The sequence below is a fragment of the Chiloscyllium plagiosum genome, unplaced genomic scaffold (assembly GCF_037043375.1).
Source record: "Chiloscyllium plagiosum isolate Xiang-an unplaced genomic scaffold, Cpla_swu_hap1 HiC_scaffold_1, whole genome shotgun sequence".
NCBI classification, from domain to species: domain Eukaryota; kingdom Metazoa; phylum Chordata; class Chondrichthyes; order Orectolobiformes; family Hemiscylliidae; genus Chiloscyllium; species Chiloscyllium plagiosum.
This window is the reverse complement of record NW_028270139.1, coordinates 140006816-140150994: the sequence shown is the minus strand read 5'-3', so window position 1 is coordinate 140150994 and position 144179 is coordinate 140006816. Positions and strand designations below refer to the sequence as shown.

General features: G+C 43.8%; 1 protein-coding gene across 1 annotated transcript; it reads right to left on the bottom strand.

Annotated features, from left to right (window-relative positions):
* Window positions 1–29309: 29309 nt before the first annotated feature.
* On the bottom strand, window positions 29310–142897 carry LOC122563207 (putative E3 SUMO-protein ligase RNF212). Its single transcript, XM_043717158.2, has 13 exons — window positions 142829–142897; window positions 128936–129061; window positions 122808–122869; window positions 116725–116799; window positions 116565–116621; window positions 108135–108193; window positions 76044–76100; window positions 69063–69115; window positions 50400–50463; window positions 49932–49977; window positions 49328–49397; window positions 37589–37631; window positions 29310–29556 (listed from the first exon to the last, which is right to left on the bottom strand). The coding sequence occupies exons 2-13, from the start codon at window positions 129045–129047 to the stop codon at window positions 29310–29312; spliced, it is 945 nt and encodes a 314-aa protein (XP_043573093.2). The 5' UTR covers window positions 129048–129061; window positions 142829–142897.
* Window positions 142898–144179: the final 1282 nt, after the last annotated feature.

Sequence of the window (144179 nt, the reverse complement as noted above, 5' to 3'; positions counted from 1 at the left end):
CTATCTACCCTATCCATGCCCCTCAATTTTAATTCCCTCAATCAAGTCACCTTTTTGTTCTAAAGCAAAAATCCAAGCTTATCGAGCCTGTTTTAGTGGGTAATTGGTTCCTTCCTGGTGAACCTCCTCTGTACCCCCTTCAGTATGATCACATCTTTCTTCTAGTGCAGCAATCAGAAGTACACACAGTATTCCAGCCTAACCAAAGTCTATACAGCTCCAATATAAGCTCCCTGCTGTTATCATTTATGCCACTACTAACAAAGACAAGTGTCCTGCATGTCTCCTCCCCAGCCCCACCCCCACCTCCCTCCCATTTACCTCTCCACCCCCGAGGCTCCCAGCCTCATTCCTGATGAAGGCCTCCGGCCCGAAACGTCGATTTTCCCGTCTCCTCCAGCAACACACTCTCAACACTGATCTCCAGCATCTGCAGATCGCACTGTCTCCCTGTCAACTCAGTTACCCCACTGAACTGTTTTACCGCCTTCAGGGACAACAGCCCTAGGATCTCTCTGCTCCTTTGAGCTTCCTAGTGTCTTGCCATTTACTAAGGACTCGCATTAGTTCCATTTTGCTAGGGTTGCTTGGTGCCATGGTCGGTCAAATGCAATCTTTATTTCAAGGCTTGTCACCTCAGGCCTGTCCTGAAGAAGGGTTACACCTGAAACAATGACAGGATCTGGACCAGATAAGCTAATGGGCTGAGAAGTGGCAGATGGAGTTTAATTCAGATAAATGCGAGGTGCTGCATTTTGGGAAAGCAAATCTTAGCAGGACTTATAAACTTAATGGTAAGGTCCTAGGGAATGTTGCTGAACAAAGAGACCTTGGAGTGCAGGTTCATAGCTCCTTGAAAGTGGAGTCACAGGTAAATAGGATAGTGAAGAAGGCATTTGGTATGCTTTCCATTATTGGTCAGAGTATTGAGTACAGGAGTTGAGAGGTCATGTTGCTGCTGTACAGGACATTGGTTAGGCCACTGTTGGAATATTGCGTGCAATTCTGGTCTCCTTCCTATCGGAAAGATGTTGTGAAACTTGAAAGGGTTCAGAAAAGATTTACAAGGATGTTGCCAGGGTTGGAGGATCTGAGCTACAGGGAGAGGCTGAACAGGCTGGGGCTGTTTTCCCTCGAGCATCGGAGGCTGGGGGGTGACCTTATAGAGGTGTACAAAATTATGAGGGGCATGGATAGGATAAATAGACAAAGTCTTTTCCCTGGGGTCGGGGAGTCCAGATCTAGAGGGCATAGGTTTAGGGTAAATGGGGAAAGATATAAAAGAGACCTAAGGCGCAACTTTTTCACGCAGAGGGTGGTACTTGTATTGAATGAGCTGCCAGAGGATGTGGTGGAGGCTGGTACAATTGCAACATTTAAGAGGCATTTGGATGGGTATATGAATAGGAAGGGTTTGGAGGGATATGGGCCGGGCGCTGGCAGGTGGGACTAGATTGGGTTAGGATATCTGGTCGGCCTGGACGGGTTGGACCAAAGGGTCTGTTTCCATGCTGTACATCTCTATGACTCTATGACTTCTCCATCTCCTGATGCTGCCTGGCTTGCTGAGTTCTTCCAGGCTCCTGCTTGGATTCCAGCATCTGTAATTTTTTTGTTGCTAACAATCTCTTCTCATAGCTAATACTCTCCATTCCAGGCAGCACTCTGATAAACAGCATCTGCACCCTGTCTGAGCCTCCACATCCTTCCTATAGTGGGGGGACCAGAACTACACACAACATTCCAAATGTGGCCTAACTAAAATTTTATACAGGTGCAATATGGCTTGCCAATTTTTATACTCAATGCCCCAACTGATGAAGGCAAGGCATTCCATACCTTCTTTAGAACCTTATCCACCATGCTGCCACTTGCAGGGAGCTATGGACTTGCACTCTAAAATCCCTCTGTTTATCAATGCTCCTACAATTTACGGTGTACTTCCCTTTTGAATTCAACCTCCCAAAGTGCATCGCCTCCCAGATTCAACTCCATTTGGTATTTCTCTGCCTAACCTTCAGCTGACCTATATTCTGCTGGATCCTTTGATACCCTTTCTCAGAATCGACAACAATCCACAATTTTTATGTCATCTGCAAACTTGCTAATCATACCATCTACATTTTCATCCAAATCGTTTATATATATTACAAACAACAGAGGTACAAACACAGATCCTTGCAGTACACCTCTGGTCATGAACCTCCAGTCAGAAAAATATCCATCCACAATTACACTCTGTCTTCTATGACCAAGCTAATTTTGTATCCAGCTTACTGGAACAAACGGGTGTTCCGTTGATTTGTTCGTATATCTGGTTGTTAAATGTGAAGTGTGTTGTGAGGCACAAGTCTAGTAGTTTAAGTATGCCGTCTTTGTTGATAGGTTCAGCGTCCTGTTTTCTGTTCTGTATGTCCAGTAGGTTGGCTACTGTTTCTCTGGCTAGGGTTTTGTCACAACACACTTCACATTCAACAACCAGATATACGAACAAATCAACGGAACACCCATGGGATCACCAATCTCAGGACTTATAGCAGAGGCAGTTATGCAAAGGTTACAACAAACAGTCCTACCACAAATTCAACCCAAACTCTGGGTCAGATATGTCGATGACACGTTTGTAATCAGTAAAAACACGGAAATAGAAAAAACACACCGGATCATCAACGCCACACTCACAGGAATCCGATTCACGAGAGAAGAAGAAAAGGATAGCCAACTCCCATTCCTAGACGTGATGGTACAGAGAACACTGAACAGAGAATTCACTACAAGGGTATACAGGAAAGCCACACACACAGACCAAGTCCTAAACTATGAAAGTAACCACCCCAACACACACAAACAAAGCTGCATCAGGACACTATTCAAAAGGGCCACAACACACTGCAGTACACCAGAACTGCAAAAAGAAGAAGAGGAACACCTATGCAAGGTATTCGCCAAAAACGGATACCCGCGCAACTTCATCAACAGATGCCTAAGAGAAAGACCACGGAACGAGGACATACCACAACCAAAAGGACTAGCCACACTACCATACATCAGGAGCATCTCAGAACTGACAGCCAGACTACTGCGACCCCTAGGACTCATAACGGCACAAAAACCAACAGCCACGCTCAGACAACAACTCACCAGAACGAAGGACCCGATACCCAACATGAGCAAACCTAATGTAGTGTACAAAATACTATGCAAGGACTGCACTAAACACTATATAGGACAAACAGGAAGACAGCTAACAATCTGCAAACATGAACATCAACTAGCCACGAAACAACACGACCAGCTATCCTTAGTAGCCACACACGCAGACAACAAGCAACATGAATTCGACTGGGACAACACTACTATCATAGGGCAAGCCAGACAGAGAACAGCCAGGGAATTCCTAGAGGCATGGCATTCATCCACAAACTCCATCAACAAACACATCGACCTGGACCCAATATACCAACCACTACAGCGGACAGCTGAAACTGACAACCGGAAGCGGCAGGGACAGACCACTATAAACACCGGAGGAAACATCAAAGAAACGCTTCGCAGGAGGCTCCCAAGCACTGATGATGTCGCCTAGCCAGGGGACGAAACGTTTGCAACAAAAACTTCCAGCTCGGCGAACAGAACCACAACATTGTTGATAGTAAACCAAGGAAGAATATAAGTGAGACAAGGAAGAATATAAGAATATAATGGGGACTATTACTATTTGAAAATGGGTTATCTATTTTGAAATCAACCATTTCATGATAGGAGTTGGCTTGTGGGAATAGGTAAATTGTAGGTAAATACTCTGCAATTGTTAAACTCAATGTTGAGTCCTGAAGACTATGAGGTATCTAAGCGGAAGGTGTTCCTCCAGCTTGCAGTGATCCTTGGGGGAACACTGCAGCAAGGCCATGACAGAAACATTGGCATAGAAACATAGTGGTGTGTTTAAGTGGAAGGAAATTGGAAATTCAGGAAACTGTTTATGGACCAACATCGGCGTTGCAAAAAGCAGTTACCTAGTCTGCATTTTGTTTCCCTAAATCCAAACCTGCTGAGTTTCTCCAGCAATTTCTGTTTTTGTTTGCTACAGGAATGAGTGGCACATCATTCCTCTACATTGCAAGGATGCTACCACAAGTTTTAGCCTAGTGAACATGGTTCTGACAATCTCTCCAATCTCCCTTAAACAGCCTCACCTTATTTGTCTTTTTTGCTGTACAGTTGAGTACTGCATTCATCCATCTGTTGCCATCTTCCCTATCTGGTGGACCCTATACAAGGCCTGATCTACAATGTAAGCCTATTTACTCCTTCCTCCTTTCTTCACTGTTAAATGTTGCTGCTGTGCCTACTTTTGAGAACTTGAATGTTTATTCAGCTTTGAGTTTTATCACTGCAGGTGCACTTTAGAAAACTGCTCAATTATACATTAGCTGCAGTGTAAACAGAGTAAAATCTCAAGTAACTGAAAGTGAACTTAAAAAGGGAAGCAACTGACTCATTTAATATACAACATACCATTTATACCTCGAGCTACAGTGTGTAAAAACATAAATGATAGCAAATCATTAGCCCACTTTACACTCTCACAATAATTTTCCATTTAACAAAGGAATAATGTCAATGAGAAATGTAAATTTAGTTGCGGGTTTGCGGTCATCTGCTTCAAGCTTCATCCCTAAAATGTTAACAGTGAATTAAATGTTCAATGTTGATAGTGGTTATTTAACAAACTGTTTCTCTGAGTACATTATGACTATTCTTTAATAGCTAATGAGAATGAATGTGGCTCTGTTGCCAGCAATGTTGCGCTCGAGTTACAAACATCTGAGCTCAAGTTCCACTTGAATGTGTGTGCACTAAATCAAAGCTGATACTGCAATAAAGGGAGCCATGCTGGAGGTGGCATATTTTGGATAAGACATCAACCCAAGGCCACAGCTGCTTGAATGTGAAAGGTTCTGTGGTACTATCTTGAAGGAGAGCAGGAATTATACCAATACTCTAAGAACAGATTATCTGGTCATTATCACACTGCTGTTTGTGGGAGTTTGCTCTGAGCATGTTGGCTGCCACACTTCCTACATTGCAAGAGATTACACTTCAAAAAGCATTGGCTGTAAAGTTCTTTGAGATGGTCAGTGGCCTTGAAAAGTATTTTCAGTTGCCAGACTTTCTTTTTTTATTTTTATCATTTCAAATGCTCACTCCTGAATCCCTCCCTCAGAATTATCTCACTGACTTTTCTAAAACAAATATTTGCCTAACTTACCAGAGTATTCATCTACTCTTTTTAAAATACTGATGATAAAACTGTCCAAATCAACTCTAAGCCTCAAGAACTTCTTTTGACTTCAACAAAAACTCAGAATGTCAGTGAAAGATTCACTAATTTTAGTTCCCTTTGCAGACTACAAATACAGGTTTCTCAAATAGTTACTTACACTCATAGTCATACAGCACAGATCGTCTTTGCCGAACACGTTTCCCATATTCGTCCTATTTGCCTGCACTTGGCCCATATCCTTCTAAACCTTTCCTATTCATATATCTATCCAATTGTCTCTTAAATGTTGTAACTGTATCTGCATCTACCACTTCCTCTGGCAGTTCATTCCATGGACGAACTACCCTCTATGTGAAAACATTGCCCCTTATGCCTCTTTCAAATCTTTCTCCTCTCACCTTAAAATTATCCCCTCTAATGTAGTTTTGAACTACATTAAGTCCATCTAACATTTTATTTTACAGATTAACCATCATATTTTGCTTATATTCTGTTCTGTTCTTCCTTAAAACCTGATCAACAGTATTTCTAACCACCTTATCAGTTTTTGCATTTTTGATAAGTTATTCCTTCAGATCAAATTATTGTCACCATATAGGAGAAAGTGAGGGCTGCACATGCTTGAGATCAGAGTCGAAGAGCTAGAAAACCACAGCTGACCAGGCAGCATCCTGATGAAGGGCTTTTCGAACATAGAACAATACAGCACTGAACAGGACCTTCAGCCCTTGATGTTGCGCCAACATTTGAACTAATCTAAGCCCATCACCCTACACTATCCCATCATCATCCATATGCTTCTCCAAGGATTGTTTAAATGCCCCTAATGTGGCTGAGTTAACTACATTGGCAGGCAGGGCATTCCATGCCCTTACCACGCTCTGAATGAAGAACCTGCCTCTAACATCTGTCTTAAATCTGTTACCCCTCAATTTGCAGCTATGCCCTCTCGTAGAAGCAGATGTCATCATCCTAGGAAAAAGACTCTCACTGTTCACCCTATATAATCCTCTGATCATCTTTTATGTCTCTGTTAAATTGCCTCTTAGCCTTCTTCTCTCCAATGAGAACAGTCGCAAGTCCCTCAGCCTTTCCTCATAAGACCTTTGCTTCAGACCGGGCAACATCTAGTAAATCTCCTCTGCACCTTTTCCAATGCTTCCACACTCTTCCTGTAATGGGGCGACCAGAACTGCACACAATACTCCAAGTGAGGCTGCACTAGCGTTTTGTATAGCTGCAGCATGACATCGCGGCTCCCAAATTCAATCCCTCTATCAATAAAACCTAACACATCGTATGCCTTCTTAACAGCACTATCAACCTGGGTGGCAACTTTCAGGCATCTATGTACATGGACACCAAGATCCCTCTGCACATCCACACTGCTAAGAATCTTTCCATTGACCGAGTATTCTGCCTTCCTGTTATTCTTCCCACAGTGAATCACCTGCATTGAAGTCCATTTGCATTGAAGTCCATTTGCCACCTCTCAGCTCAGTTCTGCAGTTTATCCAAGTCTTCCTGCAACCTGCAACATTCTTCCACACTGTCCACACTCCACCAACCACAGCATCACACTCTTTGACTATTTTCACCATATGCCTTGTACATTTGCAATGAAGGGGGAAGATAGTGTAGTCATTATGTTTTCTATCTTTCACAGGATGTGGGCATTGCTGGCTAGGCCAGTACTATTGCTCATCACCAACAGCTTTTTTCTTGAACTGATGCAGTCCATCTGGTGCAGGTACTCCACAGGGCTGCTACAAAAGTAGTTCCAGGAATATTGACCCAGGGACAATAATGACTGGTGAAATAATTGTAAAACAGGAGTATTGGCTTGAAGGTGAACCTAAGGTGGTGATGTTGCCACTAAAAAGTCCAGTGGGGTGGAGTAATAATAATAAATTCAATCCCAGCCATGGCAGATTAAGATTTGAAGTTGATAAAAAAAATTCATAAAAATACAACCTGTTTATTAATGGTCCCTATCAGATTCAGCCTGTATATAGCTCTGACTTCTGCAGAAGAGTTATATTGGATTCCAAAAGTTAATCCTGTTTCTCTCTCCACATATGCTGCCAAAATGGCTGAGTTTCTCCAGCACTCCCTGGTTTTATTTCAGATTTTCGGCATCTGCAGTAGCTTGCTTTTATATGTAAGTCTAGTCCCTTAATAATGTGATTGACAATTATTGGCCCTCTAGCAAACCACTCCGTTTCGATAATCTTCCCAGGTACTGAACAACATGGACATTGGCAAGTAAGCTCAGAAAATTGAATGAGATGGCCAATGAGAAGTTTTTCAATGTCAAGAGCAAGAAGTTCCGCATTCCAAACAAGTGTTGAACAGCAAGGCAATATTCTCGCTCGTGATCAGTGAGACTCCTATTTGCAGACATTAACATCTCACTTTTACAGTGAAAGTCATAGAGTCATATGGCACAGAATCAGATAGTCTGGTCCAACTAGTCCATGCTGACCATGTTCCCAAACTAAACTAGGCCTACTTGCCCACATTTGGCCCATATTCTGCTCCACTCCCCCAACCCCCGCAAACCGTCCCTATTTATGTATTATCCAAAAGTCTTTTAAATGTTGTAAATGTTCCTGAATCCACCAATTCCTCTGGTAGCTCATTCCACACATGAAGCACACTCTTGTGTAAAAAGGTTGCCCCTCATGTACTTTTTAAAGTTTTCTCCTTTCACCTTAAAAATATGCCACCAAGCTTTGAACTCCCCCACCCTATGGAAAAGACTTTGCTATTCACCTTATCTATGCCACACATGATTTTATAACCATCTGTAAGGTCCACTCCTTAACCCTGCATATTCCAGTGAAAAAAACTCCCAGTCTATCCAGCCTTTTTTGTAACTCAAACTCTCCATTCTCATCAACATTGTGGTAAATTTCTTAAATCTTTCCCCTCGCACCCTGAACCATGCCCTCTTGTTCTGGACTCCTCCACCCCAGGGAAAAAACTTTGTCTATTTGCCCTATCTATGCCCCTCATGATTTTATAAACCTCTATAAGGTCACCCCTCAGCTTCTGACCTTCCAGGGAAAACAGCCTCTCCTTTTCAGCCTTTCCTTGTAGTTCAAACCCTCCAACCCTGCCAACATCCTTCTAAATCTTTTCTGAACCCTTTCAAGTTTCACAACATTCTAGGATGGAGACCAGAATTGCACACAATATTCCAACAGTGGTCTAACCAATGTCCTGTACAGCCGCAACATGACCTTCCAACTCCTATACTCAATGCTCTGACCAATAAAGGAAAGCATACCAAACACCTTCTTCATTATCCTATCTACCTGCGGCTCCACTTTCAAGGAACTAGGAACCTGCACTCAGAGGTCTCTTTGTTCAGCAATCCTCCCAGGACCTTACCATTAAGTGTATATGGCTTGCCCTGATTTGCCTTTACAAAATGCAGCACCTAGCATTTATCTAAATTAAACTCCATTTGCCACTCCTCAGTCATTGGTCCATCTCATCAATATTCCATTGTTGTCTGAGGTAACCTTCTTCGCTGTTCACTACAAGTCCAATTTTGGTGTCATCTGCAAATCTACTAACTATACCTCTTACGTTCACATCCAAATCATTTATGTAAATGATGAATAGCAGTGGACCCAGCACTGATCCTGTGGCACATGATTAGTTACAGACCTCCAGTCTGAAAGGCAACCTTCCACCACAACCTCTCTGTCTTCTACCTTTGAGCCAGTTCTGTATCCAATTGGCTCATTCTCATTTGTATCCCATGTGATCTAACCTTGCCAACCAATCTACCATGAGGAACCTTGTTGAATGCCTTGCTGAAATCCATATAGATCATGTCCACCTCTCTGCCCTCATCAATCCTCTTTGCTACTTCTTCAAAAAACTCAATTAAGTTAGTGAGACATGATTTCCCATGCACAAAGCCATATTGACTATCTCTAATCAATCCTTGCTTTTCCAAAAAAATGCAAATTCTGTCCATCAGGATTACCTCCAACAATTTGCCTGCCATCAATGTCAGGCTCACCAGTCTCTAGTTCCCAGGCTTTTCCTTACTATCTTTCTTGACTAGTTGGACTGAAGATTCTGGGTTCTAAGCTGTATGACTCTATGACTGTCTGAATGCAAAGACTCATCACAAGCAGTCTTGACCACGTCATTGGTCATTGTGGTTCATGATAGTCATCTGTTTGAAGCAGAAGTAATTACAGACAAACTTCAAAGAGATACCTGCAGGCTATAAAGCACAGAGATAATGCAAGATGCTATAGGGGCACAGAAATTATTCCATCTCATTTTGCAATATTACTCTTTGCCACCTTGCTCTTCTGTGCGGTGATACGTTTCTTGGGTAATAGAGGTGTTGGTGGGGGCATTAAGGATAAGGTTTCAGTACTCATACAGTACCTACAATCTCTTACTGACTTGTGTTGTTACATTCATCATTATAAGGTCCCTTTGTCAAAGTTCAACGTGGAGGCATTCAATGAACCTCCTTGTCAATGTGCTCCATGCCCCACTCTGAGTACAGTAAACTGTCACTCGTGTGTAATATGAATGTTGACTACTCATATTACTAGAGAATTTTCTTTTTCTTCTATTCCCTAGACTGACTCATTGCAATATAACTGCTGGATCCAGTCACAGCAGGTGTTATTATTGCTGTCACTACAATGCAGTGAAATCGCAAAGAAATAGAGGAGAAAACAAAATGCCAGCAAATCCAGGATGAGAAGCAACCTCTATCAGATACTAAACAGCCTCCACATGAAGATGTTGTCACTGAAGGTAGCTTCAGTATACGCTGGAGGTACAGGAGGATCTGAGTAGATCGTCCTTGATGCCATTTCCTCCATATAAGTGGTGCAATGTTGCTTCAGGCTGAGGATTTCTTAAGCTTCTGTTACAGAACTCTGCTAACTGCAGGAGTGGGACCTCCAACATGAAGGAGTGGGTGGTTATCCTATCCTGGTGGCCGTCAGATGACACTTGCATTAACTTTTATGCAACTAGTTGCTGCTAGGATGGCTCTAGTGTCCTGTGTGGGATCTATGAAGACTATTATTGATGCAATTTGTGCTACATCATACCACTTCATCATGATTCCCCGTGGCTGCAGCCTGGTCAGTAGGCTATGCCAACATAGCTGGCTGTCCTTAGATATATGGTGTGATAGACTGAATGCATATTGTGTTGAGCAGTTCATATCATAAGGTTTTTCCATTGCATCAATGTGCAAGTCACCTGTGACCACTGGTATCACCTAGTCTATGCTAGTTGCTCTGGGACTTGCCATGTTGACTCAGTCCTTGAGAACTCTTACTGTCCTGCTCTATTTAAAGGCTTATATTACTGGGAGACAAAGGCTACTGTCAGTGCCTGTTGTGATGACCTTGTTACATAAACTCTAGACTGCGTCACAGTGAAGGTACTATGTTGCCCATTCTTTGAACAGGACTATCAGAGAAATGACTGGCCTCCTGAAGATGAGATTCTGATACTTTGACCAGTCTGGAGTGGCCACGAAATAATTTTGAACAGACTTTTTTGCGTGATCCTCGCATGTTGTGCTCTACACAACTGAAGGAGAAAGTGAGGACTGCAGATGCTGGAGATCAGAGCTGAAAATGTGTTGCTGGAAAAGCGCAGCAGGTCAGGCAGCATCCAAGGAGCAGGAGGATCGATGTTTTGGGCATGAGGCTCATGCCCGAAACGTCAATTCTCCTGCTCCTTGGATGCTGCCTGACCTGCTGCGCTTTTCCAACAACACATTTTCAGCTCTACACAACTGAAGCAGGTACAGAGGCATTGTGACAGATGCTGAAGAGCTGGGAGAGTGGCAGAGGTCTACAAAGAGGAAGATCCTTTTGAAGGCATGTTGATTGGACATAGCCTCAGGTAGATGGTTAGGTAAAGTGTAAGACTTTAAATTGGATCACAACCCATTAAAGTTTGGTACTGTCATAATATTTTGCTTATGCATTCAATATCCTGAATTTAAAATCACTGTATGGCTCTAATTGTGAGTGGAACCTTAGAGGGATCTGAGAACCGTGGGCAATGGGGAGATTTGTGGCAGAATGTTGCACCCTTCATGCCTACCTCTTTGGATCTTTGGTCCCTCCAGGGCCAACAGTGTCCACTGCAGAGCAAGCTTCATTCACCTTATGTGCAGAACTTGAGACAACATTGAAATGTAGTAGGAGGGAAGAAAAGAAAATCCTTTTGATGGCACAAGTGAAATTGTACTGTGCATGAAGTTTCAAGTTGTATAAATTTGATTGGTTTGTTTGGCCTGAACGTAATTGTGGCAGCATGTTAGGAACTTCATATTCATACTGATATGCCATTGATGTATCTGTTGAGAGCATGCTGTCTCATTTGGAGCAAGGTGATAAGGTGCAAACAGATCTATAAGTTATGCTGTCACTATTGCTCTTTGTGCTAAAACATCACTATCATTTCTTTGATCTCTGTTCAAAAGTGCTGCTGTGTATAGAGTGGGCAGTGATGTTTAGTGGAAGGTGATGTGCAGCAAACTGGGAGCCAATCCTTCGGCAAGCTACCTGGTCGTGTGACTGCTAATTGGCACAATGAGGCAAGTTAAGGCAAAGCAGGGGTGCTGTGAGCATTTAGGTAACCACTAACTGAGTGCACACTATGAACACAAGCCAATAAGCATGACCTCAAAGATTTTAACCTACTGCGAATCCTCTTACAAGGATGCCTTCCTTGAAGAAGCTCTCTTCCTCCCTCTACAAGGATTTCAGTGAGTCCCTCTACCTCTCCGCCCCCACCCCAGTCTGACCTATCACCCTCACTTTGACCTCTTTCCACCTATCGTATTTCCGACACCCCTCCCCCAAGTCCCTCCTCCCTACCTTTTATCTTAGCCTGCTGGACACACTTTCCTCATTCCTGAAGAAGGGCTTATGCCCGAAACGTCGATTCTCCTGTTCCCTGGATGCTGCCTGACCTGCTGCGCTTTTCCAGCGACACATTTTCAGCTCAAGCATGATATACAGCCTGGTCCAATTCATGTTTGCATGAAAGAACACATTAATCCAACAATACTTACAGCTTTAGGCTCTGGCTGAAGTACTGATGCACTAACAAGCATGACACATCATGGCATGGCAAGACAAAGCAAGGAAAGAGATAGATGGTGTGAGCATGCAGATAGGCGGTAAGTGAGAAAGTTCTAATAAAGCAAGTCAGCAGCCTTGAAATGCAAGGGATCCTTCCACATCTGCCAGACATTTACCTGTACCTCTACCAATGTCATCTAATACATCTGCTGCACCTGATGTGGTCTCCTCTACTTCAGGGACACAGGACACCTTCTTGCAGATCGTTTCAGAGAACATCTCTGGGGCACCTGCACCCACCAACCCCACTGTCCTGTGACTGAATACTTCAACACCCCCTCCCACTCTGTCAAGGATCTGCAGGTCCTGGGCCTCCTCCACTGCCAAATCGTTACCACCTGAAGCCCGGAGGAAGAACGCCTCATATTCTGCCTTGGGACCCTGCAACCACACAGGATAAATATGGATTTCAACTGCTTCCTCATTTCCCCTCCCCCACATTATCCCAGTCCCAAACCTCCAATTCAGCACCACCCTCCTGACCTGTCCATCACTCTCCCCTCTGACCTATCACCTTCTTCCTCACTTTCATCCACCTATCACCTTCTCAGCTACCTTCCCCCCAACCCCACACCCCCCTCCCATTTATCTCTCAGCCTCTGGCCCACAAGCCTCATTCCTGATAAACGGTTTATGCCCGAAACATCGATTCTCCTGCTCCTCAGGTGCTGCATGATCTGCTGTGCTTTCCCAGCAACACAGTGTCGACTCTGATGTCCAGCATCTGCAGTCCTCACTTGCTCTTAGCCTTGAAATGCAACCTGTTCTAATCCGTGAGCCGGATTACTGTTGATGTGCAGAACGTGTTCTTTCAATAACCTTGCAGTGCTCTTTGCTGATGCACCCTACAATGCAGCTCTGTACTTCTTAAGTGTCCTGTGAGTGGACTGGAGAGGTGACATGAGGATTCTGAGGGAATGGTAAATGTCAGGTACCAATGTCCATTGATAAGGAGTGCATGTGGCTAATAACAGTGGATTGAGGCCTGAGATGTTGTTCAGTTCTATGCAACTTGCATGCTCTTCACAGCCAGTGCTGAGCTGAAACTACCTGTTACTCACTCTGACTTCCATGTCCATACAGCTTAATTGACAACTGGCCGCTGCTTAGCAAGAAACTTGCTTAGCTGCTTGGCAGATGTGTAAAGGAAGCAGCGAGTTGCTCCCAATATTGAGATTGGCCTTACCAAGCGTACTGTATTACTCTGCCACAAATCCAGCCTGTGCCCATATGGCACAAGCCCCTATGTGATTCCATTGTATATGTTTCCATTGCTGCTCCTCCAGTGCCTTCAGAAATTTATAGGTAAAAACAATGACTGCAGATGCTGGAAACCAGATTCTGGATTAGTGGTGCTGGAAGAGCACAGCAGTTCAGGCAGCATCCAAGGGGCTTCGAAATGGACGTTTCGGGCAAAAGCCAATTCAGAAATTTATAGTTTAGTTTACATAACCTTTCATGATTCATTTTTTCAAAAATATACTATTTCAAATATTTGAAGCATTGTTCTAGTACCATCAAAAGAGTGTGTAGCTATGGTACACAATCAATTTTACCATCTGTCATTTATAATAGCTCTTCAACAAGACAAAATCATGAGACATGTCCAAGTTAGTTTTCCATTTTACCCACCCTGCCATATATGATGTTGTACTGGAGGTACCATTAGTCACTTCATTGGTTGGTGAATACAGAGGCAAGCCAATGCAAATAGGACCAGATTAAAAAAACATCCTTTATTGCTGGGACAACAATTCTGATCGGTGATGAAATTGAGGTCCCCAATCATCACCCCACTTATCCCCATCAGATTGTAAGTTGCCCTTTAGCCTTTTCGCCTTCTTAACAATCCATTCTTAACCTCTTCCACTCACTGCACTCTCCCCTCATCGCACCATACCCTGTCATCTCCAACCTTCCATACAATCTAACCCTCCTCACACAGCAACTGCCACCCATCTCTTCCAGTATCCAATATATACTGAACTCATTAGCTCAAAACAAAATTGGGAACTTTTCTGAAAGGCATACAAATCTGTCAAAATAAACAGACATTTCATCAAAATTAGCGTAAAGACCAAAATCCTTTAAGAAACTCAGATATCTGTCAAAATAAATAAACAGTTCTTCAAAATCCATTATATAACAGACATTCCAAAAGATCACATTTCTGTCAATGATAAAAAATATTGTATTCCCTTGACAGATGTGACACCCAATCCCTACTGAGCTAAATCCTTTGGCTGGGTTGGAATTCAGCCAAGCATTTATAGGATCATAGATTAATTCCCCACAGTGTGGAAACAGGCCCTTCGGTCCAACAAGATCACACTGACCCTCCAAAGAGCAACTCACCCAAACCCATTCCCCGACATTCACCCTTGACTAATACACCTAACACTATGGGCAATTTAGCATGGCCAATTCACCTAACCTGCACATCTTTGGACTGTGGGTGGAAACCACAGCACCGGAGGAAACCCATGCAGACACATGGAGAATGTGCAAACTCCGCACAGACAGTTGCCCGAGGCTGGAATTGAACCCAGATCCCTGGTGCTGTGAGATAGCAGTGCTAGCCACTGAGCCAACGTACCGCAAGCAAGAATCAAGCAAGCAAGAATTATTTGAACATCAGCAGGTTTACTTTGGATCAAGATCACTAACAAGTTTCTAGTGACAAACTTCCTATGCTGAGTGGCAAGCTTTGAACCACTACGGTGAGAGTAGGCCTTATTCAACAGGCTTCAAATGAGCTAGGAACACTAAACTACCAATCTCTGCTGCTGAAGCCACAGTACAAAACACTTCTGCACTTCTAAACAGACATAAAAAATATTGCACACTGCCAGACAGTGTTTCTTCATGCCTCCCACCACAACCCCACCACCACCACCATCATTAGACCAAGTAGCAGACTAACTATCTTAAACTTAGCAGATGAGGAGGCTAAGTTGCTTGGCTTCAGGGATTTATATGTGCTAAATAATGTCAATGCTGTACTGATAATGTCTTGACCCATAATCCAGGAGCTTTGGCTAAAAGTCTGGAAACATGAGATTCAAATCTCATCATTGTAGATGGTGGAATTTGAAGTAATACATCTGGAATGGAAAGCAGACCATGACCATGAAGTTATTAGCAATAGCATAATCAATCTGATTCACTAATGTCCTTTAGGAAAGGAAACATTTCATCCTTACCCAGTCTGACCTACATGTGACTCCAAGCCTACAGAAAATGGTTGATTCTAACTGCTCTCTGAAATGCCCTAAAAAGCCACTCAGACCAAGAGCAATGAGGCGTTGTCAAAAAATACTGTCCTTGTTAGTGACACCAATATCCCATGAAAGAACAAATAAAACACACTGTGCCAACAGAACCTCCACAGCTGAATACGTCAAACCCTTTGAAGTCAGCAAAAATTCAATCATCTGTCAAGACTTTGAAGTAGCCAAACAGATGGCTGAACAGAACTCAAAGGAATGAATGAATACAAAGATAATTCACACAGTCAAATCTGAATTTAATTACTGGGCGATGCAAAATACCATTTTATTCAGTGGCTAATGCATTCTTGTGCATCTAAAGATATTTTCACTTCCAAAATGAAATTCAAATTAAAAGTCACATCTTTCAAGAATTATCCTATCACCAATTTCTGTACTGAAAACATATTTCCAGGACCTGAGGGTTTGAGTTATAGGGAGAGGCTGAATAGACTGGGTTTTTTCTCCTGGAGCTTTGGAGGCTGAGGGATGATCTTATAGAGATTTATAAGCTCATTAAGGGCTCGGATAGGGTATATAGCCAAGGTCTTTTTCCTAGAGTGGGGCAATCCAAAACTAGAGTGCATAGGTTTAAGATAAGAGGGGTAAGATTTTAAAAGGAGCTGATGGGCGACTTTTTCATGCAGAGGGCAGTGTGTTTATGGAACAAGCTACCAGAGGAAGTGTTGGAGGCTGGTACGATTACAACATTTAAAAGGCATCTGGATGGGTATAGGGATAGGATGGGCTTAGAGGGATGTGGGCCAAATGCTGGTAAATGGGACTTGATCAGATAGGAATGTTTGGTTGACGCAGACAAATTGGACTGAAGGGTCTATTTCCATTTTGTATGAATCTATGACTCAATGCAATTTATGACACAAAATTACATTATGACATGAGAAGTTGGCAACACCTTTTGAACTTACTTGCCATGTGGTTCCTGGCTCCAAACACTGGTTTCACCATGGTTCCCGACGCTTGAGTTGACATGAACAATGCCACCTTCAAAATTATAGAAGGTCTGAAATGCCAATTTTTGTGATGGGGCAGGCACTGTTAGGACACCTGACCCTCCCCTATCCACTGCTAATCAAAATTGTCAGCATGGGGATTGGACTCTTCAAATGGTTCTTGACCAATTTTTTGTTTGCCTGTCCAACATTCATCAGTGTTAAGACTAGAATGTCCCAATTTTGAATTTCCAAAAGACATTTGGGCTGATACCACAAAAAAAGAGGTTACACCACAAGATAAGATCCCCTATGTTGATGGCAATATATTAGCACAGGTGGAGGTCTGGCTAAATATCTGGAAACAGAGTTGGGATAAAAGGATCATTTAAAGGTTGACAAATGCTACGTAACGGAGTGCCATAGAGCAAAGTGCTTAGGCCTCAATTCTTTACAATCTACATTAAAGACTTCGATGAAAGAACAGAGTCAATAGTAGCCAAATTTGTTGGTGGAAAACTAAGTTTGAGGAAGACATTGGACCAGAGCTTCACTGCTTAATTCGAATCAGAATGAAGGCAGTTGTCCGGAAAACAGTGGCAGTAACACTGTGTAGCTGGATGCCTTGCTTTTGTTTCCACATCAGCAATATTCATGAGGATGGAGCAGAGTACGGGTCTCTAAAATCACCTAGGGCTCCTAAACAAGCTAATTAACATCATTAAAGATTTGTTAAAACTTTCCGCACTTTGTTGGAGGTGGCAGGCGTTTTGCAACTGTCAGCCTCAGACCAGCTGAGGACAGCCATAAATCAAGTTGAAGGTAAATCAGGAGTTGAAATCTTTTAGACATCCTGTGGAAAATAGTAATTGACAACCTGTACCTCTCCTCATTTTCTCTTTTCGAATATTATTCTATAATGAGCAAATCAACACGAGTTAGTTTAATTCTTTGTTCTTCAAAGCTGATAAAGACAAGACAAACCCAAGCATCATATTATAAGTTAGTGAAAGTATAGGATCGGGGTAAATTAAGAACAGGACTTTTAAATTGCAACAATGTCTTGTTTTATACAGATGTCTGGGTCAACCCATTTTTGGCAGTAGAACAAATGCACTACTACAATGAGTTATGGTGATAAACTTGCTCAGAGCCTAATATGGTATTTATATTTCAGTACGACATTTCAAATATTTTTCCCAGTTGTTATATCATTTTGTTAAATTGGGAAAATTTGTATTTACTATTTTACCACCGGTATTAATGTAACATTAATTCATAATACTTGTCACCAAGCAACAAAATACCTAAGTCATCCAAAAATGCACAAGCTAGTTCTAATTATTAGATTTCTGTTTATAGTCTGAATATAAATTTGACAATTTTACCTAAACTCTTTAGTTCAAAACTATAGATGAATTGTCTCCATAATCCAAATGCTACAATTCAGGCAAAAGATAGCTACTGTCATACCCTAAACTTCTTTTAAAGACAGTCATAGAGTCATATAGCAGGGAAACAGAGCCTTCAGTCCAAACAGTCCATGTCAATCATAATCCCAAACAATACTAGTCCCACCAGCCTGCATTTGGCCCATATTCCTCCAAACATTTCTTATTCATGCACTTATCCAAGTGTCTTTTAAACATTGTAACTATACCTGCATCAATCACTTCCTCTGGAAGTTCATTCCACACATGAACCACTCTGTAAAACAAAGTTGCCCTTCATTTTTTAAATCTTTCACCTCTCACCTTAAAAATATGGCCCCTGGTCTTGAAATTCCACCACCCTAGGGAAAATCTGCTATTCAACTTATCTATGCCCCTCATGATTTTATAAACCTCTATAAGGTCACCCCTCAACAACCATAGCAAGATTTCCCTACTTATATATTCATCCTTCTTCCATTGAAGGCCTTCTGCACTGATTTATTTTCGTACTGTGGACTGAAAATGAGAAAAGATACTTCTTTAAACCAAGGAAACTGTGGCCGTTTTAAAAACAAATTGCTGGATCTTATTGTCAGTTATAGAATCAGGTTCCCTACAGTACTGAAACAGCCATTTGGCCCATTGATTCCACACCAACACTATGAACAGCATTCCACCCAGACCCAGCCTCCTACCACATCCCTGTAGCCTTGCATTTCTCATAGCTAACCAACCTAGCCTACACAACACTGGAAAATAAGGGGCAATTTAGCATAGCCAATCCACCTAACCTTCACATCTTTGGACTGTGGGAGGAAACTAGAGCACACAGAGGAAACCCACACAGACATTGAGAGAACGTACAAACTCTATACAGACAGTTGCCCAAGTTTGAAATCGAACCTGGGTCACTGGAGCTGTCTGGTAGCAGTGCTAAATCGCAGAGCCATCATGTTGTCCTTATTGAATCTACAAACTTGCCTTGTTAAAGCAATGGTATAGGCTGCTGTACACATTGGCTCCATGGGTATGTGTTCAGAGCAGTTCTGTTCAGAGACCGACTGAGTTTTCAGGGACCAGGGGTCAGAGTACTTAACATAGTAACCACTTTGTGAATGGGAAGCCTTGGACAATGAAGCAGAAACATCCAGCCTGCAATGAAAAATTACCTAAATCCTTTTCTTCTGTGTTAAGAAATAATAGAAAATCTGCTGGTAGCTATTTTCACTCTGCCATTTAAATATGCTCTCTCACTCTGAAAATTCCCTCATTGAAAGGAAAAGATTAAAAATCACTATAAGAGACAATGAAAGGACGAATCTTTAAGCAGTGATTAAAAGATTGAGAAACAATATATACATACAAATTTGTGTTCTCACTGAACAGTCAAAATGAACTGAATGAAATCAACTCATTGATGCCTGTAATCCAAACTTATGTCAAGACTGCATCACTGAATTTTCTGTTTGTTTCCAACTCATAATACCTGTGCCTTGACTTATCTCTTCATGTACCTGATCGAATGTGCATGTGATTTTTAAAAAGGGGAAGGGTTTAAGTTGCAAGGTTATAAGTTAGAACTTTATACTTTAATTAAGTTTACACTTCTTTCTTGTCATTGATTAAAAACTATTGGCTTATAATGAATTATGATTTTACACTTTATGATCAAAAAATGGTGTGTGCATTTTTCAAATGGATTAGACTGATGAGTAGAGTAGTGTAGAATAGAATGGCTTTTTATTTGTCATTTCTACTATACAGTAAAAATGAGAGAGTGTTCCTCCAGGACTGAGGGTGTCAAATGGACAGCACAAACTATATACTTGACCACAGAATAAAGTGCGTAAGAGGTGCAAGACTCGCAAGTTACAACGTAACAGAAGAATGATAAATAACAGACATTTTTCTAGTAGCAATTCAATGTCGTGCAAAGAATTTCAGATGGGAAAGAGTCCAATTATACTATGTTAAGGAGCCTGATGGTAAGAAACTGTTGCACAGTGTGGCCTTCAGAGATCGAATGCTTCGGTATCTTCTGCCAGATGGCAGGAGGGAGAAGAGTTTGAGTGAGGGGTGTGTAGGGTCTTCCACAATGCTCTCAGCCTTGTGGATGCAGCGTTTGGTGTAAATGTCTGTAACGAAGGGAAGAGAGACCCCAATGACCTTCTCATCTGTCCTCATTATCCGTTGTAGGATCTTACGATCTGAGATGGTGCAATTCCTGAACCAGGCTGTGATGCAGCAGCTTAGGGTACTCTCAATGAACCCTCTGTAGAATGTGATGAGGAAAGGGGGATGGAGGTGGGCTTTCCTTAGCCTGCGCAGAAAGTAGAAACGCTGCTGGGCTTTCTTAGCTATGGGGAGAAAGTGAGGTCTGCAGATGCTGGAGATCAGAGCTGAAAATGTTTTGCTGGAAAAGCGCAGCAGGTCATGCAGCATCCAGGGAACAGGAGAATCGACGTTTCGGGCATAAGCCCTTCTTCAGTTCCCTGGATGCTGCCTGACCTGCTGCGCTTTTCCAGCAACACATTTTCAGCGTTTCTTAGCTATGGAGCTGGCATTGAGGATCCAGGTGAGATTCTCCACCAGGTGTACGCCAAGGAATTTGGTGCTTTTCACAATCTCCACGGGGGAGCTGTCAACGTCCTGCAGAGAGTGGTCACTCCGCGCCCTCCTGAAGTTAACAACCGTCTTTTTCATCTTGTCCACGTTCAGAGACAGACTGTTGGCTCTGCACCAGTCTGTTAGCCGCTGCACCTCCTCTGTATGCCGGCTCATCAATCATGCTGATGAGACCCACTACAGTCGTATCATCAGCGAACTTGATGATGTGATTCGAGCTGTGCATTGCTGCAAAGCAGGGTGAACAGCAGTGGACTGAGCACACAGCCCTGGGGCGCCCCTGTGCTAAGTCTGATGGTGTTGGAGATGCTGTTCCCAATCCGGACTGACTGCGGTCTCCCAGTCAAGAAGTCCAGGAACCAGTTACAAAGGGAGGTATTTAGGCCCAGCAGACCCAGCTTTCCAATCAGGTGCTGAGGAACAATAGCCTTAAATGCAGAACTGAATTAGGTACATTTGGCCCATTTGGTGCTTTAATCAAATTTTTACATTTGAGACAACTCTGAGAATAGTGGGATTTGATTTCTAGCGCCCTATCCCAATGAGTCCGAACACTTCATAATTACTTAGTTAATTAGATACTATTATTTTGTTATTCATGTATAAGAACACCCAAATCTAGAATGACATAAAGCATTCTGTATTCTATATTTAGAGACTTTGCTTTTTCATTCTTCCTACTAAAGTGTCTAATGGCATTTTCCCATATTATAATTAATGTACTGAGTGTTTGTCCACCTGACCTATTTTTATCTCCTCTTCTGTTCTCCTCAAAAATAGGCTTTCCATCTTCCCCTTGTATCATTTGCAAATTTGACCAAAAACACTATATCTAAGTCTTTAATGTAGATTGTAAATAGTTGAGAGCTCTGATCCCCATTGCACTCCATTAGTTATCATTTGCCAACCTGACAATGACACTGATTTATTTATCCCAAATCTTTGCTTTCTATTAATCAATCAAACTTCTGTACCTGCTAATATATTATCCCTAACACCACTAATTCTTACCCTATGCAGAGAGTTTCCATCTTATCAAATGCCTTTTGAAGATCAAAACTATACTGAAACTACTGGTTCTCTCTATCCAAACTGTTTGTATTATCCTCAAAAGACTAACAAGTTTTCATAAAGTAATTAGCTCTGATTGACTATTATTATTTTCCACAAGCCCTGTTTCTACTTCCTTAATGTTAGACATCATCAATTTCCCAAAAATTAATGTTAGCCGAGGCGACCAAAAGTTATCTGTTCCCTGTGTTGCTGAATAGGGCATAACATTTCCAGTTTTGCAATCCACTGGCACCTGGATATATTTAAAATGAGGTAGGTAGATATTTGAAGTATTGCAGGGCTGAGGGCTATGGTGAATTGGCATGAAAGATGAAATAACTCCAGAGAGGCCGGAATCCTGTCACCAGTCACCCTTTATTCACATGTGGAGAGTCCTTGACACTGATCTAGCTCCCCCACTGCCAGCTCTCAGAGTGAACTGGATGTCTGACACTCTGTTCTTATCTGTTAGCCAAAGCTTCCTGATAGACCAGTGAGCCTTACTTCTGTTGTAGGAAAGGTTTTGGAAACGATTATAAGAGATACGATATATAATCATCTAGCAAACAACAATTTGATTTCAGATAGTCAACATGGTTTCGTCAAGGGTAGGTAATGCCTCACGAACTTCATTGAGATTTTTGAGAAGCTGATCAAGCATGCAGATGAGGGTAGGGCAGTTGACGTGGTATACATGGACTTCAGTAAAGCCTCTGATAAGGTTCCACATGGTAGGCTGTTGGAGAAAATGCAGGGGGATGGAATTGAGGGTGATTTAGCAGTTTGGATTAGAAAGTGGCTTTCTGAAAGAAGGCAGCGAGTGGTGGTTGATGGAAAATATTCAGCCTGGAGTCTGGTTACTAGTGGTGTACCACAAGGATCTGTTTTGGGAACACTGCTATTTGTCATTTTTATAAGTGACTTAGATGCAGGCATAACTGGATGGATTAGTAAATTTGCAGATGGCACTAAAGTCGGTGGAGTAGTGGACAGTGTGGAAGAGTGTTACAGGTTGCAGGGGGATTTGGATAAACTGCAGAATTGGGCTGAGAGGTGGCAAATGGAGTTCAATGCAGCTAAATGTGAGGTGATTCACTTTGGGAAGAATAACAGGAAGGCAGAGTACTGGGTCAATGGAAAGATTCTTGGTAGTGTGGATGTGCAGAGGAATCTTGGAGTCCATGTACATACATCCCTAAAAGTCACCCTTCCCCACAGTTCTGGGTAGATCAGATTTAACCTGGTGCAGAGTCTTCTCCCCATTAGCAACTCTGCTGGAGGTACCCCTATAGTTGCATGAAGAGTGGTCCTACAATCAAAGTGGAACTGGGACGTTAGGTATTTTGTGAAGTTGTAGGCTGTTTCTTTAAGCCTGTCATCAAAGTTTGGGCTGCTCCTTTTGCCAGATCATTGGATGATGGATGGGTATGGAACAATCCTTACTCAATTTCTCTGCTGGTAAACGATAGCCTGTTATCTGTGATCACTGTTTCCAGGAGTCCATGTACTGCAAAAGATGCATGCAGTTTTCCTTTCGTCAGCCCTGTGTTTGACGAATGAACTCTGTACATGTGCAACGATTTTGAGTGGGCATCCACAATGACAAAGAATATTGAGCCCATGAAAGGACGTGCATAGTCAATGTGAAACCAAATCCAGGGTTGACCTAGCCATTCTCACAACGGGTGAGGTGCTAATAGTAATTTCTTTCCTTGTTGGCCCTCTGGGCACTGCCTCACCAAAGCGGCTATGTCTGCATCCAATCCTGACCACTAGACGTAACTTGTTAACAGTATCTTCATTTTGGAAACCCCTGGATGGCCCTATTGAAGTTAAGCCAGTATCTGAAGGTGACCTTTGCTTGGGGCAATCACTCTTGAGCCCCATAATAATATGCCATCCTCTACTATGATCTGGTCTCTCCACGTCCAAAAAGATTTCAGTTCTGGCTGTGATGCCTTTTGGTTTCCCCCATCACACCAGCTGTTTCAGTTTTGCTAGGACCAGATCTTTCTGTCTCCAAAGTCTGATATTGTCAGCTGTGACTGAAAGTGCATCCAGAAAATTTCAAACCATTATAGACTCTTCCAGCGGCAGAACCACCAGTGATGTATCTGCCAGTGGTATGTGGTGAAATGCATCCATATTTGCTACTTGGCCTCCTGGATGGTGTGAGAGAATCAACGTTTCGGGCATAAGCCCTTCTTATGCCTGAAACGTCGATTCTCCTGCTCCTTGGATGCTGCCTGACCTGCTGCGCTTTTCCAGCTCTTTTCAGCTCTGATCTCCAGCATCTGCAGTCCTCACTTTCTCCTCCTGGATAGTGTTCCGACTTCTAATTATATGCACTTAGAATTACAGGTGAAAGTGAGGACTGCAGATGCTGGAGATTAGAGTTGAGAGTGTGGTGCTGGAAAAGCACAGCAAGTCAGGCAGCATCCAAGGAACAGGAGAGTCAACATTTCAGGTAAAAGTCCTTCATCAGGAATGAGGCTGGGAGCTGAGAGGGTGTGAGATTTTATGTCGACTCTCCTGCCTCTCAGATACTGCCTGACCTGCTGTGCTTTTCCAGCACCACACTTTCGACTTAAAATTACAGCCCACTGCTGAATTTGGCCGGAAGCTATGAGTGGTACTGCCCTGTCCTCTTTTAAGTAGACCTGGTAGGGGTTTGTGGTCCATTATTATTACAAATTTACATCTGTAAAAGCACTGGTGGAACTTCCTGACTCCAAGTATGACTAGTAAACTATCCTTCACTATCTGAGCATATTTATGCTCAGCACTAGCCAAAGTCCAAGATGCATAGACTATTTTGGCGTTCCTCTCCACTGAGCCACCTATGAGCTAATATTAATCCAATGCCGTAAGGGGAGGCATCGCATGTCAATACCAGATCTTGCGTGGGATCACAGTACGCCAACACCTGAGAGGATGATAGCTGTTTCCTCACTTCATTGAAAGCTATGGCTTGGCTACGTGAATATTCCAGACTGAACATTGTTTAGGAGTTGATGCAAAGGTGCAAGGATGGAAGTCAGATTACATTTGAACTTTCTGTAAAAGTTCACCAGGCCAAGAAAAGAACTAAATTCTGCTACAGACATGGGATCGGGGCACCTTTGATTACCCTTACTTTATCTTCCAATAGGTGTAATCTGGTTTTGTTGACCCCGTAGCCAAGTAGGTCATTTCAGGTGCCTAGAACTCACGCCTGGGAAAAGCATATAAGGTCCATGTCTAGGTTCTCTAAGTGCTCCTTATCCATCTTCTCTATTATTAGCATGTCATCTAGATAAACGGCGACCTGTAAAATGCTCTCCATCATCCACTGAAAAATTGCACAGGCTGACAATACCCCAAATAGAAATCTTCTATGTTGGTACAAACCCTTTTGAGTATTAATTGTGGCATACTTCTGGGAATCCTCATCTAACCGCAATTCTAAGTATGCATGACTCATGTTTCGCTTCATGAAGGACAGCTCCCCCTACCAGCTTTGCACACAAGTCCTTTCTATGAGGGTTTTGGTATTTATCCAGCTGTGAAGAGCTGTTTACTGCTTGTTTGAAATCCCGACAAAAGCGAACTGACCAATCAGGCTGATGAACAGTGCTGCCCATTCCGCAACCTGCACTGGTTTGTTGATTCCCTCTCTTTCCAGCCTCCTGATTTCTGCCTCTACTTTTGCCCATAAGGCAAATGGCAGTGAGCAGGCTGTGCAGAACCTTGGAATTGCTTTCTGGCTGACATGCAATGTAACCTTAGCTCCTTTGGTAGTTCTTAGATCCTCCTGAGAAATTTCCAGGTATTTAATTAAGACTTCACTTAGGCAGCCATTTTCTAATCGAAAAATATTGAACTAATTTAGGTGGATCTTTCTCAATCAACTTTACCCCATCAAGCTTGGGCCCCAGTCTTTTATTACTGGTAACTAAACCAGCTGCTTCTCGTAAGAGACTGGAACTGAAGTTATATCCTTAAACTGTAAAGGTTACCCAGTCACGGTTCTCAGTCTAGCTGAGGTCTTGCGCAAAATTTGGAGTCCAGAGCAAATTTTATTAAAGACCGGTAGTGACCTCCATTAGAACCGGGTGACCATTTAATCAGACGTTTATTTTGATTGGTTCTGATTTGGATCTCGCTAGATAATTTAAATGTTCCAAACTAGGACTTTCCAGGATGCGCACTTTCCTGGATACCAGCCTTTTAGTTCTCTTACTCAATTTAGGTCTAGTGGGACTCTTTTGCTGTCTCGAATCCACATCCATCAGCACTCGATGGGCTGTAGGCCTGATTCCTGAAGAAAACTTTAACCTTTTGGAAGGCTTGGCTTTGATTTGGGTTTTGTTGGGGGTTGATCTAGAGTCCTCTGTTCAGGATATGTCCTAAGTAAGCCTATGCAATTGCCTTAATTCAAGTGGTGTCTCCCAAGCTCAGACGTACTGGCAAGGGTGTCCACTTCCATTGAAATGCGTTTTAATTTATATGCTCCATTTGCCACATTTTCCAGTGATAAGCCAGTTATGGTGCCTGTTTCCAGTTGGGCTTCAGCTAGTAGGCACTTTTGCATGGTTACATCATTAATCCCACCGACCAAATGGACTTTCAGCATCTCAATAAGAGTAAAACCAAAGTCACATGTCTCTGCCAGTCATCTTAACCTTGTCAAAAATCCCAATACAGATTCACCGGGTTCTTGAATTGCCGTGTAAAACTGATAGTGTCTCAAAGTTAGATGAGGCTTGGGGTCATAATATTCCTTTACTAAATCTGTTAACTCTTGAAAGCTTTTAATATTTGGTGCCTCAAGGAAAGTTAGGCTCCTAATGACAAAAAAAAGCTGTGGATTCATAAGCTGTCAGGAGAATTACTCATTGCTTTTCATTTGCCCCAATGTCACTTGCCCGGAAAATCATAGAATCGTAGAATCACTACAGTGTGGAAGCAGGCCATTTGGCTCATTGACTCCATACCGACCATTCGAATAGCATCCCATCCAGTCCAACACTGTCCCTGCAACCTTGCACTTCCCACGACTCATCCACCTAACCTGCAAATACCTGGACACTATGGGCAATTTACAATGGCCAATCCACTAACCTGCATACCTTTGGACTGTGGGAGGAAACTGGAGCAACCAGCGGAAACCCACACAGACCCTGGGAGAATGTGCAAACCTCACACAGTCACCTGAGGGTGGAATCGAACCTGAGGGTGGGTCTTTAGTGCTGTGAAGCAGCAGTGCTCATGGGAATAATGGATTCTTTCCACATACTGGGCCCAGTCTTCGATGGTAGGATCATAGAACATAGAACAATACAGCGCAGAACAGGCCCTTCGGCCCTCCATGTTGCGCCGACCTGAGAACTATTCTCAGCTTGTCCCCCTAAACTATCCCAAAATTATCCATGTGCTTATCTAAGGATTGGATAAAACTCCCTAATGCGAGTCAATCTTCCCAAATAATGTAATGATATCAGAAATACTTACCCCAACTCACAGATGACTGTCACGAGCAAATTTCTTCAGGAACAGAAATGGTGGCTGTGAGGTGTTCCATGAGCCGCACCTGGCTTCCCAAATTGGGGCTGTTAATCAGGAGCCTGGCTGACAGATACAAACAGGAGTGTCAGACATCCTGTTCATCTTGACAGCTGGCTCTGAGGGGGCTCGATCAGTGTCATGACTCTCCACATGTAAATAAAGGGTGACTTGAAGATGGGATACTGACCTCTGTGGAGTTATTTCAGTGGCAATGGGAGTTGTGCCTCAAGTCTGCAAACCAAGGTAGACAAATAGGAGGCAGGACGAACACAGCAAGTCTGCAAACCAGCAGCAATACCTTGCCAGCTCCGCTCCTGAAGAAATTTGCTCGTGACAGTCGTCTTTGAGTTGGAATAAGCATTTCTGGCATTGTGCCGTTATTTGAGCATTTATGGCATTGTGCAGTTATTTGGGAAACTTAACTCATTTGAATTCTTTAAAGTTTGCGTCACACATAGGCAGGTTGGTTAAAAAAGCTTGCCTTCACTGCTCAGTCCTTAGAGTATAGGAGTTGGGACATTATGTTGAGGTTGTACAGGACTTTGGGAATATTGTGTCCAGTTCTGGTCACCCAGCTATGGGAAGGATATTAACAAACTGGAGCGGGTTCAGAAGACAGATTTACCACAATGTTGCTGGATATGGACGATATGAGTTCTAAAGAAAGGCTGGATAGGCTGGGACTTTTTTCACTGGAGCATAGGAGGTTGAAAGATGACCAGACAAAAGTCTATAAAATAATGAGAGGTATAGATAGAGTTGATGGTAGTTGTCTTTTCCCTAAGATGAGGAATTTCGAGACTAGGGGCACATTTTTAAGATGAGAGGACAGAGATTTTAAAAAGACATAAGAGGCAAATGTTCTACACAGAGGGCGGTTTGAGTGTGGAATGAATCTCCTGAGGAAGTGGTGGATGTGGGTACAATTACAATATTGAAAAGACATTTGAATTGATACATAGAAAAGGTTTGGAGGGATACAAGCCAGGATCCGGCAGGTGGGACTAGTCATAGAGTCATAGATGTACAGCATGGAAACAGACCCTTCGGTCCAACCCATCCATGCTGACCAGATATCCCAACCCAATCTAGTCCCACCTGCCAGCACCCGGCCCATATCCCTCCAAACCCTTTGTATTCATATACCCATCCAAATGCCTCTTAAATGTTGCAATTGTACCAGCCTCCACCACATCTAGTTGGACCAAAGGGTTTATTTCCGTGCTGAGTGACTCTATGACCTCATTACAATCACTACAAAAGAGGGGCTGGGGCCTTTGGCAGATCAGCCATGAACTCATAGAATAGTGGGGCATGTTTGAAGAGCTGAATGGCTTACTCCTGCTCTTACTTCTTAAGTTCTTTCCAGAATCTAGGGAATTTGGGAACAGAAACGGATTGCATTCACTACTTTTATCATAAACTGCAGGTGATCAGATTCAAGGGAACTATCAGTCTTTAAGACTCTGAGTTTCTACTTATTCCTGAGTAAAGTTCCTCCTACCCTTTTGCCCCCTGATTTTTGACTGTTATTGAGATGCTTTCAGTGAGCTTTGCTGTAAAAACAGATACAAAGTATTTTTCAAGGTCTCTGTTATTTTCTTGTTTCACAATAACAGTTCTCTCGACTTTAGCTCTTCACATTTTAAACATTTAAGTCTCAGTTTCTTTCTATGCTAAGATTATTGCATTTCTTGCTAGTTTTTTCTCATAATCTACTTTCTCCTTCAATTTTTAAGTGATCCTGTGTTGACTTCTAAAGCTTTCCTAATTTTCTGGATTATCATAAATCTTCATTACATTGTCTTTTATTTTAATTTGCTAGCATTCTTAGCTTCCTTAGTCAGTCACACATATTTCATCCTTCTCAAAAATAATTCCATTATGCTTTTTATTTTTGAAGGTGGCATTATAGCTAGTCAAACTATTAAAATAATTCAGCATTTATCTGCTTTCTTATCCAATATATATAAATACATACATTAATTGTACACTTTGGTCAAATAATAAGTAGAAAATGAAAAATGACACTTGCTCATGAGAAGGTTTGACATGGTTACGAGAGGCCTTGAGATGGATGACTGCGATGAAGACTGTGTTGGAGGATAGGATTGTACATTTCTATAACTTGATGTGTCCCGGGATCTTCCTTCCCCTTGACTCAGAACAGCAGATGACCGGGAGCCTGAAAGCCCAATTTGTTGCACTGGTGTTGAGAGACCTGAGGTCCTTTAAGTAGAGGTGATAAAACACAACTGTGATTTCTCTCTCAATTGTCATTAACATAGCATAACTGTTCACTGAAAACATGTGACAAAAGTCTGTAGTTTTTTTTAAAGTCTTCATTGCACTTTTTCTATTTCTGAACTCTACTAACACTGTTGTAAATTGAATGAATTTTTGTTTTTTTCATTTCAGACAAGAAGAAATTAGAGTCCCAATTTTCAGACAAGAACCTGGAGGTCTTGGTGGGCGGGTTACAGTCCAAGGGCACTAACTAAGTCAGTGTTGTGTCCATGGTCTAGCAAAATGCCCAGCAATGCAAGAAGATGCTCCGCCAAGTTAAGTTATCTACACTCCACAAATTCATATTCACTCTATCTCCAACCTGCATCCACCTCCTGTTCTATTGCTCTAATGCATGCAACATTTTCCTTTACTTGTTCTAAGCCAACTCAACCCCCGCATTACTAACCCTCCATGCCTCCTTCTCACTCACACAGGATATTTCATCCAATTCCTCCTTTTGCAACAGCACTTACAGCTGTGTCAACCATTCCACCATACCCAATTCCTCCCTTTCTCTCATGACAGGGGAGGACATCTATAATAGGACCGATAAGCCAGGATGAGTGGCAGGCTGCTGGTTATTCATCTGTTCACCTCTTACAAGGAGAGGCATTTAGCCCTGACAAACAAAGTCAGTGACTTCTACTGTGGAGATGCTAAAATCTCCATGTCCCAGCAACGAGTTAAGATATAGTATCAATTGTTGCGCTACTCTCCCATTATCCTATAACTTGGTTACAATGCTTCCTTTCTTTTGTCTCCTGTGGGAAACAGTGGTATGTTCACCATAGTCAAGAGGGACTCCCGCAAGACATGCTCTAATCCATTTCTGAAGAAAAAATACAGATGCTTCTAAGGATGCACCTCAGTGAAGATTTTATTTGGATTAGATTCAGGAACACCTGCTCGTGAGCACCTCACTGCTGTATCTCCACTGTAAGCTGAGGGAACAAGACCCAAGTCACAGCTCTCAGAGGACAGCTGGAGACCAGGCAGGAGAGAATCTCATGGGCAATTAGTGCACAAGGAATTACAGGAGCAGCAGTCAGGTTTGGCTGGGGCATTGGACAGTTTAACACTGAGGCTGCAAGTCTGAAGCAATGCAATTAGGATCCTGCTACCTCAGGCATGTAAGTATCTGGCTGCCTCTATAGTCAAGGTGGTGACTGCCATGAAAAGCCAGGTCCAGCAGTCTTAGAGTCTAGCAAATCACACAGACCTGCACTCGATGGCTCCAGCAATGTGGCAAGGCAACAGAGTTACAAGAGATCTTGACCTCACTCGAAGTACCCCTTCCTCACAAGGAGACAGGATGGTGCCAGTAGGCATCCAATCAGAGAAAGAACCACACACACTGGCCCCTCAGAAGTATCCTCTTAGGTCACTCCAGAGGCAATCAGGTTTTCAACCTTTGCCCTGCTTGCCTGTAGGAACTCAGGCCAAAGAGGGTGCATATGCCTCTGGGCAGTACACATTCAGCATGTCTGAATCCAACAGACAAATAAGTCTCTGAGGCCGCTTGACCATACTTCCATGGTCAAAGGGCTTCACTAAAGTGTAGACTCGCTCCAAACCAGCTGCCGAACTCAGGAATGTAGTGAGACACAGTAGGAGGGAATGAAGCCAAAGTCTTTTGAGGGAGCATAGGTGGCATAGGTGACATTACATTGTAAATAATTTTTCACATTTTTAAGTATGTTCTCTTTTCACCATTAGCTGTGCATGTAAGTCTCTGTCTAGCCACAACTGTAAGATTGAAGGTTCACAGTCCATCCATTCTAATCACAACACAATATTCATTGGTGTAAGGTATGAAGTGAGCAGTTCCTGTACCATGCACAGGCAATGGTTAAATGGCAGGTCTTCTCTACTTTGACAGTTCCAGCTTTCCAGTTAGACAAACAACACTATTGCATTCACTCGTTATCTTACATTACATGGTCTGGTGTATATGTAGCAAAGATTTGGACTGCACACAGTAGGCCTAAAGTTCACAAAATATGTATCACTCATAGGTTAAGTTCCTGTGGAATGGTATTACCTTTTGAAGGGCCTCAGATTGCTTAAAATTAAATCACCATCACAGAATGAAACATTTACACCACATACTCCCAGATCTCAGCCATTTTTATCTCTATTGTACACTTGTTATTTACAGCATGATGGAAGGCAATGGCAGTTGCTCCTCAAACAGTGAATCTATGCTCAGCCTCTCCATCTTGTGAATTCCCAAACAATCCCATTCCTGGTAGCCCTCTTTGTCAACCCCACGTTTCGCGACATCCTCACCCAATCTATTGATGTTTTCATCTGTCTATTTTACTCTCCATCGCCAAGCATATCAAGTATTGAGTAAATATGCTAAGTCTAGTAGTGAACAGCCCGCCCCACCGTGGAAGCCAAGGTTCAGCTCACAGTGGATGGACCCCATCTTCCCCATATGGTCTCTTTCTCCCCCATGAGCAATCAGCTCTCCTGCTTATATATTGAGTTGCCCTCCATTCAGCACTGTAATCCTCTCAACAAGTCAACATTCTGACCACAATCTGCACAAGTGAGATCATGTGACTCCAGCCTGCAGCAATAGCTTCTGATTAAAGGCTCACTTTGAAATTTAGTGGCGAGACCCCCAGCACTAAAGTTGACTCACTACCTTGACCAACTTAGGCAGACAGCAATGAATGATGAATGACCAGAACTCTTACTGGTATCTTTTCAACTTCTTGAATGTGTTCCCAGGACTCTTTAGATGGCTTGCACCGGGATCCATGCGACTGTCTGTGACCACGCCTCTGAGTGCAAAGATATAGACCACTGATTGCCCTGATTATGTCCAAACTCCTGGACAGATACTGGAGGCTGCTCTTTTCAGTTCTGGTCACTACACTACCAGAAGGATGTGGATACTTTGGACAGAATGCAGAGAAAGTTTACCACAATGTTGCATGGTCTGGAGGGTTTTGGTATGAGAAGAGGTTGGATAAACTTGGATCGCTTTTGTTGAAAAGACAGAGGCTGAGGGGCAACCTGATAGAGGTCTACAAAATTATGAGAGGCATAGATAGGGTGGATAGTCAGAGGTTTTTTCCCAGGGTCGAAAGGTCAACTACAAGAATCCACAGGTTCAAAGTGAAAAGGGGAAAGGTTAAAGAGAAGTGCAGGGAAAGTTTTTCACATAGAGGATGGTGGGTGCCTGGAATGCACTGCCAGTGGAGTTGGTTGAAGTAGGCACGTTAGGTCTAGGAAGAGGAGGGAGGTGTCAGAGATGGTCCAGGTAAATTTAAGGTCAGGGTGGAATGTGTTGGTGAAGTTGATGAATTGCTCAACCTCCTCGCGGGAGCACGAGGTGGCGCCAATGCAGTCATCAATGTAACGGAGGAAGAGGTGGGGAGTGGTGCCGGTGTAATTACGGAAGACGGACTGTTCTACATAGCCAACAAAGAGACAGGCATAGCTGGGGCCCATAAGGGTGCCCATGGCTACCCCTTTGGTCTGGAGGAAGTGGGAGGATTCGAAGGAGAAATTGTTAAGGGTGAGGACCAGTTCAGCCAAACGAATGAGAGTGTTGGTGGAAGGGTACTGTTGGGGATGTCGGGAGAGGAAGAAATGGAGGGCTTGGAGGCCCTGGTCATGACCCCACCCCCCCGTCACCAAACCATCATCTCCCAGACCATACAGAACCTCATCACCTCAGGAGATCTCCCACCCACAGCTTCCAACCTCATAGTCCGGGAACCCCGCACTGCCCGGTTCTACCTCCTTCCCAAGATCCACAAGCCTGACCATCCTGGCCGACCCATTCTCTCAGCATGCTCCTGCCCCAATGAACTCATTTCTACCTACCTCGACACTGTCCTATCCCCCCCTAGTCCAGGAACTCCCCACATACGTTCAAGACACCACCCACGCCCTCCACCTCCTCCAAGACTTCCGTTTCCCCGGCCCCCAATGCCTCATCTTCACCATGGATATCCAATCTCTCTACACCTCCATCCGCCATGACCAGGGCCTTCAAGCCCTCCGTTTTTTTCCTCTCCCGACGTCCCAACAGTACCCTTCCACCAACACTCTCATTCGTTTGGCCGAACTGGTCCTCACCCTTAACAATTTCTCCTTCAAATCCTCCCACTTCCTCCAGACCAAAGGGGTAGCCATGGGCACACGTATGGGCCCCAGCTATACCTGTCTCTTTGTTGGCTACGTAGAGCAGTCAATCCTCCGTAATTACACCGGCACCACTTCACACCTCTTCCTCCGCTACATTGATGACTGCATTGGCGCCACCTCGTGCTCCCGCGAGGAGGTTGAGCAATTCATCAACTTCACCAACACATTCCACCCTGACCTTAAGTTTACCTGGACCATCTCTGACACCTCCCTCCTCTTCCTAGACCTCTCCATCTCCATTAATGACGACCGACTTGATACCAACATTTTTTACAAACCCACCGACTCCCACAGCTACCTGGATTACACCTCTTCCCACCCTACCTCTTGCAAAAATGCCATCCCGTATTCCCAACTCCTCCGCCTCTGTCATATCTGCTCCCAGGAGGACCAGTTCTACCACAGAACACACCAGATGGCCTCCTTTTTAGAGACCGCAATTTCCCTTCCTACGTGGTTAAATATGCCCTCCAACGCATCTCGTCCACATCCCGCACCTCCGCCCTCAGACCCCACCCATGCAACCGTAACAAGGACAGAACGCCCTAGTGCTCACCTTCCACCCTACCAACCTTCGCATAAACTAAATCACCCATCAACATTTCTGCTACCTCCAAACAGACCCCACCGCCAGGGATATATTTCCCTTCCCACCCCTTTCCGCCTTCCGCAAAGACCGTTCCCTCCGTGACTACCTGGTCAGGTCCACGCCCCCCTTCAACCCACCCTCCCAACCTGGCACCTTCCCCTGCCACCGCAGGAATTGCAAAACCTGCGCCCACACCTCCTCCCTCACCTCCATCTAAGGCCCTAAAGGAGCCTTCCACATCCATCCAAGTTTTACCTGCACATCCACCAATATCATTTATTGTATCCGTTGCTCCCGATGTATTCTCCACTATACTGGGGAGACTGGACACCTCCGAGCAGAGCGCTTTAGGGAACATCTCTGGGACACCCGCACCAATCAACCACACCGCCCTGTGGCCCAACATTTCAACTCTCCCTCCCACTCTGCCGAGGACATGGAGGTCCTGGGCCTCCTTCACCTGCCGCTCCCTCACCACCAGACACCTGGAGGAAGAACGCCTCATCTTCCCCCTCGGAACACTTCAACCCCAGGGCATCAATGTGGACTTCAACAGTTTCCTCATTTCCCCTTCCCCCACCTCACCGCAGTTCCCAACTTCCAACTCAGCACTGTCCCCATGACTTGTCCTATCTACCTATCTTGTTTTCCACCTATCCACTCCACCCTCCCCCCCCCACCCGACCTATCACCTTCATCCCCTCCCGCACTCACCTATTGTACTCTATGCTACTTTCTCCCCACCGTCACCCTCCTCTCACTTATCTCTCCACGCTTCAGGCTCTCTGCCTGTATTCCTGATGAAGGGTTTTTGCCCGAAACATTGATTTTACTGCTCCTCGGATGCTGCCTGAACTGCTGTTCTCTTCCAGCACCACTAATCCAGAATCTGGTTTCCAGCATCTGCAGTCATTTTACCTTAGAAATGCAACTTGTTGGTCTTGACATCAAGAAAGGCCTTGCTCAACATTCTTTGCCATTGCCCGTGCTGTTTGGGACCTGGAAAGATTCTGCTAATTATACAGGAGAAACTAGCAGAAATAAGAAGAAATTATTTCCAATGGAAAAAGTGGCAGTGACCAGAGGGATCAGAATGAACTCAGCTGAAACCAATGTGACATAAATTGGTATTTTCTTATTCAGCAAGCTGTTAAAATCTACAATATACTGCCTAAAAGTGTGGTAGAAGCAAATTAAATAGCAATATAAAACAGAATTGGATAAATACCTGAAGTGAAAACTCCAGAATCTTGGCTTAAAAATGTGATGCTGGAAAAGCGCAGCAGGTCAGGCAGCATTAAAGGAGAAGGAGAATCGACGTTTCGGGCATAAGCCATTCTTCAGGAATGAAGAGGGTGTGCCAAGCAGGCTAAGATAAAAGGTAGGGAGGAGGGACGTTGGGAATGCGATAGGTGGAAGGAGGTTAAGGTGAGGGTGATAGGCCGGAGTGGGGGTGGGGGCGGAGAGGTCGGGAAGAAGATTGCAGGTCAAGAAGGCAGTGCTGAGTCTGAGGGTTGGGACTGAGAAAAGGTGGGGGGAGGGGAAATGAGGAAGCTGGAGAAATCTATTTGCTTCTCCAAAATAATGTCCATTAAACGGGGAAGACCTTGCTCTAACTAACTAAAATTTCATACATCATTAGCTGAGGAGCAGCTGTCAGGAGTGTTTCCCATGAGCCTTCTTAGTGGCTGGGATTCTTTTGTACATGTTTGGAACAGGCTGAAATGTGGCCTTTGCAGATCCCAAACTGAATGTCAAGGAACAAGTTATTGCTGAGCAAGTGATACTTGGTATTACTGCCGACAACCCTTTCATAATTGTAGATGAAGAACAGATACTAGGGCAGTAGTTGGTTGGGTTGGATTTGTCCTGCCTCTTAGGAACAAGACATTCCTGGGCAATTTCTCACATTGCTAGATAGATGCTAGGACTGTAGCTGTACTGGAAGAGTTTGGCTAAAGACATGGCTGACCCAAGTCTTCGGTACCATTACTAGAATATTGGGACAGCCAACATACAATGTCGTGCCCTATACCGTCAACCATTTCTTGATAGGTAAGTGAATTTGTGAAGAGTGGGCACTCTAACAGCAGGATTTTATTGTGAAACTGTAAGCAATATGTCACAGTTTTATGAAGTGTTAACACATTCTTGCTTGAGGCTGGATGACTTAAGGTAATTTTAGAAAAAGCACAATAATTTCTCCAGAACCGATATAAGGTTATGCAACATGGAAAAGGACCCTTTGGTCCAACTTGTTCAAGCCAACCAGATACCCTAAAGAGATCTAGTCCCATTTTCCAGTATTCATTCAATATCCCTCTAAACCCTTCCTATTCATGCACCCAACCAGATGCCTTTTAAATGTTGTAATTGTACCTGCCTCACTGCCTCTTCTGGCAGCTCGTTCCATACATACACCACCCTCTGTATAAAAACATTGGCCCTCAGGTCCCTTTTATGTTCTTCCTCTCTCACCTTAAACCTATGACCTCTAATTGTGGAGTCCCCTACCCTGGGAGAACGACCTTGACTATTTACCCTATCCATGCCCCTCATGATTTTGTAAATCTCTCTAAGGTTACCCTTTAGCCTCTGACACTCGAGGTGAAAAAGCACTAGCCTATTCAGCCTCTCCCTATGCCTCAAACTCTCCAATCACAGTAACATCCTTGTAAATCTTCTCTGAACCCTTTCAAGTTTAACAATATCTTTCTCATTTCTTTACATGAAAACACTTACTACCATTGCTTTTTTATATTAAGTAAATTTAAAAAGACCATAGATCACTTAAAACAATTTATAAATAGTTGAAAAGACTACAGCAAACTGTTTTAATTGGCACCTTGTCAATTGACACTCTTGATAAACCAGCAAAAATTATCCACCTCAAATATCGTGGTCTGCTGCAATGTCCAAGTCTTTGTGCTGTAAATAAAATATAACAGTAATGTGTGTACTCCCCACATTACATTTCTGTAACTTACTGTGTGCTTTTGGATTGATTTTAGGAGGCACGTTGATGTGTTTATATGGATTTTTTGAGGGTTGTTGTTGTCTTGAAGCTTTGCTTAGTAGGGGTTTACTGCAGTTTAGGCATAATCTCTTGATTATCCAGAATATTTGATCAACTGGCACACCCCTGATCCCCTAGGTGTCGGTTAATAAAAAAGTTTGCTGTATTTCCAAATGTGGGATAGACTTTCCAATACATACCGAAAAGTTCCTACTTTATTCGTTCCTCTGTAAGGCACAGTACCTAAATTAACAGTAAAATTTGGTTTCGTAAATAAACTGTTTTCACTTAATAATGCAACAAAATCATATCAGTACATTTTCCACTGACTATACTGGAAATAAAGTAGATTTGTTGCAAAAATAATGCATGTTCATTTTCATTCCTGGATGGAGAGATGCTAGATTTAGAGGACTTATGGACATAGGGCTTCAGAAAGTGACTAGTGTGTAGCTTTGTCAGGAACCATTACAAACACGATGGGTCGAATGGCCTTCTTCTGTACTGCAAACTTTTTGCGATTCTACGATTCTAAAATGAAGGACAGTAGTGGCAAAGAAGGATCCTTAAGTACACTAAGTCCTTATGTAGGGTTGCCATATTTAACATTCTTTTGCTTTAACATCAGTCACTTAATAGGTCACATATAGCATTGTGAGATTCATTTTAAAGTAATTTGCTGCTGCTCTAACTTGGAACTGTGACACACAATCATCACCATTTTGGGGCAGCCACTCCTGCCTGCCTGCCTGCCTGCCAAAACTCCAACTTGCTTTCTCTTCTGCTCGTTGATCCTTGCTCTCTCTGAAATTGCACTCATCAACTCTCCAGCTCACTGCTTCCCTCTCCTGAGCTTTTCTTCTCAGTTATGATCTGGTTTCAGATCCAATTCATAGCCGAAGCTCTCGGTTTATGAAACTGCAGCTCCCAATGGTGCAGCAGTGCCAAGCTAGAGCTGTTACGATCAACTTTCTCTTTTAAGAAATGCTCCCATTTACGACAAGATTCAGGAGATGCATTGTCGATTGTTGAAGTTCATAGTGAGTTGTGAACAAGGAATTGGTGAGTGGGAAAGTAATGAACAAGATGTTAGATGAAAAGAAGGATTGGTTAAAGAGTGAGTATGGGAACAAGACAATATGCAAGTCTGAGGGTTTGAAATGACAGAGTGTGCTAAAAGGGTTAAAGATAGACCCCGATCTGGACAGTCAATGGGAAGAAGCGTTTACGGTGACCAGGTGGCTCAGACAGCAGGATGTGTGGCAACCAAAACGTACAAAAAGTAGAATTGGCAGCAAAATAGTTACGGAGATTGCAGGAGGGACTGTAAGTAGAAAGTTACCTACCATCATTTTTGCTATTTTTCAATTTAGCAGGACTTACTGCATTTAAGAGCTAAAATGAAACTTTATTGAGTCAACTTAGAAGCCCTTAGAAAAAGTTAAAACAAAATGCTGACTTTGGCTTGGAAGTCAATCTGCATGCATTGTACATGCTCTGAAATGTTTTCTCAAAATGTAGTTTATTCTTAAAAATAAAATGAAGTCAGTAGTCTTCAAACAGAACATAGAAATGGAAAGCATGATATTTGGCCCTACCTAATCCGTGGCTTCAACTATATTGGTCTGCCTGCTCTTTGTCTTTGAAACCCTTGTCCACCAATAGTCTAATGATTCTAGTTTTGCAAATTTCAATGGAATATAATGAAATCTGAGTTTATAAAGTTTAGAGTACATTAATTAAACTCAGGCCAAATTGCCTACTCCTGCTCCTTGTTCATCTGAATGTGTAAATAGACAACACGCATGATCAGGCTGTTAAGTGACAAGCAACATTCATGTGACACAAGTGCTTTGCAATGACCATCTCAATAAGGATTCCAACTATCTCCCTTTGACATTCAGTAGTATTACTATTGCTGAATCACCCGCACTCAACATCCTGGGGTTGTCATTGACCAGAAATAGAACTGGATCCGCCACATAAATACAGTTGTTATGCTAGCAGGTAAGAGGTTAGGAATTTAGCCAGAACAGAGGAGCAAAAAAAACTTTCACTCAAAAGATGTACATCATTTGGAAGCTAACACCACAATCTGTAGATAAGAAAGAAAAATCAACCACGTTGCTCATAAGGCCAGGGTCTTATAAACTCTGGGAATATTTCTAAGAATGAGCACTTAGACAACAATCAATTCCATAAATAGACAATAGACAATAGGTGCAGGAGTAGGCTATTCTGCCCTTTGAACCTGCACCACCATTAAATATGATCATGGCTGATCATCCTTAATCAGTATCCTGTTCCTGCCTTATCTCCATAACCCTGGTTATTCAATCCTGTTAATATGACAGCCAATAAGATCTTAAAAAACACAATCTGACCAATCTGCAGTTTTCTCAAATTGATATAAACTGTAGATTGATATTTTACAAAGCAGAATTAGACTTAAAACCACTTTTCTGTCCCAACAACAAATATGGAAAGATGGATATTTTCATTGGGCACTGCCATGGAATGGGAAATTTTAGACAGTCCAGCTCAAACTTAGATTACCCAATCTTGGCCCTTAGTTTCGTTTAGATGTCTTTTATTACTAATTCAGACAAGCATTTATTGCCCATCCCTAATAGCTCAAGCGTAGGTACTGATGATCTGTCTTCTTAAATTATTGCAGTCCATAGAGAATTCCAGGACTGTCTCAGCACGAGTGAAGAAAGACTGATAGAGTTGCATGTCAGGAAACCACCTGATGAAGGAGCAGGTCTTCGAAAGCTAGTGCTTCCAAATAAACCTGGTGTTATGTGATTTTTAACCATGTCAGGAAAGTGTGCGACTTATCAGGGAACTTGCACCGCCTGGTGTTCCCATGTGTCTGCTGCCCTTGTTCTTCATGCTAGAGGTTGTCAGTTTGGAAAGTGCACCAAAGAAGCTTTGGTGAGTTACTGCACTCCATCTCATAGATGTTACATTGCTGCCACAGTGCATTAGTTTTGGATATATTGAATGCTGTATGTGATGGGTGAGGTACCAATCGAGAGGCCAATCCTGTTTTGTCCTTGGTTGAGCTTCTTGAATATTGTTATTGTTGAAATGTGTCCAGACAAGTGGAGAACATTCTATCACACTTCTGACTTGTGCCTTGTTGATTATGGTCGGTTTTTCCACAAAATTCCTAACCTCTTACCTGCTAGCATAACAACTGCATTTATGTGGCTGATCCAGTTCTAATTCTGATCAGTGACAACCCCAGGACGTTGACTGCGGGTGATTCAGCAATAGTAATACTACTGACTATAAAGGGGAGATGGTTGGAATCCTTATTGAGATGGTCATTGCAAAGCTCTTGTGTCACATGAATGTTGCTTGTCACATGACAGCCTGATCATGCGTGTTGTCTATTTACACATACAGATGAACAAGGAGCAGGAGTAGGCAATTTGGCCTGAGTTTAATTAATGTACTCTAAACTTTATAAACTCAGATTTCATTATATTCCATTGAAATTTGCAAAACTAGAATCATTAGATTATTGGTGGGCAAGGGTTTCAAAGACAAAGAGCAGGCAGACCAATATAGTTGAAGCTACGGATTAGGTAGGGCCAAATAGCATGCTTTCCATTCTATGTTCTGTTGTTTAATGTTTTGCTTTGGTCTGCTCCAAGATTGAATTGGCTTAAGTCTACTGAATAAATACAACATGTAATTATTCTAATTTTATGGAAAATTCAGTGACCACACTTTTAAAAATATTCAGCATTTAGAGGCAGCCAATTCAATTGTTTAGTCTAGCTGATTTTGTTAAGATTCAAATAAGTTAGACTCATATTGTGAAGGAAACAATTACCTCAAGACTTACTGCTGTCTTCCCTTTCCTCTCAAATATCATATTTTTCTTATAGCATTGCTGATTTGGAATAACTCATTTCCTTTCATTTCATGAAGCTAATCTTTTAACCAAAAAAATCAAAGGAATAGTTGGAAAAAAAAGTTCCAAGCAATTAAGATGAAATAGTATTTCATAATGAGTGTCTATCCAAATAACAGTTTGACATGAACTGCATTAAGAGATTGTGAACTGAGTTAGTTATCCTGAAGTTCAAGGATATCTCTATTGGGCAACAGCTGCCAGTTATCAGCAAAACCTCTAACCCTAAAGCTTTTGAAGGTTCTACTGTATGTAGGAGCCTCAATGTCGTTTGAAGAATATCTTCTGATATGGAGAATTAAATGTTGTATCCTTTGATTAGAGTAAAGTTCTGTCATAGGTTTATGATCAGTTTTTTCTCACAACATAATTATTTTTGACTTTCATTACTTAAGACTGTGGTCTTGATATTCTGATGGTCAGATAATCATTGACAGGATTTGTGCATTAGGACAATGTGGAAATTCCAATACAGCTAAGTCCAAGGGAATTGCCAGGGAAACTGAAAATTCCAAGTAGCAACTCCCCTGCATCTGGAACCCTCTGAAAACTTAAATTCAGAGAATTTGGAGGATTCCAACGCAATTTTGCTAAATATTACTCAGGAAAAGTTTGAGTAGTGAAAACCTACTCTAATTTATGGGTAGCCATTAAACTGAACATGCAAATTATCACTGACTTACTCCAAATACTCTGTTCTAGGCCCCAACACCCCTGTCTTAACATCATCCCTTGCTCACTACTGCCAGTTCAACCCTGCCGACCTGACCACGTCCCCATCCAACACTATGCACTTCCATCCTCATCCACTAAAAGCCTGACCCCACCAGATGTGACATCCCGTTCTAACTACTCAAATCCCAAGCCTGCTAAATCTAACACCAAGCACTTCCCCCTCAATATTCAACCAACTCAATATTGGTCTCAATGCTATATCCCCCATGCGACACTATCTCCCACAACCTCTATCCCAACACTGTCCTATTCCAACGTGACCTCATCAGGCTTGATACCCTTCCCTAATCCCACACCAATTCCAATCCAACCCTGCCAAACACGACAGCAAGCTTCTAAGCCAGCACTGATTTCACCCTGCCCAACCCAACTAAACGCAACACCTGATCCCTAATCCCCACCCTCTTTCTCACCCTCCCCCATCCCCACCCTCTGATCCTACCTGAAGGACTCATCCACTTCACCAATTAGCAGTCTACCCATCTTATCCACATGGCACGCTAAACCCATTTTTGGGAACCGTTAGGAGATAAGAGATGTGACATAAAACTGAAAAGCCACTTGGCAATCGATCACGCAGCATTTAAACCAGGCTAACCAGTGACACTTCACTTCGATCAAAAAGCAATAATCATGCACATGGGTTGTGGTTTGTAAGGAGTTAATAAATACCAGTTTTTAATAGCTGAAGTGCATACCTTGTTTGAAACTGACCACGAGACTGTTCTGAAGCCAGAAGCAGAAGATCACAAGTAAGAGGAACAGGGAGAAAGAAAAGCTGGGGGGAGGGGGAGAGAGAGAGAAAGAGTGTGTGTGAGAGAGAAAGCAAGAGAGAAAGAGAAAGTGAGAGATATATAGATAGATAGATATAGATAGATAGACAAGACAGACAGATAGACAGATAGATAGATGATCACTTATCACCCTCTGCCCTAGGCTCAATTAGGAAGCAACAGCCAATAAAATGACTGCTTAGTTTTGTGAAGTTTCCTTTAAGTACTGTCATTACTTAATAAACATTTCCTGAAGAGACATTACTGAACATGTCCCCATTACCTATATGGTTAGAGTCTCAAATGAACAAATAAACATTCTATGAGCGCTGACTTACAGTTGAGTTTAAATTGTACCAAAAATATACAGCAGCAAAACCATTTTTTGCCTTGGTAGGCTTTCCTCATCTCCCCACCAACCCCCAATCATACAGTCTTAGGGTTGTACAGCATTGAAACAGTCCCTCGGTCCAACTTGTCCATGCGACCAGATATCCTAAATAAATCTAGTCCCATTTGTTAGCATTTTTTCCTATATCCCTCTAACCCCTTCCTATTCATATAACGATCCAGATGTCTTTTAAATGATGTAATTGTACCAGTTTCCATCACTTCCTCTGGCAGCTCATTTCATTCACACACCACCCTCTGCGTGGAACAGTTGCCCCTTAGATCCGTTTTAAATCTTTCCTCTCTCACCTTAAACCTATGCCCCCTAGTTTTGGACTCACCCACCCCAGAGAAAAGACCTTGTCTATTCACCCTATCCATGCTCTTCATGATTTTACAAACCTCTATAATGTCACCCCTCTGCCTCCGTTGCTCCACTCGCTGCAGGAGAGGGGGGCACTGCCTTGACTTCCTGGTCATTTAGGCACTGATTTTCTGTTCATTAACTAATTCTCAATCCAGGTTAACATATGGTGGAATAAGCTTCTATGTGGCACTTTATCAAATGAACTTTGAAATTCCAAAGGCATTGCATCCAGTATATAAATCATTTCAGCAGGGTAATTAGGCACTAGACAGGGGTCAAGGCCTTAGTTCTGGCCAGAATCCCCAAACCTCCTGGCAGCATACCTCATAGGGGGCATCATGCACACGGATTGTGGTGTGGAAGGAATTAATAAATGCCAGTTTTCTCAGCTACCTCATAGGGGGCATCATAACAACTGTTTCAATCATAATGTTTGTGGTATATATAAATGATTTAGACTTGAATGAAGGTTGTAGACCAGTAAGTTCGCAAATGATTTGAAAATTGTTTGTGGTGGTAAATGGTGAGGAGGATAGCCTTAGATTATGGAAGATTTTAGACGGGCTGGTCAGGTGGACTGTTTGGTGGCAAATGGAATTCAATCTGGATAAGCTTGAGGTAACACGCTTGGTCAAGATAAATAAGCCAAGGGAATATGCTTGGTAGGACCTTCAGAATCACCAAGGGTCAGAGGGACATGTCCCTTAAGATTTCAGGACAGTTAGATAAAGTGTTTAAGAAGGCACATAGGATTCTTGCCTTTATTAGACGAGGCACAGGGTTTAAGAGCAGAGAGATTATGCGAAACTGTATAAAATGTTGATTTGAATGCAGCTAGATATTATGTGCAGTTCTTGAACCAACATTATACTAGGATTGCACTGGAAAGGGTGTAGAGGAAGTTTACCAGGATATTGCCTGGACTGGCAAGTTTTAGTTATGAAGAGAGATTGGATAGATTGGAATTGGTTATCTTGGGGCAGAGAAGACTGAAGGGGGACGTGATCAAGATGTTTAAAATTATGAGGGGCATAGACAGGAAGGAACATTTCTCCTTGGTAGAGGAATCAATGAGCAAAAGGCATAAATTTAAGGTAAACGGCAGGAGGTTTTGAGGGGATGGAAGGAAAAAAAACTTCACCAAGGGTGCTGTGGGAATCTGGAACTCAATGCCAATAAGAGTGGTTGAGGTAGGCACCCTCATAAACTGTAAAAAGTACTTTGATGTGTCAAGGCATTCAAGGCCATGGGCCAAGTGCTTGAAAATGGGATCAGAATAGCTCGGTGTTTGTTTTCACCAGTGCAGTCTTGAAGGGCCAAAGGACTCTATTTTGTGCTCTAGACCTCTATGATTGTATAATTTCTAAAGCATGATATCGGCCACAGCTGCTTTCTCTGCCACTCTTCTAATTTCCTGTGCAAGTTTAAAGAAGTAAAAACTCAACCACAGCCCAACTAATTCATCAGAGTGCCTATCTCTGACATTTTCATCAGACACATCCCCATTGCCTCAGTTAATCCAATTAGCCTCAGTGATCTAGATTGAAAAGATAATAGATTAACAACTTTTGATTGCTCATCAGTGACCTTTCATCTTCATAAAAATCTGGGGTGCAACATTGTTGTTTTATCATTCACATCCGTGAGGCCATAAAGTCTGAACTTGATATAGGACAACATACTGGAATCAATATTGAGAGGCACAATTAACTTTAACTTGGAGAAGCATGGATGAATCAGGGATAGTCAGCATGGTTCTATTAAGGAAATACTGCAACATACTAACTTAAATGAATTTTTTTGAGGATGAGAGTAATTCATGTTAAAATTAGATCAGCCATCATCTTACTGAATGGCAGGGCAGGTTCGAAGGAATGAGTGTTGTTGTGAGTGCTGTACTCTTGTTCCTTGTTTATACATTCATATGTAATGTAGTTCATATGTAATGGAATTTAGTAGGTATTTGACTGGACAAACTGCTAAGAAAAATTAAAGACCAGTAGAATAGAGGAATGATTAATTCACCTCCTGACTCCTCAAAACTTGCCCATCATTAACAAGGCATAAGTCAGGAGTGTGATGGAACACTCCCCAATTGTCTGGGTGACTGAAGCCTAGAAGAAGCTTGACATCATCCAGGGCAAGCAATCTATTTGACTGGCACCATATGGGGAGGCAATAGCTTAGTGGTATTATCACTGGACTGTTAATTCAGAGACTTGGATAATGTCCTTGGGACTTAGTTTCAAATCTCATCATGGTAGATGGTGGAATTTGACTCCTACGCCAGTTATACCTCTTCCGTCGGGCAGAAGATACAAAAGTTTGAAAACACATACCAACAGATTCAAGAACAACTTCATCTCTGGTGTTTACAGACTTAAGAAGAGATCTCTCATATATTAGAGTTGGTCATTCTCTGCACTTTCTCTATAGTTGTAACACTATATTTTGTATTTTGTTCCATTACTATGATGATTTGTCTGGGTAGCACGTAAAACAACACTTTTCACTGCATCTCAGTAAATGTGACAATACTAAATCAAATCAAATCAATAAAAATTTGGAATTAAGCGTCTAATGATGACCATGAAACTATTGACAATTGTTGGAAAAACCCAGCTGGTTCACTAATGTCCACGAAAGAGGAATCTGCCATTTTTACCTGGTCTGACTTACATGCGATTCCAGACCTGCAGCAACGTGTTTAACTCTTAACTGCGCTCTGGACAATTAGGGATGGGCAATAACGCATGTCTTGCCAATGACGCCCTCATCCCACAAATGAATTTTTCAAATCCTCAAACATTCACTCCCTCCACCACCAAAGTACAGAATCAGTAGTGTCTAACATATACAAGAGGCACTGCAGAAATTCACCCACGGTCCTTAGACAATACCTTTCAAGCCCACACACAGTGCCATCCAGAAGGATAAGGATAGTAGGAACACCACCACTGTAAATTCCTCTCCACACCACACACCGTCTTAATTTTGGAAATATATTACCATTCCTTCAGTGTCACTGGATCAAGATCTGGAACACCCTCCATAACTGCATTATGAGTCTACTTACACCAAATACATTTCAATGATTCAAGAAGGCAGCTCTTCAACACCTTCTCAAGGGAAATTTGGAATGGACAATAAATGTTGGGCCAACCACAGAAACCCACATCCCACAAATGAATAAAAAAAAAATGTCAAAGTGGATCCAAATTGGCTCAGTGACAGGCAACAAAGATTCTTTCACTGAACGAGGTTTTGATTATAACAACAGGGGTATACTGCTGGAACTATATAAAAATCTGGTTAGGCTACAGCTTGAATTTTCTTTCCAGCTCTGGTCACATTACAAGCAGGACACAATTTTTAAAGGGAGTACAGAGTAGATTTACAAGAATGCTTACATTTCTTGAAAATTGCAATCCTGAGGAAAGATTGGCTAGATTAGGATTCTTTTCCTTCTAACAGAAGAGGCTGAGGGGTGACTTAATCGAGATGTACAAAATAATGAGGGGCCTGAATAGAGTGGACAGAGAAGACCTGCTCAGCCTAGTGGAAAGATCAATTCCAGAGGACACTTTTTTAAGATCTGCAGAAGGGTTAGAAGGGATGTGAGGATGTGGATGTCTGGGATTTGCTACTCAGTTTGGTGATTGATGCGGAAACTGTTAAACAGAAATCATGTCTTACAAACTTGAGGATTGATGATGGCAGAGTGGTAGATATAATCTACATGGACTTCAGTAAGCCATTCGACAAGAGTCCCCATGGGAGACTGGTTAGCAAGGTTAATTCTCTTGGAATACAGGGAGAACTAGCCATTTGGATACAGAACTGACTCAAAGATGGAAGACAGAGAATGGTGGTGGAGGGTTGCTTTTAAGACTGGAGGCCTGTGACCAGTAGAGTGCCACAAGGATCAGTTTTGGGTCCACTACTTTTTGTCATTTATATAAATGATTTGGATATGAACACAGGAGGTATAGTTAGTAAGTTTGCAGATGACACTAAAATTGGAGTTGTAGTGGACAGCGAAGAAGTTTGCCTCAGATTACACGGGGATCTTGATCAGATGGGCCAATGGGCTGAGAAGTGGCAGATGGAGTTTAATTTAGATAAGCGCAAAATGCTGCATTTTGGGAAATCAAATCTTAGCAGGACTTACATACTTAATGAAAGGTCCTAGGGAGTGTTTTTGAACAAAGAGACCTTGGAGTGCAGGTTCATAGCTCCTTGAAAGTGGAGTTGCAGGTAGATAGGATAGTGAAGGTGTTTGGTATGCTTTCTTTTATTGGTCAGAGTATTGAGTAAAGGAGTTGGGAGGTCATGTTGTGCTGTACAGGACATTGGTTAGGCCACTTTTGGAATATTGCATGCAATTCTGGTCTCCTTCCTATAGAAAGGATGTTGTGAAACCTAAAAGGGCTCAGAAAAGATCTACAAGGATGTTGAAGGGATTGAGTTATAGGGAGAGGCTGAATAGGCTGGGGCTGTATTCGTTGGAGCGTCGGAAGCTGAGGGGGTAACCTTATAGAGGTTTATAAAGTCATGAGGGACATGAATAGGATGAATAGCCAAGGTCTTTTCCCCGGGGTGGGGGAGTCCAAAGGTAGGCTGAAAGTGAGAGGGGAAAGATTTAAAAGGGAGCTAAAGGGTAACTTTTTCATGCAGAGTGTGATGCAAATATGGAATTAGCTGCCAGCGGAATTGGTGGAAGCTGATACAATTTAAAAGGCATCTGGATGGATATATGAACAGAAAGGGTTTAGAGGGCTATAGATCAAATGTTGGCAAATGGGACTAGATTAATTTAGGATATCTGGTTGGCATGGATGAATTGGACCTAAGGGTCTATTTCCATGCTGTACAGTTCTATGACTCTATGCTTCTAGAAAAGATCCCATGAATGTTTCTGGGGATTAGGAATTTTAGTTATAAAGATACACTGGAAAAGTTTGGACTGTTTTTCTTGGATTAGATTAGATTAGATTACAGTGTGGAAACAGGCCCTTCAGCCAACAAGTCCACACCGACCCGCCGAAGAGAAACCCACCCATACCCCTACATTTACCCCTTACCTAACACTACGGGCAATTTTAGTATGGCCAATTCATCTGACCCTGCACATCTTTGGATGGTGGGAGGAAACCGGAGCACCCGGAGGAAACCCACGCAGACACGGGGAGAACGTGCAAACTCCACACAGTCAGTCGCCTGAGGCGGGAACTGAACCCGGGTCTCTGGCGCTGTGAGGCAGTAGTGCTAACCACTGTGCCCCGTGCCGGAGACGGCTGAAAAGAGATTGATTCAAAATCATGAGGGCTCTGCACATGGTAGATCAGGAAAATGTTTCCCACTGGTGAAAGGATTGAGAACAAGTGGGCTCAAATTTCAGGCTATTGACACAAAGAGCAGAAGAGATATGAGGAAAACTTTTTTCAGCAGCAAGTGTGAAAAATCTGGAAGCCACTGCCTGGGAGGAAGGCATAGGTTTAATTAACACAGTTAAAGGGGGAATTAGACAACTGTGTGTAAAGGAAGAATCTGGAGCGTTATGGGCAGAATGCTGAAGAATAACACTAGATGGAAATGTTCATTCAGACAGCAGCTGTAGGCAGGCGTAACAATTCTATTATTTTGTTACTCTATTGTTTTTTAGATTCATCTTGTATACCTCTAGTATTAGCTGAAATCAACACTCAGCTTTAATCTGAAGAAGAAAATAATTTGTGGCACTTACCCATTCGGCCATCTTGAGGTGGGCTTATTACTGATAGTCTGGCTGGACCTATTGATGCATCGGATTGTATCTTGGCAAAAAATCAAAAGTAAAGGAGAGGTCAATAATAGACCACTCTTACTTAAAATAATATTATAATTGTACCTGACAAGCAAATTGCTCCCAATGGCAATGATTGGAATTTGGGCCCAAAGTGAGATCTGAGATCACATATTCATGGAAAAAGGGCAAAATGACAGGACAAATATAGGCAAAAGAAATGTGAAGGAAAGCATATAGCCCATATAATTACAGATGAGGTTATAAAACTTGTCTAAAATTACTGCGCTATCTTAGCAGAGGCATTGACTTTTTGAACTTTAATAGGTTAATATTTTTGCTAAAATAGTGAAGAATTCCAGACCATGTTTTAGGCATTTGTATTTAATAGACATATTTAACAAATCCATACTACCCATTACACCTTTACACAGAAATGCTTTGTTTAAAGTTATAAAATAAAGCTAATCAATCAGGCTCTTATCCATAAGGTTATATTTATGCCATAAGTAGCAATGCATTAAATGTCCCATGTTTTGCTTTATATTAAGTTGTGTACTCTTACCTTTGCAGATGGACTCGGTCTTGCGTCAATCTCCATTTTGTGTGACCTTTTTGAAAATGAAAGGATGATAAAACAACATACATATTTTCCTGTCAAAAAGCACTTAAAAATTACAAATGGTGCTGAAGCAAATATGAAAATCTACTCAAAAGTAATTTCAAAACACTAGCTTTATATTTCATTCCAACATTATTTAGCATGGGGCGATAAAATGTGGAGCTGGAAAGGCACAGCAGGTCAGGGAGTATATGAGAAGCAGGAAAGTCGACATTTTGGGTCAGGACCCTTCACCAGCCCTGATGAGGGGCCCCAACCCGAAATGTCGACTTACCTGCTCCTGCGATGCTGCTGACCTGCTGTGCTTTTCCGGCTCCACATTTTACCAACTCTGACTTCCAGCATCTGCAGTCCTTACTTTCTCGGTTGTTTAGTATGGTTTCCCTCTTTTCAGAAATTAAAACAACATACATTTCAGTTGTGGTTGGTCTTGATTGTGGAACTGAAGAGTACATCCCTGACTTCATTAAAGGTGCTAAAGAACAAAAAAGGCTGAAATGTTAGTATTTGAAGAACTTCCTTGGCAAAACAAGAAGTACGGAAATTTTACGTGAAATAAACAAGTATTCCCTTCCTGGTGAGGCAAGAATAATCGTATGGTGACAAAACAGGATGGGAAGGATGAAATCATTTTCTCAACTATGAGAAAGACTTTACTAAAGTAAAAGCAAAGAGCAACTTCAGAACCTAGCCCGAGTGGTGACCACCTTATTTTTGTGTGTTGATACCTCACATCACTGAAGTCCCAACTCCCTTATTTAATTCCCACTTCCAATCCTCCTCTCCTCCAACAAGAAACTGGATGGTGTAAATTCTAGGAGGAGCTGGGGGGGTAAACATCACTAAATGGCACCATGTTACATCAACATTAGAATTGCAGCATCTGTCAGCAGCTTACATGGCTAACATGTTGCAAGTGCTTCAAACAAATGATGTGAAAGTCAAATGAAAACCATCCTTAGTGGGGTGACTACACTTAGCCATTGGGTACTGCCTCAGTTGGTCAAGGGACTCATCCAAATACACTACAGGGGTTTAGTCCTGAAAATCAAGTGCAAGCAGTGCAGGATTACAGTTGTTCAGTTGGAATTCTGTTGAGAATCAGTTCAGAAGGTGGGTCAGTTTTTTTCCTGCAAGTAAGATAAAGGAATGGGATTGAGTGTTTCAAAAGTGATGCAAGACTGATTAGCAGGCGGTGAAGTGATTCCATTGAGTGAGTAGGAAGTGCACAAGGCAGGAAGGATGCATAGTTTGGGAGGATGATGTACAGATGGATGATGTACATAGCTTCCTGAAAGTGGCCAAATAAGTAGACAGGGTTGCAAAGAAGGCATATGGCATACTAGCTTTTATTGGTCATGGAATTGAGTACAAGAATCAGGATGTCATGTTGCAGCTTTATAAGACTTTGGTTAGGCCATGCTAAGGGTATTGTGTTCAATTCTGTCGCCACACTACAGAAAGGATGTGCAAGCTTTGGAGAGGGTGCAGAAGAGGTTTACCAGGATGCTGCCTGGATTAGAGATTATGAGCTTTAAGGAGAGGCCAGAAAAATTGAGGTTGTTTTCTCTGGTGCGGTGGAGGCTGAGGGCAGACTTGATAGAAGTCTGTAAAATTTGAGATGCCTAGATAGGGTTGACAGTCAGAATCTTTTTCCTAGAGTTAGAACACAGAACATAGGAAAGTACAGCACAGAACAGGCCCTTTGGCCCACAATGCTGTGCTGAGGATTATTCCTAATCTAAAATAAAATAACCTAAACCACGCACCCCTCAATTCCCTGCTGTCCATGTGCATGTCCAGGCAGTCACTTAAATATCCCTAATTAGTCTACTTCCACCACCACTGCTAGCAATGCTTCCATGCATTCACAACTCTCTGCGTAAAGAACCTACCTCTGACATCTCCTCCATACCTTCCACCTAACATCTTAAAACTATGACCCCTCGTGCCAGTCAATCCTGCCCTGGGGAAAAGTTATAGCCCTCTGGCTATAAACTCTATCCATGCCTCTCATTACATTGTATATCTCGATCAGGTCACCTCTCTTTCTCCTTCTCTCCCGAGAGAAAAGTCCAAGCTTAGTCGACCTCTCTTCGTAAGACAAGCCTTCCAATCCAGACAGCATCCTGGTAAACCTTCTTTGCACTCTCTCCAAAGCCTCCATATCTTTCCTATAGTAGGGCGACCAGAACTGGACACAATATTCCAAGTGTGGTCTCACCAGGGTTTTGTAGAGCTGCAGCAAAACCTCACTGCTCTTAAACTCGATCCCCTGTTATGAAAGCCGAACACCATATGCTTTTTTAACAACCCTATCCCCTTGGGTGGCAATTTTGAGTGTTCTATGCACTTGAACACCAAGATCCCTCTGTCCTCCACACTGCCAAGAATCCTGTCTTTAATCTTATATTCAGCAATCAAGTTCGACCTTCCAAAATGCAACACTTCGCATTTATCCAGGTTGAACTTCATCTGCCATTTCTCAGCCCAGCTCTGCATCCTGTCTATGTCACACTGCAGCCTGCAATAGCCCTTGATACTATCAACGGTACCTCCAAACTTTGTGTCATCGGCAAATTTACTAACCCACCCCTCAACCTCCTCATCCAAGTCATTTATAAAAACTACAAAGAGTAGAGGCCCAAGAACAGAGCCTTGCGGGACACCACTCAACACTGACTTTCAGGCAGAATACTTTCCATTTACAACCACTCTGCCTTCTGTCAGCCAACCAATTCTGAATCCAGACAGCCAAATCTCTCTGTATCCCATACCTCCTGACTTTATAAATGAGCCTACTGTGGGGAACCTTATCAAATGCCTTGCTGAAGTCCATATACACCACATCTTCTGCTTGACCTTCATCGACCTGTCACATCACATCCTCAAAGGTGGCACAGTGGTTAGCTCTGCTGCCTCACTGTGCCAGGGACCCGGGTTCAATTCCTGCCTCAGGCAACTGTCTGTGTGGAGTTTGCACATTCTTCCCATGTCTGCGTGGGTTTCCTCCGGGTGCTCCGGTTTCCTTCCACAGTCCAAAAATGTGCAGGTTAGGTGAATTGGCCATGCTAAATTGCCTGTAGTGTTAGGTGAAAGGGTAAACGTAGGGGAATGGGTCTGGGTGGGTTGCTCTTCGGAGAGTCGGTGTGGACTTGTTGGGTCGAAGGGCCTGTTTCCACACCGTAAGTAATCTAATCAACTCAATAAGATTTGTGAGGCATGACCTGCCCCTCACAAAGCCACGCTGACTGCCTTTAATCGTGCTATGCTTTTCCAAATAGTCTTAAATCCTATGCCTCAGAATTCTTTCCAAAACCACAGGTGTAAGACTAACTGGTCTGTAATTGACAGGGATTTCCCTATTACCCTTCTTTAAAAGAGGAACAACATTCGCCTCCCTCCAATCCTCTGGTACGATTCCAGTGGAGAGTGAGAAAGCAAAGATCTTCGCCAGCTGCTTAGCAACCTCCTTTCACGCTTCCCGGAGCAACCTAGAATAAATCTAGTTTGGCCTTGGGGACTTATCAATCATAATGTTTACCAAAATTTCCAGCACATCAACTTTATCAATCTTGATCTGTTCAAGCCTACTTCCCAGCTCCTCAAAGTTCTCATTCACAACAAGGTCCCTTTTCTTAGTGAAAACTGAAGCAAAAAACTCATTTACGGCTTCCCTTATCTTCCCCCTATCAGTTGAAATGTCTGATTCTAGGGGGCATTCATTTAAGGTGAAAGAGGGCAGGTTTTTTACATGGACAGTAGTAGGAGTCTGGAATACACTGCGAGGGGTGGTGGGGGGACATTTAAGGGACTTTTAAATGAGCAAGTAGTGGAGGGATATGGACCAAGGGCAGTCAGGTGTGATGAGTTTCATTTGGCATCATGTTCGGCAGAACGGGCTGAAGGACCCGTTCCTGTAATGTTCTGTTCGATGATGAGGTGGATGTGGGCTCTGGAGCAGACACTAATTATGCAACACTAAGAGTTGTGTCTGAGCTCTAGTGAGATCTGTGTGCAGTAGTATAGTGAGAGTGAACGATGGCCCTGCCAGTGTGAGATAGAAGAAAAGATGGTTGCAGTCACCCTTATGAAATGCAGAAGATGACTGAGCATCGTTGGATATGCCTTTTCATGTGAACACGGCACTGATATGTGCTGCTATTTCTGTCCAGATTGACTGAGACTGTCAACTTGGCCTTCATTTGCAATTGGCAGGAAAAAGGACTGCTCTCCTCTTCAACACTCTACCAACCAGCTGGACCGAAGGGTCTGTTTCCATGCTGTACATCTCTATGACTCTATGACTCCACTTCTTTGTCCAGAAAGTTTGGAACTCGCTTACCTTTCCTCAGACATTTTCAGGATCCACCACCTGTTTGAGACATAGTTCTTGGCTTACAATATCTCAGGTGGTGTGCAGCTAGGCTCTAAATGTGGCACCACAGGCGGGTAAGCCAGAAGGTGAGCATTAACTGCCTCTCTGGCTAGGTGATTTCCCCAAGGAAGGTGCTCACCAGTTTGGCTGCATAATTAATGAGGTGAAAAGTGGTAGATCTTATTAGAAAATTCAACCTGGGCCACAGCAAACAAAGTGATATGGAACTCACTCCTCACCACACTTGAACTGTAAATGAGAACCATCAGCCCAAAACTGAAAAGCATGAAACGAATATACTGCAATCATTCAATAGATATGAACAAATTTTTCATCTTATCCAGAGTCTCACCTCTCTGCATATAAATCAGTGTGATTAAATGTCATATATCTCACCATTGGTGTAGTTTCCTTGGTCCAACTTTCATTAACTTGATCTGTCAGTGTGGGAAACTAGAGGAATACAATAGAATGGGAAAGTTGGGAGCTCAGAGCAGCACCGTAAGCTGTTCCCTCCAGCCCAAGTGGCCATCTTGAATAATTTCTATAAGGAACACCAGAAGAAGCTCTGTCCAAGCTTACTTCTCTTCCCTGGGGTCCATAAAGAGAAGGGATTTCATATATTTACTTAAAAGTCCAAAAATAACCTATTCAGAAGATTATAGGTTACAAAAAGTCAACTATGTTTTATAAAAATACTCCCCCTTGACTTTATTTTAGTGTGGAGTGGAAACAATTTAATAGTTGACAGTATGTTTGAAATTTTATATCATAATTACATTACAACATTATTCCCGTTGTAAAAATAAATATTGCTCACTTTTCTGTTTGATAACATTCTGATGATGACAGAGAAAGTAGAAAGAATCCTGAGTTTTTTGCTGGCACAAGTTGTTGTTTCATGTTCCGAGTTTTTATTTTCATAAACTGACAGTACAGTAAACTAGCGCCATGCTAGTAGTAATGAAATTATTCAAATACAGCTGTCCAGTATTCATCCTCAATTCATGAGCTGAAAATTAAGAATCATAAACTAGAACAAAAACAGATCTGGCAGCAACTTTAGAGAGAAAGCAGAGTTAACATTTTGAGTCCTTCTTCAGAACTGTGACCAGTATTGTCCACGTGTATGAAAACCAGGAACTGACCTTCATGCTCTGCTGTTCCACCTTTGAAACCGAGCAAATGGCACAGAAAGGGAAGCTGGCATTCTGTTTCTCCAATAAGGACATGGAAGTGCTAGTGCATCAGGTGGTTGACAGACTGGGAATGCTGTTTCCTCCAGACAGCCAAACGAAGTCTTGTCCCTGGAATAAGCTACCCTGCATCAACATGGCTAATGTAATTAAACCTCAGAGCTCAGCAAATGAATATAAAAGATAAAGTTGTAAAGGTTGATATGCTGATTGGATGGTTCATCTCGATGTCCTCCAGAGATATCAGCGTCAGAGAATCCAGTTTTCAGCCAATTCAATTAATTCACATGAAACAGCTGGAGGCTCTGGATACTGTAAAGACTATGGGCCCTGACAACATTCTGGCAAGGGTATTGAAATATGTGCCACAGAACTTGCTGCTTTCTTAGCCAAGCTGTGTCTGTATCTATCTGTCAACATGGAAAATTGCCCATGTATGTCCTGTACACAAAAAGCTGTTCCCTCCAGCCCAAATGGCCTTCTTGAATAATTTCTATGAGGAATATCGGAAGATATCTGTCCAAGCTTACTTCTCTCCCCTGGGGTCCATAAATCTAACCTAGCCAATTAACACCACCATTAGTCTACTCTTGATCATCAGAAAAGCGACAGAAGATATCATCAACAGTGCTATCAAGAGCACCTACTCTGCAAGATGCCCAGTTTGAGTTCCATCAGGATCACTCACCTCACAATATCAATAAAGCTTTGGTTTAAACATGGACAAAAGAGCTGAATTCCAGGGCTGAAGTGAGAATGACTGTCATTCAACATCAAAGGTGGCATTTCACTGAATGTGGCATCTAGGAATCCTAGCAAAACTGGAATCAATGGAGTTGATGGCCTAGTTGTATTATTGCTGGACTATTAATCTGAAGACCTAGGCAATATTCTGAGAATCTGGGTTTGAATCCTGCCATTGCTTGAATTCAATAAAAATCTGGAATTAAAAGTCCAGTGTTCAAAGTTAAAAATCACACAACACCAGGTTACGGTCCAACAGGTTTAATTGGAAGCACACTCGCTTTCAGAGCGCCGCTCCTTCATCAGGTGATTGTGGACTCCAAATCATAAAAGTCTGGTGATGACCATGAAACCATTATTGTCAGGAAAATTCATCTGGTTCATTCATGCCCTTTTAAGGTGACAAATCTCTGTCCTTGCCTGATCTGGCCTTAATGTGACTCCAGACCCAATATGGCTGACTCTCAACTAATCTCTGGATAATTAGAGGTGGCAATGAATGCTGGCCAAACTGGTAAGCATTCTGGTAAGCGTTCATCCTGTGAATGAATAAAAAGGAATACAATGGAATCAAGGGGAAACTCATTGCTGGCACAGAAGTAGATAGGCTTTTTTTGTCGGAGCTCACTCATTTCAGGTCCAGGTCATCTCTGCAGAAGCTCCTCAGCGAGGTATACGAGGCCCAACCACCTTCAGCTGCTTCATCATGTTCTTCCTTCCATCATAAGGTTAGAAGTGTATATTCGCTGATAAGTGCACAAAGTCTGAGACCGTGCACAACGCCTTGATACTAAATCAAATTATGCTCAAAGATAGGACAATATGCAAGTTTGACCTGAAATGTGGCAAGTCACATTCATGCCACTCAAGTACCAGGCAAAACCAGAACTTGCTGCTCCCATAAAGTACACCTACAAGACTGGCATCTACCTGACAACATGGAAAATTGCCCAGGTATGTCCTGTACACAATAAGCAGGACAAATCCAACTGGCTAATTACTGCCCCATCAGTCTACTCTCCATCATTGGTAAAGTGATGGAAGATGTCATCAACAGTACTATCAAGTAACACCTACTCAGCACTAACCTGCTTAGTGATGCCAAGTTTGGGTTCCACCAGGGCTAATCTGCTCCTTGCTGGAAATGTGTTGCTGGAAAAGCGCAGCAGGTCAGGCAGCATCCAGGGAACAGGAGAATCGACGTTTCGGGCATAAGCCCTTCTTCATAAGCCCTTCCTGAAGAAGGGCTTATGCCCGAAACGTCGATTCTCCTGTTCCCTGGATGCTGCCTGACCTGCTGCGCTTTTCCAGCAACACATTTCCAGCTCTGATCTCCAGCATCTGCAGACCTCACTTTCTCTTAATCTGCTCCTTACCTCACGATAGCATTGGTTCAAGCATGGATAGAAGACCTGACTTCTGAGGTGAGGTGAGTGATAATCTTAACATCAAGGGCATAGTCAATACAGTACAGCATCAAGGAGCCCTAGCAAAACTGGAAACAATGGGTATCAAGGGGCAAACTCTCTACTGCTTGGAGTCATACCAGGCACATAGAAAGATGGTTTTGGCTGTTGGAGTTCAGTCAACTCAGCTCCTGGCCATCCCTGTAGGAATTCTTCAGGGTCGTTGCCTAGGCTCAAATCATCCTCAGTTGCTTCATCAATGAGCTTCCCTCCATCGTAAGGTTAGAAGTGGGGATGTTTGCTGATGATTGCACAATGTTCAGCACCATTCACAACTCCTCAGATACTGAAGCAGCCCATGTTTAAACAGGCTGACAAGTAGCAAGCAACATTCATATCACACAAATGCCAGGCAATGACCATCTCTAGCAAAATTTATGATTTATTATTTTTGTCACATGTACTAAGGTACAGTGAAAAGTATTGTTCTTCATGCTAATCAGATAAATCATACCTTACGTAAGTACACCAGATTACAGAATATGATGGTATAGGCACAGAGAAGGTGCAAAACAAATCAATTTTAATATGTGAGAGGTCCATTCAAAAGAATGATAACAGCGGGGAAGAAGCTGTTGGTGCATATTTTTGAACTTAAGTATCTTCTGTCCAACAAAAGAGGCTGGAACAGAGTATAACTGGGGTGGTTTTCTTATATTGGCTGCTTTCCAAGGCAGTGGGAAGTACAGATGGCATCAAAGGGTGCAAGGCTGGTTTGTGAGATGTACTGGGCTGCATTCACAGCTCTCTGTAACTTCTTGCTATCTTGGGGAGGGCTGCTGCCATACCAAGCTGTCATGTATCCGGATAGGTGCATCTGTAAAAACTGCTAAGGGTTATTGTGGACATGTCAAATTTCCTTAGCCTTCTGAGGAAATAGAGGTATTGGTGTGCTTTCTTGACCGAAGCATCAACGTGGATATATCAGGACAGATTGTTGGTGATATTTACGCCCAGGAACTTTAACCTCCTGACCATCTCCACCTCGCCACCATTGATACAGACAGGGGTGTGTCCTCCACACCACTTCTTGAAGTCAAAGTCTAGCTCCTTCATTTTGCTGACATTGACAGAGAGATTGTTGTCTTTACACCATACCACTAAGCTCTCTACCTCTTTCCTGAACTCCGTCTTATTTTTTAAGATTTGACTCACTACAGCGGTGTCAGCAGCAACCTTCTAAATGGAGTTAGAGCAGAATTTGGCCACACAGCCCTGAGTGTATAAGGACACAAATTGGGGCTGAGTACACAGGGCACTAGTGTTGAGATAATCTAACTAGTGTTGCTTGACATTTAATGGTGTTACCATCACTGAATCCCCCATTATTAACATCTTGGGGTTACCATTGCCCAGAAACTCAACTGGACTCGCCATAAACAGAATAGCTATAAGAGCAGGTCAGAGGCTAGGAATAATGTGGCGAGTAACTCACCTCCTGATTGCAAAGCCTGTTCAAAAGATACAAGTTAGGAGTGTAATGCAATACTCAAGAAACTTGACATCATCCAGGACAAAGCAGCCCACTTGATTGATACCACAATCATCCACTCCTTCCACCAACAATGTTCAGTAGCAATAATGTGTATTACCTACATGATTCACTGCAGAAATTCACCAAAGATCATTTGACAGCACCTTCCAAACCCCAACCACTTCCATCTAGGACAAAGACAGCAGATATGTGGAACACCATTACCTGCAAGTTCCCCTCCAAGCCAGTTACCAAATTGACTTTAAAATATTTTGCCTTTCCTTCATTGTTGGTGAGTTAAAATCTTGGAATTTCCTCCCTAGGGACATTGTGTGTCAACCTACAGCACAGGGACTGCAGAGGTTCAAAATGACAACCTGCCACCTTTTCTGGGACAAATAGGGATACGCAATAAATGTCAGCCAGTCAGCAACCCCCAACATCCCAGTGAATTAAGAAAAACAACTTTTTGACAGTCTCAGAAGTCACTGATCCTTGTACCATCATGTTGACACTGCACCAAGATCTTGCATATTAACATGAACAACACTAAGGCTTAATGTGGGGACTGTGCTAGGGCCTGACCTGCATACATCAACTACACTTACACCTACTGTCTGATTGTGGGGACAGAATCAGTGATGATTCCACAGATATCTGCAAGCTATGTTGGATTTTATCTCTTAACTTCACAACGGAGGACATTGCCATTCAATGCTGGAGGTACATACAGCTATGGGGATTTCATGTCTCTACTTAAGATTCAGTGGCTTATTGAGAGAAGCTGCACAAAGTGCTGCCTCTCTCAAATTAAAACCTGTCCTATAGGATCTCAAGTATCTTCAAAAGGAGGAGAGCTTGCTGGAAGCCCTGAGGAAATTAACAGCAGATCAGGAACAGGACTAAATAAAATTAATATAAGTAAAACAGAGGAAATTAATGCAATTAAAGATGACAATCCCAAGGACTTGATAGCTTCCATCTGAGGATATTAAAGGAAGTATGGGAGCACAATGTAGATGGCCTAACTATAATCTTTTGGAGCTCCCTGGTTACAAGAGTCAACTCTCCAGATTTGAAAAGTGCACATCACTCCTCTTTTAAAGAAGGGCAAAAAAGGAAAAATCAGGGAATTGCAGACTAATTAGCCTAATATTGTAGTGGGAAAATTGTTGAGAGTCTGTAATCAAGGATGGTGTAACTGAACACCTTGAAAATTTTCAGTTAATCAGGGAGAGCTAGCATGAATTCATAACGGGTAGGTCATGCCTGACAAACCTCATTGAAGTTTTTGAAGAGGAGACTAAGGTAGTGGTCAGATATGTGTCTGTGGATGTTGTTAATATGGACTTCCTGAAGGCATTTGATAAAGTTCTACATAAGAGACTGTTAACTAAGGTAGAAGGTCATGAAATAAATGGCAAATTACTGACATGGTTGGAAAACTTTGAATGCCAGGTGACAGAATGTAGGGATAATGGGTCAGTACTCGAAGTTGCAGGATGTGGCCAATGGTATCCAACATGACCTGTGTTAGGACCTCAGTTATTCACATTATTTATTAATGATTTAGATCATGGCACTGAGAATTATATCTGATGACACAAAGGTAGGTAGCATTGTAGACAGTATAGATGATAAAATAAAATTGCAAAGGGATATTGCTAGACTAAGTGAATGGGCAGAACTGTGGCAGATAGGGTTCAATGTAAACAAGTGTGAGGTTATCCATTTTAAACCAAAAAAAGATTAGGGCACTTTCTAGACAGTGAGAAATTACAGTTGACGTCCAAATAGACTTGGAGTTCAGATGTATAGTTCTTTAAAATGTCACAAATAGGTGCAGAAAATAATCAAGAAAACTAATGGAACGCTGGCCTTTGTATCTAGAGGACTGGAGTACAAGCAAGTTATGCTGCATTTATACAAAACCCTGGCTAGATCCCATTTGCAGTACTGCGCACAAATCTGGGTACCACATCTTAGGAAGGATACACTGGCCTTGGAGGGAGTACAACATAAGTTTACAAGAATGATGTCTGAACTTCAGGGTTAAGTTATGAGAAGAGGTCACACAACTTAGGCCTATTTTCTCTAGAAGTTTGAAAGTTAAGTGATGATCTGATCAAAACATTCAAGATATTGACAGGTAAACACAGGGCAAGTAAAGATAAACTATTTCCATGGGTTGCGATTCTAGAACGAGGATGCAAAGTCTGAGAGTTAGGGCAAGACCTGTTCAGGAGAGATGATAGAAAGCACTAGGCACGAAGGGTGGCAAATGTTTGGAACTCGCTGCCACAAACGGCAGTGGATGCAGGATCAGTTATTAATTTTAAATTTGAGGTTGATAAATTTTTGTTAAGCAAATGTATTAACAGATAATAGGTCACAAATCAAACATGATCACATTTCTATTTCAGAACAATTCAGCTGTCTACCTTAACTCTGAACAGTTAAAGGTGAACAGATGATGGAAGGGTCAAAAGGAGGTGCTTCAGGATTGCTCCCAATCTGCTGTCTATCATGAGGTACAACATTGCATAACACTGGGATATTATATTCTGACTTAAGACTTAAAAAACACCCAACATCAGCATCATGCCACATTAGATTTAGATTTTGTTGTCACATGCAGTCAAGTATAGGAATACAGAAGTACAGTAAAAAGTGTAAGAAGTCACCATTCTCCAGTGCCATCTTGATTACACACTTGATGACAAAACTGGAATAAAGGAAACAAAGCCAAAGGAAATGAGGAACGTCCAGATATTGAAGACTTATTTAAGTCTTATCTCCATGCAGGCACCCGGGGCAAGCTACAGCCTGGAGTCTCAGGAGGAGCTGAGTGCTTGCAGCTGCTGATGGTACTGCCTCCAATCTCCTGTCTGTAGTTGCCACCTCCCATTCTATAACGACCGGTGCCGCAATTGGGTCCTTGAACATGCTTGGGCAGTGCTTGCTGGCAGCCTCCCTCACTGGATCTCAGAACATGTTCAGGAAGGGCTTGTCACCAATGTCTCGCTGAAGCAAAAGACGTTAAAGGCGGAAAAAAGGCAAAAGCAAAAAGAAAAAAAGGGAGAAAATCAAATGGAAGCAAGTGAGCTCAGGAGCTCAAATATAATGCTACAACTCCACCGCCATACTTAGATATTGTTACTGCCCTGTTCTGCTGATTGCTGCTTTCTCCTGAGTGGTGAGGAAGATCTGTAAAGAGCAGATACTTCATAATGGGATGAACCATACAGCCAATCATATAAATAAGGAAAAACATGTTTATTCAGGAAAGAAAAAGTTCAAGGAATGCAGAAATAACCAAGACAGAGCTGGAGTCTCATTAGTGGCTGCTTGCCACATAACCAACAGAAAATAACACAATGAAAGGAAGTCCAATGCCAGCTCATTCCTCCTGGAAGTGGGTCTCAACAAAGTTGCGCCTAGCCTCTTGAACTTGACTGTATACTGCTAAGTCATTGTCTCTTGAGATGTCCTTCCAAATCTGATCCTCATCCTTAGAAAATTGCTTTTAATTCCCCCATATTGCATGTAGCTCCAACAGTGGAGGGCATAGCATGCCACAATGATGCATCACACCTCTTCTGGATAATATTGCATGGCCCCACCAGAGAGGTCCAGATACCAGAGGCATATGACCTGTTTCTACGGTCCTGGCGGAAACATGAGCATAATAGTGGATGTGATATATCTAGACTTCCAGAAGTCATTTGACAAGGTGCCGTATAAAAGATTGATTCAGAAGATTAGATCCAAGGGTAGAGTATGGGTTTGGTTAGAGGATTGGCCAACTGACAGGAAGCAATGGGTCCTTCTCTGATGGTGAACTGTAAGTAGTGAGGTGCCACAGGGATCAGTGCTCAGACCTCAATTATTTACAATCTATATAAATGATCTGCAAGCAGGGACAGTGTGTAACATAACAAAATTCACAAATGATACTAAACTAGGTGGGAAAGAAGGCTGTGGTGAGCAGGCTGCAGGTTTATACTCTGGATGGGTTTGCTGACAACAAAGTAACTGATGCCTTCTTTGGCACTGTGGTTGCTTGTTCACCAAAGCAACAAGGAATCCATCAGATACATCAGTGGATATCTGTGGACAATGCTGGAATACAACAGCATAATAATACTCCACATGGATATTGATAGGCTAGGAGAACAGGACAGAATCTGGCAGATAGAGTTTAACATGGCTAAGTGTCAGTTTGTCCATTTTGGCTGTAAAAACAAAAGGGCCCATTATTATTTAAATGGGAAGCAGATTCTGTGTCAGTGCACAGCAATCTGGCTGTCCTTATGTATGAATTAATGGGCATGCAGGTATTGCATATAACAACAAAGGCAAATGAAATCTTAGAATTTATTGCAAAAGGGCTGTATTATAAGAGTAAGTGTTGTTACAATTATACAAGGGAGCAGACCTGAAATATTGTATCCAGTTTCAGTCTGCTTACTTGATGAAGGACGTGGTGGCAGTTCAGGGGAGGTTCACCAGATTGATCCTAGGGATGAAAGGACTTGGCTTGCCCTCATTGGGGTTCAGAAAAATGGGGGGAGGGGATCTGATTGAGATATATAAAATGCTAAAGGGGATTGATAAGATGGATGCTGAACAGATGTTCCCACTTGTGGGTCAGACTTGAACAATAGGTCATAGATATAGAGTGAGAGGAACAGTAAAATCGGGCTTTACTCCTGATGAAGGGCTTTTGCCCGAAACGTCGATTTTACTGCTCCTCGGATGCTGCCTGAACTGCTGTGCTCTTCCAGCATCACTAATCCAGAATCTGGTTTCCAGCATATGCAGTCATTGTTTTTACCATAGAGTGAGAGGAGGTAGTTCCAAAACTGAGATGAGGAGAAACTACTTATCTCAGGGGGTTGTGAATCTGCAGGACCCCCTGTCCCAAAATGCAGTGGAGGTAGGATCAATCATCAAATTCAAGAAGTAAATAGACATGTTTCTGAAGAAAAGCAGGATAAAGGGCTATGGGAAGCAAGCAGAGAAGTGCAGTTGAGACTAGGATATGTTCAGCCATTATAATGTTAAATGGTGGAATGGGCTCAAAGGGCTGAACTGCCCATCCCAGCCCCTAATTTCTATGTTCCAATGAATAGGGTTACAACAGTTTGAGGACTTCATGAAAGCAGCATAGGCCATATTTGGATGAGTAACTCTCGTCTCCTTGTACAGCCCAAGGACCTTGGAAGGATGCAGGAACCTGAAAATTCTCTCCAGTACACATGTCACACAGGTCTTGAGATATCTAGCACTGATGGTCACACAGAAGCTGGATACTGATGTAGTGAAGCCTTTTTCAGTAAAAGTGGAGATAGTGGTAGCACATTCTCCAAGCAATGTAGATACCGTCTACAGCACTCTAAATCTAACAGAGAGCAGCAATGCTAGAGAATCTACTGCCAGGGATTGTTTGACTCTCCTTGACAAGCAGAAAGGATATAAACCAGTGTAATCAGGAGAAAACAACATCAGTTATATCCCGGGTGAATTTGTAGGTCAAAGGATTGGGAGATTTCACACAGTTCCCAGTTGCCCTTTGGACTGATCTGCTGGCATGAAAATTCAGGGCCAATGTGAACTTAATGGCTACTTGGATAAGATTCAAGACCGTGGTGTTGGAAAAGCACAGCAGGTCTGGCAGCACCTGAGGAGCTTTTGCCCGAAGTGTCAATTTTCCTGCTCCTCGGATGCTGCCTGACCTGCTGTGCTTTTCCAACACTGCAGTCTTGACTCTAATCTCCAGCATCTGCAGTACTCACTTTCTCCCACTTGGATAAGATGGCCATCACTCCTTTTAAGAACACCCAGCTCCCACTGGTGGCATAATACCCTGGCAATACCCAGGCAGGCATTCACTTCATATTGAGGTCTGAGTGACTAATTTGTGAGATCATCCCATTGCACAGCTTCAGACTTGATCTTCCCATTTTCCCCTGGATTGAACAAGCTGCAATGCCATAAGACTCCTGACTGGAATAATTATAAACTGTAAGGTGGATAATGTAGAACTTCACAAAGAAATTGAGAGGTTTATAGAACAGGCAAATAGATGGCAGATCAGGTTCGATCACCAGGGTATTGCAAAAAATCATACCCAACTTTCCTGGAGTCATCACAAATGTGGAAATTTGATTCAACCACAAACTTTCACCAATTCTACTAACAGTCCATTTCAAGTTAAAACAAAATACACATCAGACATTTTTTATTAACAAGAAAATGACTATTTATTGTAATATAACTGTTTTTAAATGATGGAACAAAAGGTAGACAAGTGAACTGCTATGCTATAAATGTAACTTGAATTTTACTCCCTTTAAAAAATTCACATTCACAGATTCAGATAGATACACAAAGACAGACAACACGCACATTAAAATCAGGGAAATACAGTTCAATAGCACTAATCTGGACCACAGATATTGATGAACGTCAGTTCCTTCCAACTCGTTATTGATAACACAAGGGTGAGAGTACATTGATTCTCTGTTGGTGATCCTGCCTCCCTCAGTCACCTTTTGGCCACCCCACCATTTCTGTTCCATCCCTTCATATTGCTGTTAACGTTGTCAATTTACCCCTTGAGCCTTTGGTTTTGCAAGTTGTGAATTCATCTTAGCTGTATTTGTGTAGGTGGTTTTCCCGCTCTACTTTGAACAAGGGAATTGCAGAAAGTGTAGCTTACAGAGGAAAGGTGAGGTTTATTGGCTAGTTATGAGGGATTTTCTTTTACTTCTCCACACAGGAGGGAGAGTGGGAGAGAGATGGATGCTTTCTCTTTAAAGGCTAAATGTCTTTGCTATATTGTCCACACACACTGTAAGCACCCACCCTGGAAGCATTCAGGAGGTTGTTACTCTGCTCAGTCTCTCCTGAGCCCAAACAAACTGCTGCCAATTGAAATGCCAATCAAAAAAACTTTCTCTGAGCAGAACTGTCCTGAACACACATCTGCAGTACCACATTGAATTCCTGAGGGAGAGGCCCAGACAATCAGGCACATTGTATGTAAAATTTCCAATATGTCCCAATAACTTATTTTTCAAACTACAATATTATTTTTAGTCTGGTTTAAAGATGTCCTTTTCTCAGTTTTACTCCACCGCTCAAAGAAAAATAGACGTGATCTTTACAACAGAGAGGTAGAATGAATACTAAAGACAACATAAAATAAAATGTATTCTTCTAAAAGGAGTGCAGGAACAGAGAGCTTGTTGTATAATTACCATTAAAGGCGGCAAGTCAGGCAGAGAGCTATTAATAAAGCATATACTATTCTAGGCTTCATAAATAAGGGCTAGGAGAAAGTGAGGACTGCAGCTGCTGGAGATCAGTGTCAAAAAGTGTGACTTTTGCCTGCAACACTGATTTTCCTGTTCCTCGGATGCTGCCTGACCTGCTGTGCTTTTTCAGCACCACTCTGATCTAAACTCAAAAAGTGTGGTGACATTCCTGATAAAGAGCTTATACTCGAAACATTGAATCGCCTGCTCCTCAGATGCTGCCTGACCAGCTGTGATTTTCAAGCACATTTTTTGACCTTCATAAATAAGGACGTAGAGTACAAGAACAGAAAGGTATGATGAACTTATATAAGTCACGGATGAGACCTCAGTTGTATACAGTTCTGGGCATCATGCTATAGGAAGGACGTGAATGCATTGGAGAAAGTACAAAAGTAGTTTCAGGAATGAGACAGTTATGAGGAAAGGTTGGAGAAGTTGGGAATGCTTTCCTTGGAGAGCAAAGGATAAGAGAACTTGATAGAAGTTTTCAAAATTATGAGATGTCTGAACAGAGCAGATAGGGAAAAACTGTTCTCACTTGTAAATGGATCGAAAACTAGTGGCACAGTTTTGCAAAAAAAGCCAAGTATGTTGTGAGAAAAAAAAACCTAATAGTAGTAGTTATAGTTTGGAATGCTTAGAAGTGTCGTGGAGGCAAGTTCAACTGAGGTATTCAAGAGGGCACTAGATGATTTTTTAAAATAGTCATAATGCTCAGATGCAAATACAATGCTTTGAATGGCCTCCACTCTCACCTTAACACTGTTGTGAATCATCTGTATCTCCGGTGACTGACCACAGCTCCCCCTCACTCCACTAAGGACTGCTTCCCTTTGTCTTTTGTGCTAAGAATGCAATGTCACCCACATAGAGGCTGGTCGGAGAGCCAATATGGTGATATGGTAAAATGATGGCTTGCCGAGTCAGAGTTGTGTAGATGAACGGTTGAGGGGGATGGTGGCCACGGACCGTACAGTGAAGTTGTGCAGAAGAAGCACTGTGCCACCGTGGGCGGCACGGTGGCACAGTGGTTAGCACTGCTGCCTCACAGCGCCAGAGACCCGGGTTCAATTCCCGACTCAGGCGACTGACTGTGTGGAGTTTGCACATTCTCCCGTGTCTGCGTGGGTTTCCTCCGGATGCTCCGGTTTCCTCCCACAGTCCAAAGATGTGCGGGTCAGGTGAATTGGCCATGCTAAATTGCCCGTAGTGTTAGGTTAAAGGGGTAAATGTAGGGGTATGGGTGGGTTGCGCTTCGGCGGGTCGGTGTGGACTTGTTGGGCCGAAGGGCCTGTTTCCACACTGTAAGTAATCTAATCTAATCTAATCTAAAAAAAAAAGCATGATAGCCAGGACAGGCATTCGGTGAGCTGGAGTGAGGGTTTTATGGGTGAGGGTTTTGCACCATCTGGTTCAATGTTGGAGGAGAGGAACATTGGAAGTCCAAACTAAATATGACAATTTAGGGTATTAATAATATGCAAATACATGGAAATATGTTAGTTGCCACTCAAGGATGAGATTTTGAAGCACACATTTAAAGTTTGAGGAGAAAAATGTATGGTTTGTTTTATTTTATTTTCACTGTTTTGTCACCATTACTCTCGCCACACCTGGAGGGGAATCTTTCATTATTTATGTCAAAACTTTGGAGTGAAAAGCATTTTGAGACAGACAGAAGACCAGCCTTATCAAGTCAACACAATTTTAAAGGCATAATACAAGTGGTTGATCGACAAGTTCAAACGTGATGCCCAAGTCAAAGGTGAAAGTTACTCTTGCTTTTTTTTCTCTGTTATGGCAGCTTTTGCACTAAAGGGAAGCAAATTTCAGTTTCATTTAATTTTTAAGTTTGTGCACTGGTGAAAGGATTAGTTGGAGGTTATTTCACTCTAAGCTGGATATTACTTGGAAGTAAACAAATTCAAAACTGGCATTTTTGTATTGTAATGCTTCAGCCTCTCGTGATTCTGTGCAGGAACATAGCTGGATTGCTGTACAGTGCCACTCAGCAGTTGAAATTAAGAACAACATCTATATTTTTCAATTTTTAGGTAAATTTCAGTCCTAATTTTCATGATACATTAAGTGCAGCAAAAAGGTAACATAATAAATGTGCAACTTTCCTGCATTAAACACAAGTTCCATGTTACTGCTGCAGCCAAAATGTAGTAACTAAATTACCTGTGAGCTTGCATAACATTGCTGCTGTCATTTATTGAATCCATATTGCAAAAGTACTTTATTCTTTTCATTTGAAAAGCAAATAAAAATATGATTTCACTGATCATGACATCTATTAATATTTTGCTACAATAAAAATGCTTCTCAAGTGCAAATTTCCATTTACTTGTTTATTAATATTATGGGTTGTATCTTTTACTTTCACAAAAGGGACAAAGGTAAACAAAAATTCTGCCCTATATTTTCTGAGTAACCACAGCAGCTTTTGTTGTACTTCTCTTAATAAAATGTTTAAAATAAGACTTACTTGAAACAGATTCCCTTACGGAAGATGGCGTAGGCAACCGTGATGTTTGTTGTCTAATACCAAATAGATACAATCTTGTTAATATTTGTAACCTCAATTTATCATCTATGCATTTATACAAGTAGGCAAATTCCATTCTCAAAAGTGATTGAGAAATACTCTTTGAAGATTACATGGGTGAATATCTACCGAGTTCTCCCAGCGTGGCAGATAATATTTTTATAAACATTAATAAAATATTTTAGATCACCTATTGTGAAATTTCTGTGATAAGAAGGGTAAGTGACAAGTCTCTCTCACTCAGGATTCTTCAGCTGTCAGTCCAACCTACCCTAAGCAGCAGGTTGCCAACATAAGCTTATTTTTAAAAACAATGTTTCTGGAGAAACCTATTGTTCCTTTTCCATCCATGAATTTATGCTCAAGAACAACATTCACAATGAACATAATAAAGTGCTCAGACTGGAAAAGGCAATAATTTATCTTGCTGCATCACTGCATGACTGAAAAATAGCAAACTATTCAGCACATCTGCTGTAAATTTAATGAGCGTGTATTCAAGTGGTCAAAAATTAAGCTGGGACCTAGTAACTCTTTCCTGCGATTTTCAGGGCATTATTGAGGACAATTCTATTTCGTTTCTAAGGAAGAGACTGCATAGCAATTCATGCAAGTAGAAGGAAAGATAGGTGCAGAATAATACTTATTCAGCAAAAGAAGACCTAACAGTTGCAACAAAATTTACTCACTTTAGTTAAAATTCAAGAAATATACCCATTCTTCAATATACAAATGAAATTGATATATATGTAAAGTTTAACTGCTCTGATACTACAGTTTTACTCTAATTACCCAAAGACAAAATTTATCTGTTTAATGAAACAAAATAATGTTGAACTGAGGCGATGCAATCAATTTTTCTGGATGAGCTAAAGATGCTGGATCTCTTGGTTACCCTGCTGTGTTCAGCAACATGCAACAAATTCCTAGCTTATCTACAAGAGATGACCAAACTTTGCCCCAGGTTAACTGCTAGCTGAGTACATTTAGAGTGATCTGTGTTTGTTCCAGCATACCTTGAAAGGATTTATCATGAGGTCACAGGCAGGTGGTTCCTGGTCCTGAGATGTTTCCATTATAGTCAAACATTTCTGAGGAAGAGTTATTGTGATTCATCCAAGGATGAATTTGCTAGCAACTCAGGAAGAATTTCTACATTATAATTGTGGAATTTGTTTTTTACTTGTGAGCTTTGCCAAAGATAAGAAAACAAAATGGTATTAGTATGGCATGCCTCACTATCTGCAAGTTGCTTCTAAGGTTCAAAATTTGCTTTAAGCTTGCTTGAGGTAGCTATGTTAGACATTATTTTTGCCCGAAACGTCGATTTCACTGCTCCTTGGATGCTACCTGAACTGCTGTGCTCTTCCAGCACCACTAATCCAGAATCTGGTTTCCAGCATCTGCAGTCATTGCTTTTACCCCATTATCACATCATGGCCATTGCACATATTCAGTTGATTACAAACAATTGGCCATTCTTGCATTTACATTAACATCTGGCTGATCAACAACATGGCAGTAGTTTCCAAAAATATTCTTGCCTTGTGTCTATTTAAGTTAAATCTTTTGCGGTTTACTTTTTTTTCCCCAAAGTATTTGGTCCATGCTCAATTTTAGATTTATTAGCACAGATGCATCCTCTCCCAGGTGTACAGAGTCCTTTGCAATGGAGTCCAAATACAACTGCCAATTTTATCTTTAGAGAAGAAACGTATGATGCTATACCATATCTGAAAATAATTACATTGTCATTACAAGAACCTCAAGATCATTTGAAAAGCCCGTGTGGCATTGTCTTGGGAATCAATAGCTTGTTCTAATAAAAAAAGTCAAATGTTGGAAGAATTAATCAAAATAGAGAATGCTGGAAATTGACAGTACATTTATGACTGCAAAGAAAGAAGCCAGATTAAGGCTTCGGTTGTTCACTCATCATTAGAGGTACTGACCTGCCTGTGTAAGAATAGCATTTTTTATAAATATGTTTTTGAAGCCTGAGAATTTACTTCTGAGATCCAAGATTGCTTTATCCTATTGATGTAAAATTCAGACAGGCCGTGAGTAATTCTTGTTTCGGCAGCAAACAGAAAACATTTCTCCTCATGGGTATACTGAAATGTGAGGATTTCTCAAGCTATCATAATGCTGTCAGAATCACTCAAACAAAATGAAAACAATGTGGATGCTGGAGATCAGCAATTTCTGATTTTAATTCAGGAGGAACTCAGCAGATCTGGCATTATCTGTGGAGAGAGAAATAGAGTTAATATTTTGAGTCAAATGATTCTCCGTTCCAAAGTGGAGTCATTGGTGTCACAATATTAATTCTGTTTTTCTCTTCACAGATTCTCTCAGATCTGCTCAGCCTCTCCAGCACTTTTTACTATCATAATCATTCTGGTCTTCCGAACCTTCTGGTCTTCATGTCTCTACAAACATATCTTAACAAGAAAAGAACAAATTTGCAAGCTTTTGGTAAGTGAGAAATATGTGTGTTCTCCCTAATACAATCAAAAGATACAGCATTCAAGCTGTCCTATTTTATAGCTACATCATTTTTAGGAGGCATGCCTGGCATGCCGTCCTGCACTCTTCACTGAATCAGAGTTGATCCCCTGGCTTGATGGTATTGATAAAGTAGAGAATATGCCTAATCATGAGGTTGCAGATTGTATTAAATTAGAATTCTGCTGCTGCTGCTGATGCTCTACAGCACTTCATAAATGAGTCATTAGTTCTGTTTCAAGTCCATTCCATTTAGTGCAGTAATAGTGTCACACAACACATTTCAGTTTATTCTCAATGTGAAGGCAGAACTTAGACTCCATAAGCACTGTGTGGTGGTGACACTTACTGATACTGTCATGGACAGATACATTTGCAGCAGGCATATGAGTGAGGATGAGGTCAGGTATATTCTTCCCTTTTGTTGTTTCCCCCACCACTCTGCCGCAGACCCAGTCTAACAATGTCCAATCGTTCTCAACAAGCTCGATAGGTAGTACTGCTGCTGAGCCGTTCTTGGTGGTGGACAGTGAAATCATTAAAGTCGTTTACTTGAACTTTCAATAAGGCTTTAGATAGCACTTAAAATAAGTGATTACCATGTTAAATTAAATAGCATAGGATTGGGGTAGCATACTTACATGGTTGACTTAGCTGTGTTTTGGCAAAAGATACGGGGATGAGTGCAGTTCATGAATTGACACTAAGTTGGCATAAAGGGAATAAGGGGCCATGAGTATGGAGAACTGGATAGAGAACTGGATGGCAAACAGGAAACAAGGACTAGGAATAAACAGGTGTGTTTCCAAGTGGCAGACAGGGACCACAGCAATTAGTGCTCGGACTCCAGCTATTCACAATATATATTTAGGTAAGAGAACTAAATGTAATATCTCTAAGTTTGTAGATGGCACAAAGCTGGGTTGGAGCATGAACTATCAGGAGGATGCAAAGGTGCTTCAGTGTTGCTTCAATATGCTTTGGAAAAGTTGAGCAAGTGGGTAAATGCATGGCAGATGAAGTATTATGTGGATAAATGTGAAGTTATCCACTTTTGTAGCAAAAACAGGAGGGCAGATTATTAACTGACCAATGATAAATTGGGAAATGGGGAAGTGAAACAGGATCTGGATGTCTGTGCACACATCAGTTACTGAAAATAAACATGGAGGTGCAGTGAAGAAAGTTAATTGAATTTTGGCCTTCATAATGATCAGGCATGTCCTGCTACAATTGTACAGGCCTTGGTGAAATCACATCTGGAGTATTGTGTGCAGTTTAGGTCTCCTTAACTGAGGAAAGGTGTACTGGCTATGGAGAGAATGCAACAAAGATTTACCTGACAGGTTTCAGGGATGGCATGACTGACATCTGAAGAGGTAAAAACAAGGACTGCAGATGACTGGATCTGTTAGGACCACGTTCACTGGAGTTTAGAGGAATGGGAGGGTCTGGGGGATGTCGCATAGAAACTTATACATTTCTAAGAGGACTAGACAGGGTAAATGCAGGAAGGATTTTCCTGATGACTGGGGAGTCCAGAACCAGGAGTGACAGGTTAGGATGAGGGATAGGTCATTTAGAACTGAAGAAACATTTCTTCACCCAGAGAGTGGTTAGCCTGTGGAATTCTCTGCCGGAGAAAGCAATTGGGGCCAAAACATTGAAGGCTTTTAGGAATGAATTAGAAGTAGTTCTTAAGTCTAAGAGGATCAAAGTCTTTGAGGAGAAATGGAGTAACAGGGTACGGAGTTGGATGATCAACCATAATCATACTGAATGGCAGAGGAGATGCAAATAGTCAAATGGCTTACTCCTGCACCTTTTTTCTATGTTTCAATATTAGGCCCTCCAATCCTCAATCTTCAAACACCCCACCCACTCAATGTATACCATTCACACCAACACAAAACCCTCACGTACCACCACAGTACCCAAACCCTGGTTGTCAAGCTTTTCCCCATATCAATCTCTAAGGGTCACTCACACCCTGAACGCCAGCCCACACTTTCTATTCATTGCCATGGCCCCTTATTACCTTTATGCTGACTTAGTGTCACTTCATGAACTGCACTCATCCCCATGCCCTCTGCCAAAATACAGCAAAGTCAAGTCAACCCACACTCCTGAGCTACGGCCCTTTGCCCTTACACCCTTGAAGCAAACTTACTCATTTTCCACCATCAGCAGAGCTCAGGAACCAAGTGAGGTAAACAAAACTTCTAAATACCTGAGAGACTTCACTTTTAGTCAAGATGGCCATAGAGTAGGAGGCTCCTCATGGACCTCCTGTGCTCTGCCTGTTCATTTTCTTTCTTTCTTTGTCTCTCCCCTTAGCACTGCAAGCAAAACTGACACAGTGGCAGGTACTGGCAGCAAGTTCCCACAGCAGCGAGCGCTGGAACAGCACGTGGGCAGCGAAGCCTGGAAAAGCGCGTGGGCAGCAAGCCCTGGAACAAGCGCATGGGCAGCAAGCACCTGAGCAACGTGAAGAAGCAGCAAGTGAGCATTGCACAGACAGCGAGTTCTAGGTGGAAATCAGTGTTGGGGAGGCAGTCCTGGCACTTACCTTGGAGCAGCTGAGTGCCAATATGAAGTGGTCTGGAGCTTGGCACAGGTATGGATGGCTGTTGAACTGGGGTCCGGAACGGACAGTGAGACCACGTGCAGAGGCCCTGCACTGAGCTGCTACACTGTAATGTCTATTTGAAATTACCCACCTTATTGTAATGTCAACCCTTTAATATTGGCCTATGTTGTGATTCTGTTCGCCAAGCTGGGAATTTGTGTTGCAAACGTTTCGTCCCCCGTCTAGGTGACATCCTCAGTGCTTGGGAACCTCCTGTGAAGTGCTTCTGTGATCTTTCCCCCGGCATTTGTAGTGGTTTGAATCTGCCGCATTCAAAATCCCATATCAGAGTCACTTAATTCTTTAATAACCTCTCGGAGATATCAATCAAACGTGTTAATTTACAGACCCACAACGTGATAACGACAGATCAAGCACACCACTTAGCGTGATGTCAACAAGTCTCTATTTAAACTGCAAGCATACATCTGTTCAACTCAGACACAAGCTGGCCATTCTTTCTCTAAATTTAAAGGGCTGACCATTTAAATAACTTTGACACCACAACAGTTCCAAAAACTTTATCTGTCCTTTATGACATTCACATTCACTCAAAAAGATCGCAACTATCACAATATGGGATAAGGTTCTCACTCCTGAAAAGATGGGGTCTGTTTGAACTCAGCAATGATGCTGCACCTGTTGCTCTCCCGATGAAAATAGTTTCTTATGGTCCAGGGGCCCAGCACCATTTCAAATAAGCAATGAATTTTCCATGGCTCCCCGAAAATCAAGGCCAAAGTTTAATATAGGGACCACATACCTAAGAATGTTTCCAAATGAAGGACATTAGCTTCTCAGCTGGAACTTCATTTCAAGAGATAATATGAGAGTTCAGGATACAGCTAAACTAGAACCTGTTAGTTGTGTAGTAGTTCTTCAATTAAGCCTGAATATAAAGAAACTACTTATCAGATTCAGGAGCTGAATATCAGCTTTATAAACCAAAGTTGTCCTCTCATCCTAGGCATCATACAGCTTTATACAATCTAAAATAAGAGACAGATAGAGTTTAACACGGAAAAAAGTATGAAGGGATTCATTTTGGAAAGTCAAATTTTAATTCAGGGTTAAAGGCAGGATTCTTGGCAGTGTGAAGGAAAAGTGGGATCTTAGGGTTCACATCCATAGATCTCTCAATCCAAGTTGATAGAGTTAAGAAGGCAATGGTGTATTGGCTTTCATTAGCAGGGGTATTGAATTTAAGAGCTGCAAAGTTATGCTGCAGCTCTAAAGAGCCCTGATTAGACCTCACTTGGAATATAGTGTTCAGTTCTGGACGCCTCTTATAGGAAGGATGTGGAAGCTTTAGTGAGGGTGGAGAGGAGATTTATCAGGATGCTGCCTGGATTGGACAGCATGCCTTATGAAGAAAGGTTGAGGGAGCTATGGCTTTTCTCATTGGAGTGAAGAAGGGTGAGAGGTGACTTGACAGGGGTGTAAAAAGATGATGAGAGGCATGGATAGAGTCAAGACTTTTCCCCAGGGCAGAAATGATTATTACGAGGGGCATAATTTTAAGATGATTGAACGAAGGTTTAGGGGAGATGTCAGGGGTCAGTTCTTTACACAAAGAGTGGTGGGTGCATGAAATGCACTGCCAGTGGTAGTAGAGTCAGATACATTAAGAACATTTAAGTGACTCTTGGATAGGCACATGGATGATAGTAAAATGAAGGGTATGGAGGTTAGTTTGAAGTTACAGTCGGATAAAAGGTCGGCACAACATCGATGGCCAAAGAGCCTGTTCTGTGCTGTTCTGTTCTATGTTCTAAAATCTTTACCTTTGATGCAAAGAGCTTTCTAGTTTTGCAATGTAGTTCTTCATTTCCATAATTTCACTGTAAAATAAACAAATCAATATGCATTATTAAATGTGGAGTTATGATTACATTACTGTTAAAAAATAGATATGGAGTTGTCAGTCTTGCTCTGATTACGTATTGCAGTGTTTTATCATCTTTTCTAACAATATGCAATGTTCTTGTCAAATGAGGTTTAAGACACATTAAACTTTGAGGTCGTAATTCTACAGGCATTCTGGAAATTTTCCACTCTAATTTCATCAATGAAAAATGTGGTGTCTTAAGTGTTACATGTACAGAATAATGGAGACCCTGAGTGTAAGAATAAATGGAGCTTAGTAATCAATGTCCTGTTGCTCAATCAACTGAAATCAGTAATTATATTTCTATTATCAATTTTTCTGATTACTTTGTATTGTCTACTTCTTTCTGGGATTCTTCAATGCTTTACAATAGTCTATAATCAGTGGAAGCTAATTTAACTGTTAGGTTGCTACAGTCCCAAGGGTTGCTTTCTCATAGAGAGACAACTGGTGATGAGTTTATCCTGAAGGTCATGAAGCCTCTAGTGAGGGGTGGCATTGGGAAGGTAGGGCCTTCAAGTTGACCTCGGCCAGTGTGGGAAATTGAATCCAGTGTTGCCACCATTCTGTATCATAAAACAGCCATTCAGCCAACTGAGTTATCACAGCCCTGATTTAATAGCAATGATTTAACACTAATTTTCAATTAGATATTGTGAAGGAATTTGTGGATTCCATTTCTGCATTTTTGAGACAGAACCAAACTGAAATTGAATTTAATTGAATTAGCTTTATTGTCACCCGCACTCGAATGAGTGCAGTGAAAATTTGCAATGTCGTCACTTATAGCGCAATGTTAGATATAACATAACTAGATATAGATACAAGTATTTGTTACAAAATTGAAAGAGTAATAAATAAAATCCAGCATTAGAACAAAAAGGGGGAATAAAAGTACCCAATTTACAGTCCTTTCACCCCAATCCATGCCAGCAGCTAGCCTCCAGACTGCACTAAGCCAAGTCTCTAGACTATGCCACCTCCAGTTCACAAGGGCCTTGCCTCACCCAACAGCCTCCAGTCCAGGACTTGCCTCTGGTATTTGCTTCTCCGCAACAGCCTCTAGTACAGGTCTCACCTCACCACGACTGCCGCCAGTCTGGGATTGACTTCTGGTACTCGCCTCCCCATGGCCGGCCTCTGGTGTGGAACTCATCTCCCTGTGCCGGCCTCTGGTCTGGGACTCATCTCTCAGTGCCTGCCTCTGGTCTGGGACTCATCTCCCTGTACCGCCTCTGGTCTGGGACTCATCTCTCAGTGCCGGCCTCTGGTCTGGTACTCACCTTCCCATGGCCAGCCTCTGGCGTGGAACTCATCTCCCTGTGCCAGCCTCTGGTCTGGGACTCATCTCCCTGTGCCGGCCTCTGATCTGGGACTCATCTCCCTGTGCCGGCCTCCGGACAGGGACTCATCTCCCAGTGCCTGCCTCCGGACAGGGACTCATCTCCCTGTGCCGGCCTCTGGTCTGGGACTCATCTCCCAGTGCCGGCCTCTGGTCTGGTACTCACCTTCCCAGTGCCGGCCTCTGGTCTGGTACTCACCTTCCCATGGCCAGCCTCTGGCGTGGAACTCATCTCCCTGTGCCAGCCTCTGGTCTGGGACTCATCTCCCTGTGCCGGCCTCTGATCTGGGACTCATCTCCCTGTGCCGGCCTCCGGACAGGGACTCATCTCCCAGTGGCGGCCTCTGGTCTGGTACTCACCTTCCCATGGCCAGCCTCTGGCGTGGAACTCATCTCCGTGTGCCAGCCTCTGGTCTGGGACTCATCTCCCTGTGCCGGCCTCTGGTCTGGGACTCATCTCCCTGTGCCGGCCTCCGGACAGGGACTCATCTCCCAGTGCCTGCCTCTGGTCTGGGACTCATCTCCCTGTGCCGGCCTCTGGTCTGGGACTCATCTCCCAGTGCCGGCCTCTGGTCTGGTACTCACCTTCCCATGGCCGGCCTCTGGCGTGGAACTCATCTCCCTGTGCCAGCCTCTGGTCTGGTACTCACCTTCCCATGGCCGGCCTCTGGCGTGGAACTCATCTCCCTGTGCCAGCCTCTGGTCTGGGACTCATCTCCCTGTGCCTGGCTCTGGTGTTGCTGCGTAATGAGGTAGCTGTCCGGCTCCACGCTGGAGCCATTTCCCCGCTCTGGTGTCTTCGGGTCGGGCCCAGGGTCCGCATGGTCCAGTTCTCCATCTGGCAGCGGGGCTGTCACAGGACCGCTGCTCCCAGTTACCTGGAGCTGTGGGCCGGTGGGTACCTCTTGGTTCTCACCGGGTAGGGGGAGGGCTTTACCCGTCCCCTCAGAGGGATCGTCTTTTCCTACTTGGGCAGTGCTGCCCTCCTTTTTCTCCACGGCGCTCTGTCTCTTCCTCTGGTGACGACCCTCCTTGAGCCCATCCTCACCGTCGGAAGAGCTGCATGTGTCCTCGTCGCGTAGGTGTCGCTTCCCCCCTCGCTGGGTGGCTTTGGGAGGTTTCCTCTTCCTGCTTTTCACAGTAATCCAATCCTCTGCTTCCTCTGGTCCCTTCTCTTCCATTTCCTCTGTCTGTCTTGCAGGAGCTTGGATCGGCTGCTGTACCTCCCCGCTGTCTGCCGTCTGCTCCGCTACAGCCCGCCCTTCCTTCTGGTTGCCTCCAGACACCATTCCCGTGCTGTTTTGTGGTACCTTGCTGGTCTTGGGCGGTCCACCGCTCGTGTTGCCACCTCCGGCCATCTGTGCGTAGGTGGCGGCCCCTCGTCTTGGGCAGGCCTTGTACATGTGGCCCGCCTCTCCGCACAGATTACAGTTCTTGGCCTCCTTACATTCCTTGGTCGGGTGGCCTTCATGCTTGCAATTTCGGCAGACGGTCACCTTGCAATCCGCCGCCATGTGGCCTGACCTCCCGCAGGTTCGGCACACTTTTGGCTGCCCTGCGTATGTCAGGTAACCTCTGCTTCCTCCGATGGCAAAGCTGGAGGGTGGGTGGAGGATGTTCCCACTGGCATTGACCCTCAGGGTTACCCTGATCTGTCGTTTGCTGGTCCAGATCCTGAAAGGATCGACCACATCGGTACTCTCTCCCTCGACCTGGACGTATCTCCTCAAGAAGGTCAGGACATCTGCTGCTGCGACGCGAGGGTTGTACATGTGGATTGTTACAACCCGACTCCTCTGCGCAGGAAGCACACACAACGGGACCGCCGACAAGATGGAGAACAGAGGTTCCCCTTCCTTCTCCTTGAAGACCTTCAGGAGCTGCTCGCAATTCTTCACGCTCCTGAAGGTCACATCGAAATAGCCCGCCGCAGGGAAATCCTGCAGGCAGTACACGTCCTTTTTTTTATATTTCAAAAATATACTTTATTCATAAAATAATTTGATGGTGTGTACAGTTGGTCATGCCATACATATGTAAACATGTACATATAGAGATCAGAATTTATCATATTTGTACAGGTCTGTACATTTTTTGATCATATGCCCATATAATTAGCTGAGGCTCCAGCAGAGCCCAAATGACTGCATGGGCCCCCTGTTCTTCGTTAGGCAGGCAGACTTTACACAGTGCTCTTTCCCCACCACGCCTTGGCGGCAGCTGCCCCAAGCTTCAGCGCGTCCCTCAACACGTAGTCCTGGACCATGGAATGTGCCAGTGTGCAACACTCAGTCGGGGTCAACTCCTTCAGCTGGAAGATCAGCAGGTTTCGGACCACTCATAGAGCGTCCTTCACCGAGTTGATGATCCTCCAGGCACAGTTGATGTTCGTCTTGGTGTGCGTCCCGGGGAACAGACCGTACAGCACGGAGTCCCGCGTCACGGCGCTGCTCGGGACGAACCTCGACAAACACCACTGCATTCCTCTCCAGACTTCCTCTGCATAGGCACATTCCAGAAGGAGGTGTGTGACAGTCTCGCCCACCCCCCCCCACCCCGCAGCCGCTTCGAGGGCAGCGTGCGGTGCGGCTGAGAGTCCGGGCGTGCATAAAGGATCTCACAGGCAGAGCTCTTCTCACCACCAGCCAAGCCATGTCTTGGTGCTTGTTGGAAAGTTCTGGCGATGAGGCATTCTGCCAAATGGCTTTGACAGTCTGCTCAGGAAACTGCTCGATAGGATCCGCCCTCTCCTTTTCCCAAAAGGTCTCAAGGACACTACGTGCTGACCACTTCCTAATGCACTTGTGGTCAAAGGTGTTTTTGTTCATAAATTTCTCCACGAAGGACAGGTCATACGGAACGGTCCAACTACTCGGAGCGTTCCGCGGCAGCGAGGCCAGCGAGGCCCATCCTTCGCAACACCGGGGACAGGTAGAACCTCAGTACGTAGTGACACTTGGTGTTTGCGTACCGGGGATCCACGCACAGCTTGATGCAGCCACACACAAAGGTGGCCATCAGGGTGAGGGTGGCATTGGGTGTATTTTTTCCCCCGTTGCCCAGATCTTTATACAGTGAGTCCCTTCGGACCCGGTCCATCTTTGACCTCCATATAAACTGGAAGATGGCCCGGGTGACTGCAGCGGCACAGGTTCTGGGAATAGGCCAGACCTGTGCCACGTATAATAGCAATGACAGTGCCTCACACCTGATGACCAGGTTTTTTCCCGCGATGGAGAGCGACCGTAGCTTCCATCTGCCCAGTTTCTGCCTCACTTTGCTGATACGCTCCTCCCAAGACTTGGCGCACGCCCCAGCCCCTCCGAATCAAATACCCAGCACCTTCAGGTGGTCGGTCCTGACGGTGAAGGGGATCGAGGATTGGTCGGCCCAGTTCCCGAAGAGCATGGCCTCGCTCTTGACTCGGTTTACCTTGGCCCCCGAGGCCCGTTCGAATTGGTCACAAATGCACGTGAGTCTGCGCACAGACAGCGGATCCGAGCAGAAAATGGCGACGTCATCCATGTACAGGGAGGCCTTAACCTGCAGGCCCCCGCTGCCAGGAATAGTCACCCCTCTCAGGCTCGCATCCTTCCTGATGGACTCGGCAAATGGCTCTATGCAGCACACAAACAAGGCAGGAGAGAGGGGGCAGCCCTGCCTGACTCCAGATCTGACTGGGAAGCTATCTGATTCTCACCCGTTGATTGAGACTGCACTGACAATGTTGGTGTAGAGCAGTCTGATCCAATTGCAGATTCCCTCCCCAAAGCCCATTTTGGAGAGAACATCTCTCATATACGTGTGTGATATCCTGTCAAAGGCTTTCTCCTGGTCCAGGCTGATCAGGCAGGTGTCCAACCCTCTGTCCTGCACGTAGGCGATCGTATCCCTGAGGAGTGCGAGACTCTCAGCGATCTTCCTGCCCAGCACAGCACAGGTTTGGTCAGGGTGAATCACTGACCCCAGAGCAGACCTGACCCGGTTGGCGATTACCTTTGACAGAATTTTGTAATCTGCATTCAACAGTGAGATTGGTCTCCAATTTTTGAGTTCCTCCCTCTCCCCCTTCCACTTGTAGACGAGGGTGATGATGCCTTTCCTCATGGATTCACTCATGGTACCTGCCCGAAGCATACTGATATACACCTCCAGTAGGTCCTGGCCAATCAAGTCCCACAGAGCGGAATAGAGCTCGACCGGTAAGCCGTCGCTTCCGGGAGTTTTATTCTTTTCGAAGGACTCGAGGGCCTTGGTCAACTCGTCCAGAGATAGCGGCTGGTCCAGCCTCTCCCGTGTTCTGTCGTCTAAGACCTCCGTGATAGAGGACAGGAACGACTGGGTGGCCGCGCTGTCGGTCGGCTTCGTGTCATACAGATTGGCGTAGAAGGATTTACTGATCCTCATCACGTCAGCCTGAGATGACGTTAGCGAGCCATCTTCTTCCTTCAGGCTGCTGAGCACAGAGCTCTCTTTGTGCACCTTCTGGAAGAAGAAACGTGAGCACGTCTCGTCCTGCTCCACCGAGCGGACCCTGGACCGGAAGATTATCTTGGAGGCCTCCGAAGCAAAGAGCGAGGCTTGCTGGCCTTTCACCTCCTTGAGGTCCTCCGTGACATCCACCCCCATCGTCTGCAGCAGGAGCAGGTTCTGCATACTTTCCTGGAGCTGGGACAGTTTTCCCCGCCTCTCTCTCGCCTCCTGAACACCTTTGAGGATGAAGAACCTCTTGATGTTCCCTTTTACTGTTTCCCACCAGTCCGCTGGGGACTCAAAGAAGGGCTTCACGGTTCTCCAACCTGCATAGTCCCTCTTGAGCTCCTCAATGTTTCCCGGGGTCAACAGCTTGGTGTTCAGCTTCCACATTCCCTTACCAGCCCGCTGCTCGTCCTGTAGGTGACAGTCGGCCAGCAGGAGGCAGTGGTCGGAGAAGAACACTGGCTTGACATCGGTGGACCTGACCGAGAGCGTTCGGGACACAAACAGGTAATCTATCCTTGAGCGGATAGACCTGTCTGCCCGTGACCAGGTGTATCTACGCTGCGCTCCGTCTGCAGGGGCGCTGAAGACGTCGTGCAGCTTGGCATCTTTTACCGTGTCCATCAGGGCTCTGGACGTGGTGTCGAGTTTACTGTCCCCCCCGCCGGATTGTCCATCTGCATCAATGATACAGTTGAAGTCTCCGGCCAGAATGACCGGCCTGGACGTAGCCAGCAACAGTGGAAGCTGCTGCAGGACGGCCAACCGTTCACTCTTACCCACTGGGGCGTACACATTAATCAGTCTCAGGGGAGCATTCCTGTACATGATGTCGGCGACGAGGAGGCGCCCGCCCACCACCTCCTTAACCTCGGAGGTGGTGAAGTTGCCTCCTCCCAACAGGATACCCAGGCCGGAGGCGCGGCTATCGTTGCCCCCCGACCAAACTGACGGCCCATGGGCCCATAAGCTCGACCATCTCCTGTAGCTGCTGAGGTGCGGTATCCCACACTCCTGCAGGAACAGGACGTCGGCTTTAACATTGGCCAGGAAGGCCATTGTAGAAACACATCGCGTAGCCGATTTGATGCTACGCACATTGATGCTGGCAACTCTTATCCCCATTTTAACAGTTTACAAGGTTAACAGTGTCCATTTGCTGCTGGACTTGCCCCTCTGGGGTAGCTGTGTGCATTCCCGTGGTGACGGCAAACTGCTGGACAATCCCAGGGCTGAGGTAGCTGTCCGGCTCCACGCTGGAGCCATTTCCCCGCTCTGGTGTCTTCGGGTCGGGCCCAGGGTCCGCATGGTCCAGTTCTCCATCTGACAGCGGGGCTGTCACAGGACCGCTGCTCCCAGTTACCTGGAGCTGTGGGCCGGTGGGTACCTCTTGGTTCTCACCGGGTGGGGGGAGGGCTTTACCCGTTCCCTCAGAGGGATCGTCTTTTCCTGCTTGGGCAGTGCTGCCCTCCTTTTTCTCCACGGCGCTCTGTCTCTTCCTCTGGTGACGACCCTCCTTGAGCCCATCCTCACCGTCGGAAGAGCTGCATGTGTCCTCGTCGCGTAGGTGTTGCTTCCCCCCTCGCTGGGTGGCTTTGGGAGGTTTCCTCTTCCTGCTTTTCACAATAATCCAATCCTCTGCTTCCTTTGGTCCCTTCTCTTCCATTTCCTCCATCTGTCTTGCAGGAGCTTGGATCGGCTGCTGTACCTGGATCAGTGGTGCTGGAAGAGCACAGCAATTCAGGCAGCATCCGAGGACAGGCAAAATCGACGTTTCGGGCAAAAGCCCTTCATCAGGAATAAAGGCAGAGAGCCTGAAGCGTGGAGAGATAAGCTAGAGGAGGGTGGGGGTGGGGAGAGAGTGGCATAGAGTACAATAGGTCAGTGGGGAAGGAGATGAAGGTGATAGGTCAGGGAGGAGAGGGTGGAGTGGATAGGTGGAAAAGGAGCTGGGCAGGTCGGACAAGTCCGGACAGGTCAGGGGATCGAGTTGCTGGAGGTTAGAAGCTAGGATGAGGTGGGTGAAGGGGAAATGAGGAAACTGTTGAAATCCACATTGATGCCCTGGGGTTGAAGTGTTCCGAGGCGGAAGATGAGGCGTTCTTCCTCCAGGCGTCTGATGGTGAGGGAGCGGCGGTGGAGGAGGCCCAGCACCTCCATATCCTCGGCAGAGTGAGAGGGCGAATTGAAATGTTGAGCCACTGGGCGATTTGGTTGATTGGTGCGGGTGTCTCGGAGATGTTCCCTAAAGCGCTCTGCTAGGAGGCGCCCAGTCTCCCCAATGTAGAGGAGACCGCATCGGGAGCAACGGATACAATAGATGATATTAGTGGATGTGCAGGTAAAACTTTGATGGATGTGGAAAGCTCCTTTGGGGCCTTGGATAGAGGTGAGGGAGGAGGTGTGGGCGCAGGTTTTACAGTTCCTGCGGTGGCAGGGGAAGGTGCCAGGATGGGAGAGTGGGTTGTAAGGGGGCGTGGACCTGACCAGGTAGTCACGGAGGGAACGGTCTTTGCGGAAGGCGGAGAGGGGTGGGGAGGGAAATATATCCCTGGTGGTGGGGTCTGTTTGGAGGTGGCGGAAATGTCGCCGGATGATTTGGTTTATGCGAAGGTTGGTAGGGTGGAAGGTGAGCATCAGGGGCGTTCTGTCCTTGTTGCGGTTGGAGGGGTTGGGTCTGAGGGCGGAGGTGCGGGATGTGGATGAAATGCGTTGGAGGGCATCTTTAACCACGTGGGAAGGGAAATTGCGGTCTCTAAAGAAGGAGGCCATCTGGTGTGTTCTATGGTGGAACCGCTCCTCCTGGGAGCAGATACGGCGGAGGGGACCTCCCCGCTGTCTGCCGTCTGCTCCGCTACAGCCCGCCCTTCCTTCTGGTTGCCTCCAGACACCATTCCCGTGCTGTTTTGTGGTATCTTGCTGGTCTTGGGCGGTCCACCGCTCGTGTTGCCACCTCCGGCCATCTGTGCGTAGGTGGCGGCCCCTCGTCTTGGGCAGGCCTTGTACATGTGGCCGGCCTCTCCGCACAGATTACAGTTCTTGGCCTCCTTACATTCCTTGGTCGGGTGGCCTTCATGCTTGCAATTTCGGCAGACGGTTACCTTGCAATCCGCCGCCATGTGGCCTGACCTCCCGCAGGTTCGGCACACTTTTGGCTGCCCTGCGTATGTCAGGTAACCTCTGCTTCCTCCGATGGCAAAGCTGGAGGGTGGATGGAAGATGTTCCCACTGGCATAGACCCTCAGGGTTACCCTGACCTGTCGTTTGCTGGTCCAGATCCCGAAAGGATCAACCACATCGGTACTCTCTCCCTCGACCTGGACGTATCTCCTCAAGAAGGTCAGGACATCTGCTGCTGGGACGTGAGGGTTGTACATGTGGATTGTTACAACCCGACTCCTCTGCGCAGGAAGCACACACAACGGGACCGCCGACAAGATGGAGAACAGAGGTTCCCCTTCCTTCTCCTTGAAGACCTTCAGGAGCTGCTCACAATTCTTCACGCTCCTGAAGGTCACATCGAAATAGCCCGCCGCAGAGAAATCCTGCAGGCAGTACACGTCCGCTGCTTCAAACCCGCAGCATTCCAGCAAAATCTTCTTCACAAATACCGTCCGATCGACCGGTGTGCTCTCCTCCACCTTCTTCACAGTCACCCTGACTGTGTTGCAAATGCCCTGGCTAGGGCTGCGAGCGGCTGCTGAGGCCATAGCTCAGAGGTTGGCTGGTACCTGAATTGCCCTTAGGCCGAAGCCAGCATAAAGATCCACCAAGAGCAGGTCAGCACAACCAAACGATCCTCCAACGTCCAATCACGATCCAGCGATGGTCTCCAGCAGCTCCGACGACTCGCAACACGATCCTCGTGGTTTCTCCCCCGCCAGCGCACGTCCGCTGCGTCGAACCGACAGCACTCGAGCAGAATCTCTTCCTCTGGTCCTCAGGAACTACACATATTCCAATTCAAAAGGCCGAGAGGCTGGCACAGGGAGATGAGTCCCAGACCAGAGGCAGGCGCAGGGAGATGAGTCCCTGACCAGAGGCCAGCACAGGGAGATGAGTCCCAGACCAGAGGCAGGCACTGGGAGATGAGTCCCTGACCAGAGGCCAGCACAGGGAGATGAGTCCCTGACTAGAGGCAGGCACAGGGAGATGAGTCCCTGACCAGAGGCCGGCACAGGGAAATGAGTCCCAGACCAGAGGCCGGCACAGGGAGATGAGTCCCTGACCAAAGGCCGGCACTGGGAGATGAGTCCCAGACCAGAGGCAGGCACTGGGAGATGAGTCCCAGACCAGAGGCTGGAACAGGGAGATGAGTCCCAGACCAGAGGCAGGCACAGGGAGATGAGTTCCTGCTGGCTACGTCCAGGCCGGTCATTCTGGCCGGAGACTTCAATTGTATCATTGATGCAGATGGACAATCCGGTGGGGGGGACAGTAAACTCGACACCACGTCCAGAGCCCTGATGGACACGGTAAAAGATGCCAAGCTGCACGACGTCTTCAGCACCCCTGCAGACGGAGCGCAGCGTAGATACACCTGGTCACGGGCAGACGGGTCTATCCGCTCAAGGATAGATTACCTGTTTGTGTCCCGAACGCTCTCGGTCAGATCCACCGACGTCAAGCCAGTGTTCTTCTCCGACCACTGCCTCCTGCTGGCCGACTGTCACCTACAGGACGAGCAGCGGGCTGGTAAGGGAACGTGGAAGCTGAACACCAAGCTGTTGACCCCGGGAAACATTGAGGAGCTCAAGAGGGACTACGCAGGTTGGAGAACCGTGAACCCCTTCTTTGAGTCCCCAGCAGACTGGTGGGAAACAGTAAAAGGGAACATCAAGAGGTTCTTCATCCTCAAAGGTGTTCAGGAGGCGAGAGAGAGGCGGGGAAAACTGTCCCAGCTCCAGGAAAGTATGCAGAACCTGCTCCTGCTGCAGACGATGGGGGTGGATGTCACGGAGGACCTCAAGGAGGTGAAAGGCCAGCAAGCCTCGCTCTTTGCTTCGGAGGCCTCCAAGATAATCTTCCGGTCCAGGGTCCGCTCGGTGGAGCAGGACGAGACGTGCTCACGTTTCTTCTTCCAGAAGGTGCACAAAGAGAGCTCTGTGCTCAGCAGCCTGAAGGAAGAAGATGGCTCGCTAACGTCATCTCAGGCTGACGTGATGAGGATCAGTAAATCCTTCTATGCCAGTCTGTATGACACGAAGCCGACCGACAGCGCGGCCACCCAGTCGTTCCTGTCCTCTATCACGGAGGTCTTAGACGACAGAACATGGGAGAGGCTGGACCAGCCGCTATCTCTGGACGAGTTGACCAAGGCCCTCGAGTCCTTCGAAAAGAATAAAACTCCCGGAAGCGACGGCTTACCGGTCTAGCTCTATTCCGCTCTGTGGGACTTGATTGGCCAGGACCTGCTGGAGGTGTATGTCAGTATGCTTCGGGCAGGTACCATGAGTGAATCCATGAGGAAAGGCATCATCACCCTCGTCTACAAGTGGAAGGGGGAGAGGGAGGAACTCAAAAATTGGAGACCAATCTCACTGTTGAATGCAGATTACAAAATTCTGTCAAAGGTAATCGCCAACCGGGTCAGGTCTGCTCTGGGGTCGGTGATTCACCCTGACCAAACCTGTGCTGTGCCGGGCAGGAAGATCGCTGAGAGTCTCGCACTCCTCAGGGATACGATCGCCTACGTGCAGGACAGAGGGTTGGACACCTGCCTGATCAGCCTGGACCAGGAGAAAGCCTTTGACAGGATATCACACACGTATATGAGAGATGTTCTCTCCAAAATGGGCTTTGGGGAGGGAATCTGCAATTGGATCAGACTGCTCTACACCAACATTGTCAGTGCAGTCTCAATCAACGGGTGGGAATCAGATAGCTTCCCAGTCAGATCTGGAGTCAGGCAGGGCTGCCCCCTCTCTCCTGCCTTGTTTGTGTGCTGCATAGAGCCATTTGCCGAGTCCATCAGGAAGGATGCGAGCCTGAGAGGGGTGACTATTCCTGGCAGCGGGGGCCTGCAGGTTAAGGCCTCCCTGTACATGGATGACGTCGCCGTTTTCTGCTCGGATCCGCTGTCCGTGCGCAGACTCACGTGCATTTGTGACCAATTCGAACGGGCCTCGGGGGCCAAGGTAAACCGAGGCAAGAGCGAGGCCATGCTCTTCGGGAACTGGGCCGACCAATCCTCGATCCCCTTCACCGTCAGGACCGACCACCTGAAGGTGCTGGGTATTTGGTTCGGAGGGGCTGGGGCGTGCGCCAAGTCTTGGGAGGAGCGTATCAGCAAAGTGAGGCAGAAACTGGGCAGATGGAAGCTACGGTCGCTCTCCATCGCGGGAAAAAACCTGGTCATCAGGTGTGAGGCACTGTCATTGCTATTATACGTGGCACAGGTCTGGCCTATTCCCAGAACCTGTGCCGCTGCAGTCACCCGGGCCATCTTCCAGTTTATATGGAGGTCAAAGATGGACCGGGTCCGAAGGGACTCACTGTATAAAGATCTGGGCAACGGGGGAAAAAATACACCCAATGCCACCCTCATCCTGATGGCCACCTTTGTGTGTGGCTGCATCAAGCTGTGCGTGGATCCCCGGTACGCAAACACCAAGTGTCACCACGTACTGAAGTTCTACCTGTCCCCGGTGTTGCGAAGGATGGGCCTGGCCTCGCTGCCGCGGAACGCTCCGAGTAGTTGGACCGTTCCGTATCACCTGTCCTTCGTGGAGAAATTTATGAACAAAAACACCTTTGACCACAAGCCCATTAGGAAGTGGTCAGCACGTAGTGTCCTTGAGACCCTTCGGGAAAAGGAGAGGGCGGATCCTATCAAGCGGTTCCCTGAGCAGACTGTCAAAGCCATTTGGCAGAATGCCTCATCGCCAGAACTTTCCAACAAGCACCAAGACATGGCTTGGCTGGTGGTGAGAAGGGCTCTGCCTGTGAGATCCTTTATGCACACCCGGACTCTCAGCCGCACCGCACGCTGCCCTCGAAGCGGCTGCGGGGGGGGGGGGGGGGTGGGCGAGACTGTCACACACCTCCTTCTGGAATGTGCCTATGCAGAGGAAGTCTGGAGAGGAATGCAGTGGTGTTTGTCGAGGTTCGTCCCGAGCAGCGCCGTGACGCGGGACTCCGTGCTCTACGGTCTGTTCCCCGGGACGCACACCGAGATGAACATCAACTGTGCCTGGAGGATCATCAACTCGGTGAAGGACGCTCTATGGGTGGTCCGAAACCTGCTGATCTTCCAGCTGAAGGAGTTGACCCCGACTGAGTGTTGCAGACTGGCACATTCCATGGTCCAGGACTACGTGTTGAGGGACGCGCTAAAGCTTGGGGCAGCTGCCGCCAAGGCGCGGTGTGGAAAGACCACTGTGTAAAGTCTGCCTGCCTGACGAAGAACAAGGGGGCCCATGCAGTCATTTGGGCTCTGCTGGAGCCTCAGCTAATTATATGGGCATATGATTGAAAAATGTACAGACCTGTATAAAAATGATAAATTCTGATCTCTGTATGTACATGTTTACATATGTATGGCATGACCAACTGTACAGACCATCAAATTATTTTATGAATAAAGTATATTTTTGAAATAAAAAAAAACTTCTACATGTCCCCGGTGTTGCAAAGGATGGGCCTGGCCTCGCTACCACGGAACGCTCCGAGTAGTTGGACCGTTCCATATCACCTGTCCTTCGTAGAGAAATATATGAAGAAAAACACCTTTGACCACAAGTCCATCAGGAAGTGGTCAGCACGTAGTGTCCTTGACACCCTTCGGGAAAAGAAGAGGGTGGATCCTATCGAGCGGTTCCCTGAGCAGACTGTCAAAGTCATTTCGCAGAATGCCACATCGCCAGAACTTTCCAACAAGCACCAAGACATGGCTTGGCTGGAGGTGAGAACCTTCATGCGCACCCAGACTCTCTGCCGCACCGCATGCTGCTCTCGAAGCGGATGCGGGGAGGAATGAGACTGTCACACACCTCCTTCTGGAATGTGCCTATGCAGAAGAAGTCTGGAGAGGAATGCAGTGGTGTTTGTCGAGGTTCGTCCCGAGCAGCGCCGTGACATGGGACTCCATGCTCCATGGTCTGTTCCCTGGGACACACACCAAAACGAACATCAACTGTGCCTGGAGGATCATCAACTCAGTGAAGGACGCTCTCTGGATGGTCCGAAACCTGTTGATCTTCCAGCTGAAGGAGTTGACCCCAACTGAGTGTTGCAGACTGGCACATTCCAAGGTCTAGGACTACGTGTTGAGAGACGCGCTGAAGCTTGGTGCAGCCATGGCGCGGTGGGGAAAGACCACCGTGTAACATCTGCCTGCCTAAGAAGAACAGGGGGCCCACGCAGTCATTTGGGCTCTGCTGATGCCTCAGCTAAATATATGGATATATGATTGATAAATGTACAGACCTGTATATACAAATGATAAATTCTGATCTCTATGCAAAGAACTGGAATGTTTCTGTATATATGGCATGACCAACTGTACAGACCATCAAAATATTTTATGAATAAAGTATATTTTTGAAATAAAAATAAAAAGACGTGCACTGCCTGCAGGATTTCACTGGGGCAGGCTATTTTGGTGTGACCTTCAGGAGTGTGAAGAATTGTGAGCAGCTCCTGAAGGTTTTCAAGGAGAAGGAAGGGGAACCTCTGTTCTCCATTTTGTCGGCGGTCCTGTTGTGTGTGCTTCCTGCACAGAGGAGTCGGATGGTTACGATTCATATGAACAACCCCCCCCATCCCAACAGTTGATGTCCTGACCTTCCTGAGAAGGTATGTCCAGGTTGAGGGAGAAAGCACCGATGTGGTCAACCCTTTCGGGATCTGGACCAGCAAATGGCAGGTCAGGATAACTCTGAGGGTCGACGCCAGTGGGAACATTCTCTACACATCCTCCAGCTTTGCGATTGGAGAGAGCAGAGGGTACCTGACGTACGCAGGGCAGCCGAAAGTGTGCCAAACCTGTGGGAGGTCAGGCCACATGGCGGCAGACTATAAGGTCACCATTTGTCGGAACTGCAAGAAGGAGGGTCACCCGATCAAGGAATGTAAAGAGGCCAAGAACTGCAATCTATGCGGAGAGGCGGACCACGTGTACAAAGCCTGCCCAAGACATGGGGCCACCACCTGTGAACAGATGGATGGAGGTGGCAATGCAAGCCATGGACCGCAAAAGGCCAGCAAGGTACCACAAACCAGCAGGGGAACGGTGTCTGGGGGCACCCAGAAGGATGGAGCGTAGCAGACGGCAGCCAGCATGCTCCCACAGGACAGACAGAGGAAATGAGGAGGAGCAAACCAAGGAGGCAGAGGACTGGATTCTTGTAAAAACCAGGAAGAGGAAACCTGGCCAGGCGCCCAAAGCCACTCAACAAAGGGGGAAACGACACCTGCATGAGGAGGATACAGCCAGCTCTTCAGATGGTGAGGACCGGCATAAGGAGGGTCATCATCAGAGGAAGAGACAGAGTGCTGCAGGGAGAAAGGAGGGCAGAACCCCCCAAACAGGAAATGACGAACCCTCTGAGGGGGTTGGTAAAGACCACCCCCCACCTGGTGAGAACCAGGAGGTACCCACCGCCCCACAGCTCCAGGTAACTGGGAGCAGCGATCCTAGGACTATCCCGCTGTCAGACAGAGAACGGGACTGTGCGAACCCTGGTCCTGACCCGAAGACACCGGAGCCGGACTGCTACTTCAACCCTGCGAGTGTCCAGCAGTTCGTGTTCACCACAGGAATGCAGATAGCTACTCCAGAAAGGCTGGACCAGCAGCAAATGGACACTGATAACCTCATAAACTGTTAAAATAGGGATAAAAATTGCCAATATTAATGTGCGTAGCATTAAATCTGCTACGCGATGTGTCTCTACACTGGCCTTCCTGGCCAACGTTAAAGCCAATGTTCTGTTTCTGCAGGAGTGTGGGATACCGCACCTCAGCAGCTACAGGAGATGGTCAAGCTTGTGGGCCCATGGGCTGTCAGTTTGGTCGGGGGGAAACAATAGCCGCACTTCCAGCCTGGGTATCCTGTTGCGAGGCGGCAACTTCACGATCTCTGAGGTTAAGGCCTCATCACTTATATCATGCACAGAAACGCTCCCCTGAGACTGATTAATGTGTATGCCCCAACAGGTAAGAGTGAACGGTTGGCCGTCCTGCAGCAGCTTCCACTGTTGCTGGCTACGTCCAGGCCGGTCATTCTGGCCGGAGACTTCAACTGTATCATTGATGCAGATGGACGATCCGGTGGGGGCGACAGTAAACTGGACGCCACGTCCAGAGTCCTGATGGAAACGGTCAAAGTAGTTGGACCGTTCCGTATCACCTGTCCTTCGTAGAGAAATTTATGAAGAAAAACACCTTTGACCACAAGTCCATCAGGAAGTGGTCAGCACGTAGTGTCCTTGAGACCCTTCGGGAAAAGGAGAGGGCGGATCCTATCGAGCAGTTCCCTGGGCAGACTGTCAAAGTTATTTTGCAGAATGCCTCATCGCCAGAACTTTCCAACAAACTTGGCTGGTGGTGAGAAGGGTGAGAAGCCTGTGAGATCCTTTATGTATGCCCGGACTCTCTGCCGCACTGCACGCTGCCCTCGAAGCGGCTGCGGGGGGGGGAATGAGACTGTCACACACCTCCTTCTGGAATGTGCCTAAGCAAAGGAAGTCTGGAGACGAATGCAGTGGTGTTTGTCAAGGTTCGTCCCGAGCAGGTCTGTGATGCGGGACTCCATGCTGTATGGTCTGTTCCCCGGGACGCACACCGAGACGAACATCAACTGTGCCTGGAGGATCATCAACTCGGTAAAGAACACTCTTTGGTCTGTCCAAAACCTGTTGATCTTCCAGCTGAAGGAGCTGACCCCGACTGAGTGTTGCGGACTGGCACATTCCAAGATCCAGGACTACGTGTTGAGGGACGCGCTGAAGTTTGGTGCAGCTGCCGCCAAGGCGCAGTGGGGAAAGACCACCGTGTAACATCTGCCTGCCTAAGAACAGGGGGCCCACTCAGTAAGTGGGCTCCACTGATGCCTCAGCTAAACATATGGATGGTCAATGTACAGACTTGTATATATGAATGATTACTCGATCTCTGTATGCAAAGAAATGGAATGTTTATGTATGTATGGCATGACCAATAGTACAGTTCATCTAAATATTTATGAATAAAGTATATTTTTGAAATTAAAAAAAGTACCTTTTTAAGCCTCTAACCTGTAAGGGTAGTACACAGACCAGGAATGAAAGGCAACAGGCAGCTGGATTTAATCTAATATAAAGTATTCTCCAAAGTTTAATTTAAAGAGGTAAACCATGGGAGGAGAGCTCAAACTCTTGGCTTGCTCCTTTTGCTCCATGTGGCACGCTGGGGACAGTTCCGGCCCCGGGTCAGCAAGTGTGCTGGAAGCGTCTCCAGCTACAGCTCCTCACGCTCGAGTTTCAGAACTAGAGCAGGAGCTGGGCACACTATAGAGCATCTATGAGGCAGAGATTATCATGGATAGATTAGATTAGATTACTTACAGTGTGGAAACAGGCCCTTCGGCCCAACAAGTCCACACCGACCCGCAACCCATCCAGACCCATTCCCCTACATTTACCCCTTCGCCTAACACTAAGGGCAATTTAGCATGGCCAATTCACCTAACCTGCACATTTTTGGACCGTGGGACAAAACCGGAGCACCCGGAGGAAACCCATGCAGACATGGGGAGAATGTGCAAACTCCACACAGACAGTCGCCTGAGGCAACTCTATTGCATGCATAGAGAGGTCACACCACAGACTCAGATTCTGCATGGCAGGAAGGGAATAGGTGACCAACAGATAGAGCAAGAGAGATAGGCAGGTAGTGCAGGAATCTCCTGTGGCTATTCCCTGCAGTTTTGGATACTGTTGAGGGGAATGACCTCTCAGGGAAAAGCAGCAGCAGTCAAACTTGTTGCACCACAGTTGGTTCTGCTGCAGAGGGGAGGGGTAAAGAGTGTGCCAAGGCAATAGTTATAAGGGACTCAATTGTAAGGGAATACATAGACATTCCTGTGGCCGCAAAGAAACTCCAAGATATTATATTGCCTCCCTGGTACTAGGGTCAAGGATGTCTCAGACCGGTTACAGGATATTCTGGTGGGGGAGGGTGAATAGCCAGTGGTCACAAGCATTGGTGCAAACAACACAGGGACAAAAAATGGAATGAGGCTCTAAAAGCAGAATACAGGGAGCTAGGAAGAAAGTTCAGAAATTGGACCTCAAAAATAGTGATCTTGGGATTACAACTGGTGCCACATAGTAGTTAGAGTAGAAATTACAGGATATATTGAATTAATATATGGCTGAAAAAAGTGTCAGGGGAGGGTTTCAGAAGGGACCTGTACAAATTGGACAGATTACACCTGGGCAGGACTGGGACTTATGCCCTTGGGGGAGTGTTTGCCAGAGCGATTGGGGAGGGTTTAAACTAACATGCCAGGGGGATGGGAACCTATTTAAGGAGTCAGAGAAGGAGGGAGCAAGGACAAAAACAAACAAGGTAGAAAAGGGAATAGGAAAAGTGACCGGCGGAGAAACCAAGGACAAAATTCAAACAGGGCTATTGAAAAAAATATTGGGAGCGAGACAAACATGTTAAAAAGACAAGCTTAAAGGCTTTGTGCCTTAATGTGCTGAGCATTTGCAATAAAGTGGATGAACTAATCACGCAGATATATGTAAACGGATACGATATAATTGGGATTAGAGACATGACTGCAGTGTGACCAGGGATAGGAACAGAATATCCCAGGTTATTCAGTATTTAGGATGGACAGGCAAAAAGGAAAAGATGGTGGTGTGGAAATTAACACAATAGTGAGAAAGGATATAAGCTCTGACAATGTCGGATCTGTCTGGGTAGAGCTGGAAATACGAATGGGCAAAAAACATTAGTGGGTGTCATACAGAGACCTCCAAACTGCAGTGGTGATGTTGAGGATGGCACTAAACAGGAAATTAGAGATGCATATGATAAGGAAATATCAGCGATCATGGGTGATTTTAGTCGGCACAGAGACTGGGTAAATCAAATTAGCCACAATACCGCAGAGGAGGAATTTCTGGAGTGTATACGCGATGATTTTCTTGACCAATATGTGGAGGGAGCATCTTAGACAGGGTACTGTGTAATGAGAAGGGAATCATTGCCAATCGAGCTGCGTGAGACCCCTTGGGGATGAGTGACCATGACATGATAGAATGCTTTATCAAAATGGAGATTGAGGTAGTTGATTTGGAGACAGGGTGCTGAATCTTAATAAAGGAAATTATGAAGATATGAAGCATGAGCTAGCCTTGATAGATTGGGAGAGTTACTTAAAGGAATGACAGTGGGTAGGCAATGGCAAACATTCAAAGAACGCATGGGGGAACTGTAACAACTGTTTATTCCTGTCTGGCACAAAAGCAAAATGGGTAAGAGGACCAATCCATGGCTTACAAAGGAAATTATAGAAATAGTATCCAATCCAAGGAAGAAGCATACAAATATGCCAAGAAAAATAATAGGTCTGAGGATTAGGAGCATTTTAGAATTCAGGAAAGAAGGACCAAGGAATTGGTTAAGAAGGGGAAAATATCGTGCAAAAGTAAGCTTGCAAAAAACAAAGACTGACACTGAGAGTTTCCTAGAGGTATGTGAAGAGAAACAGATTGTGAAGATAAATGTAGGTCCCTTGCAGACAGAAACGGGGGAATGTATAATAGGGGACAAAAAATGGCTGAGCAACTGAATACATATTTCAGTTCTGTCTTCACAAAAGAGGACACAAATCTGATACCAGGAATGTTGGAGAATGCATGACTTGGCGAGAGGGAAGAACTGAGGGTAATCAATATTAGTAGAGAAATGGTGCTGGAAAAATTGAGGATATTGAAGGCAGATAAATCCCAGGGCCTGATAATTTACATCCTAGAGTATTTAAGGAAGTGGCTCTAGAAATAGTGGATGCATTGGTGGTCATCTTCTTGGACTCTATAGGCTCTGGTACAATCCCTGTAGATTGGAATGTAGGTAATGTCACTCCAATATTCAAAAAGGGAGGCAGAGAGAAACCAGGGAATTATAGACCAGTAAGTTTAACATCAGTGGTGGGGAAAATTCCCGAATCCGTTTTTAAGAACTTTATAGCAGAGCATTTAGAAAGCAGTGGCAGGGTCAGACAGAGTCTGCATGGATTTAACAAGAGGAAATACTGTTTGATAAATCTGTTGGAATTCTATGAAGATGTAACTAATAGAGTTGACAAGGGGAAAGCCAGTCGATGTTGTATACCTACTCCTAGAAAGCATTTGACAAAGTCCCGCATAAGAGATTATTGTGCAACATTAAAGCAGATGCAATTGGGGCAAGTGTATTGAGATGGATAGAAAACTGATTGGCAGAGAGGAACCAAAGAGTAGGAATTAATAGATCCTTTTCAAATCGGCAGGCTGTAACTAGTGAGGTGCCACAAGGATCTGTTCTGGGACCTAAGCTATTCATAATATATATTAACGATTTGGATGAGGAAAACAAATGTAACATCTCAAAGTTTGTAGATGATACCAAGTTGGATGGGAGGGTGAACTGTGACAAGGATGCAGAGATCCTTCAGCATGATCTGGATAGGTTGGGTGAGTGAGCAAATCAAGGGCAGATGCAGTATAATTTGAATAAATGTGAAGTTATTCACTTTGGAGGCAAAAAACAAGGCAGCAGATTACTACCTGAATGGCTGTAAATAGGGAAAGATGAGTGTGTGCAGTGGGACCTGGTGTCCTTGTGCACTAGTTGCTGAAGGTAAACATGCAGGTGCAGCAGGCAGTAAAGGCGGCAAACGGTATGTTGGCCTTCATTGCAAGAGTTTTCAAGTACAGGAGTAGGGATGTGTTGTTGCAATTATACAGGGCCTTGATGAGGCCACACCTAGCATATTGTGTGCAGCTTTGATCTCCTTTCCTGAGGAAGGATGTTCTTGCTCCTAAGGGATTGCAGCGAAGGTTTACCAGGCTGATTCCGGTGATGGCAGGATTGACGTATAAGGAGAGATTGACTAGGTTACGATTGTTTTTGCTGGAGTTCAGATGAATGAGTGGGAATCTCACAGAGACTTAAAATTCTAACAGGACTACACAGGGTAGATGCAGGAAGGATGTTCCTGACACTGGGTGTATCCAGAACCAGGGGTCACAATCTGAGGATTCAGGGTAGACCATTTAGGATGGAGATGAGGAGTCATTTCTTCACCCAAAGAATGGTGAGCATGTGGAATTCATTACCACAGGAAGTAGAAGATGCTAAAACATTGTATGTATTCAAGAGGTGACTAGATGTAACAATTGGTGAGAATGGGATCATAGGTTATGGTGAGAAAGCAGGATTAAGTTATTGAGTTGAATGATCAGTTATGATTATGATGAATGATAGAGCAGGCTCAAAGGGCCAAATGGCCTCCTCCTGCAACTACCTTCTATGTGTCTATGTTTTTTGAGTAAATAAAGGAACACGCAAACACACCAAAATAATGGAATTCAAACAGAAACTGAGAAATAGTATTACACGACCATTCAGTTAAGGTCTTAGAACTAAATGAAAGCACTCACTGCAAAATAAAGGTGAAAAGCTGTAATCTGTATAAAACTTGAAAACATTCTGTAATTCAGCAGAGTAAATTTTGACCCCTGTCTTGAAGTTTCTCTCCATACATGCATATGAAATAAATAATCATTATCTGTTCTCCTGGAGTCCTCTTATCAATTTTTTCAATTTCCAAGTTTGTATGGTTGTGTCATAGGGATAATGAAGGTCACCAAGAGTCAGACTGAGCGAACTACCACTGATAAGCAACATAAATATTAAGGCTACAACAATCTTGCACATGGCAGAAAGAAGGAAAGGAAACCAGTCATTGGTCATGAAGGATGAACATCATGATGTGACGTGGGTGTACAGCAGACTTTCATCCAACACGTGAGCAGCCCAAAAGGGTCGAAAGGATTGCTCCACTAAATCAAGATTTCAATTGAAAAACAAACTTCTCATTCCTGATACTTCTTCACAAATCGGTACTACCACGCTCGACGCTTGATCAATTTAACCAAGCAACCAAATTACGTTAATGAGGTTGAGGAGGAGGATGAGAAGAAGAGAGGATGCCCATTGCCAATAGAACCAGCAATATAAGTACCAGGTGTTTGAAACCAAAGCTGACTAAGCAGCACCTCAAGACTGGAATCAAGTTCTTCAGTGCATCAAAGGGTAAACTAAGAGATGGTACACCAAAATCACTACGGCTAGCCACAGATGAACGGAAGGCCATATCAGTAACATCTTCACATGACTAGGAACACCACCATCTATATATGGTAGAAAGGCAGGAGACTGGCATGAGCTAATATAACTAATGCAGGCATAATGGACCAAATGGCCTGCAACAATTCTGTAATTCTGGCTTTCATTACGTTAGTGGTGCTTATTGTGCAACTGGGAATAGCAGATTGGAGACTTTCTCACTAGATGGCTATAGATATGCTCTCCTGCCAGCTCAATGCTTGCTCTCCAAGGGGGTCAGGTTTTCTTTTATTTATTCATTCTGTGGGATGTGGACACCACTGGCTGGTCAGTATTTATTGCCCATCCCTAGGTGCCCTTGAGAAGGTGGTGGTGGGCTGCCTTTTTGAACCGCTGCAGGTGGACCCACAATGCCATTAACGGCGAAATTCCAGGATTTTAACCAAGCAATAGTGAAGGAATGGCAATATATTTCCAAGTCAGGAACGTGAAGGTAGTGGTTATTCCATATATCTTCTGCTCTCGTCCCTCTAGATGAAAGCAGTTGTGGGTTTGGAAGATGTTGTCTGAGAATCTTTGGTAAATGTCTGCAGTGAATCTTATAGATATTACACATTGCTGCTGAGTGTCGGTGGTGGAGGGACTGGATGCTTGTGGATGGAGTGCCAATCAAGTGGCTGCTTTGTTCTGGATGGTGTCAAGCTTCTTGAGTGTTGTTGGAGCTTCACTCATCCAGGCAATTGGGGAATATTCCATCACACAACTGACTGTGCCTTGTAGATGGTAGACAGAAATGAGACTGGAAGAACACAGCAAGCCAGGCAGCATCAGGAGGTGGAGAAGTTGATGATTCGGGTGTAACCCTCCTTCAGGACAGGATGGTGGACAGGCTTTCAGGAGTCAGGAAGTGATTTATTCGCCCCAGTATTCTTCGCCTCTGACCTGCTCTTGTAGCCACTGCATATATGTGGTCAGTCCAGTTGAGTTTCTGATCAATGATTATCTCAGGATGTTGGTAGTGGGGGGATTCAGTGATGGTAACACCAACGAATTTCAAGGGGTTGGTGGTTAGATTGTCTCTTGTTGGCAATGGTCATAGCCTGGCATTTGTGTGGCATGAATGTTACTTGCCACTGGTTATCTCAACCCTGGATATTGTCCAGACCTTGTTCCATTTGGACATAAACCGCTTCAGTCTCTAAGGAGTCGCAAATGATGTCAAACATTGTGCTATCATTGGCGAACATCTCTACTTCTGATGTTATGATTGAGGGAAAGACATTGATGAAGCAGCTGAAGATGGCTGGGCCTAGAATGAGGAACTCTTGAAGAGATGTGCTGGAGCTGAGATGACTGACCTCCAACAACCACAACCATCTTCTTATGTGTCAGATATGACTCTAACCACCAGAGAGTTTTGCCCCGATACCCATTGATTCCAGTTTTGCTAAGGCTGCGTGAAGCCACACTCAGTGGAATGCTGCTTTGATATCAAGGGCTACCACTCTCACCTCACCTCTGGAATTCAGCTCTTTTGTCCATATTTGAACCAAAGCTCCTGACCTGAGTGGCCCTGGAGGAATCCAAACAGGGTGTCACTGAATGGGTTATTGCTGAGCAGGTGCTGCTTGATAGCACTGTTGGTGACAGGTGTCATTTTACTGATGGTTGACAGTGGCCTGATGGGACTGTAATTCATCGGGTTGGATTTGTCTTGTTTCTTACATACAGAACATACTTGGGCAATTTTTTACATTGTTGGGTAGATACCAATGTTGTAACTGTACTAGAACAGCTTGGCTAGGGGAGTGACAAGTTCTGAAGCACAAGTCTTCAGTACTATTGCCAGAATGTTGTCAGGTCCCATAGCCTTTGCAGAATCCAGTGAATCCAACCAATTCTTGATATCATGTGGAGTGAATTGCATTGGCTGAAGACTGGTATCTGTAATGCTGGGGACCACGAGAGGAGGTCGAGATGAATCATCCACTCAGCACTTCTGGCTGAAGATTGCTGGGAAAGCTTCAGCCTTATCTTCTGCACTATCTGCTGGGCTCTTCCATCATTGACGATGGGGATATTTGTGGAGCCTCCTCCTCCAGTGAGCTGTTTAATCGCCCATCACTATTCATGATAGTCACAGGTGAGGTGCCAGAAGACTGTAGGTTGGCTAACATGGTGCCACCATTTAAGAAAGCTGGTAAGGAAAAGCCAGGGAACTATAGATCGCTGAGCCTGACGGCACTGGTGAGGACGTTGTTGGAGGGAATGCAGAAGGACAGGATTTCCATGTATTTGGAAAGGCAAGGACTGATTAGGTATAGTCAGCATGGCTTTGTGCATGGGAAATCATGTCTCACAAACTTGATTGAGTTTTTTGAAGAAGTAACAAAAAGGATTGATGAGAGCAGAGTGGTGGATGTGATCTATATGGACTTCAGTAAGACGTTCAGCAAAGTTCCCCATGGGAGATTGGTTAGCAAGGTTAGATCCTATGGAATACAGGGAGAACGAGCCATTTGGATACAGAACTGGCTCAAAGGTAGAGGACAGAGGGTGGCGGTGGAAGGTTGTTTTTCAGATTGGACGCCTGTGACCAGTGGAGTGCCACAAGGATCGATGCTGGGTCCACTACTTTTTGTCTTTTATATAAATTATTTGGATGTAAGTTTAAGAGGTATAGTTAGTAAGTTTGCAGATGACACCAAAATTGGAGGTAGTGGGTTTTGGGAAGATTTGTAGCTCGGGCTGAGGTTCTGGATGTAGGTTAGCTCACTGAGCTGGAAGGTTCATTTTCTGATGTTTCGTCACCATACTAGGTAACATCTGCAGTGACAAAGCACTGCTGATGTTTCCTGATTTCTATTCATGTGTTTTGGTTTCCTTGGATTGGCGATGTCATTTCCTGCTTTTTTTCTAGGGTGGTAAATGGGCTCCAAGTCGATGTGTTTGTTGATAGAGTTCCGGTTGGAATGCCATGCTTCTAGGAATTCTCATGCGTGTCTCGAGTTGGCTTGTCCTAGGATGGATGTGTTGCCCCAGTCAAAGTACTGTCCTTCCTCACCCGTACGTAAGGATACTAGTGAGAGTGGGTCATGTCTTTTTGTGGCTGGTTGATGTTCATGTATCCTGGTAGCTAGTTTCCTGCTTGTTTGTCCAATGTAGTGATTGTTACAGTTCTTGCAAGGTATTTTGTAAATGACGTAAATTTTGCTTGTTGTGTGTGGAAATGCCATAGGAAATGACATCACCACAGGAAATGATATCACCAACCCAAGGGAATCCAAACATATAAATAGAAAGCAGGAAACATCAGCAGTGCTTCATCCAGGGGCTCACTGATGATGTTACCTAGTATGGTGATGAACATCTGAAAATGAACCTTCCAGCTCAGCGAGCAAACCTGCATCCAAAACTTGGAGGTGTTGTGGACAGCGAAGAAGGTTACCTCAGATTACAATGGGATGTTGATCAGATGGGCCAAATGGGCTGAGGAGTGGCAGATGGCATTTAATTTAGATAAATGTGAGGTGCTGCATTTTGGGATAGCAAACCTTAACAGTACTTATACACTTAATGGTAATGTCCTAGGGAGTGTTGCTGAACAAAGAGACCTTGGAGTGCAAGTTCATAGCTCCTTGAAAGTAGAGTCGCAGGTAGATAGGATAGTGAAAGCGGCATCAATGTGGACTTCACCAGTTCCTCATTTCCTCTCCCCCTACCTTACCCCAGTTCCAACCTTCCAGCTCTGCACTGTCCTCATGACCTGTCTTACTTGCCAATCTCCCTTCCCACCTATTAGCTCCACCATCCCCTCTGACCTATCACCTCCATCCCCACCCCCATTCACCTATTTTACTCTTTGCTACCTTCTCCATAACACCCCCCCCCCCCCCCCCCCCCCCCACCCCATTTATCTCTCCACCCTGGAGGCTTCCTGCCTCTATTCCTGATGAAGGGCTTTTGCCCGAAGCATCAATTTTCCTGCTCCTCAAATGCTGCCAGACCTGCTGTGCTTCTACAGCACCACTCTGACCTAAACACTAGTGAAAGCGGCATTTAGTATGCTTTCCTTTATTGGCCCAAGTATTGAGTACAGCAGTCAGGAGGTCATGTTGCAGCTGTACACAACATTGGTTAGGCCACTTTTGGAATATTGCATGCAATTCTGGTCTCCTTCCAACCGGAAGGATGTTGTGAAACTGAAAGGGTTCAGGAAAGATTTACAAGGAAGTTGCCAGGGCTGAAGGATTTGAGCTACAGGGAGAGGCGAGGGTTGTTTTCCCTGGAGTGTTGGAGGCTGAGGGGTGACCATATAGAGGTTTATAAAATCATGAGGGACATGGATAGGGTAAATAGACAAGGTCTTTTCCCTGGGGTGATGGTGTCCAGAACTAGAGGGAAAGATAGAAAAGAGACCTAAGGGGTAACTTTTTCACACAGAGGGTGGTGCATGTGTGGAATGGGCTGCCAGAGGAAGTGGTGGAGGCTGGTACAATTGCAACATTTAAAAGGCATCTGGATGGGTATGTGAATAGGAAGGGTTTGGAGGGATATGGGTCAGTTGCTGGCAGGTGGGACTAGATTGAGTTGAGATATCTGGTCGGCGTGAACGAGTTGGACCAAAGGGTGTTTCCATGCTGTACATCTCTATGACTCTATGACGTGTGTACCAAACAGCAAAACCAGCAAGTGATAGACAGAGCTTAGCAATTTCATGACCAAAACATTAGTTGTGCCACATCCAGTCGTGAATGTAGGTGGACACATAAACAACTCGCTGGAGGACAAGGCTCTACAAATATCCCCATCCTCAGTGATGTGCATATCAGTGCAAAAGATAAGGCCAAAGCAATGGCAGCAAGCTACCATTCCTGAAGAAGGGCTTATGCCCGAAACGTCGATTCTCCTGTTCCCTGGATGCTGCCTGACCTGCTGCGCTTTTCCAACAACACATTTCCAGCTCTGATCTCCAGCATCTGCAGACCTCACTTTCTCCGGCAGCAAGCTACAGCCAGACATGCTAAGTGGCTGATCCATCTTGCCTGCCTCTTCTGGACCCTGCATCATAGATAATAGTCAGCCAATTTGACTCACTCCATGTAATATAAGAAATGGCTGGAGGCACTGGATACAGCAAAAGCTATGGACCCTGACAACATTCTGGCAATAGCACTGGAGACTTGTGCTCCAGATTGTGCCGGTCCCCTAGCCAAGCTGTTCTAGTGCAGTCACAACATTGGCATCTATCAACAATGTGAAAAATTGCCAAGGTATGTCCTATACATAAAAAACAGGACAAATCCAAACTGCCCAATTACCACCCCTTCAGTCCACTCTATATCATCAGTAAAGTGATGGAAGGCTCAATCAATTGTGCTACTAAGTAGCACCTGCTCAGCGACGCCCAGTTTGGGTTCTGCCAGAGCCACCCTGCTCCTGACCTCATTACAACTTTGGTTCAAACATTGACAAAAAAGCTGTATTCCAGAGGTGTGCTGAGAGTAACAGATCTTGACATCAAGGCTGCATTTGACTGAGTGTAGCATCAAGGAGCCCTTGTAAAACTGGAATCAATGGGTATCGGGAGAAAGCTCTCTGCTGCTTGGAGTCATACCTGGCACATAGGAAGATGGTCGTGGTTGCTGGAGGTTAGTCATCTCAGCTCCAGGACATCTCTGCAGGAATTACTCAGGGTAGTGACCTAGATTAGATTAGATTACATTACATTACAGTGTGGAAACAGGCCCTTCGGCCCAACAAGTCCACACCGACCCGCCAAAGCGCAACCCACCCATACCCCTACATTTACCCTTTACCTAACACTCCAGGCAATTTAGCATGGCCAATTCACCTGACCTGCACATCTTTGGACTGTGGGAGGAAACCGGAGAACCTGGAGGAAACCCACGCAGACACGGGGAGAATGTGCAAACTCCACACAGTCAGTCGCCTGTGTCGGGAATTGAACCCTGGTCTCTGGCGCTGTGAGGCAGCAGTGCTAACCACTGTGCCACCGTGCCGCCCACAACCACTGTGCCACCGTGCCGCCTAGGCCCAATCATCTTCAGCTGCTTCATCAATGTCCTTCCCTTCATCATAAGTTCAGAAGTGGGAATGTTCACCGATGATTGCACAATGTTCTGCATCATTCGCGACTCTCAGATACTGAAGCAGTCCATGTTCAAATGCAACAAGATTTGAACAATATCCAGGCTCAGGTTGACAAGTAACATTCAAGTCACACAAATGCCAGACAATTTACATCTTCAATAAGAGACGATCTCACCACCATCCATTGACATTTAATGGCGTTACCATCACTAAATCTCTCACTATCAACATCTGGTGGAAGTTATTAACCAGAAACTCAACTGGACTTTCCATTTCAATACCGTAGCTATCAAAGTCTAGGAATACTGTGGCAAGTAACTGCCCAAAGCCTAACCACAAGGGATAAGTCAGGAATGTGATGGAATATTTATCACTTACCTGGGTGGCTGCAGCTCCAACACCACTCAGATAGCTTGATATTGTACAGGACAAAGCAGCCTGTTTAACTGGCACCACATCTACAGGCATCCACTCCCTCATCACCAATGCTCAGTAACAGCAGTGTATATTCTCTTCAATAGGCACTGCAGAAATTCACCAAGGTTCTTCGACAGCTACTTCTATCTAGAAGTACAATGGTAGCAGATGCATTCGGAACACCATCACCTGCAAGTTCCCCTCCAAGTCAGTCACCATCCTGACTTGGAAATATATCACTATTCCTTCATGGCCACTAATTCAAAATCCTGAAATTCCCTTCCTAAGGGAACAATCTGCAGCACATGGACAGAAGCGATTCAAGAAGGCATCCCACCACGTCTTTCTCAAGGGCATCTAGGGAGAGGCAGTAAATGCTGGTCAGCCAGAGACACCCACATCCCATGAAAAATATCATGCAGGAAAACCTGATCCGCTCCAGGCAAGCTTTTATGCTCTCCTCCACAAACTCTCAAAAATGATCCCGTCCGTGGTTTTAGTTGTCAAAAGCAAATCATCACTGCCATAGGATATAATTGCTGACATTTGTCAGTCTAACAATATTCAGCTAAGTAAAAAACTAATACTCCATTAAAGTAAATTGCAGAGTTGCTTGCTCCTGATTCCACACTGTCAGATCCATCCACAAGTCTACGGGTGTGGAGTCACATATAGACCAGATCAAGTAAGGACAGCAGATTTCCTTCCCTAAAAGATATTAGTGAAGCAGATGAGTTTTTATGACAATTAACAGCGGTCAGACAGTTGCCATTAGTCTAGCTTTTTTTTCTTAAATTCAACACTTTTTCACTGAATTCAAATTTAAACCTTTGCCATGAGTGGGGTTCGAACCCACATCCCCAGAACATAAGACTGGGTTTCTGGGATACTTGTCCAGTAATCTTGCCACTACGCTACCACCTCTGATTTACTTCTATTGTCAAGTGTATAATTAGAATATGAATTTTGTAAAGAAGGTCAATCTTTTTTAAAACAGATATAGAACCCTATGAGTTCTCCCAGAGTCCTTCAACACATGACGATTCACTTCAGGTGAAAAACAGATTTACCTGTTAATCAATCACAAAGGGACATTAATAAAGTTAAGCCTTGGACTACGCAATGGGCCTTTCAAACTATGTAAGAATTCAAAGCTTCCGAGAGACCAGCAGGTTGGAAGGACACAACAAGAAATTCCAGTAGAACTCTCATTGCTTTGTGAAACAAAGATTCATCAAATATAGCCTCCGTTTTTCATTAGTTGTGATAAGACAGGCTATTGTGAACTCTAAGAATTCTGAGAGACACCATTAGAAAGGAAGAGATATCTTAACATGGAAATGGAGGAAGGCAAGTCAGCCAAAAGACTGCTGCACTGAACCAGGCTGCTGTAGGTCACAATCCATAGTGCTGCAAATAAAGGAGAGAACACAATCTGTTCTCTCAGTCTGTGGAAACTACCTCCAACTATTCAACTACAGAAGGCATTGCAGCTCCTGAATTTATCTCAGCCCCTTTGTCTCAGAAAAGGAAGCTAGCCAGGCTGGTAACACAAGACAGATCTCGCTTTTATTTTTTTCAAGTATCTTTCATCCTTACCTGCTATTATTCTTTATGCCCTTATTTTACCAAATAACTATTATATTTTACTTTGTAAATCCAAGCAATAGTTGTGTAATAAACTAACCGTTGATATTGTTTAAGACTGAAGCTTTAAAACTGGATACTTTTAAATTGGCACACTTCAAATATCAAAGAATACTGAAGTTACACAAATTTGTAGCTCCCGGACCACTCTGCAGACATCTCTGCAGAGCTGTTTGAATTTCGAATGCTTCCCACAAACAGTGGTAGAAATAGAATGCAAAATAGCATTCTAAAAGAAACTGTATTGCAATTTCAAAAAGAAAAACGCGATAAGAATTTACCAAAGTGAAACAAGTGGATAGCACCAATACTCCTTATCATCAATTTTTTTTCAGAGCGTGGACCAAGGTCCATACGCAGCATCAACTTCCGAAACCGGAAGTCAACGTGACAGCATGTCAAACAGCATGCACGGAACATCAGAGTGTAGCTTAGAAGGAATGCTGAATAATCCCACTGTATACAGTAAAATTCTCTGATCCTAAGCTTTAAACTCATATTTACTAAGATATACACAGAAGTTGAAATGTATGTTCATTTAGAAGGTATTTTAGAAGCTAGCATGCTAATCTTTGTCCATTTTCTATAGTTTTAAGTTCAAAATACAATAATATCTGCATCAGTAACAATCCAGAATAAGAACCTCTAACCACCAAATATTGGGCCGATAAACAACTATGTACCAACATATGAACTCAAAGCTAGAGGAGGCTGCTCAGCTGATTGAGTCTGCTCCATGATTCAATAAGGTCATGCTGATCTGATTATTCCACATTCCCATCTATCCATAATAACCTTTCAGCTCCTTGCTTATCAACAATCTACCTACCTCTGCCTTAAATATATTCAAGGACTGTTTCTACTGCCCTTTGAGGAAAAAAAGATGAAAAGATTTAAGACACTCTGCGAGAAAGAAATTCCTCTTAACTCTCTTTTAAATTTGACAATACTTACTTTGAATCAGTGACCTCGAGTTTAACTTGCTCACAGATGGAAACATCTTTTCCAGATCCACCATGTCAAGACCCCTCAGGATCTTATATGTTTCAATCAAGTTATCTCTGACTCTTCTAAACCCCAGCCCTGTAACAAGCCTAGCCTATCAAATCTTTCCTAAGTCAAACCATCCATTCCATGTATTAGTTGAGTAAATCTTCTCTGAACTGCTTCCAAAGCTCTGACATTCTTCCTTAAATAAGAAGACCTATACAATGCACAGTACTCAAGTCTCACCATCGCAAGCTGAGAAACAGTTAAGCACATATTCGAGGATAAGTATAATGAAGTAGCACACAGTCATAGATTCAAGGTTAAGCATCTAGCGCTGGCGAATGGGACTAATGCAGATTTAGTGTAGCTTTGGTGGTACAGACTTGATGGGCAAAAGTCCTCTTCAGTACAGTATAATTCTATGATCCTAGTCAGTTGTAGTATTTATGTAAGAAGTAGATTATGATAGCAGAGAAAAAAGTTTGTTCATTGTGTCAGGTGCTGTGAACAATGATCCCTCAACTTTGGAAATTTTGCAGTCGGGTAACACTGGACGATTGCATAATGTCAATGTTATCAGCTGTTTGCTGCATGCATTAACTAGCACAGTTTCAAAACTCCTAAAATGCTTATATTTGCAAAACATAGCAACAGAGACAAAGAACTTCTTACCATTGAAATTGTTCTTTTCTCTGGGTCATATGCTGTACATATGCTTTCAATTTTGCATGCTAAAATGACAAAAAGTATTATATATATTTAATTACTTAGAAGTATAGGATGTACACAATCCTACATTCAAAGGCCAATGTAAGCACTGGGATTCCTATAATTCCATGCACTTCAAGTCTTATTGGCAATTTTATGAATAAGCTCTAGTCATCTGCTCATCATATAGAATTGATACAGAGATAGGGTATATTAAAATCATCCTGCACGATAATGGCTAGCTAATCTGATCAAATCATCACTTGCAAAAAATCATGCAAACTCATGAGAATGAGGCCATCATTTTTGGTCCTGAAAGGTGCCTCACCTTACCTAGCTACTTGCTGGTAAGCACACAAGTACTCTCCATTAACAAGTTTCTGTCATCTTGTCAAAAAGACATTATGCCTATTATACAAATGGGAAGTGCAATATTTAAGATGCAGTTTAAATATGTTGCCAGGTCTGTAGGCCAAATGTTCCAATAACTGACAGACCATATCAAACAACACTTCCCTTAAAGTGTGCATAATGAGCAGCACACTGTGCTCAACAAGCCTATGCATGCAAAACTTAAAACATAGTGTCCAACTTTAGATGTAATTCGTTTATTGGGAATTTACAAAATAATCCTGAATGCACTAACAATTACACCAGAAACCAATTTACAATTGTTGATGAGGCTTGCATGCTCGAGGCTACATATATTCACACAAGGACTTTTATCTGTAGGCAAAAGGAATACATTGCCCCTTCTTCAGTGAGGAAAGGGCCGTGGAGACAGCCAACTCCTGCTGCAGTCTGTGGCGATGCCTTTATCAATCAGAGTCAATGTAAGGGAGACTTTGCCCGAGTGAGACAGAGGCTGAAACAAAGAAGAAAACTCTTACACTAGAAGAGCACAAAATTGATAAGGAGGAAGTGTTAAATAGACTTGGTACTTAAAGCTAACAAGGCTTCAGGACTGGATGCATTTCATGAGCACTTTCAGTCTTCCATGGCCATGGCGAGGTACCAGAATATTACTGAATTGCACACATCTTGTCATTGTTCAAAAATGGTTGTATGAATGAGCCCTGCAATTAAAGGCCAGTCAGTTTAATGTCACTGGTGAGGAAGCTTTCAGAAACCATAATTTGGGTCAAAAGTAGCAGTCACAGGGAAATAGGTGGGTTGATTAGGAAGAGTCAGCATGGTTTTGTAAAAGGGACATTATGTTAACTAACTTAGAGCTTTCTTGAGGATGTAATGTAAAGGCTCAATGAGGGTAAGACTGTTTATGTGCTGTACATGGACTTCTAAAGCATATCTTATACAATACCACAGCAACAGACTTGTGAGAAAATCTATAGATCATTTAATAAAGGGGACAATAGCAATGTGGATGCAAAATCCACATTGAGTAATAGGAAATAGAGTCATGATCAATGGATGTTTTGGACTAGACAAAGTTTGTAATCGTGTTCTTAAGGGATCATACCTGGAACATTATTTTTTCTGTAATATCCCAATGATCCAGATATGGGTGTGCACGGGACAATTTCAAAATTTGTTAATTATACAAAGCTTTGGAAGCAAAATAACATGTGAGGAAGGAACTGTACAACTCCAAAAGGACAGTGACGCATTGGTGGAGTGGATGCATCCAAGGCAGATGAAATTCAAGGTAGTAAAGTATGAGACGATGCACTTTGGTAGGTAGAATATGGATAAACCATATAAAACAAGAGTAAAATTCTAAAGGGGGTGCTGGAACAGAGAGACCTAGCTATATATGCGTACAGTTCTTTCAGGGTGGCAGGACAGGTGACAGAAAGGACTAGAGGACAGCTAAGCTGGCATCCTTACTCAAGAAAGGTGTCAGGGATAAAGCAGGGAACTATAGATCAGTGAGTCTAACATCAGTAGCAGGAAGTATGTGAAAGATGTAAACAAGATTTTAAATAAGTAATTTGAATCTATATTCACATTAGAAGAGGAAAAGAATATAGAAATAGAAGGAACAGAGAAATCAATGAGCGAGACTGTGATAAACCTGAACAAACTAGCATTGAGAGGGAGCAGGCATAAAATTGGATAAATCCATGCTCAGATAAGATGTATCCCAGGCTCCTTTGGAATGCAAGGGAGCAGATTGCAGGATCCCGGACATTAATATTAAAAGCCTCTCTGTCTACAAAATGTGTCAGAGGACTGGAGGACAGTTAATGTTTTGTACCATTATTGAAGAAGTGTGGAGGGATAAAACAGAGAACTATAGGCTATTGACTCTCAGTGGCAGGAAGACACTTGGAAAAAACTCTGAGGGACAGATTTAATCTTCACTTGGAGATTAAAACTAAACAGCCCAGCTTTGTCAAGGGAGAAGATCATGTCTGACATGTTTGATTAAGTTTATCAGGGTGGTGACTAGGTATGTAGGTGAGGGTAGTACTGTTGTTGGGTTTCAGTGAGGTTTTTGATTTGGTGTCAAGAGATAAGAGCCTTGGGATCAAGGGCAATTTGATAAATTGAATTGGTGGCAGGAGACAGAGGTTGATAATCGATGGTTGTTTCTGTGACTGGAAAGGTTCAGTGCTGGGTTCCTTGCTGTTTGTTGTATACATTGATGATCTAGACCCAAATGTAAGAGGTCAGATCAATAATAATGAAAATTGGTGGTGTGGTAAATTGACATGGCAAAACCTTTAGACTACAGGATACTACAGATGGGTGGACAGAACATTGGCAAATAGAACTTAATCCTGAGAAGTGAAGGTGATGTATTTTGGGAGGATTAACAAGACAAGACAGTATACATTAAATGGTGGGACCCGAGAATCAGAGGGGCCTTGATATGTATATCAACAGATCTTTTAAGGCAGCAGGATAGGTAGATAAAGTGGTGAAGAAGGAATATGGAATACTTGCCTTTATTAGTTAAGGTTCTGAATACAACAGCAAGGAGATTATGATGGAGTATTACCTCAGTTAGACCACAGCTTATTTACTTAGCACATAGTTACTGTGTTCAGATCTAATTGTCACACTGCAGGAAGAATATGAGTGCACTAGAGAAGGTGCAGAGGAAATTCACCAGGATGTTGTCTGGGCTGGAGCATTTCAGCAATGAAGAGAGACTAGATAAACTAGATGGGTTGTTTTCCTTTGAGCAGAGAAGGCTGAAAGGATCTGATTGAGATATACGAAGTTATGAGGGGCATAAATTGAGTAGACAGGAAGAAATATTAGTAGAGGAATCAATAATATTGAGTTATAGATATTAGGTGATGAAGGTTTAGAAGGAATTTAAGGAAAAGAAATATTTCAGCTTGAAAGTGGTGGATACCTGGAACTCATTGCCTGGAAGGGTGATAGAGGCAGGAATAATCATAACATTTAAAACAACACTGAGATGAACATTTGAAATACCACAGCGTGCAAGGTTATATATAAGAGGCTCTTGAGGTGCAATTGTGGTGTCTTAGAAGGCCTGGGTTTAAGTCTCATCTGCCCAGAAGCGTACCATCAAATATCTGAACAGATTGATTATAATGACTACAAGATACAGGCCAAGTGCTGACAAATGGGATTAGGATATAGGTTTGCTCGCTGAGCTGGAAGGTTCGTTTTCAGACATTTCATCACCATACTAGGTAACATCTTCAATGAGCCTTCAGATGAAGCACTGGTGGTGTGGCCCACTTTCTATTTATATGTTTGGGTTTCCTGGAGTTGGTGATGTAATTTCCTGTGGTGACATCATTTCCTGTTCTTTTTCTCACAGGGTGGTAAATGTGATCCAAGTCAACGTGTTTGTTGATAGAGTTCCAGTTGGAAAGCAAAGCTTCTAGGAATTCTTGTGTGTCTCTCTGTTTGGCTTGTCCTAGGATGGATGTGTTGTCCCAGTCGAAGTGGCGTCCTTCCTCATCAGTGTGGAAGGATACTAGTAAGAGTGGTCACGTCATTTTGTGGCTCGTTGATGTTCATGTATCCCGGTGACTAGTTTTCTGCCTGTTTGTCCAATGTAGTGTTTGTTACAGTTCTTGCAAGGTAATTTGTAAATGACATTAGTTTTGCTTGTTGTCTGTACAGGGTCTTTCAGGTTCATTAGCAGCTGTTTTAGTGTGTTGGTGGGTTTGTGGGATACCATGATGCCAAGGTATCGAGTAGTCTGGCAGTCATTTCTGAGATGTCTTTAACGTAGGGGAGTGCGACTAGGGTTTCTGGATATGTTTTATCTGCTAGTTTGGGATTGTTGCTGAGAAATCGGTGGACTGTGTTCATTGGGTACCCATTCTTTTTGAATACAATGTATAGATGATTTTCCTCTGCTTTGCATAGTTCCTCTGTGCTGCAGTGTGTGGTGGCTCATTAAAATAATGTTGTAATGCAGCTTCATTGTGGATGTTGGGATGATTGCTTCTGCAGTTCAATATTTGGTCCGCATGTATTATTTTCCTGTTGAAAACTGGTTTGAAGTTCCCCATTGGCTTCTCGCTCTACTGCGACATCTAGGAATGGCAATTTGTTGTTGCCTTCCTCCTCTTTAGTGAATTTTATGCCAGTAAGAGTATTATTGATGGTCTTAAAGGTTTCCTCTAATTTGTTTCATTTAGTGATGACAAAGGTGTCATCCACGTAGCGGACCCAAAATTTGAGTTGGATGGTTGGCAGAGCTGTTTGTTTGAGGACCTCAACCTGAGCTACAAATCTTCTCAAAACTCGCTAAGTGGGATTAGCATAGACAGGTGCTTGATGACCAGCGTAGAACAACAGGCCAAAGGATCACTTTCACTAACACTGGAGGTGGAGTGAGCAGTTAATAAAGCATAAGTATTCTGAGCTTCATTAATACAGCACAAGAGCAAGGAGTTTACGCTGAATGCCTATCAGATACTTGTTCGACTGTAGTTGGAGTCCGGTATACAGATGCACATGCCATACTATAGGAATCCTATTGAGAGAGTGTAGAAGAGATTTACAAGCATGGCTCCAAGGACTTTCTGGAGAAAGTCAGCAGGTCTGGCAGCATCTATGGATAGAATGTTGTGGTTCTGTTCGCCGAGCTGGAAGTTTTTGTTGCAAACGTTTCGTCCCCTGGCTAGGCGACATCATCAGTGCTTGGGAGCCTCCTGCGAAGCGCTTCTTTGATGTTTCCTCCGGTGTTTATAGTGGTCTGTCCCTGCCGCTTCCGGTTGTCAGTTTCAGCTGTCCGCTGTAGTGGTTGGTATATTGGGTCCAGGTCGATGTGTTTGTTGATGGAGTTTGTGGATGAATGCCATGCCTCTAGGAATTCCCTGGCTGTTCTCTGTCTGGCTTGCCCTATGATAGTAGTGTTGTCCCAGTCGAGGACATACCACAACCAAAACGACTAGCCACACTACCATACATCAGGAGTATCTCAGAACTGACAGCCAGACTACTGCGACCCCTAGGACTCATAACGGCACACAAACCAACAGCCACGCTCAGACAACAACTCATCAGAACAAAGGACCCGATACCCAATATGAGCAAAACGAATGTAGTGTACAAAATACCATGCAAGGACTGCACAAAACACTACATAGGACAAACAGGAAGACAGCTAACAATTCGCATACATGAACATCAACTAGCCACGAAACGACACGACCAGCTATCCTTAGTAGCCACACACGCAGACAACAAGCAACTTGAATTCGACTGGGACAACACTACTATCATAGGGCAAGCCAGACAGAGAACAGCCAGGGAATTCCTAGAGGCATGGCATTCATCCACAAACTCCATCAACAAACACATCGACCTGGACCCAATATACCAACCACTACAGCGGACAGCTGAAACTGACAACCGGAAGCGGCAGGGACAGACCACTATAAACACCGGAGGAATCATCAAAGAAGTGCTTCACAGGAGGCTCCCAAGCACTGATGATGTCGCCTAGCCAGGGGACGAAACGTTTGCAACAAACACTTCCAGCTCGGCGAACAGAACCACAACAACGAGCACCCGAGCTACAAATCTTCGCACAAACTTTGAAGGCAATTAATATTTCAAGTTGTGTGACCCTTTTTCAGATGCAAAAGTTTAACTCTTTCTCTTCACAGATGCTGCCAGATCTGTTCAGTTTCTCAAGCAATTTCTGGTTTTGTTTATTTCAGACCTCAATATCCAGTTCTTTCTTTAATGACAGATTAGGACTGTTCTCCTTAGAAGAAGGCTGAGATGAGATTTGATTGAAGTTTTCAAAACCAGGAGGGGGCAGGTTTAATTAGATAGGGAGAAATTGTTCCCACTCTCAAAAGGACCAAGATCGAGAAGACACAGATGTAAAGCGATTTTCAAAAGAAGTGATAAAAAAGCTTTTGCACTTGAGTGATTGGGTTGGAATGTACTGCCTGAAAATGTGGTGGGGGCAGGTTCAACTGAGGCATTTGACAGGGCATTAGATGATTTATAAATAGAAGGAATAGGCAAGGGTGTGTGAAAAAGTGAAAGAAAGGGCATTTGGTCATTCTGTTCATTTGGTGCAGACATCATAAGCTGAATGGCCTCCCTCTGCACTGCAACCCTCCTGTGATTAACTGAATTGAATTTAATCAGGAAAAATCGAGAGAGCACGATGCCTCTCCATGCCACCAATATCTGACCAATCAGTCCATATTTTTTCACTGAATAAGCCACTGATTCCTTTCTAAAATCATGATTTTTATGTATCCAGAGACGTGAATGTAGGATTAGATGGAGGCATTCAGTCTCACCCAAAAAAAAATTGAATGTCTTAACTTTTTAAAAATTCTTCATTCATGGGATGTGGGTGACACTGGCTGGCACGTACTTATTGCCCATACCTAGGTGCCCTTGAGAAGATGGTAACGAGCTGCCTTCTTGAACCACTGCAGTCCATTTGGTGTTGGTACACCCTCAATACAATCATGGAGGAAATACCAGGATTATAGCGCATCCACACTGAAGGCTGGTTGAAGTATGGCTTGGAGAGGACCTTGCAGGTAGTGGTGCTCCCATACATCTGCAGGCCTTGTCCTTCCAAATGTGGCTTTGTGCTGTATAAGGAACCTGCAGTGCTTCTTGTGTGTGATGCATATTGCTGCTACTGAGCATCAGAGGTGAGAGAGGGAGTGGATACTTGTGGATAGAGTGCCAAAAAACTGGGCTATTTTGTCCTGAGTGGCATCAAGCTTCTTGAATATTGTTGCAGTTGCACTCATTCAGGTAAGTGGAGACTATTCCATCACACTCCTGACTTTCGTCTTGTACATGGTTCTGGGGAGAGAGATGGTCCAGAAGTCCGAGCCTGTTGGCTGCACTTGCAGCCACAGTACTGATACAATTGGCCCAGTGAGTTTCTAGCCCTAGTTAACCCCAGAATGTTGACAGTGATGGTGATACCATTGAATATCAAGGGACAATGGTAAAATTCTCTCTTGTCGGAAATGATCATTTCATAGTACTTGTCTGGCATGAATGTTACTTGTTACTTTTCAGCCCAAGAGCCATTTGAATATGGACAGGGACTGCTTCAGTATCTGAAGAATTACGAATATACAGTTATCAGAGAATATCCCATTCTGTCCTTATGATGGAGGAACGGTCATTGATGAAGCAGCTGAAGTCTAAGGACATTAACCTGAGGAACCCCTGTAAAGATATCCTGGAGCTGAGATGATTGATCTCCAACTATCATAACCATCTATTTTTGTGCTAGTTATGACTCTAACCAGCAGAGAGTTTTCCCTAATTCCCACTGACTTCAGTTTTGCTGACACACCTAGACATACGCAACTTTTATGTCGGGCATAATCACTCTCACCTTACTTCTGGATTTCAGATATTTTTCAATGTTTGAGCAAAAGCTATAACGAATTCAAGACATGGAACTATATCACCATTCCTTCACTTTCACAAGCAGACATACCTATTACCTGCCACACCTACCCTTAACCCCCATCAAAGGACTTTATTAGTTCAAGAAGGCAGTTTCACCATCTCCTTCTCAAAGGCAATTAAAGTTGGGCATTAAATGCCAGCCTAAGCCAAATGTCATGAACACAAAATTATAAAACTGGAACATGGGCAATACAGCAAGCACGATCTCTGCTACCAAGGTCCTTGATCCCCACTGATTGACAGTCAGGTGACTAAATGGGATAAAGATCCTGGGGGCTTTCCCAAGAACAGACAACATTGGGCTCTTACCAGCTCTTCTGCTGAAAGGTGAGATTACCACTTCCTCCTCAGAATGCTACCCATTATCCATTCCAGTGTTATTAAAAATTGCAATAATAACACAGAAAGGTTACTTTATGATCATCATTATTACTTAGACCTTGCCAACGTTTTAACTTTCCACTGCATATCATGCATATTATCTGCAGTAAAAAGAACTCAATAAAACTTAACAGTTACCTCTTCTATCTCATTTGCACATAAATGTCTTCTGTGTTTCTCCTGGAAATCCATAATCTAAGATAGGACAATTAGAATCATTAAAATGATTGTTCATTCATATTAACTAAAAATACCAACAAAATTCCATAGTTCCATCATCATTTTAGAAATTCATTACCTGTACAAATTCTTTTAAATATCTTTCACAAATCTTCTCTGGCTGCGTAAAAAGTGCCTTGAGATCTGGATCCATCTACAAAAAAAAACAACAGCATTATTTTATAAAAGATAAAGACTTTAGCAACTCCTTCAAAGAGGTACTTGAGTACTGAGAAATCATTTTCATTAAACATAAGTTGGTGCAATACCAAAAGCACTTTGATTGTTTTACCACTGAAATATTCATTCATACTTCTATCTCCAGATTAAGTTCTTCAAAAATTCCCCTAAACAGCCTCCTAACATCCAACCACTATGAACTTTGGCTTATCCAAAATTCTTGTACCTATATCCTACTCTATATCAAGTCCCAATCACTCATCACCTACATTCTCAAAGCCTTGGCTTTGAAATTTCAATGTGTACCTAAATTCATCTTTGTCTCTCACCATTTTTTAAAAAGATTCATTCACAGGATGTGGTCGTTAATGGATATAGTAGCATTTATTGCCTATCCCTAATTGCCCTGGAGAAGGGAATGGTGAATTGCCTGCTTGAAGCACTGCAGTCCTTGGTGTATAGGGACACCACAATATAGTTACGAAGGGAGTTCAAGGTCAGTGAAGAAACAATAATATTGTTCCAAGCCATGATAGTGTGTGGCTTGCAGATGAAGATTTGATTTGATTTATTATTGTCACTACAGAGATATAGTGAAAGGTATTGTTTTGTGTGCTAACCAGACAAATCACGCCTTACATAAGTACATCAGGATAATACAGCAGAATGCAGAATATAGTATAACAGTTAGCAAGTTTTGAGAAGATTTGTAGCTCAGGTTGAGATTCTGGGTGTAGGTTTGCTTGCTGAGCTGCAAGGTTCATTTTCAGATGTTTCGTCACCATACTAGGTAACATCTTCAGTGAGCCTCCGGACGAAGCACTATTCGTGTTTCTTGCTTCCTGTTTATATGCTTGAGTTGGTGGTGTCATTTCCTGTGGTGACATCATTTCCTATGGTGATGCTATTTCCTGTTCTTTTTCTCAGGGGGTCGTAAATGGGGTCCAAATCAATGTGTTTGTTGGTAGAGTTCTGGTTGGAATGCCATGCTTTAGGAATTCTCCTGCATGTCTCTGTTTGGCTGGTCATAGGATGGATGTGTTGTTTCAGCCGAAGTGGTGTCCTTCCTCATCTGTATGTAAGGATGCGAGTGAGAGAGGGTCGTTTTGTGGCTACTTGATGTTCATGTATCCCGGTGTCCAATGTAGTGTTTGTTACAGTTCTTGCACGGCATTTTGTAAAATACATTCGTTTTGCTTGCTGTCTGTTTAGGGTCTTTCAAGTTCATTAGCTGCTGATTTAGTGCGTTGGTGGGCTACCATGATGCCAAGGTATCTGAGTAGTCTGGCAGATATCTCTGAGTTGTCTTTGACATAATGAAGAGTGGCTAGGATTTCTGGACACGCTTTTTCTGCTTGTTTGGGTTTGTGGGTACCCATTCTTTGCATAGGTGATTTTCCTCTGCTCTGCATAGTTCCTCTGTGTTGCAGTGTGTGGTGGGTCATTCAAATAATATTCTGATGCAGCTTTGTTTTTGGATATTGGTCCATATGTGTTGTTTTCCTGTAGACACTGTTTTTAAGTTCCCCATTGGCTGTTCACTCTACTGTGACATCTAGGAATGGCGTAGCTCCTTGGCCAGTCTGTAAGTTGGTGTTCCAGGTAGCAAGACTATGGGTCTGAGGAGGGCTCCTGGTTTGTGAATTTTGGGTAATCCATAAAAGTGTGGTGTGTTGGATCTGTGTGGTTTCATTTTTGGAAGACAGTCTTATTTATGTCTCCAGAATTCTGAAGTGTTTTGAGTTAGGGCTGTTATTCACTTCTCTAGTTGGAGGATCAGGTCTATCGACACTTGTTGATAAGTGTTGGTATCTGCAAGTAGTGCGTTCACTTTTTCAATGTAGTCTCTTTGATTTAAAATGACTGTCAAGTGTTCTTTGTCTGCTGGTAGGATAACAATGACCCTCTCTCACTCGTATCCTTGCATACAGATAGGGAAAGACACCACTTTGACTGGAACAACATATCCATCCTAGGTCAAGCCAAACAGAGACACACACGTGAACTCCTAGAAGCATGGCATTCCAACCGGAACTCTATCAACAAACACATTGACTTGGACCCCATTTACCACCCCCGAGAAAAAGAACAAGAAATGAAGATGTTACCTAGTATGGTGGTGAAAATGAACCTTCTAGCTCAGCGAGCAAACCTACACCCACAGTATTACAGTTACAGAGGAGGTGCAGAGAAAGATCAACACTAATATATGAGAGGTCAATTTATAATTCTGATAACAGCAGGGAGGAAGCTGTCCTTGAAATCTGCTGGTACATGTTTTCAAACTTTGTATTTTCTGCCCAATGGAAGAGGTTGGAAGAGAGTATAATTGGTGTGGGAGGACATAATCTTTGATTATATTGACTGTTTCCCTGAGGCAGTGGGATTGTGGATGGAGTCAATGGAAGGAAGGGTGGTTTTCGTGATGGACTGCACTGTCTTCACAACTGTCTAATTTCTTGCAATCTTGGGTACAACAGTTGCCATTCCAAGCTGTGATGCATCTGGAGAAGATACTTTCTATGGTGCATTCATAAAAATGCATCTGTAAAACGATGTCCCTCTACATCCTCTGTCAATGTCAGTGGTAGTGGCTGCAGATTTGCTGCTGCAGGAGCCTTACTGAGTCACTATGCAGTGCACTCTGTCAATGGTCGACATTGCAGTAATCATTTGTCAATGGTGAAAGGAGTGAATCCTGAAGATGGTGGATGGGATGCCAATCATGCTTTGTCCTAAATGGTTTTGAACTTGAGTGTCTTTGGAGCTACATCAATCCAGACAAGTCGAATATTTTCACATTCTTGAATGGTGGACAGGCACTGGGAGAAAGAAGGCAAGTTAATCACTCCAAAATCCCCAACCTCTGACATGCTATGTAGCCACGGTTTTAAAATAGCTAGTCAAATGTAGTTTCTGTCAATTATAGCTCCCCCAACATAATGATAGTGGGGAAATTCAGTAACGTAAATGCCATTGAACCTCAAATGAATATGGTTAGACTCTGTCTTGTTGGAGAAAGTCTGGCTTATGTAAAACAAGAATATTCCTCATTGCTTATCATCTAAGATTGGATAGTATAGAGGTATTGATACATTTGCTCCTGGGATATTTCAGTATCTGAGGAGTTATTAATCGTACAAACGGAAACAGAAATTGCTGAAGAAACTCAGCAAATCTGGCAGCAGCTGATGGACAGAAAATAAAGTTAACATTTCAAGTCCCGAGACACTTCTTCAGAACAGACCTTACCTTCTAAGCAGGCGAAAGTGAATACTGCAGATGCTATTGATTGGAGTCGAGAGTATGGTGGATTCCTGATGAAGGGCTTTTGCTCAAAACATTGATTTTCCTGCTCCTCGAATGCTGCCTTACCTTATAAGTATCCCAGTGTCATATTTCATTTTATAGTGCTCCTGTGGAGGGCATTGGAATGCCTCTACATTAATCTAAATTACTGTGTTTGCTTTTCTTCTCTATTTCTATCTCTTCTTTGGTGCGCAGGCGTGGGATTTCACGTTGGAGAAGGATCTTCTCATGTCAGATCGATGTTGAGATCTACTTTGGGAAAGAGGTCTGCCACGGGTCACATTTCAAGTCATAGTTACGGAATGGAGTCCAGTAATGCCATAGGCAGCCTCTGGGGTACAAGGGGGCCACGACTGCAAATCAACGTTGAAATTCAATCCAGGACCAAAGGACTAGAGTTTGGAAAGAGGCCTTAGCACAAATTGATGTTTGGCAGGCCTATAAATTAAGTACTAAGTATAATTTAAATGTGGTAGCTTGGCTGCATTGATAGGTGTGATGGAAATAGAATGGTGTGATATTTCCTAGCAATTCAGGAAGTAAACATGTGCAAATTCTTTCATTTGTTTTGCACACAAGTTATTTGAGAAGCTGTACCTATTAAGAATATGCCAAAAGGGCTTCAGGCAGTGAGTTTTTCTTATTCTACTGAATTCCTTTAAAGGCTAAGTTCTCAGATAAACAAGTCCTAGGATTTAGACCAAAAGACCATACGAAGCAGGAACAGGAATGGGCTGCTGCTCGGCTCCTCAAGCCTGCTCTGCCATTCAATATCATCACAGCTGATCCAACATTCCTCATTTTCTTGTTCTTTCCCCGTAGCCCTTGACACTCTTACCGATCAAGAATCTTATCTGTAATCAGCTTTAAATATACACAAGGACACTGGCCCCACAGCTCTGTGGCAATGAGTTCCAAAGATTCTCAATCTTCTGAGAGAAGAAATTCTTCCCCATCTCAGTTTTAAATTGTTCTCCCTTTATCCTGAGACTATGGCCTCTGGTCTTAGACTCTCCCTTGAGAGGAAACATCCTCTCAACATTTACCCTGTCAAGACTTTTACGAATCCTATTTGTTTCAATAAGATGTTTCTATTGCTTCTAAACTCCATGTAGTAGAATCCCAATCTGTTCAACCTTTCCTTATAAGACAATCCCTCAATACCAGAAATCATTCCAGTGAACTTCTCTGAGTTGCCTCCACTTGAGTATTATATTTCCTTAAATAAGGGTTCAAAACTGCTCACAGTACTCCAGATGTGATCTCACCAGCATCTTGTACAGCAAGACTTTCCTACTCTTAATCACCTACCCCCTTGAAACAAGGGTCAACATTCCATTGGCCTTCCTGATTACCTGCTGTACCTGTATGCTAGCTTTCTGTGAGTAACCTCAAGTCCCTTTGTGATGCAGCTTTCTGCATTTTGTTCTCCCTTCCAAAATGAGTAGCTCATAGCTTGGCGTGGGAGAAATGGGTTTGAATCCATCGGTACCAGTACTAGTGAAGGAAGGAGCTATTCCAATGGGACAGGCTTCAGCAGAGTCATGGTGAGACCAGGATCCTGGCAAATCACATACCAAAGGTTTGACACTAAATAATGTGGCATGGGTTCAGTTCCATAAGACAAATTTCTTCAGCCAGAGGGTGAAGATTCTGAGAAACTCGACTTCCATAGCCTTCTGTGGCAACAAGTCATTGACTGCATTTAAGACATAGATTCATAGGTTCTTGATTAGTAAGGGAATCAAGGGTTATGCGGAGAAGGCAGGCAAATCGACGATGGTCAAAGGGCCCACATACTCTATGGGCTGAATGGCCTAATTTAGCTCTTAAATCTTATTTCAAATGCTTTTAATTTCTCTGCCATTTCCTTGTTCCTCATAACTATCTACACAGATTCATTTTCTAAGGGCCCTATGTTTACGTTGACCTCTCTCTTTTGTTTTACGTATTTGAAAAAGCTCCTATTATCAGTTTTTATACTTTTCATTAGTGTGCCCTTCTAGTTTGTTTTCTCTCCTTTTGTTATCTTTTTAGTCCTCCTTTGCTGGATTCTGAATTTATCGCAGTCTTCAGGGCTATCACTGACTTTAGCCTTCTTGTACACTTTTCCTTAATTATAATCAACAAAGAACAAAAAAAGTATACTCACTTCGAACAGTCAGAGTTGTACAGCATAGGAACAGACCCTTCAATCCAACCTGTCCATGCCGCCAGATGTCCTAAATTAATCTAGTCCCATCTGTCAGCATTTGGCCCACATTACCCTAAACCCTTCTTCAAGGAATTATGAACCCGCACCCAAAGGTCTCTTTGTTCGACAAAACACCCCACGGCCCTACCATTACCATTTATTTACTCTATTCACTGTCCTTCCAGGGTATAAGTTAATGAAACGCATTCACATATCAATTTAATGCTTTTCTGAAAGTTCACTGCCAAAATATTTGGCTTGTTAATTTAACAAGTTAAAAATTGATACATTATGAAACTATTTGTTAAGATCTGTTTAGATAACAAAAATAATGGAATAGAATACATGTACATATTTCAAACTTCACAGGACAATTATCACCAATTTCTAAACTATCCACAGTCTAAGGTGATAGTGGGAGAGAGGATTCATAAACAGAGAATAAAACAGCAGTAAAATGGTACACATTCATAACATACCTTATCTGAGAGAAATAAAGTGTGACAACGTGCTTTGCATACACAGCATATGTCCATATTTCCTAAAATGAGTATCAAATATTAGAAACATCCTTTCTTGTTTAGGAAAATACTTTTAAAGAACTGAAACAGAGATAAATCTTATTCCAAATCAACATTTTAATATTATTGAAGGTACAGCATAATTTTGCTGAAATGGTGGAATCCAAATCATTTGCAGGACTTCCCATGGTTCTACTTGTGTTAATGTTGATCTGGAGCCTAATTTTGATGTTCAGCTGCTAAAATGTTCTTAATCTGCTAATTTTTTCAAACCTGACCTGCCCATTCAAAGCCACAGTTTCAGCTGCCCTGATAGACGTTCTGTTCTTGAAACTCTACAGTCCGTGGTTAAACTGGTCCCACAGTGTTAACAGGCAGACTAAAGATTTTAATCCAGGATGATGGACTGACAATAGATTAATATGTTCAAGTCAGGATGATGTGTGTCTTGGGCAGATTCATGTGAGTGATAGTGTTCCCATGTATCTGTTTCCCTCATCCTTCTAGATGATTGAGGTTATAGGTTTGGGAGACCTTGCCAAAGAAGTATTGATGAGTTATTACAATTTAGGTTGCAAATAGCACACACTGCAGCCACCCTGTGCCAATGATGGAAGTAATGGTGGATTGTCAAACTAATAGGTGTAATGTCATGGATAGTGTTAAGCTTCTCAAGTATTATTGGAGATGCACTCATCCCAGCAAATGGAGAATTTATTACTATACTCCTAATATGTAACTTTTAAACAGTATGGTGACTTGCAAACTGAAAGACAAGCCACTTGCTACTGAATACCCTGCTTCTGGCCTATCTTGCTGACTGTAACATTTAGTTTCCAACCAGCACCTGGTCAATAGTGACTTCAGTTCTGAAAAATGTCCAAGGTTTCAATGTTTGATACTGAATTGCCTCAGTTGATACATACAGAATTCAACAACTTTTATTTGTTGCAATGCAGCGCAGCAGGACTAACACAGTAAAAATGTGCTTTTCATTCAATGGTGTATGAATGAAAGTCCTCATCTGGTATATAAATTTACTTCCTGTGCAGTTAAAGTTGTTTCAGAGTTTTTTAAAAACATATAAACATTCCACTGATAGCAGATTTGAAGCTGCAGACACAACATAACCAGTAGGTATCCATCCCTCCCTCCTTTCCTGTTCTTGACCACACCACAATTTTATCAGTAGCAGTGATGGTGCTAAGTGGCCTGCTAATGAGACAAGCTAATGAGACAACTGGGCTCTGTAGTTTTGCAACTAAAGCCTGAAGAACCTGAACCCATCACCATCAAGGTTGAACTTGCAGCAAGGTGTCATACACCAAATATCCAGCTGCCTGACCTGATGGTCGGAAGCAAGGTGGTGTTCCTTCCCTAACTGGTCCATTGATCCATTAGAGGGAGCCCTAAAAAATGTTAACTTCCTTCACCCGCTAGTTCCCCTCTCCTCAATGCCTCTCAAATCCTGCCTCCAACTCCCTCACTGTCTCTCCTTCCTCACACCAAACACTTTACAAAGTGCCAAACCATCATCCTCAAGCCCTGAGTGCCATAGCAGCAATGGCTAGAGTCACATTGCCATTACTTCAGTACTGTCTTTGATTGACCAGCAACTCTCTGATGCAAAATATCACATCCCTGAGGAATGGAAAACCTAACCTTTTTGGAAACATGGCAAGACTCGCGGAGATGATTAAATGCCTCAATTTGCAAATACAGATTAGCTATTCTCATTTACAACTTTCTTAAATTGAACAATGTTAGCAAATATACAATTTGAAAGGAAATATATGTTATCAATAATTACTTCAAATAGCCTAACATAGCAAATAATATTCGATTGATTAGAGCAGCATAATAGTCAAAGTCCACTCAAAAACTAAGGCTAGCCAAACTAAGATTTCAATGGATAATCAAGTATCAGGATCCTGTTTTTCAAAGTTCTACAGAACAGTAGCTAAGTAATCCTGTAACCAACAGATCAGATCTAAGCTCTGTACTCCTACTATATCCAGTCACCAATGGTGCTGAACAATGAATCAACTCACTGGAAGAGAAGGTTCCACAAATACTTCCATTCTTAATAATGGAAGAGCCCAACATGTAAGTGCAAAAGATTCACAGCCATTTTCCACCAGAATTGCTGAATGGATAATTCAGCTTTGCCTCCGTCAAATGGTTCTAGCGTCACAGATACTAGTGTTCAGCCAATTTGATTCACTCCACGTGATAAGAAGAAACAGTTGGAGGCAGTGGATGCTGTAAAAGCAATGGGCCCTGATAACATTCCAGCAACAGTACTGAAGACCTGTGCTCCAAAACATGACACTTCTCTAGCCAAGCTGTTGTAGTAAACATACAACACTAGCATCTACCCTACAATGTGAAAAATTGCCTAAGTATGTCCTGCACACAAAAGTAGGTCAAATTCATACCATCCAATTCCAATCCATTCCTGAAGAAGGGCTCATGCCCGAAACGTTGATTCTCCTGCTCCTTGGATGCTGCCTGAACTGCTGCGCTTTTCCAGCAACACATTTTCAGCTCTGATCTCCAGCATCTGCAGTCCTCACTTTCTTCATCCAATTACAGCCCCAACTGTCTACTCTTCATCATCAGTAAAGTAATGAAAGGTGTCTTCAAAAGTGCTATCAAAAGTACCTGCTCAGCAACAACTTGCTCTCTGATGCCCTGGTTTCGCCAGGGCCACTCAGCTCCTAACATCAATACAGCTTTGGTTTAAACATGGACAAGGGAGCTGAATTCCAGAGCTGAGGTGAGAATGACTGTTAAGGCCACATTTGATTGAATGTGGCATCGAGGAATCCAAGCAAAACTGTAATCAATGGGTACCGGGGGCAAGATCTCCACCAGTTGGAGTCGTATCAGGCATGCAGGAAGGTGGGGTCAAAAACTGCAGTGCTGGAAAAGCACAACAGGTCAGGCAATACCCAAGGACCCGGAGAGTCGAGATGACATCGACTTTCCTGCTCTTCAGATGCTGCCTGATCTGCTGTGCTTTTCCAGAGCCACACTTTTCAACTCTGACTCTCCAGCATCTGCAGTCCTCACTTTCACATGGGAAGGTGGTTATGGTTGCTGGAAGTCATTCATCTCAGCTCCAGGACATTTCTGCAAGAGTACCTCAGCGTAGTGTCCTATACCTAACAATCTTCAGCTGCTTCATCAATGACCTTCCCTCCATAAGGTCTGTGGCAAGAAACATTTGCATAACACAAATGCCAGACATGACCATCAGCAACTAGAGTCTATATAACCATCACCCCTTGACATTCAACGTTGCTGCCATCACTGAATCCCCACTATTAACCTTCTGGGGGTTACTACTGACCAGAAATTCAGCTGGACTGGCAACATTAAATGCAGTGGCTACAAGAAGAGGCCAGAGGCTAGGAATAACACAGGGAGTAACTCACCTTCTGACTCCCCAAAACCTGTCTACAACACCCAAGTCAGGTGTGTGATGGAATACTCCCCACTTGCCTGGATGATGCAGCTCCAATACTCAAGAAGATTGATACCATCCGGGTCAAAGCAGTCCAATTGATTAGCACCACATCCACAAGCATTCACTCCATCCACCATCAATGCTCAGTAGCAATGGTGTGAATTATCTACAAGATGCAATGCAGAAATTCACCAAAGATCCTTAGACAGTACCTCTTAGATCCATGAAGGACAAGGGCCGCAGATACATGGGATACCACCAGCTGCAAGTTTCCTTCCAAGCCACTCACTATCCTGACTTGGAAAAAATTGCCATTTCTGGGTCAAATACTTAGAATTCCCTCCCTCAGGGCATTCTGGGTCAACCTACAGTACATTGTCTGCAGTGATTCAAGAAGGCACCTTCTCAAAGGCAACTAGGAATGGACAATAAATGCTGGCCAGCACCCCATGAGTGAATAAAAAACTGGAAGATAATGTAATTTTTCTCATTCTTATTTCTCCTTTTGTATCTAGAATTTGGTAAACTTTTCACCAAAATCCTACTTGAGTATGTGTGACAATAAAAGCTAATTGCAATTCTAAATAGTGGGACAAGGAGGGAAAAATTCTGCAAAGAAATCCCCCATTTCTCCATTCAAATTCAGTGGAACCCCAGAAATAAAGTTATGACTAATGACTCTACAGGAATTCAACCCAAAGCATCTTCAGTGCATTTCTAGCATTTCATTTCAGTATACAAAAGAATAATGTTTGAAAGACACATATTCCTAGTACTACTTGTAATTAAATTTCAGGATCATTTTTCAGGTTCAATTGCAACGTGGACCCTTACTGAAGGAAGATCTTGGTTGAAGAATTGAGCAACCAATTTTAGTAATCAATTAATATTACGTTCAATTTTCCAAAAGACAAATTGGAAACACAAACCATAGCTTAAAATTCAACCCAAAATGTTTCCTACCCAAATGGAGATGAGTTAGCTTGTTGATCTTTAGAAAAACTTAGTTGCTTCTCATCTGGACTGTTAGTTCACACCTCTCTTTACTAGCAACAATATCTTAACACATTCATACCTGGGTATAACTCAAAAAAGCGCTGGCAAGTTCTCACCAATATCCTAACAAATATAAATTATTCAATTCACATAATTACAATAATTTTTCCCAGCGATCTATCTCATTGTTTATCCTGTGAACTTATTATTTAAAACTGGCTGCCATATTTGCTACATCCATAATTTCAAAACCTGCCTGTGAAGAAGGAAAGTCCTTAGGTTGTGAAAGTACTAAGACTCAGAGTCATACAGCACGGAAACAAACCCTTCAGACCAACCAGTCCATGCCAACCATAATTCCAAACTAAACTAGTCCCCCATCCCTGCCTACTCCTGGCACATATATCTCCAAACCTTTCCTATTCACATCCATCACTTCCTCAGGAAGTTCATTCTCTGTACAAATCACCCTCTGTGTAAAAATTGCCCCCAGGTCTATTTTAAATCTCTGTCCCATCACCTTAAAAATATGTCCCCTAGACTTTATATCCCCCATCTTAAGGAAAAGACAACCATCATTAACTCTATACCCCTCATTATTTTGTAAACTTCTATAAGGTCGCCTCTCCACATTTTACGCTCCACTGACAACAGTCCCAGCCTATCTAGCCTTTGTTTATCATTCAAACCTTCCATACCTGGCAACATCCTGGTAAATTTCTTCTAAACCCTCTTCAGCTTAATAATATCGTTCCTTTAGCTGGATGACCAGAAGAGGCCTCACCAATGTCCTGTACAACCTGTACGACTTTCTAACTCCCATACTCCAAGGACTGAGCAGTGGAGGCAAGCATGCCAAATGCCTTTTCAACCACGCTATCAATATATGGCACAAACTTCAAAGAATTATGTACCTGAAACCCTAGGTCCTTCTGTTCTACAACACTGCCCAGTACCCTGCCATCAATTGGAAAGCCCTAACCTTGTTTGTTGTACCAAAATGCAATGATTAGATTACTTAGTGTGAAAACAGGCCCTTCGGCCCAACAAGTCCACACCGACCTTCTGAAGAGTAACCCACCCAGACCCATTCCCCTACATTTACCCCTTCACCTAATTTAGCCAGGCCAATTCACCTGACCTGCATATTTTTGGACTGTGGGAGGAAACCAGAGCACCCGGAGGAAACCCACGCAGACATGGGGAGAAATGTGCAAACTCTACACAAACAGCTGCCTGAGGCGGGAACTGAACCCAGGTCTCTGGCGCTGTGAGGCAGGAGTGCTAACCACTGTGCCACCATGCCTCACATTTTTCCAGATTGAACTCCATCTGCCATTTTTCAGCCCATTGACCCATTTCATCAAGATTTCTTGTAATCTTAGAAAACCTTCTTCACTGTCTACTTATATAAGTTTCTGCCCTTCCAAAATAATTACAAGATGTCTTAAATCAGTGAATGTTCGAGAGCTGTAGCTATATAAAATTAGTTTTCTTTTTCAATAAAATCAATATTAAATAATAATTAAGAGTTAATTCAATTCAAATCTGCATTGTAACTCTGCATCTCAATCAGAATGCCTCCTCATGAAGACATATTTCATTAGTCCACTCCTACCTTTGCTGAGACAAGATTCACAGACAACATGTCCGCAAGTGGTCAGGACAAATCTGCAGCTATTTGCTTTGGGCTGTTGAAAACAGTAGTTACAAAAAACCCAGACCGCCATGTCATCCAGACAACCTGACAAAAAAAAAAATCAAACATCGATTTCAAACTTTATCTTTAAATAAATACTGCTTTTTTCACAGGAGATAGATTATAAATAAGTCAAATTTACTAAGAAACAAGGACAAAATAGTTAATACAGTTGCTCAGAAGGCAAAGATTCTCTGTTAAAAGCTGAATAAAATAAACGTAAAACTTTACTATTTTTAGGAATCATGTGATTTTCATGCTGTTGAAGCCATGAATGGATGGGCATACCCAGGATCATCGAAATATCTTTGAGATTTAATAGTAGCTTTTTGTACCTCACAAAAATGTTCCAAGATGCTTCAGAGACAAGATATTGGTAAATGCTGAAACATTTCGCACATAGTACTACAGAGGAACCTGGATTATCCAAACGACACAGGCGGGGGAGTAGTTTGTTCAGATAATCAAATGCCGAATAGCAGTTTAGCCACTGCCCTCTTATGGTAGTGTTGTCCCAGTCGAATTCATGTTGCTTGTCGTCTGCGTGTGTGGCTACTAAAGATAGCTGGTCGTGGCGTTTCGTGGCTAGTTGATGTCCATGAACATGGGCAAGCCAAATAAAGAACAGCCAGGGAATTCCTAGAAGCATGGCACTCATCCACAAACTCCATCAACAAACACATCGACCTGGACCCAATACACCAGCCACTACAGCGGACAGCTGAAACTGACAACCGGAAGCGGCAGGGACAGGCCACTATAAATGCCAGAGGAAACACCACAGAAGTGCTTCACAGGAGGCTCCCAAGCACTGAGGATGTCACCTAGACAGGGAACGAAACGTTTGCAACAAAAATTTCCAGCTTGGCGAACATAACCACAACAACGAGCACCCGAGCTACAAATTTTCTCCCAAACAGATTAGATTCTCTAGTGTGGAAACAGGCCCTTTGGCCCACCAAGTCCACAACGACTCTCTGAAGAGCAACCCACCCAGACCCATTCCCCTACACCTCACACTATGGAAAATTTAGAATGGCCAATTCACCTAACCTGCACATCTTTGGACTGTGGTAGGAAACCAGAGCACCCGGAAGAAACCCATGCAGACACGGGAAGAATGTGTAAACTCCACACAGACACTGAGGGTGGAATCGAACCCAGGTCCCTAGCTCTGTAAGGTAGTAGTGCTAACCACTGAGCCATTGTGCCACCATGCTTTAATTGTTTTGCATGCTGTGAATGGAAATGAGGGTGATGCTTGAAAAAGCTGGGTAAAAGGGCACTTTGTCATTGAAAAGGCAAGTAGGCCACACCATAAGACAATAAGACATAGGGACAAAAGAAGGTCATTCAGCTCATCGAGTCTGCTCTGCCACTCAATGAGATCATGACTAGTTTGATGATCGTCAACTTGACTTTCCTTCCTTTTCCTCATACCCCTCAATTCCCTTACTGATTAAAAATACCTCACATTGAATATATCTAACAACCTACCGTCAAGCAGCCCTCTGTGATAAAGAATTCCATAGATTCACCACTGTCCGAGAGAAGAAATTCTTTCTCATCTGTCTTAAATGTGCAGCTTATGCTGAGATAATGCCCCTTGATCCTAGATTCTCCAATAAAGGGGAAAATAATCTTTCTTTGGGGACATGACAGGCTAGAAAAAGAATCTTGTATGTTTCAATAAGGTCATCTCTCATTCTTCTATATTCTATCCAGGCCCAATCTATTCAACCTCTCCTCATAAGACAGTCTCTTCATACCTGATATTAGCCTAGTGAAACCTCTGAACTGCCATCAATGCCAGAATATCTGAATAGATACAGGAAACCTAGACACAGAATTCAGCCACAATCTAGTTGAAAGGTTAATTATTCCTGATGCTCTTATTCCTTGTCTACATATATTTGTGTCCCACTCTCATCCTCAACAGTTTTTTTTAAAAGGAACACATTGGGACTCGTAATTTTAATGTTATTAGTTAAGTGCTAGGAACAAATTTCACCATTACTGTCGGGCTGCCAGTATTCAACTCCTAACTGCTCAGAGAAAATGCTTTAGCGTCATTACTCTCCCTGTAAACACCCTTGAAAGAATTATATCTTGTTGAATGCAGTATAACTGAGTCTGTAATAGCACACTAACTTCATAATTATTGCTAAAACCCTCACTTCCCCTAAAATTTATATTTGTGGAATTTCAAATTTTGCCCATGCGATATATTTTTAAAAATATTAACAGTTTTTAAAAGATTCTTTACAACATCATAGTCACATTGATTAAGATATAGGCTATCAATAGAGCTAAAGTACTGAAATATGGGGAAATGAAATTGTTCTTGATGCAAGTCAGAAGAAAAAAATGAACAGTGATAAATATTGAATACAGGATTAACTAACCAACAGATAGCAGAAAGTCAGGCCAAATGGGATTTTACTGATTGTCAAGAAGTAGTGGGATGTCACAGACTTCAGTCCTCAGGTCCCAACTATTTACAATATATGTTAATAACTTGTATGGAGGGACAGAATGCATATAGCAAAAATTGCAATTTACATTAAAATAGGTACAACAGTAAATTGTGTTTCAGAAATAAGAAATTTACAAAGGGATATGGATAATTTTAATGAATGGGGCAAAATGTGGCAGATGGAGTTTAGTGTGGATGTGCGTGAGGTTTCCATTTCAGTCAGAAGGATGAACTTCTACCTTGGGATCCTTCAACCACACGGCATCAATATCAACTTCACTAGTTTCCAAATCTCCCCTCTCCCCACGTCATCACAGATCCAACCCTCCAACTCAGCACTGCACTATCACAATCACCCCCACCTCATCTACCTATTGTGACCTTTTCCCCACCCTCACATTCCTATTTATCTCTCAGCTCCTTCCCCCCCTCCCCCCTCCCAATTTCTTGATGACGGTCTATTGCCTAAAACATTGACTCTTCTGTTTCTCGGATGCTGCCTAACCTATTGTGCTTTTCCAGCACCATACTTTTTGACTCTGACTCCCCAGCACCTGTAGTCCTCTCTTTCTCACAGAAGAACGAAAAGGCAACATATTTTCCAAATGGAGAGAAACTTCAAAAAACTTCATTGCAGAGGATCTGGTTATCCTCGTGCATGAGTCGCAGGAAGTTAGTATGCAGCAGGTAATAAGAAAAGCAAATGGAATTTTGGCGTTTATTGCTCAAGGGATAGAATATAAAAGTAAGGAAAGGTTGTTGCAATTGTATACAGCATTGGTCAGAACATATCTGGAATATCGCATACAGTGATGATCCCCTTCCCTAAAGAAGGATCTAATTGCATTGGAGCCAGTTTAATAAAGGTTCACTAGATTCATTCCAGAGCTGAAAGACTTGTCTGTTGAGGAGAGATTGAGCAGTTCAGGCTTGCTAGAACTTAGACAGATGAGAGGAGATCTAATTGAGGTATATAAGATGCTAAGTGAAACTGACAAAGTATTTGTAAAGTGGATATTTCCCACTGTGGGAACAAGATTCAATTGTTCTAAACAGAGAGTAGCAGATTTAAAACAGAGGAAGGAATTAATTCTCTCAAAAGGTTGTAAATCACTGCATTTCATTACCCAATGGTGCAGTGGGCACCAGGACACTAAATAAATTGAAGGACAAGACAGGTAGCTTTTAATTAGCAATGGGTTAAAGGGTTATGGGGAGCAGGCAGAAAAATGGGATTGAGGCTGTGAAGAGATCAGCCATGATCGTACAAATTGGAGAAGCAGGCTCGAAGGGCTGAATCGCTTACTCCTGGTCCTTGTTCTTATGTTATTAAATATACAAACAAGGTACAGAATTGAAATTGAAAGCAAAAGTAGCATGATTTGCCTGTTTACTTCTTCCCTCTTTAGCATCCAAGGCCCCAGACATACCTTCTAAATGAGGCAAAGATTCACCTGTACTTCATTCAATCTGGACTACTGTACTCACTGTTCAATGTGGTCTCCTCTATACTGAGATGAAACTTAGACTGGGTGACCACTTTGCAGAACACCTATACTCTATCCACAAAAATGATCCTGATCTTCTAGTTGCCTGCTACTTCAATACACCACCATTTTCCCACACCAACATTTCTGTCGCAGGCCTGCTGCAGTGTTCCAGTAAGCTTCAGCGCAACCTTGAAAAACAACATCCTATTTTCCACTTGACAACCCTGTAGCCTCTAGGACTCAACATTGAGTTCAATAACTTTAAAGCCTTATTCTAGCTTTCTATGTTTTCTTCAGCAGGTCCTATTAGGCATGGAGAAAGTGAGGACTGAAGATGCTGGAACTCAGAAGTAGAGTGTAGTCCTGGAAAAGCACAGCAGATCAGGCAGCATCCGAGGAGGAGAATCGATGTTTCAGGCATAAGCCCTTCATCAGGAAGGCCCCTCCATCCTGATGAAGGGCTTGTGCCCGAAACATCAATTCTCCTGCTCCTCAGATGCTGCCTGACCCGCTGTGCTTTTCCAGCACTACACTCTTGACCCTATTATGACATGGGTTGTTTTGAGCAGTCATCCACTCCCACATACTCTCAGGCTCATTGTCACATTATATGGGCTGCATTCAGCACACCTAACCCATTTTCTCACTCTTAGCTCTAATAACTCTTTTAAAGAGTGACTAGACCCAAAACATTAACTCTGATTACTTTCCACAGATGCTGCCACATGCTGAACTTTTCCAGCAATTTCTGATTTGTTTCTGATTTTCAGTATCCACAGTTCTTTTGGTTTTTATTCTCTATTATCTTTTATTCAGCTTTGATTTCTGTCCTGAGTCTACTACCCAATACCTATCCCTTTTATGCATCTATCTCTGGGCTCCATCTCCACCTATCTGCTCACCTCTCCTCTTTCGCACACCATCCCCAACTTCTGTTTCAGCATAAACACCGGTTTATTCCCAGCTAACAGTTCTGATGAAGAGTCATCGGAATAAAAGCATTAACTCTACTTGCTTCCCAGGATGCTACCAGACCTGCAGAACTTCTCCACCAATTTCTATTATTGTAGCATGATTGGAAGCAGTTATCATGATATTCAGTTTCAAATGTTAGGATTCCTGAAAAACTCCCAATGACATAGAACATTACAGCGCAGTACAGGCCCTTCGGCCCTCGATGTTGCGTTGCCCTGTCATACTAATCTGAAGTCCATCCCACCTACACTATTCCATGTACGTCCATATGCCTGTCCAATGATGACTTAAATGCATTTAAACTTGGCGAATCAACGTTGCAGGCAAAGCATTTCATACCCTTACTACTCTCTGAGTAAAGAAACTACCTCTGACATCTGTCTTATACCTATCTCCCCTCACTTTAAAGTTGTGTTCCCTCGTGTTTGCCATCCCCATACTTGGAAAAAGGCTCTCCCTGTCCACCCTATCGAACCCTCTGATTATCTTGTATGTCTCTATTAAGTCACGTCTCAACCTTCTTCTCTCTAACGAGAACAGCCTCAAGTCTCTCAGCCTTTCCACATAAGACATTCCCTCCATACCAGGCAACATCCTAGTAAATCTCCTCTGCACCCTTTCCAAAGCTTCCATATCCTTCTTATAATGCGGTGACCAGAACTGTACACAATACTCCAAGTGTGGCCGTACCAGAGTTTTGTACAGCTGCAGCATAACCTCCTTGTTCCGGAACTCAATCCCTCTATTAATAAAGGCCAAAACACTGTATGCCTTCTTAACATCCCTGTCAATCTGGGTGGCAACTTTCAAGGATCTGTGTACATGGATACCGAGATCTCTCTGCTCATCTGCACTCCCAAGAATCTTACCATTAGCCCAGTACTTTGCATTCTGATTGTTCCGTCCAAAGTGTATCACCTCACACTTGTCCACATTAAACTCCATTTGCCACCTCTCAGCCCAACTCTGCATCCTATCTATGTCTCTCTGCAACCTACTACATCCTTCGTCACTATCCACAACTCCACCGACCTTAGTGTCGTCCGCAAATTTACTAACCCACCCTTCTAAGCCCTCATCCAGGTCATTTATAAGAATGACGAACAGCAGTGGACCCAACACTGACCCTTGCGGTACACCGGTAGTAACTGGACACCAAGATGAACATATTCCATCAACTACAACCCTCTGTTTTCTTTCAGCAAGCCAATTACTGATCCAAACTGCTATGTCTCCCACAATCCTAATCCTCCGCATTTTGTATAATAGCCTACTGTGGGGAACCTTATCGAACGCCTTGCTGAAATCCATATACACCACATCAACCGGTTTACTCTCATCTACCTGTTTGATCACTTTGTCAAAAAACTCAATAAGATTCGTTAGGCATGACCTACCCTTCACAAAACCGTGCTGACTGTCCCTGATCAGATTATTCTTTTCTAGGTGGTTATAAATCCGATCTCTTATAACCTTTTCCAACACTTTACCAACAACTGAAGTGAGACTCACTGGTCTGTAATTACCAGGGTTGTCTCTACTACCTTTTTTGAACAAGGGAACCACATTTGCTATCCTCCAGTCCTCAGGCACTATTCCTGTAGACAATGATGATTTGAAGATCAATGTCAAATTCTCGGCAATCTCTTCCCTTGCTTCCCAGAGGATCCTAGGATAAATTCCATTCCGCCCAGGGGACTTGTCTATTTTCACACTCTGCAGTATTTCTAATACCTCTTCCTTGTGAACCTCAATCTCTTCTAGTCTAGATGCAAGTACCTTTGTATCTTCCTCGCCAACATTTTCATTTTCTATAGTGAACACTGTCGAAAAATATTTATTTAGTGCTTCCCCTATCTCCTCTGACTCCACACACAACTTCCCACTATTATCCATGATTGGCCCTAATTTAACTCCAGTCATTCTTTTATTCCTGACATACCTATGGAAAGCCTTACAGTTAACCCTGATCCTATCCGCCAACAACTTCTCATGTCTCCTCCTGGCTCTTCTGACATGATATTATGTGCCCAAATTCTTATTTATCAAATCCATAGGGAAGCACTGGGCAACATTACCAGTTTGAAAACTGGCATGACAAGTTTAATGGAAATATTCAATACTTCCTAAGAGAAATGGGCTAACTCACCCCTAAAATCCTCAAATCCATACATGGGAGCAAACAATCAGAAAATAAGTCACCCTGTAAGTAGAACAGAAGGAAACGCAGAAGAGCTGATTGTCTCCTGTGCTTGCTGCTGAAAGACCTCCTAGTAAGCCCATCAGCAACAAATGCAGAAGACAAATGAGGGAACAGTGAGCAAGGTTAAGTAAGGGAGGTGGTCACCAGACGCAAGTAGTCTGGGGCCAAGAATGGAGATCAAAGGCCAGGAGGGAGGAGTTGGGAGACACTATTTTGTTAAGATGGCTATCTGCCCACCTGGTCTGCGGAAATTGAGGGAGAGGGAAGAAAACAGCTTGGGGGAGAGGGGGGGCAGGTAGTACACTGAAGGGACATAGAGCGGCCGCAGACATGGTGGCTGGAGACAGTGGAACATAGATATGAGATGACATAAGAGATAAGGAGTAAAGAGACTGGGATGCTGCAGTGGAGTGGGGAACCTGAAAAGGAGTTGAAGAGGCTACAAAGGTCAGAGAGAGAGGTTAAAAGGGTAAAACAGTTTCAAAATGGTCAAAAAAGGAATACTTAGCTATTTAGGAGTTAGAAATATTTCAAGTCACTGAGGTATTGAATTACTTGCAAAGAAATGTGGAATATTTGGTTGAATGCTGAATTTATGTTCAAAAGCTACTCGACGGGAAAAATTCAGCAGATGCTCATGTAATGAACACTGAAGTGTTGAATCTGATATGAGATTTCAGATGCAGTAAAACAGGTAATAATAGCCCGGTTAAAATCTTCCCGCTTTGTTAACATTCAGTAGAAACATATTAGCTGTGACCTCACCGATCTGGAACCTGAGTTTATACTAATGGAATTTTATGGGCAGAAGTGTTTATTTGTCAGTTGTTTTGTTGCCAATCTATGACTGTTGTCTTGTGCAAAGTTAAATACTGTGGAGTCTAGATAATTAAGGTGTTGTTGCTTTAAATTTAGTGGAGGCTTGATAAACATTTGAAGATAATGATGAATTCTTCTAAACTTGCTTCTGTGTGACTCTAAATTCCTCATGTCAAACAAAAACAAAGCAATGTCACCATTTCACTGCATTACCTAATACATGATTTAGTGAGAATAGAACATAGAACATAGAATACAGTGCAGAACACACCTTTCAGCCCTTGATGTTGCACTGACATGTGAACTAATCTAAGCTCATCACCCTACGCGATCCCATCATCATCTATATGCCTATCCAGAGACTGTTTAAATGTCCCTAATGTGGCTGAGTTAACTATGTTGGCAGGCAGGGCATTCCACGCCCTTACCACTCTCTGAGTGAAGAACCTGCCTCTAACATCTGTCTTAAATCTATTACCCCTCAGTTTGAAGCTATGCCCAACGTACAAGCAGATGTCATCACCCTCGGAAAAAAACTCTCACTGTCCACCCTATATAATCCTCTGATCATCTTGTATGTCTCTATTAAATCCCCTCAGCCTGCTTCTCTCCAATGAGAACAGACCCAAATCCCTCAGCCTTTCCTCATAAGACCTTCACTACAGACCAGGAAACATCCTGGTAAATGCACCTTTTCCAATGCTTCCACATCCTTCCTGTGATGGGGGGACCAGAACTGCACACAATACTCCAAGTGTGGCCGCACTAGCATTTTGTACAGTTGCAGCATGACATCGCAGCTCCTGAACACAATCCCTCTACCAATAAAACCGAACATACTGTATATCTTCTTAACAGAACTATCAACCTGGGTAAAAACAATGACTGCAGATGCTGGAAACCAGATTCTGGATCAGTGGTGCTGGAAGAGCACAGCAGTTCAGGCAGCATCCAAGGAGCTTCGAAATCGACGTTTCGGGCAAAAGCCTTTCATCAGGAATAAAGGCAGTGAGCCTGAAGCGTGGAAAGATAAGCTAGGGGAGGGTGCGGGTGGGGAGAGAGTAGCATAGAGTACAATGGGTGAGTGGGGGAGGAGAGGGTGAAGTGGATAGGTGGTAAAGGAGCTAGGCAGGTAGGACAGGTCTGGACAAGTCATGGGGACAGTGCTGAGTTGGAAGTTTGAAACTAGGATGAGGTGGGGGAAGGGGAAATGAGGAAGCTGTTGAAGTCCACATTGATGCCCTGAGGTTGAAGTGTTCCGAGGCGGCATCTGGTGGTGAGGGAGCGGCAGGTGAAGGAGGCCCAGGACCTCCATGTCCTCGGCAGACTGGGGGGGGGGGGGGGTTGAAATCTTGGGCCATGGGGCGGTGTGGTTGATTGGTGCGGGTGTCTCGGAGATGTTCCCTAAAGTGCTCTGCTAGGAGGCGCCCAGTCTCCCCAATGTAGAGGAGACTGCATCGGGAGCAACGGATACAATAAATGATATTAGTGGATGTGCAGGTAAAACTTTGATGAATCTGGAAGGCTCCTTTAGGGCGTTGGATAGAGGTGAGGGAGGTGGTGTGGGCACAGGTTTTACAGTTCCTGCGGTGGCAGGGATAAGTGCCAGGATGGGAGGGTGGGTCGTAGGGGGTCGTGGACCTGACCAGGTAGTCACGGAGGGAACGGTCTTTGCAGAAGGTGGAAAGGGGTGGGGAGGGAAATATATCCCTGGTGGTGGGGTCTGTTTGGAGGTGGCGGAAATGTCGGCGGATGATTTGGTTTATGCGAAGGTTTGTAGGGTGGAAGGTGAGCACCAGGGGCGTTCTGTCCTTGTTACGGTTGGAGGGGTGGGGTCTGAGGGCGAAGGTGCGGGATGTGGACGAGGTGCATTGGAGGGTATCTTTAACCACATGGGAAGGGAAATTGCGGTCTCTAAAGAAGGAGGCCATCTGGTGTGTTCTATGGTGGAACTGGTCCTCCTGGTAGCAGATACAGCGGAGGCGGAGGAGTTGGAAATACGGGATGGCATTTTTGCAAGAGATGGGGTGGGAAGAGGTGTAATCCAGGTAGCTGTGGGAGTCAGTGGGTTTGTAAAAAATGTCAGTGTCAAGTCAGTCGTCACTAATGGAGATGGAGAGGTCCAGGAAGGGGAGGGAGGTGTCAGAGATGGCCCAGGTAAATGTATGGTCAGGGTGGAATGTGTTGGTGAAGTTGATGAATTGCTCAACCTCCTCGCGGGAGCACGAGGTGGCGCCAATGCAGTCATCAATGTAGTGGAGGAAGAGGTGGGGAGTGGTTCCGGTGTAATTATGGAAGATCAACTGTCCAAGTAGCCAACAAAGAGACAGGCATAGCTGGGGCCCATACGTGTGCCCATGGCTACCCCTTTGGTCTGGAGGAAGTGGGAGGATTCAAAGGAGAAATTGTTAAAGGTGAGGACCAGTTCGGCAAAACAAATGATAGTGTCGGTGGAAGGGTACTGTTGGGGACGTCTGGAGAGGAAAAAACGGAGGGCTTGGAGGCCCTGGTCATGGCGGATGGAGGTGTAGAGGGATTGGATATCCATGGTGAAGATGAGGCGTTGGGGGCAGGGGAAACGGAAGTCTTGGAGATTGTGGGTGGCGTGGGTGGTGTCTCGAACGTATGTGGGGAGTTTCTGGACTAGGGGGGAATAGGACAGTGTCGAGGTAGGTAGAGATGAGTTCAGTGGGGCAGGAGCATGCTGAGACAATGGGTCGGCCAGGGTGGTCAGGCTTGTGGATCTTGGAAAGGAGGTAGAACCGGGCAGTGTGGGGTTCCCGGACTATGAGGTTGGAAGCTGTGGGTGGGAGATCTCCTGAGGTGATGAGGTTCTGGGAGATGATGGTTTGGTGATGGTGGGTGAGGTCATGGTCGAGGGGGCAGTAGGAAGAGGTGTCCTCGAGTTGGCGTTTGGCTTCAACGGTGTAGAGGTCAGTGCGCCAGACTACCACTGTGCCCCCTTTATCCGCTGGCTTAATGGTGAGGTTGTGATTGGAGCAGAGGGATTGGAGGGCTGCGTGTTGTGAGAGTGAGGTTAGAGTGGGGGAGGGGGGTAGACAGGTTGAGGCGGTTAATGTCCCGGCAGCAGTTGGAAATGAGAGGTCGAGAGCAGGTAATAGGCCAGCACGGGGTGTCCAGGTGGATGCAGTGTGTTGGAGGTGGGCGAAGGGGTCCTCGGAAGATGGGCGGGAGTCCTGATTGTGAAAGTAAGCTCGGAGGCGGAGGTGACGGAAGAATTGTTCGACGTCACGGCATGTATTAAATTCATTGATGCGTGGACGGAGGGGGATGAAGGTGAGTCCTTTGCTGAGGACTGATCGTTCGTCCTCAGTGAGGGGGAGATCTGGAGGGATGGTGAAAACTCGGCAGGGCTGGGAGCTGGGATCTGGTGTGGTTGTGGAGCTGGGAGTGGGGTCGGAGCCAGTACCTGGAGTGGGTGTGTTGGAGGGGGGAATGGGGGTGGAGTCATGAGCAGGAGTACTGTTCCCCTCGGGGTTCTGGGGGGTGGGGATAGTGACAGTGGGGTCTGTGGGGGGCGTGTCAGCAGAATGCAGGTGAGTGGCGCTGGTGGGGGCGGAAGTTGGGGCAGACACGGCAGTAGGGGTGGCGGAAGTCACTGAGCGTGTGGCATCAGCGGGATCTACATACATGGACACCAAGATCCTTCTGCACATCCATACTACTAAGAATCTTTCCACTGAGCCAGCATTCTGCCTTCCTGTTATTCTTCCCAAAGTGAATCACCTCACATTTATCTGCATTGTACTCCATTTGCCACCTCTCAGCTTGATTCTGCAGTTTATCCAGGCCTCCCTGCAACATTCTTCCACACTGTCCATCACTCCACCGACTTCAGTATCATCTGGAAACTTACTAACCCATCCACCTATGCCTGCGTCCAAGTCATTTCTAAAAATGACAACTCCAGGCTGAATATTTTTCATTAACCACTGGCTTCTTACAGAAAGCCAGTTTCGAATCCAAACTGCTAAATCACCTTCAATCTCATGCTTCCGCATTTTCTCCAGTAGCCTACCATGTGGAACCTTATCAAAGGCTTTGCTGAAGTCCATGTACACCACGTTAACTGCCTACCCACATCCACATGCTTGGTCACCTTCTCAAAAAACTCAATGAGGTTTGTGAGACATGACCTGCCCTTGACGAAACCACGTTGACTATTTCCAATCAAATTGTTGCTTGCTAGAAAATTATAAATCCTATCTCTTATAATCCTTTCCAAAGCTTTTCCTACAACAGACGCAAGGCTCACTGGTCTATAATCACCTGGGTTATCTCTACTGCCCAACTTGAATAAGGGCACAACATTTATAGTCCTCCAGTCCTCTGGTACTAAATCTGTAGACAATGACGACTCAAAGTTCAAGGCCAAAGGCTCGGTAATCTCCTTCCGAGCATCCCAAAGAATTCTTGGAAAAATCCCATCCAGCCCAGGGGACTTACCTACTTTCAAACCTTCTAGAATTGATAACACCTACTCCTTACTAACCTCACTCCTTTCAAGTTGAATAGCACATATCTCAGTCTTCTCCTCTACAATATTCTCCTTTTTCGGAGTGAAAACGAATGAGAAATACTCATTTAGCACCTTTGTGATCTCTACAGGGTCCACACACAACTTCCCACTTCTGTCTTTGACGGGCCCTATTCCTACCCTAGTCTTCCTTCTATTCCTCACATACCTATGGAAAGCTTTAGGTTTCTCCTTTATTCTACCTACTAAAGAATGCTCATGTCCCCTTCATGCTCTTCTTAACTCTCTCTTTAAATCCTTCCTAGATACTCTCCATCGCCTCATCTGAACCATCTTGCCTCAACGTCACATAAGCCTCCTTCTTCCGCTTAACAAGAGATACAATTTATTTAGTAAATCCTGGTTCCCTATCAAAGACACGCAATATATGTTCCTTAAACCAGCTCCACATTTTAACTGTCCCCATCCCCTGCATTTTGCTGCCCAATTCTATGCCTCCTAATCTTGCCTAATCGCATTATAATTGCCTTGCCCCATCTATAACTCTTGCTCTGTGGCATGTACCTATCCCTTTCTATCGCTAAACCAAATGTAACCGAATTATGGTCACTTTCTCCAAAGTGCTCACCTATCACTAAATCAAACACCTGGCCCAGTTCATTACCAAGTACCAGATCTAGTGTGGCCTCCCCGCTTGCCAGCCTTTTGATATACTGTGTCAGGAAACCCTCCTGCACACATTGGACAAAATCTGATCCATCCAACATACTAGAGTTATATCATTTCCAGTCAATGGAAATGCATTGAAAGATGGCACTGCCTCCTTCCATTCAGTAACCACCCCAAGTTTTTATGGAGAGCTAACAATGTCCACTATTTTTGTACATTCGTTCATAGAACGTAGGCATCACTGACTGGGCCAGCATTTATTGCCATGAGAGTAAATCATATTGTTGTGGTCTGGAGTCAGACCAGGTACGTATGGCAGATTCCTTCCCTAAAGAACATTAATGAACCTGATAGTTCTTTTATTTTTGATGACTTTTGCCGTATCTCCGAACAAAATAAAACCATAAACTAAGATTATAAATGGCTACCTCAGATTCCCAGCTCCTAAAGTGTTAAGATCCAACTGCCTGAGATATCACACAACCACAGTCAGAAGCTCACGTTATCGCTTCCCAGACTGAGATCACCTACCAATCCCCAGGCTATGCCCGCAGGAAAGTGGACGTGAGGCATGTCCAATCTGCCATGGCCCCACTGAATCGAGGGGGGCAAACGGCCTAATCCTGTTCCTAATTCCTATGGTTTCATGTCGTCAAGGTCTAAATTTAACAAAGCATGACACCTTCGTTTAAAGGCACTGACTCGATGCCTAGCCCTAGGCCCAGGCCTCCTCAGTGGTTCTGTTCACACAGTTGTCGCCTTTGCCCGCTCCTTCACTGTGACCGTTGCCCCTGGAGACGGCTCCTTCTCACTTCGCCCCCAAACGGCACATGCTCCATCCAGCGCAGGCGCACTCCTTTCCTTCGCTCAGTGTTTCGGCGCCGTCTCCCTCCCCACGCATGCGTGGTCATCCGGCCAGCGACGTCACCCCATCGTACACACCCAAGCACCCACAAACGCGCATGCGTGGCCCTCCGACCTTTGTGTGACCTGCGGAACCGTGTTCGTTACCTGCGCGGATAGGCGATAACATCCAGCAATTATGTGCTTGTCGTCGACAAGTGTATAGACATTTGTACCCAATCTGTATGACAGACGCCTGGAGCAGGTGAGACTTGAACTTGAGGTCTTCAGATAGAGACAATATTGCGTCACAAGACCTCCTCCCGCTGAGTTAAAAATCACACCACACCGGGTTATAGTCCAACAGGTTTATTTGGAAGCACTAGCTTTCGGAGCGCCGCTCCTTCATCAGGTGGTACTGGAGGGCTCAATCCTAACATACAGAATTTATAGCAAAAATTTACAGTGTGATTGAACTGAAATTATACAATGAAAAATTGATTGTCTGTTCAGTCTTTCATCTGTTTGAATACCATGATAGTTTCACTTCTTTCATGTGTAAACAGATGGTATTCAAACAGATGAAAGACTGAACAGACAATCAATTTTTCATTGTATAATTTCAGTTCAATCACACTGTAAATTTTTGCTATAAATTCTGTATGTTAGGATTGAGCCCTCCAGTACCACCTGATGAAGGAGCGGCGCTCCGAAAGCTAGTGCTTCCAAATAAACCTGTTGGACTATAACCCGGTGTGGTGTGATTTTTAACTTTGTACACCTCAGTCCAACACCGGCATCTCCACATCATGACTCCTCCTGCTGAAGTCACTTTCATAATGTGGATTATTCTGGTCGTTTAGAGTGTATCTTTTTCTGGTTATTTTCAAAAGTTATCATTACCACCTTGAAAATTAAATGTGTACCCTTAAAGTACAGACAGCATTACAATTTGAAGATGGAATACTTTAAACATAAACGGACTCAACAGTTTTGCTGGGTTTTTTTGCAATAAATAATAATTCATTATTCCAAAACCAGATTTGTTTTATTCATTCATTTTCAGGATGTAGGCATCGTTGGTTAGGCCAGCATTTATTGCCATCACTCTTAGAGGCAGGTACAATGACAACATTTAAAACATATTTGGTTAGGTACATGAATAGGAAAAGTTTGGATGATTGATCATG

What these genes read in the sequence shown, in the direction of transcription:
- LOC122563207 (XM_043717158.2), bottom strand. Translation starts at nt 129,047, where the DNA reads ATGGCGGTCTGGGTTTTTTGTAACTACTGTTTTCAACAGCCCAAAGCA. An exon ending in CTTTATTTCTCTCAGATAAG is followed by an intron (nt 116,800 to 122,807) that starts GTATGTTATGAA and finishes TTTTTTTTGTAG; the next exon opens with ATGGATCCAGATCTCAAGGC. An exon ending in CGTAAGGGAATCTGTTTCAA is followed by an intron (nt 50,464 to 69,062) that starts GTAAGTCTTATT and finishes TTTGTTCTTTAG; the next exon opens with CACCTTTAATGAAGTCAGGG.